At 42.8% G+C, this 144,179-nt stretch overlaps 5 protein-coding genes across 16 annotated transcripts; 2 read left to right on the top strand and 3 right to left on the bottom strand.

Annotated features, from left to right (window-relative positions):
• Window positions 1-2,166: 2,166 nt before the first annotated feature.
• Window positions 2,167-13,991, top strand: perm1a (PPARGC1 and ESRR induced regulator, muscle 1a). Of its 6 annotated transcripts, none has more exons than XM_030422004.1 (5): window positions 2,167-2,251; window positions 5,912-6,054; window positions 10,266-10,673; window positions 12,690-12,806; window positions 13,166-13,991. In XM_030422004.1, the coding sequence occupies exons 2-5, from the start codon at window positions 6,036-6,038 to the stop codon at window positions 13,279-13,281; spliced, it is 660 nt and encodes a 219-aa protein (XP_030277864.1). In that variant the 5' UTR covers window positions 2,167-2,251; window positions 5,912-6,035; the 3' UTR covers window positions 13,282-13,991. The 6 variants fall into 6 exon arrangements, with proteins under 6 accessions (XP_030277864.1, XP_030277863.1, XP_030277862.1 ...); XM_030422003.1 differs by having other exon boundaries at window positions 10,155-10,673; XM_030422002.1 differs by having other exon boundaries at window positions 7,053-10,673.
• Window positions 13,992-15,378: 1,387 nt separating this feature from the next.
• Window positions 15,379-29,330, bottom strand: plekhn1 (pleckstrin homology domain containing, family N member 1). Of its 2 annotated transcripts, none has more exons than XM_030421788.1 (16): window positions 29,148-29,330; window positions 27,328-27,418; window positions 26,983-27,138; window positions 25,746-25,826; window positions 25,163-25,253; window positions 23,129-23,262; window positions 22,412-22,561; window positions 20,945-21,025; window positions 20,779-20,854; window positions 20,383-20,528; window positions 19,943-20,095; window positions 19,004-19,246; window positions 18,332-18,487; window positions 17,731-17,976; window positions 17,440-17,500; window positions 15,379-16,198 (listed from the first exon to the last, which is right to left on the bottom strand). In XM_030421788.1, the coding sequence occupies exons 1-16, from the start codon at window positions 29,219-29,221 to the stop codon at window positions 16,014-16,016; spliced, it is 2,124 nt and encodes a 707-aa protein (XP_030277648.1). In that variant the 5' UTR covers window positions 29,222-29,330; the 3' UTR covers window positions 15,379-16,013. The 2 variants fall into 2 exon arrangements, with proteins under 2 accessions (XP_030277648.1, XP_030277649.1); XM_030421789.1 differs by having other exon boundaries at window positions 17,731-17,973.
• A 6,759-nt stretch (window positions 29,331-36,089) lies between these two features.
• On the bottom strand, window positions 36,090-50,670 carry klhl17 (kelch-like family member 17). Of its 3 annotated transcripts, none has more exons than XM_030422091.1 (12): window positions 50,461-50,670; window positions 47,867-48,131; window positions 47,109-47,230; window positions 46,769-46,990; window positions 42,467-42,583; window positions 42,137-42,368; window positions 41,259-41,403; window positions 40,898-41,065; window positions 40,697-40,785; window positions 40,461-40,534; window positions 40,140-40,321; window positions 36,090-38,554 (listed from the first exon to the last, which is right to left on the bottom strand). In XM_030422091.1, exons 2-12 carry the CDS (start codon window positions 48,078-48,080, stop codon window positions 38,326-38,328), a joined length of 1,794 nt encoding a protein of 597 aa, XP_030277951.1. In that variant the 5' UTR covers window positions 48,081-48,131; window positions 50,461-50,670; the 3' UTR covers window positions 36,090-38,325. The 3 variants fall into 3 exon arrangements, with proteins under 3 accessions (XP_030277951.1, XP_030277950.1, XP_030277952.1); XM_030422090.1 differs by lacking the exon at window positions 50,461-50,670 and adding an exon at window positions 49,735-50,454; XM_030422092.1 differs by lacking the exon at window positions 50,461-50,670 and adding an exon at window positions 49,735-50,454 and having other exon boundaries at window positions 42,155-42,368.
• A 217-nt stretch (window positions 50,671-50,887) lies between these two features.
• Window positions 50,888-70,314, top strand: noc2l (NOC2-like nucleolar associated transcriptional repressor). The gene is made up of 18 exons (XM_030422088.1): window positions 50,888-50,978; window positions 51,412-51,555; window positions 51,656-51,839; window positions 51,923-52,169; window positions 52,567-52,657; window positions 52,767-52,845; window positions 53,014-53,124; window positions 53,517-53,630; window positions 53,900-54,088; window positions 54,346-54,485; window positions 55,594-55,705; window positions 58,736-58,849; window positions 61,082-61,183; window positions 61,502-61,645; window positions 64,084-64,197; window positions 64,447-64,582; window positions 68,216-68,323; window positions 69,977-70,314. The coding sequence occupies exons 1-18, from the start codon at window positions 50,959-50,961 to the stop codon at window positions 70,111-70,113; spliced, it is 2,286 nt and encodes a 761-aa protein (XP_030277948.1). The 5' UTR covers window positions 50,888-50,958; the 3' UTR covers window positions 70,114-70,314.
• Window positions 70,315-71,325: 1,011 nt separating this feature from the next.
• Window positions 71,326-123,727, bottom strand: samd11 (sterile alpha motif domain containing 11). 4 transcript variants are annotated; one of them, XM_030422084.1, is made up of 13 exons: window positions 122,927-123,727; window positions 121,737-121,828; window positions 109,099-109,274; window positions 99,184-99,293; window positions 91,807-91,899; window positions 88,188-88,352; window positions 82,605-82,758; window positions 77,204-77,319; window positions 76,789-76,867; window positions 75,405-76,189; window positions 74,673-74,806; window positions 73,331-73,441; window positions 71,326-73,085 (listed from the first exon to the last, which is right to left on the bottom strand). In XM_030422084.1, the coding sequence occupies exons 1-13, from the start codon at window positions 123,636-123,638 to the stop codon at window positions 72,813-72,815; spliced, it is 3,000 nt and encodes a 999-aa protein (XP_030277944.1). In that variant the 5' UTR covers window positions 123,639-123,727; the 3' UTR covers window positions 71,326-72,812. The 4 variants fall into 4 exon arrangements, with proteins under 4 accessions (XP_030277944.1, XP_030277947.1, XP_030277946.1 ...); XM_030422087.1 differs by lacking the exon at window positions 122,927-123,727 and adding an exon at window positions 122,657-122,794; XM_030422086.1 differs by lacking the exon at window positions 122,927-123,727 and adding an exon at window positions 122,041-122,156.
• Between the last annotated feature and the right edge of the window lie 20,452 nt (window positions 123,728-144,179).

The raw sequence follows: 144,179 nt of genomic DNA, 5'->3' as shown, positions 1-144,179 counted from the left end.
AGCAAGTCGCCTCATTTTTCTTATCAGAAACAACATGCAGAGTGAAAAAGATTATAAACCTACACACAGCATTATTATATATATATATATATGATTTTTAATTTGTTATATAATGCACAGACATCGTCTTCATACCTTGAACTTTCCACCATGAAAACGTACAGGTTACCATCTTGTCAATAAGATGTTGGCTGCTCCGTAGACAATGAACCGGAACAGACACAAAAGCTGTAAAATGACGATGAAATGATCCAGAACGATTATTGTGGGTCGTCTGTTCATTTGTTACTGCGTTTGAATACTGTGGAGACAACAGAAGCCCCTAACATCACATGGCATTAGAGGGAAAACACAGATTAGGCTGTCATTTGTACCTTTAGTGCATCTTTGTGATTTTAGTGCATCTTCTTCAATTGAAGGATACATGCATTTAAATGGGTATTTGGGTGCATTTGTTGCACTCACTGCAGGAAATGCAGCCTTAGGTTTCATTATTAACAGTGGCAAAATGCAAGGGTGTCACTATGTGTTAGCAGTAGGGACTCACAGTTCAGATATTATGGTATATTAATTGACGAATCCCTCTCTTTCGCAAATTATATCCAGCAGCTGGTGAAAAGATTGAAACTGAAACTGAGTTTTTATTTTAGGATCAAATCCTGCCTTTCCTTTAACTCAAAAAAGAGATACGCTGTATGATCGGGTTGGATGGTCCTCCTTATCAACACGCAGACTGAGACACCTGCATATTCTCATCTACAAGGCAATTTTAGGTTTTCTTCCTTCTTACCTTTTGTCCTACATTAACCAAAGTAACGCTGGGACTTACAATCTTCGGTCTCAGGATTTGTTCTTGCTGTCTGTCCCAAAAGTCAGGACTGAACTGGGAAAGAAAGCGTTTAGGTTTGCTGCTCCCTCTGCCTGGAACATGTTGTAAAAAACTTTGAAACATAATGAGTTGGTCTCGTTGAACTCTTTAAGGTGAAATTGGATGACCTGGAGGCAAAAACATCTGGTTGTAGATGTTTTGCCTGAGGCTGTTATTACTGTAGCTGACCTTTAAATGTTGCTGTTTTGGATGCTGAGTGTTTTTAATGTCTATGTCTACCCTGTGTTTGTGCGTATGTATGAATATGCTGCTGCCTGTCTTGGCCAGGACACTCTTGTAAAAGAGATTTTTAATCTCAATGAGTCCTTTTTCCTGGTTAAATAAAGGTTAAATAAAATAACTCAGGAGGACAAAATAACAACTCAGAGCAGGTACAGATGACATGTCACAAGTTATGTTTTGACAAAAGGAGGGCTAGTAATCTTTTGAAATCATAAAATACAATTACTTTACAAGGGCAAATTACTCAAATTTTAGGGCAAATAATTTATATGAAAGTTCCATAAGCCATCACAGTACTCAAGGCCATCACATAGTGTTGAAAAGCAGTGGGGACATAAGGACTGAGATGAAAATATATGACATTTTAGGCAATGTAGTAAGGGCACTGCATGAGGTCATAAAATATAATTACTGCTCGAAAATTAATTACATCAGAACTGATTCAATCACATTTATCAGTTAACATTTATTAGTGCATGCTACTTCAAGCACACTTTTACTATATATGCTTTTTTCTATGTATTTTCTAATATAGCTCAATATTTTCATTTGACTATTCACATTTTATGTTAAATTCTACCTTTACTGTATGGCATTTAAGAGGGAAAATAGCTTTTCACTCAACTTCCTTTGCAGGTACTAAGATCAAAGCTGGGTGCAACTAGTATTAAGCAGGCTAGTCAAAGTACATGCACTATTTCTGATAGGAGAAAGGTAGATCATAGCTCTCAGCGCTGAGATGTCAGTCAAGCATCTGCACTTGGACGTCAGATTAGGTCCAAACTGATAAACTCATAAATTTTGTTGTCAACAGACTATGTGAAGTCATTCAGATTAGCTCCACATTGACCGGATGTAGTGCAGCGGGTCCATTTGCTGAGTATTTCTGCACGTTTATTGAACAACATGTTACTTTCAGGAATTTTACTCGACATTACAGTGTTTTTGCACCGTTGTTTCGCTTCTCACTCAAGTGTAAGACCTGAATAACGTCAGTATGTCAACTGTCCTCGATAGACACCACTTGACCCCGTCAGCTGCGTGTCACACGGTGGCGGGCGCCATCTTGTGGCTGACGACAAATACTTCAGTTTTGTGTCAGAGTCGTTGAGGTCCCTTCACAGTTGGACAGGAAACTCAGTAAGTAATATTATGCTGGTATGTCCACGCAAAAACGGTCCGAAGAATACAGTTGTTTAATATGTATCATGTATACTGTTCTCAGTCAACATAGCGTTATAAACGTCGACGCAAAAGTCAGTTTCTTCTTCCTGACAACCAGCTCTACAAGAATACCGAGCTGTAGCTAATAAGGAGGCCGGTGGCAGCCAGAAGAACCAACCTGGGCTCTTTTCATGAGAAAGGCGGGTCTCAGTGTGGGTCAGGGACAGTAGCCTGGAGGTAAAGGCTAAAATCTGCACAGTCGACTCTGAATATTGACATGACCCCCAAACGTCTCGAGCAGTGATACTGCTGTGTGTGTTGTCGGTGACATTTGAGGTGAGGACAATGAGGTTTTGTTAGTTCGCCTGATCAAATCTCACCATTGTCAGGAAGCATAATCCCCCTGAGTGCCTGCAGGCGCTCCCTGCTTTAGTCAGGATAAACCACAAAACGACAGGTACAATCATTTTAGATTTCGTTTTGGGACTGGACTAGTTTACTGGTGTTTTGAAACAGTGTGTTACGTCATTTAAGAGCAGCCTTAATCGAAAAAAAGGAAACCTGATTTTTTTTTTAAAAAAAAGGTCGGTTAAATCTGACTTTAAATCATATACATGTACATTAACTTTCATGTTAAACAAAGACATTTAATTAAAATGGCATCCCTCCCTGAAAAAATAATTGATTTATAAATGTTTTGTGAGCGTTTCCCTTATGATCACCAAGTTGAGGTCATAGATTTATAATTTCTGGACCATCATTTGGTTGGAAATCACAACATAACGTGCACAAATGTATAGGCTTAAATTTAGCATAAATGGAAAAATGATAATGTTATCCACATTTTAAACCCGTGCCAATGTTGGAGTGTCATGTGCTGAGATAAAGAAGCTGATTTTTTTCATTATCAGTGACTGTCAATTATTTTCTCGATTCATTGATTAGTTGTGAATAAAATGTCAGAAAATTGTGAAAAATGGTTATCAGTGTTTCCCAAAGCGCAAGACAACATCCATTGTGCAGCAACCTATTTATCATATTCAAAGAAGGGAATTTATGAGCATTATTTTTCCATCTTAAAATGCTGAAATATAAGTAAAAGCCAGAACATTTCTGTGGGTAATATTTTTATTTATTTGATAAACACATGTTCTTCCATCCATGTCACTTTACTGATCCCCTGATACTTCAGCTAATTTCCTCTGACAAAAGAGAGAAACACTTACAGAAGCTGTGCCCCAACCTGTTCAGTCTGCTCCTCAGACAATGAGTAGGCTGAGAGTGACTACTAATATATTTAAACCCAGTCTAGTTTTTAATCATTAGTTCATTCTTTTGCACGCATATGCAGCAAAACTGAAGTACTTTTTCCCTCATTGTCTCAAATAGTTTTGAGCTCTCTTCTAACTCTCAGCAGTTAAGCCTCCTGTAAAGAGTCTACGTCAACCTGTGGGGTATTTGTCAATTGCCTAACAGCCACTGTGCTTTTGTAAACAGTCCCCAAGATCCAAAATAGGGATCTTTGTCTACTGTTTTCTAATTTTCTACCCTTTACTTTGCCATAATTACAACTTTGCAACCCTATTTGACACATAAGATGCCACCAGCCGAGAATGCTTGGTAACGGGACCAAACACAAACTCCTCTCTGTTTAAACATCATGTCACTGAGCTGCTGCTGAATGTGTCTGTTTACTGGGCTTTGTTTAATTGACGCTGAATTGCCGGGGCTGACATGGAAAACAATTAGGGTGAAATTCGGTCGCATTAGCCAGTGTGAAACAGCCCAAACAGATTCCAATCTTAACTCCAAGAAGTGACTCATAAGAGCCTAATCCTGTTGATGGAAACAGAATCCCACCCGTGTCAAAACGGCCCGCTGCCCCAGGTGCAGCAGTCACACAGGCCCTGGCTTGTCTCTCTTTATCACAGCTGATGAATTGAGAGGGCCCTCTTGGGCACACAGCCCAGGCTGTGGTCTGGCTAATTAGAGGGTCTGTTTTCTCATAAATATCTATAGTGATGAAAATTAGGCAAATAAAGGCTGTAGTTAAAGCCTGTGAAAGTGTGAGATGCAAATTCTGAATGTAGAGTGACACCGTGGAAGAAAACCTGGTTAATGTGTATATTTAAATGCAATGCTTAAGTTCTGTGATAGCCTTAGCTTACCTGCTTCTGCAAGACTTTTATTCTGTAGAACCCACAAAATCACCCACTTTTAATACAGTTAATTCACCAAACAGCACCGTCAACAAGCAGTAAAACATATCATGCAAGAGTTTTTTTGTACTAATTTACCAGTGGGAGACCTTCATTGTTACTCAATACACTCATCTACCATTGAGGCACATTAGGCATCTGTTAAGTACAGTTTAACAGTTGATAATGAGATCAGAACTGATAGGTTATCTTGGTATCTCTTAGTGTCAGTGACATTCTGACAGCAAGGATGGTCCCGTAATCACATTGTCTTTACTAAGTCTTACTGATAGCTGTAAACAAAGGCTCAAGCTCTCCTCAGATAAGATGTACTCCTTAATGGTAGATTTCACGTTTAAGCAGAAAATAATAAACCTGACATCTGTGCTGTAATTTCAGCTACCCAGGAGCTAAAGGGTGGCCCAATGCTCACCAGGATTTTAATTATTTACATTTGAAAGTTGTTGTCATAAAAAATTATTTTTACATGTGAGGAAGACAAATCAACTTGGATTTCAGCCATGACAAGCAAAGCAGTCACAGAAGAGCAGGAAGAGATTGTTGGTAAAGCAAAAACCTGCAGGAACTCCTAGTTAAAAAAACAGAAATCTGTTGATAAAGTGCATAATTTAACTTTTGGAAAGAAAACAACCTAAGCTCACACATCATTTTTCTTATTAGGTGCTTTTGGCTATGTCTTACTGCATTCAGAAAGCAACTAAGAGGAGTTTTGAGTTCGGAATACAGTAGTCTTTTGGTTCCTGCTTTCTCAGAGTCCTTTAATTAACAACTTCTTAACCTTTACAGTTCCAGATTTGATGCAACCAAAAGCTGGTCTTACTGATCTATATCACCTCATAAACTAATTTTTTTTTTTTTAAGAAAACATTAAAATACTCTGCTTTGAATAATTAATTGTAAAACGTTTTCATTAAAAATTCTTAAAATGACTTGTTCCTCCTCCATCATTGAGCTTTTTTTTTTTTCATCTATAAATTTCCAAAAAATTTTATTTAAAAAACCAGACCAGATAAAACATCTTGTACACTGAATTGTCCATTCTCAGAGTCTGTGAACTGTTGGCTTAAGTTCACATCACATTCAAGGTTGTACATTGGGCCATGATTGACTTCCAGACTGAAAAAATCAGCTCATACATACGTACACAAGTTAAGCCCTTAATCATGTTGCCATTTTGAAGTGAGGACAGAGAAACCCTCCTGCTTCAGCAGATATTAAAACAACTCTGCACATGCATCATTCTGCCCAGTGACGCTTAGATATCCAAGTGAAAGATCAATAAGAGAACGGAAAATTTAACTGGTAATAAAGTAATTTGCAGTACATGAAAGTATCCATTTTTAGAAAGAAAAAACCATTTAGTTTGTTCTTAAATGAAATTAACATGACTATTTTGTCTGTATCTTTTGTCATTTAGGTTTAGGTGAGCCACTTGAGTCTCACATGATGAAGCTCCAATCTCATCACCTCATCATTCTTGCCCTCCTGCAGTGTCTGGAAAGATTGAATCATGGGAAAAAATTCAGGTCCATTGTCACCCTATGACATCACACCAGAGAGGTATCAGCTGACCGGCACACACATCGCATGACCCACACATCTGCTGAGGGACTGACTGTTGTTAGAATCACTTCTTCACTTATTTAGTTAAATATCTTGATATAGAATTAATTTAAATAAAGGCCTAAAACTAACTTGCATATTACCTTCATCAGTTTTATGACAGATTTAGACTATATGTGCCAAATCAATAGTAAAATCAACCTAATGTGTAACCAGTTAAGCAGTTTACCAGTGCAGAGTCTATTTAAAGTGCTGCAACATTATGCCGCTGTTGGAAATGGCTGAGAACATTGCGTGTAATACGTGATCAGAAGCACCGCTCTATATTTATCAAATCATGGGGCTTGCTGAGGTGAATGCTCGTGCTAAAGAACGCCCACCAAAGGGCATGCAACATGGTGCTGCTGAGGCTCCAGACTCCCTAACCCTACACCTCCACCTGTAGACCACAACCACAGCCGCAGCAGAACAGGTAAGAAACCTGCGTGGACATACAAGTACATCGCAGACAGCTTTAATTGAACCTTTACTTTATTTCAGTGATGATAGTTTTGGCTTACTGGCAAGTTTTGTTATGTTATGTTATGTTATATTGCTGTAGATATTGTTGCATTTGCTTCATGTTGCTTACATCTTGTTGATTATGCTGCAATTGTATATAATTACAATCAGCATTCAAATGTTTTGTTGTTTCATTAGTCTATTGATTTATTTATCTTGTTGCAGCTTAGGGTTGAGTATTCATGCTTGCAGTTTTAAGTCTGAAAATGTTCAAGGTTACAATGCTAAAATTATCTGAAAGAAATACAACACAATTCTATTACCACTGATAACTTAAAAAAATATAGCTCTTTTTCATTGATTTTGCAGGTTGCCGTGTGCCATTTTATTCATAATGGAAGACTTTGAATACAGTGTGGAGATCTCTGACCGTGACTGGGAATACTTCTTTACGGAGTGCGAGGAGTGTAACCTGCTTCCTCCTTCATTAGCAGGTGTGGATGACTCGGGGATGAGTGACTTTGACGACACAGGGTCAATTCTTGCTAAGAGGGCTCAGAAAGTCAACCTATCGGCAGAATTTTCAGAGTCTGAGCGCCCCATCGACGGGCCCCCAGACTGTGAGGGCTCTCCTGTGGAGCATTACCTCAGCAAACACAGCGTTGGTGGAATGGAGAGCGTTCTCTCGGGCAGCGAGGAGGATATACACCTGCAGTCTGTCAATATATTCTTTGAAAGGCTGAAAAATGTTACAGAGGCTGAGATGCTTACTGAGCCAAGCCAAGTGAGAGCTGGAAAAAACAGAGAGGTAATGCAAGAGGAGAAACGCTGTAGTGATGGGCAGCAAGCCAGTAGCACTGCTTTGCCAAAGTTAAACTCTCTGCCTGCCAGGGGTGAAACAGCAGTTGGCAGGGAGACCACAGAGTCCGTCGACACTATCAGCAACCTAATGAAAACTATGAAAAAAGACAAGCCTGGTTCCAACATTTCCCCTGAACCTGCAGCCAGTAACCCAGTGCTCAAGACTAATAAATCAGCTCACCCTGAAACCAAGTTATTTATCATAGAGGAAACCTGCACAGAAGCCAGAGTCAATGACGCAACACAGCGTCAGAGTCAGTCTCATGACTCACCGGACAGGTCTGAAACAACACCTCATAATGACGGAGTAATAAAAGTGAAAATGCACACACCTCAGGATTACGTTAAACGGGAGGATATGTTAAGGTCCAGTCAGTTGAAGCTTAGTAAAGAGTGCAGCCCGGATTCATGGAGTAATCTGGAAATGTTGACAAATGTTAAATGGAAGGAAGACCTGAATGTTTCGCAGTCAGACGCTACAGGCACAAACAAAACGGCAAACCAAGAATCGTCTCCATCTGCCTCTGTCAAAAGGAAGAGGAGGAAGAAGAGAAGACTGAGCGTTGAGCAAGCTGAGAGTGTGCGTGACTCCGAGGAGGAGAAGAATGTTTGGAGAGGAGGATCTGAGGATGTTAATGTACTTCATTTAAATGAACCACGACAAAATGTTATGTCTTCTTTAATTACATATTCAGCCACCAGCAATTTTCCAGTCAATGTATCTGCTGAGGAGATGAAAGAAAATGATCTTTCTCACTACAGCTGTCGATTTGACAGTCAATACCAATATTCACCAGAGAGTTTTTTCCAACAGGGAAAATGTGAAGGCTCAGCTGCAAACAATGCAATTAACAATAGATCGTTAACCCCACTTAGTCGAACTGATGACAGTGTAATGTCAGCATTACATGACAGTGGTAATGTGGCAACAAATTTCAGGCCATGCAGCAAATTACAGGTTGAAAAATCACCTGGTTTGAATAAATATCCTTCAGTTACTGAAAGTGTAACTGGCTGGGACAGAGAAACAGCAAACTGTGGACGAAAAGACACTAATTATAAAATGAATCACTCTGTCTTTTGTTGTGAAAATGTACAGTCATGTACAGCAGAGGTCAAATCACTAACTCACAGTATTTTACAAAGCACAAAGTCAAATGACCCCACTGTGGAAGTTGGCCAAAGTGACAAACTATCCACTCCTAAGTCAGTCCTGGCTGAAGAGGCTGGAAATTCTGGCAGAGACAGCCATACTACGTGTCAAAGAGACACTGAGCCCCAACAACAGCTGGAGCTTGACTGTCACTTCAAAGACCAGTATAGCTCCACACTGGAAAACACTCACTTTCCTCCATCTGCAGATGGTATGAGCACACCTAATACAAAAGCCAAGCAATTTGAAACATCAACCACCAGCCATTCATTGCCTGTTAAATACTGTCTGTCTAACAGCCCCTCCAGTTTAGATATAAATATTACTGGAGAGCAAACAGAACGTCCTCTGGTGCTTCACACAGTAACCACATTGGATGTTTTATCAGATAAAAACGCAACAGCTGAACGAGCTCAACTAGAAGCTTATCAGAATGGCAATACATTTCTACCTGGTGAAATTAATCTAACAGGCAAAAGTCGGAGAGAAACCAAATCGTCCATATCTGAAGATTTTCTAACAAGTCCCTCAGATTTGACACCAGTATCATCCCTCTGCACTCTGGACACAGATTCTCCCATGTCACTCTCAAATGACAATATCACAGACATGTCAGGAGGTTCTTACTCATCCGTTAGTCAAAATGACTGTGAACTTCAAAGAGATAAAACATCACTAACACTGGCAAAACTCAAGGAAGGAGATGACACATCTGGACTCAAAATCCAGTCTGAATTGGACAATGCAACAGATTCAAAATGCGATTTAGTACTTAAAGCAGAGGATGCCATCACCGTATCTAAAGCAGAACCTGAAAATGCACCAGATTCAAAACATGCAGTATTCGCAATGTCATCTTTTTGGAATGAGATGGAGAAGCTGACAATAAACGATATTCTGGGTTTACGAATGATCAGCAGAGCTGCTCCACCCAGCTCCCTCCCACCTTTACAGGAAAGTGAGGAGACTGACACACTGACTATGACTGATTCAGGGTTTTTGGATGAGCCCAAGCCACAACACACCACAGAGGATATGTCCTGCTATCCCAATTCCACAGAATCAAGTTCAGTCTATTCAAGAGGTGTCACGTGGGAAAGTAAACCTGTCTCGATGAATCTGGGTGCTGATATATACACTGAGAACATGATGTTGAAATCTCTCGGTAACATTTCTCAACCAATCCCACCTGGAAGTGCTCAAACATGCCTCAGAAGGATTTGTAAAAATGTAAGCATGCACAATCTAGAGGCCCTGGAAACACTCAGCTACACATGTAAAGGCCAAACTTTACAAACCCCAGATGATAGAGAATTAGAAAAAGCAGAATGTATCACTGATGGGCATGTTCCTAAGCAAGACAATGACAGTGACTGTTTAGCTTCATCTGTGACAAACAGCTACAGAATCTCTCTCACAGATATATTTCAGTATTTCTTTGGAGGAAATAATTCAAATCCCGAACAATCAGCCACAGATAACATAACCACCTGCTACACTGAGGGAAATTCTGTTCCAGAAACATATGATCATTTCTTCTCAGAGTTTGATACAGAAAGCTTCTTCTACCCTCTCATCACAGCAGATCAGGCCAAGGACGAGCTGGTTCCTGTCTTTTCGTACTCCCGCTCAGCTAGTAGAACTCTACAGTACCCTGAAGCTTATGATCACTTCTTTGCATCTTCGTCTTCAGACGATTCTTCTGTGGAGTCTGATGAAGAAGATAACTGCGGTCCTGTGAGGGTTGTAAACAGGTTCAGCCATTCGTCAAGTGCATCAAAGATTTCTACAGACGTATATGACAATTTCTTCACAGATGGCGACCTCAGTCAGAATTTCTTTTGGAGAAACGCATTCTCCTTCAGGAATATTAGTTCTACTGGATCTACAAGTCAAAAGCAGACTCCCTCAAACTCTCTTGTACCTGTAAGGCAAAGTGGCAGATCCCTTCGAAGGACAGGTCATGCTGTAAATGCTCTGGGAAATCAGGATGTGGTATTTCCTGATCCTCTTCTCTACCACCTGGAGGAGAGGATCTCCAGACAACTAGCACAGCAGCCTTTCAGATGCGAGGATTTGCAGACAGCTGTTTCAAATCCAAGTAAGTCTCATTCACTCAATGAAGCATGATTGTAGATAAGAATTAGGTCTTAACATATGCTGTTACAGTCATTGTGGATTTTTATACAGTAGTGAAATATGTTTAAAGGTCCTTTTAACAATGTTAAAATAGACATTTCTTTACAAAGTATTTTGGTTTCATTTAGATCCTAATCAATTAAAAAAACATTTATTGTTCATCATAAGGCAGGGTTGTGAGTGTGTTTATATGACACACAGTTATAGATTCTATGGTCTACACACATTAACACAAAATTGTGTCAGGATTTTAGAAATGTCATGGAATAAAGGGAAAAGCCCTAAACAAAACATTAGCCTCATCATTGAAATTAAAAATAGAAAATAAGCGTCCTCTTTCCGTTCAAATCAATTAAAGTGGAAAATGCATACATTTAAGTTTGCTTACAGGTCTTTGAGAGCACTACAGCACTTTGTGAAAAAAGCTTTATAGTTCAGAGCTTTTTAAAGTTTGAAGCTAGAGGCTTTAGGCTACATTAGTAACTACCATAACACAGCTGAATCTTTGACCAAACTGTCAGAGATTGAGTTGCATTGTGGTCAATGTAGGCAGCAGTATTTACAGTATTTTATGGAAGTAGAATCCATGGAATGAAAAAGACACACGGACAAAGACACACAAAATGCTGGTGGTGTATTAATCCATTCTTTACACCAATCTGTCCTTATGAAAGCTTCCACAGTATGCACAGGGTAATATGAGGGAGACCTTAAAATTTTACAGATAGTCAGACCTCCAGAAGTACATGGCTTTGCATCCTGGTTAACTTAAGTGTTAGTTATGTTTTAATTCAAATTGAAAGGAATTGTAAAAGTGTAAATGTTTTCATACTGTGTAAACAAATTACATATTTGTTTATTTCAACAGGCTATGTTAATTGTTGCCAAGGAAACACAGCTCTTAGTTCAGTTCACGTACGTTAGAAATGATAAATAACTTTGTGCAACTCATTAAAGTATAGGAGTATTTATGATACCGGGGTGGCTAAGGTCTGTAGCAAAGCTAACAAAGGTAACTGCAACTCTTAAATTGTTTATACATGTACATTTTCAAAAATGTATCAAGATAAATGTAGCATTATGGTGCAAAAAATAATACGGCCCATCCCATCCTATTCACCAGATGTAGAGGACCATGCTTGTTTAGTACAGACCCCAGCAAAAATCACATGATTTAATTTTTTTTCAGTACAAAGAAATGCAAAAATGTCCCTTCCCTGTAAAATCATGAGTCATATCACAATCGCAGTATTTAGAAATGAATCTCAAGATGATGTTTTTGCATTTTGTTCAGCCCTTGTTAATTAAATGCGTGTAACCCTTTTCCCTTAAGCTCAGCATGTCTCCTCACATGTGTACAGTTGTAATGTAGGATATGTCATCCATTCCGTCAGCTGTTACAGTCCTGACTGGGACAGACTCTCTTACCTCAGCTGTCACTGACAGGACTGCAGGCACGTAGTGGTGAAAGCCGAGAGCATCAGTTGTACGTGATAACTTGACTTCAGTCAATGAGTGTCTTCGCTAAGCTGCCTGTAGAGTGCTCTAATTTATGTTGAGCTGTGAAGAGAAATGAAAATACCTCAACTTGAGGAGTCTTTGTGTGAATGTAAATCCTTCTTCTTAAATTTCCAATGAGCTGTAATTAAATAATAACTTACAAGCTACTAATGTAGAATCCAAAGTGCAGCAGTTGCCTGTGAAGATTATGTTTAATGCTAGTCGAGTCATAATTTAGAATATCAGTAGCATCAATCAGCTTTGTATGTTTGAGTAACAGTAATCTGTGCAGGTGCCGGGATTTGAGCAGGTTACAGTGTAACAGAACAGGAAGTCTCATCATAGTATTGGGGGCTTGTACTCAGCTGTTGGTGTGTGATTGCCAAATATAATACCCTTGACCTCTCAATGGACAAGTGTCTAAGAACACTAAATGGTTTGAGGAGTTTTCTATAATACACTGTGACTTTCTTTGAAGGGTTGGACGCCTCTTTCCTGCCTCTCAGACAATCAGACATGTGTCTGGTCTGTATTGCATTCGCTTCGTGGGTGTTGAAGACTGCAAACCCACAAGTTGGAGATGCCTGGAAGGCTGGTATGTGTGTTAATATGTTGCATTTTTGTGCTTGTATTTAAGAGAAAGCCTACAAATGTCCTTTTTAGAGCTTAATGCTTTTTAAAAGACCGTAATTACAAAGCTTTTGATATTTCATTTGTTTGAATTTTAAATTGAAATCAATTAATTTGAACTTTTTAAGAATTGTAAGGAAAGTGACAGTTCCACAGTTTTCTCAGGCTGTGAAATCTATATAAAGGCTGTAAAATATTCTACTAAATAATGAGGAAAAATCTACAAGTGCCTACAAGTGACTTTTTATTGAGAAGATAAATTCAGTGTTAGGTTGGAAAGTCTTGTTACTTGATGACTCACTTTGCATTTGTAATCTCACACAGTTCTGCTGGCAAATGTGAGTGCTCTGTCAGCAATCCGATACCTCCGTAAATACGTCAAGATCGAGGCAGCAGCCAGTGAGAGGAAATTATATCTCACCGCCCCGTCTGAGTCTTGACACCTCTGCCTCCCGATACGTCACGCTTAGAATGAGACATTTTTCCATGAACGCCCGATAAGAGTCACTGCTGGACCTCAATAATAATTTCTCCAATGCTTGATGTGCTGCTACATGTTTGTTTTACGTATTTACACTGAAACTGAGAATTTGGTTTTATAGCTGTGTCAGTGCTCTTGCTAAATTAATTTCACTGTCATTTTAATGTCTGGAAACATTCACATGAAACATGAAACAACCAAAGGCAAGACAAGACATGTGTATTCCTCCGAAAGAAGACTTTAGACATTTGTACATAAGTTTTAAGTATATACTGTAAGAAGATTACAAGCAAGTTTACTCAGAGCTGTACAGAGTTGAGATGTTAGATGGAAATGTGATAAAAGGATTAACATGATGCACTGGAAGAGTTTGAGTCTGTTTGTTCACATAATATTCATTAAGCAGATGCTTTCATCCAAAGTGAAATAATGTTCTCAGTATTTCTAATAACAATAATTGAGCATATTTAACAAAAGATAAGTTAATTTCAGAAAACACTGTTACAAATGTATAATTCATTTTAGGGACGGTATCCTTGCCAGTAACAATTTTATTAAGTATGAAGGGGATTTTATTTTCATGGTGGATAATTAATAGATTTGTAGACTGTACAGTGTTTTGTCATGTAAGTTGCTCTGTGAACTGTCTCAGTAAAGGCATTGCTGAGATGTGTGCTTGGTCTATTTTTTTTTTTCTAAAATGTTTTAGACTTGAAGGTATTCTTTTCAAACACTAGAGGGCAATGTAAGCTCATGCAAAAACATGGAGTATCACAACTGCGCAAGCTCTAGTTATTTACAATATCCAATTTCCACTATGATGATGATATCAATTTTAGTTCAAGTAGGTATTATTTAGCATAACACATGCTGATAATGTGGTTGATATACATTATTGCTAAGTACTTACGGGAGATCTCCTCTTTTGAAATTATATACATTTTTCTCAAGCAGATAGCAAAGTTGAGCTGTGAAATATGAAGTGTCCTGCTTCTAAGCACACACAAAGCTGTTACAGTAATCTCACAACACAACACTCAGCTGTTCAGATGTTGATGCAATCTGCAAAATAGTGCATGTCACAGCTGGAATATGCAATTCAAAATGAGTCAGCCATGGGGGGCTTGACAAGAACAATTTTGAAGAAAAAACCCTACAGGGGAGCGGATCACTTGTTTCACAGTGCAACTCAATCTCTGACAGTTTGGTCAAAGATTCAGCTGTGTTATGGTAGTTACTAATGTAGCCTAAAGCCTCTAGCTTCAACATGTTTGCTCTTGATTGTGCCATAGTAGTTTGTTATTTTATCCTTCTCCTCCCTCTCTTGTAGTTTGTGTTAAAACAGCCAATAAACTCTTATTGTACTGAAATTTTATTCCACAGATTTATATAACGTTTTCCTTTTAAAGCCATTTGGACTCAAGAAGTTGTGAGCATACCATTGACATATCACATTTTAAGTTTAAGGATATTGAACTTTTTGTTAAGAGTTGCATATTTTTCACATCCAGCAGATACCGAACAACTTCATCCTTAATTTGGAGTTGTGAATCTGGCCACCAGATAGATTTGAGTCCAAAATTCAATTTCCTTTAGTTCCATGTTATGTGCCCATTTTTGGGAAATATCCGGCACTTCAGCTGCTAAATGCTCCACTATCTTCCCCAGCTAGCTACTAACTTTGCCATCCTGTCGTTTAACACTTGAGATTGTAGTGTACAGCTGCATGCTTTGGTGAAAATCAACGCTTTGAGAGCAAATACAGTAAGCCCAACCTGTAAAGGTGTGGGTCTGACAGCTAAAAAATGAGCTGAGGCTTGGGGTTGGCATCATAAAGCTAAGTGAGTGAATTATAAGGTTGTTGACTTGACAGGGACAGTGCATGGCTTATTGACAGTACCAGAGTTGGTTATAAGATAATTTACATCTATAGTCCCTGGGAGACATCAGGAGACATGTTTTCACTTTGTCCTTTGATACTTTGACATGAAATGAGCGATTACAGCTGCTCTAAGACTATCATATTGAGTCAACAAAACAGAGATTAACATGTTGATGAATTTTTACAGCTTTATTTCCAAATATAAATAAACAAATAAAACAAAAATGAATAAGAAAGCCACAAAGGTATCAGTACTCCGTAGTAGTAGCAATATTAGCATCTATGAGGCAGTCAGTTGAAACCACATCTATTTGACTCAATAATGTAACATGATAAAATAATAAATGTACAACATTTACAAAAATGCTATAACAAGCTCTGATAGAATGCTTTTATAGCTTTAATGAGAAACAAACCAGATATATAACAGTAAGAAAACTGGACAGCATGTTATAAAATACTTCTTGCACCACATATGAACATTTAGTGCAATTATATAATACATTTAATAAGATAACATTAATCTACACAGTATGTACACTCTTCTGTCTTTTCTCTCGAATGCTACATATTAAACAGACAGTTGAAGCTTTCATATTGTTTTGTTTTCAGCCTGTTCCTCTTCATTCCTGCACCCGTCCTTCCTCTGCTTGACTACCCAACATGTAACAATGCAGTTCATGGGATTTGTTGGTTCATACTGTAAGCAGCAGGAGCGACACAGGCTGTGTTAGCTGGCTTTTATTATCTCCCTGATAGAGATCTGTTGTTTGCACACGTCCAGACGAGTGCCGGGCTATTGTTTTGTTTTATGACCATCTCTGCTGGGTTGCCATGGCACTAAGGCCTCTGGCCCCAAAGTCTAATCCTGTCCGGTGTGTCGAAATTCCAGACGTTGGCTGAATCATTCCAGTATCACAGTCGTACTCCCAAATGTTGTCATAGTCCATTTCCTGGTCATCTGGCTCTGTGGGTTCAAGGTACGAGTGGTGATCTATAGGAACGAGAGAAGATTCAATGAAAGGCAAGCCTCGCATTGACTGAATAAACTTCAGTCCCGATGTGGGATTGGCCTAATACCAACATATAATCTTACTGTTTAACCAGTAGTGTAACATGCCACTACTGCACCACCTTTCTTTGTTATTTATATTTTGTTTGTCATGGCACAGAAACACCCAACATGAAATAATCTGGTTGTAGCACGTGTAAGAATGAATGTGTAAAGCGGTGTGAAATTTAGTTATCAGGTAAATTCTAGTTGTGTTTTCAGTTGTGACAAAAGGGCTCGCTGATAAGTGTGTAAACATGCCCAGTTGTGTGATGTCAGTCACAGCTCAGGAGCAGATCCAGTCTGTGAAACAGTGTTCTCTTACGCCGTGCATCCCCCACATGGGACTTCTGCACAAATGGCATTTAGAGCTGCACTAAGCTCCATTTCATTGGCACATTTTTGCATTTCCTGCACTTTCAATTCTGCAGCCTTTAACCTTCTGTCTACCTGCTGACAGATCCAAGACTTCAATCAATCCAGTGAGCTTCCAGTGTTTAATTTAAGATGTAATGGACTGTGAGCAATGTTCTGTGTCCTTGGTGGTATTTACAAAGGCGGCTGACTGTGTTGACATCCATAACTCATAGTTGGAAAGAAATATGATGCCACAGTGTTAGAGCCCTGATTTGAAAGAGTGCCCATTGTTTCCCGATAGAAGTTTATATGTTATTTAGCCCATGTTTTTGATTTTTGAGGAGAGCTACAGTGATGAATTGAGTAATTGATTAGTTGTCAACAATTAAATTAATTGCCAACTATTTCGATACTCAAATAATTTGTTTAAGTAACTTTATATGAAAAAGTCTGAATTCTCAGATGTAAAAGTAAATATTTATATGTGAAAATGTTCTGGTTTCTTTATTTCTTCTTGACAAAAAACTGAATATCATCAGGTTTTGGAGATTTGAGGATGTTATCTTGATCATGTAATCAAAAGTTTTCAGCGTTGTCTGACATTTTAAAGACCAAATATCTGACCAATTAAGGAGAAATAAACGACATGTTAACTGACAATGAAATTAGTTGCAGCTTTATCAACAAGATGAAAATTCCTTAAACAAACATAGTATAAAAGCATATAATAATTTACTATAAACATTCCAACAAACCTGAACTCCAAACATAAAACACGAACAAAAATGGTTTAATCCGGTTTATGATGACATGCCTTCACTTCTTACCTGGTGAGTAGCCATAAGGCATCTGAGATGTGTTCCTCACTGAGCACGACGGGAGGAGAATCTATCAACAGATGTGAAAACAAGAGACAGTTACTTCCTGCGATCAGCTATAACAAACATTCTCATGTTCCCTAAAATTACGTTTCATCTGTGGCACCTGTTCAAATATCACCTGCAGAACAAGTACATACACATGGTCTGCTACCACACAGCGCACCATCGGTGCTCTTTGTACTACAGCATTCCAGAAACCAGAGTGTCCTGGGAGACGAGTATCTCTGTGTTTCTCACCTGCTCTTGCAGTTGGCCGGGCGTGGGCAGCAGCTTTAGCCTTGACACAGCCTCGGCTCTCTGCTCTGCTTGGCTCGGAGAAGTCTCCATCTCAAGGCCAAGAGCTTGTCCCTGGGAGTTGGTCAGGACCAGGCTTCTCCTGCAGCGCCTGCCCATTGGGGGCGTGCAGAGCTGGAAGGAGGAGGGAAGGAGCTCGGGAACCCGCTGGTGGTGGTGGAGCTGAATGGGCTCTTGCCAGCTGTGCTGCTAAAGAACATAGGAGAAACATTTTAGAACAGAGCCGGTATAAGCACTTAAAACAGGAGTTTAGAAGTTTAACATTAAGTGTCATTTCACAGCGGTGTGAAAAACAAAATATATACATTTTGATAAAAATAACTCCTGTTCTTCCATATTGTCAAATGTAATGCAAAGTCATTTAGAAATTTAAGATTTTGCTTTCAGCAGTCTATTAGATATCATGTGCGTACGTGTGTGTGTGTGTGTGTGTGTGTGCGTGTGTGTGTGTGTGTGTGTGTGTGTGTGTGTGCACTGCTTGATATCAAACTGGCTGCTCCGGTGTAAATTGAACCTATGGATCCAGTATCGTTGTCCTACTTACCAATGGCTTGGCCTGATCCAGGGAGTAGATTTCGGGGCTGCAGGGCTCATCATACAGAGGCGACAACGGTTGTCGTGGGGCGCACATGTCCGAGTGGCGCTGAGGGGGGTTCAAGGAGTAGTTCAGGGATGTTTGAGGGGTGCTCCAGCTGTTAGACTGATCAGAAAAGATTCAAAGAGATCCAGGAGTCAGTTTGAAACAACATTTGCCAATTCTCCTTCAGTCTATATGACGCTTTTTGGGTTCACAGACGGAAATCACATAAGCCACACCTTAGGATCAGATTACGGGTTTTGGACTAATATCAGTAAGTGACAGCTAAAGCAGGTCTGTTGCAGATCATGATGTGTATAAAACTGCTCTCTTAACACAGCCACATTAGTGGAGGGATACCACTAAGTATAGGAAATGCTCTCTAATTGGTGGCTTAGGTTTTGTTTATAGACTATAGTAGAACTTTCATTCCTTGCCCCGTCAAGAAGATAAGTCCTTCAACCCCAATTCTGCAAAAATGTCACTATTACACCATTTGTTAACACCATACTCATCATGACCCCTCTCAGCTGACTGCTTGGTGAGTCTATTTTAGTTACTGAGCACATGACATGTAAAATAAGTCAACGGCCTCGGGGGGAATATTTGGTTATCACGTTAGACGCCAGACTGAATTACCTTGACAAGCGGTGCTTTCTCCAGCCGCTGTGGGCTGGAGCGGTTCATGGCGGAGTAGGGTGTGCTGTAGATCTGAGACAGCACTGAGGCCTCAATGGGCTGGAGGTAGGAGCCGCGCTGGGGGGAGGAGTAGCGTAGTGACAAAGGTCGTAGGTCTCGCTCTGGCCTGGAGTGGGAAGACACGCTGTTAGTCCTGCTGCCCAGGCGGGCGGTCTCAGTCGAGGAGGGACGACTGGAGGTGTACTGTAGGGACAACAAACACACCAAGGGCAAAAGTCAGCATCACTGAGTTCTAGTCTCCTCACTGCAGCTTTAGTGTTTTTAGCAAACACAGTCAACTGTGACAGTGTGAGTGAAAATGGTCTCCATTAATTTAATTGAGAGGTTAATGGTTCAGGTCAGAAGATGGACAACAACACGTCTTCTTGGCACTGAGCCCTCTCCACTTTAAGTTAATTGGATGGGCAGTCGGCCTACACATCCCCCCTTCTGGGGGAGTTTGGTGAAATGTCCTGATAATGTCTGATAGTGCTTCAGGAGGGGACTGAATAAACAAGCAAACCTTTCATAGCTGAATCAGCCTTTTATTTTCATAAGATCCAAAAGTTGTTTTTATGTTCACAGTGTATGTGTTTTTTTGATTTTTGTTTTTTCGTTGAAAATTCTTGACTTTATGATTTTTTTTAACTGAAAGGCCTGAGAATCACTTGAGCCTTTGTAACAGGAGCAGTTTGGTCTTTGGACCTCGCTTAATAATTAACTTTCTCAAAGAAAGGTGTCGCTGCTCAGCTCCACCAAAACAAATGTTCTCTTTTAGAAATGTTCAACAAACTCCTACCACATTTCAATCTGTGCAAATATTGAAGTGTTGGTGTATTTGCTTCACTATATCAGCTCAAGAGTACTTGAACATAAGAAAGTAGCACACAGCTGACTTACACAGAGGGGCTCAGAGTATCCTGGCGAGAGCGGGTCGTTTTCATGAATGGGTAACTGAAGGTTGTGGGACCCACGTCCTGTGGGTGACTGTCTGAACTTCAGGGACTCAGATCGTCCTTGGCTGTTTCCACTCCACCTGTCAAACTGTGGTGCCTACAGATGAAAGGACAAAAATATATTAGAAATGAAAACATTTAACAAGAGTTATATTTTTTTTAAGACTGTTGGACCATTGACCATTAATGGCAGTAGTAGTAGTTGTAATTCATTTCATAGTCATTGCTTTACAAAAGAGGCAGTGCCATGGTGTCCTTCATGACTTTTTCTCATACTTTAATTCACTCCACCCACAGAAAGCTTGCTCGATAGTTACGGTTCATCAGCAGCTGTGAATAGTGTAATTGTTTTTGGCCTGTGAAAGGGAGGAAGGCGGGCCTTACCTCTCTCTGTGTTGGGGTGTAGATGATGTCATATACTGGGGGCGGAGGGGAGAGAACGGGCACATCAGCAGCTTTGAAATGCTGGATCCAGTCGCAGAACTCGGTCCTATCCAGACACGACACCACTATGGGGTTGATCAGCTTCCCTGGGAAGAGAGGGGGGAGGACAACGTCTGTCATTCGGTCCACTCGCTCAGTGGAATGTGCTATAGTCAGATTGTCATTCTGGGGATAAAATCAGCTCATTCATGGAGGGTTATGCTCTGTGACGCTAGCAGATTCATGGAAAAGGCCATGCATAAGAATGTACATTAAAATTCCTTTAAACGTGTCTCTTTAAATGCTATCATGCTAAAGGGACTGCTGCAGAGCAGCTCACTGATTCACTTTATTTACCTTCAATCATAAAGGTGTTGGGCTTGACATCTTGGCAGGGTGTGGTCACAGTGATCATGTTGAGTGGAAGTTTTCCCTGTAATCAGTCATAATGAGACAAACTCTGAGTAAACAGCTCAGGATATGAACAAATGTAAGAATAAAAGATCGGTGAGGTCAGTGGTACCTTATAGAAGAGTCCGTCATCCTCCTCTGATAGGATGATCAGTGTCGCTGGGTACATCACCAGCAGTCTGTCACTCTGTTCCTGTAGAGACGAGATTATAGCTGCTCATGAGATTTGAGTTCATATTCAGCTGTGTTTCATTCCAGTTATTGGACCCTGTTACATTTTTCTTATCCATTAACAGAATACTAGATTCATGTCTGAGTCATACAAGTTAACAATCGTCTATGATTAGTTCACAATTATAAATATTTAGTCTGATGTAGTCTTTCTGAGGCAACATAAGAGATTATTTCCTTGTGGAGACGTCAATTACTCTCTTTGTGTGCAAGTTGAAAAGAAAAGTTTGGCACAATAAGAGAAGGGGTGGTTCAAATTAAAGTTTAATTTTAAACCAGCAATTTCCAGAATCCTGAATCACATAACATCTATGATGACGGTATCATTTCATTTCAAATATTAAAAGATTTTTGGCTTACATGTGTGATTGTATAGATGAATTGCCAGAATATATTACAAAATCAAGCGTTTTGCATCAAATTGACGCATATTCATAACCATAAATTGTTAAAGTTTTGATATTGTACAAGAAAGACATCAAATACTTCTGGTGGTGAGAAAATACAGCCGATAACTCCCAGTTGTTCTGGCTGTGTGAAGATAAGAATATGAAAAATACCCAGTACACATGCGACCGTGAGACCTGGTGCAAACATAAGAACAGTCCAGAGGTACAGTTTGATTCCCAGAAAATTCTTCAGTCAAACCAGTTAGTGGGGCATTTAAAGGTGCGGCACACAGTTTATGTTTCTTTCTCTCTTGGAGGGTGTGTCTGGACAGACAGCTGACATTCCAGCTGTGAGGTGAGTCGAGTCACTGCGTGAGCCGGGCGAATGCCTCTTACACACCCAGGCCCTAAATCTCACACACTTCAATAGGGCTGCCGCTGTTTCCCACAGAGAATTAAATACTGATATCCGTGCAAGCCGTGTCAAGACTACTGTTTTTACTGGCTGCTGTGTGATGCTGCATCATCGTTAGTTATTTGTGCTCATGTCTGATTTGGTTGGCGAGGAGTCGTTAATTTTTCATCATGTGGTTGCAGGTGTCTGTCACAATCTTGCACCATGACAGGAAAATAAATAAAATAGAGTTATATTTGCAGCAGAGGCACCATTTTGCAAAATATGGACTCCACCCTGTTCACTCACTCCTTACATTGTGTTGAGGTAATGTGTGTGTTGAGCAATTTCAAAACTATGTGAGTCACCTGGATTTAGACCTGATGTGATACTACGTGTATTCACCGTGTGAAAAAATCCCCAGTGTTTGAAAACACGTATGTATCATGAGTTACAGTCTGTGTAACTGTACATTTCCTTAAAAAGGCATGAGTAAAGATGCCGTGTTTTACTTCCTTGAGACGAGTCAGTGATTCATTACTGATAAGCAGCAGTGATGTCTTACCTGGCAGGGCAGGTGCTGCAATCGGACTTTAGTGACATAGGTGATGGTGCCCAGGCTGTCCCGCTGTGAGCCTTCCCACTCATAGATGTGCTCTCTGTTGATGGAGTTTCTTAGCTCCTCTCTACCCTCAGGGGGCTCGTCCTGGTTTAGCTGAAGAGGATACACAGGAAGGAAACATTAACAAAGTAAATATGAACAGAGCTCTGCCCTGTAAGCAAATTTAAACATGTTGATTTGGATTCTTTTCCCAGAATGTCATTCTTGTTTGTTCATTGTTAAGGCTCCTAAGCTAAGGATTATTAAAGCATCACGAGTTCAGTCATTTTCTTCTGTCCTGACACATCGAGGTTTGTGTGTTTCAACACCTGTGGGTGTGGAGTCAGCACTTTAGCCCTTAGCAGATGTGAGGGTTAGTTCGATGAAGGCTGTGATGCGGTCAAGGCCGCTCCCTAGTATCCAGGCCTCAGGGAGAGCCAGCAGTGACCTACTTGACTCACCAAATCTACACTCACATACACACACACATCCTGTTGTATCAGAAGTGGTTGAAGCCAAAGCATTTTTACTGGCAAATTCGCCACGTGGATTAAAAGATGACCACATGCAAGTGTGTCATGAAGATGACCCTCAAATTCGATTTAAAAAGGAGAAGTTAAGGCACTTTTTTGCAGCCTGACGTAACGTAACACAGGCCATTTGGAGTGTTGTTTAACTTACTTTCACTCTGGTGTAGTTTTCGGGTCCAAACGCAGTTCCTCCATTGGCCTCAATATTTTCCTTGAGCAGGCCAAACCAGAGGTCCATCTCTTCTTGGTTGGCACAGTAGACGATGATGGGGTTAAGGCTGACACCTGCAGGGTGCAAAGGTCACAAGGTCAAAAATGGAAAGTGTCAGCCTTTCTTAGCCTTTCTTTAGACATTCTGCCATGGTGATGAATCATTAATGATCTTAACAGTCTGCTTTCCTTGATGTTTAGAACATCTATGCAATAAATACAGTGAATGCTAAAAAATGCTCAAGATACATGTAAGACCTCTTGCGGAAGATCCCTCTTGACCTACTCCATTTGGTATTTAAAAGTCATAACAGGCTCTTCCTCCCACACAGTGCTTACCCACAAGGAATGGACAGAACCTGGGATGAAGAGATCTGGAATCTCCCTCTATCTTTGAGTCCCACACATACCAGAGATAACCAGCTAAGATAGCCTATTTTATTCCAACCCTGTGGCTTTGTACTGTAATTGTCAGGAACCTTCAGTCTGCTAACTGCTCCTTTGTAAGCAGACACTTTGGACTCATCTGTTGACTTTCTCTTTATACAAACTCTTAATTGTAAACCTAAGCACTACCCTGACCAGTTGTTTTACCAGATTTGAAGCATGATGTGTGAAAAGCCTTGACTGTAAGTACATAATGAGATTTTCTCTCCTTCAAACTTTGAGTAAGTTTTAAGAGATCCTTAGCTATTGTTAAAAGTAATTATCCATCATTATCTCACTTTCACAGCCTTGTTAATTCAAAACACGTGAAGGCTTCCCGGAATCTTCACAGACAATCTCTTGCTGAGATTGCTGCGTCACTCTCTACCTCACCAACACCACTTTACGATAAAGCTGATTCATATTTTCAGCTGAGGGGAAGACGCAGATCTCACCGAGAAAAAATCTCTACATCACGTCTCTTACTTGACTCATGCTTCCTTTGCTTGTTTCCTGTCAGTGATGCCTCCAAGAAGGTAAATAAAGGCTCACTCGGAACAATGAAAACAGCCGAAATACAAGACCACAAAATAACAAGCTTGAGCCAAGGAAATTGCAAAGTTAAACGTGAGAAAGAAACACCAAAGAGTATCAATGTTATGACAGCAGGGATGTTTCAGATTTCAGGGAGATAGTAATGCTAAAGAAGTCAAAACACAGAAACCTAACACTCTTCATGACTGGGATTGACTGTTTAAACAGTGGATTTGTTTAATTCTGTGGGTTTAAATTAGTTGCAAACTTTACTGATTTTGTTGTGGTCAGATCCATCTAGAGATGACAGCGGCTTATTTCCACTTGAAAAGAAATTAAGTTTCATATTGTTTTTGTCCACTCAGAGATCAAAAGCTAGCTATTAACCTGAGTAGTTTTTGGAATGTGCCATAGATTATACGCAGTGACAAGGCTAAGAGCGGTAGCTGGGCTTTTCTGTGCGACAGCTGGGCTGACTGAAGTGCACCTGTTGTCTAACAAGAACAGTCTTTAAGGCCTGTTTGGCCTCCTGACCAAGGGTGAAGGGGGCCCAGCTCTAGTTAGTCTTGGGGTTGAGTGGAGGTGAAGAGGGTCGCAGCACCTTTGAATCACTGGAATGTGTTAACATAGGAAATGCTGCAGCTTGAAAATAGCGTGCGGTTTCCTTCTGGTTTTTTAAGTGAGGAGAATTTTTACTTTGCATCAGAATTGATGAGAGGGACAAATATAACAGACCACCAGCAGGGGTGACTAAGAATAGCCACAGAATATATGTATTGAAATTACATAAATACAAGCCAATGACCCAGACTCTCGCTCTATTCTAGTTTATCTTCCATTTTCCTTTTTTGAAGTTTAAAGTCAGTCCCTGGCTTGTAAACACCGTACTGGATTAGCTGGTTCCAGACTAAATGATTGATTAGCTATCAATATTCATAACTAATAAAACTCAAAAGAGATTATTAAAACATTCCAGGACACAGCTTGTGTCCTTCCTTGTGAAGTTGGAACTTACCGTTTATCTGAAAGGCGTATTCCTCCGGTTGGCTGTGGTTGCAGTTCTGTTGCAGGTTGCAGATGGTGAGTTCTTTCAGTGGAAGAGTTCCCTGTACACAAAACAACAACAACAAAAAGCTCTTTTCAGACGCCAAAAAGCATTCTGTGCACAATTTTGCTGTTCAGCTCAAAATGTTAACAAAGACATTAATCACCATGGCACTACATGAGGTCAGCCTTGTAAGTCGATGATGTACTCATGTCTGCCTTGCATTTGCCGTCATCTACTGTACTGACTAATATTGCAGACAGGTGCTGAGCTCTCTTTTTTGACATGGGGGGTTTAACTCTCGACAGACGCACTAAAACGATGATTAATGGCTGCTCAAGCTTTATGAGACAGGTGAAGAAGCTCAATCATACTTTCTGTTTACAGACACAGTGTCGGTTGACAAGGTACGCATGTCAGAAGGTATGATGTCATAACACAAAACTCTGCCCTACAGGAAATTTAAAACTATAAAAATCAACTGTGAGATATTAACTGATATTAGCTTTGAACCATGGATCTGATGGGAGGGATTGTGTGTGATGAAACTCACCTGGTATGTCAAGCCGGTTGTGTTGTTGGAGACGAAATGAAGGTGTGTCTGGAAGAGATCCAGGTAGCAGTCATGTACATCCTGCAGAGATAATGAATGAGCTTTAAGGAAGGAAAGAAAGAGTCGCAGATGCAGATACAGCGTTGACAAAATTAGCCCGGTATGTGAGATGACAAAGTCACTCCATGTTTTACAGAATTTACATAATGTGTGGAGTTTTTAATTCCAATCAGGCAGTGCGGCAGCTGATTTACCAGATTGTCACACTTTTGATTAGAAAATGAATCTGGGAAATCAGCGGGTTTTGTGTTTATGAAATAAACCTTGCATGCACATCAGCTCATGTCTGCAGGCTTATGATGTTCTATATTTCATATATTTATATTGGTTTGTCTCCGATGAGGAAATTGGATTTACATATATGACAGCCTAGTAAGGGTTGTAAGATTAATTACTCTTTAAATCCCCGCCGGTTGTTTTGTACGTTTATGCATGTCATATTGGAACATCTTGTTCTTGTATCATCTGCTGATTCATGGAGCTCCTACAGGAAATGTTCAGATTAAGTAGATCGTACACGGATTCTCCGTAATGTAGGAATTCCCTCACTGAGCACACTTCTTTTTGATAGCAACTATCTCTTTCTTCATGAATGGCTTTCTTTCAACACTTAGGTAATACTTGTTTCTTTTCTTCCTGGGATTACTCTCTGCAATAATACAATGTGTTCTTTTAGTCATGACGACATCCGTTCCATCAATCTTTGGGCTTTTGACAGAGCTGTTGTGTCACAGCTCAGACAAATTACAGTTCCCACAGTGAGGAGCCAGCGTGTCCTCTATCAGTCCCTGGGATCAGAGGAACTCTCTCTACCCCGAGGTTTTCTCTCAGAGATGTTTCACAACTGCGGCAGAGGCGAGCATGTCCAAACACAGGCTGCGGTCCGCTTTGTGGAAAACTGATTGGATTATTCACAGGCAACCATCACGTCAATGCCAACAGCAAGTTTCAGTCTGAGAGGTGGCCGCAGAGAAACATCCTGTTACCCTCCACCTGTTTTCATGTTTCGCTTTGTTCTCAGAGCTGACTGGCCCGATGTGTCATTGTAGGCTTGGTCATTGTTTAAGACCTCATTAACCGCAGTGAGGATTGTGCAGCATTAGTTTTGTTTTCTCATATAGTTGCTTTCCTGATATTTCAACATAGAGTCATTAAAAAGTTATTTTGCCCCACTCACCTGGCAGTGAAGGAAACGGAAACGAACTTTGGAGCTGTGAATCATCCTTCCATAGTTCTTCACATTGATGCTGCTCTTCTTCCAGCCGCTGGCTGGGTCATAGGGAGGATCCCATTTTATGTTCTCTATCGTCTGCAGATCTTTATGGGACATTTCCTGCAACAAGTCATAATGTAAGTGAAGTTTAGACATGACACGAGTAAACCAGTTAGACTTGCTGTTAAAATAAGACAGCAATAAAAATCAATTGCAGACAGACTGACATGTACAGGAGAGCAGTTTTGTGAGGTATACAGATGATTGAGTTTCCTGTTATTGCTGTGTCCTACGAGCTGAGGTCCTTACCTTCCTGGGGGTGACAGTGCACAGGATGTTGATGATGCTGTTTGACTTCTCCTGTCCCTCTTGGGGATTCTTCTTGCGAAACAGGCGACTGCTGCTCGAGAGGGAGACAGAAACCACGTGTTACAACTCATTCTCCGATGTTTACCATTTATTCTATGTTTGACTTTACAACTGCCGTGTCAACAAGGAACATTTCCTGTTTATGGGCGTTCACTGTCATCTACTGTTGTCAGATGGAGACAATGGTCTCTAGTGATTTGCATTTGTAATTCAGGGTTAGTGACTTGTTTTCCTTCTTTTGTAATAATCAAGTCACACACTGAACCTTTTTTTGTATCAATTTTCGCAGCAGACTAATGTATCTGAATCCGGATTTGTGTCTGGTGTCATATAAATTAACCTTCCTTTGTCCTCATTCCATCAATGCCAGCCATTTAAGTGATAAGTACAATCAGGCCTTGTGTTTCTGATCGCAGAGGATAAGCATAGGAAAATCAGCATTCAATGTTACTCTTTGTTTTGCGTGACCCCCATCCGTAACCATTAGTGTCACATCTTTTATGAGGAAGCTCCCTCGCTGCAATGATAAGGCATGGAGATTGCATTTACATTCTCAGCGTGTAGTTTATCTGCTTATCTGCACATATGTGTGCCAGTGTCCCTGTGCAACAACGCAGGCTTTTGTCTGCATGGTGGGAATCAAGGTCTGTCTAATCAGGAAGTCCCTGTCTAGAATCAGTCATTCATTAGTGTTTAGTGAGCGGTATATCCGCTTTTATAGTGTATAAATACACAGAGAAAATATGATAATCATGCATGCTGATGTAATTCACTGTTGCAAGGTGAAAGAGGAATGTAGATAATAGACAGGTAGTGGATATGCTCACCCCACATTCTCCAACTCATTGCTGTGGCATTCAACTGCTACGTACCTCTCTTCTCTGTGGGGAATACCTGAGCCTGGCCTGATTTACCAACACAAAGAGTAAGTTGGGAACACGGGAAACAAGAACACTGGACGTATTGTCTACGATGAGCCATCGAACCAACGTGGAAGGTGTATCAGTGTTCATGCTTGAGCCGTTGGGTTTTTGAAACCCAGCATTTATTGTTTCATTTGAAAACCAAGAGCTACATGGCACATTTGACAAAACCAGACCCTGACTCATCACACAACACAAGGGAGAAGACTGGAGGAGAAGCTAATTGGAATCAGATGTGGTGATCCAGCAAAGCAGGCTGTACCAAGTGTAACATGCCCAGGCGTATAAGTGTGGAGGATTTAAGAAAACCAGCGAGAATAAATAGTATAACCCATTGATGTCAGTCAGTTCCTGTACTCTGTACTGTAGCTTTCAGGTCAGATCACTACAAACTATTGACTTATATATCAGGTGTCATAAACCAGATATTAGCAGTAATTAACTATATTGCCCACATGTGATCTTGATAATGAATGGGGTCAGGTCCTGATTTTGGAGGGAAACCAGATTCACTGACAGCTGGCAGATCATCTTCACAGAGATGCAAAGTGGAGGCAAATGGTAACTGGATCATTGACACCGTTGGCCAGACGGACACCACTGCAGGCACGACTCGGGGACTATCCCATGTTACCATCTGATCCTGAACCTGGCCCCACAAAATTCACAACCTCTGTTTCACCCCACTGTTCAAACCAAGAGAAATACCAAGAATTCCTTCCAGCTGAAACGCAGAGTCGAAAATAACAAACGGCAGTCAAGGGCATGACATGTGTAGAGCAATCACACTGACACAAGTACAGTAAGAATACCTAAAACAAGTTGTAGAGTTCTTACCTGTTTCTGCGTATGAAACTCTTGCTGGAGAATCTGAAGTTGTGCTGGGGGACACATGACATGCTGCTCCCCATGCTGCTGTGATCCGTGGGGCTTTGTGCCGCTCTGAAGACAAATTGTACTCCTTCTGTGATGGTTGAGTGTAATCCAAGAGTGCAGTGTGCTCCCTGCTGAAGTCTGACTTGTACTGAGGGAGAGGTGGGCAGGGTGAGGGCTGTTTAGTGAGAGTGTGTCTGCGTATAAGGGGTGGAGTTTGGGTGCTGTGTCACAGGCTGTGTGGTGAATAATGAGTGGGACTCACACCTCCTGTGAGTAGCCTCTGTCTGTTAAATCAATCCCAGCGACAAAGACAGTGGGGTTCGGGGAGAAGTGTGCCATTTCACACCTTCTAGGAGCCAAATGGGTCTCATTGTTGGGGTCATCACTACGGTGAGCGGTCACTAAACGTAGTGGATGGTGTGTGTCAATCAAAGGGGTAGATGGGAGCTTCCACTGGCATGCCCAGACATGAAAAATGCCTCAGAGTTAAGTAGTCTGTTTATTTTTGACCCACATACTTTAAACACAACAGTGACATTTTGAAACTAAAGGAAGTTTTATTTTACAACCCCTTAGTGTTTTGTCCTTTCTTGTATAAGACTATTATTTTGAATTCAACGCTCAATAACATAAGCAAAACAAAAATACACAATTTTAATGACAAAGTGAAGACAAAAAACAAATAAGATACAATGAAAACACACATTTAAACCACACATCAAACCAACATGCTCAAGTCAGCCTCAGCATGTCATAGATGGTCAACAAACTTTAAATATGTTAGATATAAATAAACATGCACATCATGTTTAACTTGAGTACAGTTTTCCTCTTTTGAGTATCCCTATATTTTTTTTCTTTCACCAACAGAAACCTCAACATTTTGCTGTATGTGGCATTATTGCCCTGCTGTCCCACACAACAAAATCACAAATGGTGTAAAACAAACCAAAACCAACAATTTTGATGCTTGTAATACATTTCCCCTTATGAATAATGCACACAATTCTTATTTCCAGTCTAGTGTAGCTGGGTATGTGTTGTTGTACATTGTAAAGAAATGTATTACTTGAAGAGATAGTAACTGGTAGCATTTAATTAATTACATTTCATAAGTAATTTGCACGATACTGATATGTGAAATTATCTTTACAAAAAACATATATTGCCGGGCTCTATTTACAGCAAAGTCATCTGTCAGTAAGAAAGGAAGGGACAATAGTTTAAACAGGACGCTTGTGTATTCAAAGGCTCCAATTTTCATACGGCAAGAGGTGAAGTGGTGTATGCAAACATCTTGTTTTTGCATGTAAGGAGCTTGTTCCTGTATCAACACTTAAAATGAAACTCATTCACACAAAAAATAATCCTTTAAGATGCATAAAGTCAGCTTTTCCTCCTTCTTGTTTTACGTTTCTTCTCAAGGGATGTTCAGCATAATGGAATGTGGCATTTCATTTAGATAGCACAGCCTACTCTGCATAAAGATTTCAAAATGATCCTCCAAACAAACCCCTTTTTTACTTTGTCATTCAAACATGTAAGGAACCAAGTTATTAATATTTGGTTTTAGATTTCAACACTCATGACTCACAATAGAAAACATGTAATGTTCCATTGGTTGGAAATGGATGGTGACATGTGGTCTTGCAGTCAAACACTCATAATCATGATTATCTTGTGTTTGCTCATTAATGAGGTCATTGTCTGTGTTGATATGCTGTGCTATAGTCATGAGATTTCATGAGTGCTGCTCGCTGTCAGGTAATGGCAACCAGTTCAGCCGGTTTGTTGAAACAGATGCACCTGAGGCAGCAACAGCTATGAGCCTGTTAAAACCACAGCTGAGTCGTTGTCACCATCCAGCCTTTCAGATGCCGTGTTACTGTTCTTTTGATGGGTCGCAGAGCTCATAACGAGTAATTTAATCAATGTAGAATACTGGTCGAACTGCATCTTGGTAAAGGCGATCAAAGAAAATGTCTTTCATCACATCAGTAGACGAAGTTAAGACAGATTAAATGGTTTTATATTGCCAAACTGCTGTCACTGAGTTACCATTTTGCTCTTCACATGATTGGCACTGAGTGGAGATTGTTCCTCAGAATTCAGAAAGCAACGTGGGAAACACCCCTTCAACAAGAAGGGACGTGTTTGATCAAATGACTTCATATAAATATCTCTCCTAACTTATCACAGCTTGGCTTATCTGAAGAATCTTTAAGAGCAGATACCTATGCCAAAGCTCAACAGTGCCTTGTAGTTAAATCAAACCTAATCCAAAATCAAATACAACATGTATAAATCAGCTGGAACCAGATTTTTATTTGGATCTACATCTAATTGTACACACTCATAGATAGCAGGCACCTAAATACAGCTTCTTTTTTTCATCATGAGTGATCACTCCTGCCTGAGAACTTAACGAAAATGTCAAGACATTTTTTATACTGTGCTGTTAAATAAAAAAGGGGTCTGTTCTGAGCAGAGACCTATCCTCCATCCAAGTTTTGTGTAAATCTGTTCAGTACATTTAGTGTAATCATGCTGATAAACCAACCAACAAACAGACATGGGCAAAAACATAACCGCCCTAATGGAGGAAAAAGAAAGTGAAATGGGAACAGTGAATGGAGAAAGTAACACTGTAGCAAAACATAAAAAAAAAACAGTATCTATGAATCCTCAATGAATCTCTATTGTTCTCGCAGTTGATTGAGGGCCCTGATTAGATCAGTTGTAAGTAATCAGATCAATAACTGAGTTATCCATATCATTCAGATGGAAAACCTGGTGGATGAGCACACGTGCAACCAGCATGGTGACTCACCCCTCTGTTGTAGTTTTCCTTAAATATGGGGAAGGCAGCCAACATGAAAGAAAACATCAAGGGATTTATTTATTTTTACTGTGAAGTCATTCCAGTTTCAGTTGTATGTTCCAGGTGAGATGCATCATCCAGTCTTAACCAAGATTGGAAAAATCCGATAAACGGTAAATTTTTCCCAAGAATTCCACCTTCCATTGCGTAAGAGAGCTGTAATAGCTCTGTCAGGTTAAGAGAGGGTAGATGGATAGCTACAAATCTGCTCACAAAAATATAATAACATATTAGTCACTACCTTAAACTTTATTAATAAAGGTCCCCACAGGGATCTTATCTTGACTTGACTTACAAAACTTCAGTTCAGTAAACACTTACTTGAACTTTAGGTGCTAATGTTAGTACATAGGGTTCCACTAAAACATGCTAAGATGTTAAAAGCATTTTACATAACAACAGCTTGTCGACATACTGTAGTAGTGTGTTAATATGATAATTCTTTGTTTGTTATCATACTAAATGTTCAAATTTTAATATGTTAACCATTTGCTTGTTAAAATACTAATGTTAGCATGTTAACATGATCACAGCTGGTTAACATATTCACTTTAGCTTGTTAACATACCGACATACCACGTTAACATGACTGTTTGCTTGTTGGCATACTAAATGTTTGCAGGTTAATATGGCAAGTATTTGCTCGTTAAACTTGCTAAGCTTGACAAGCACGGTGGTGATGCCACTTAAGTACGGTCATGTTTCCTCTGTTTTCATTCTAAGTGAAATCTTTTATAAAAGCTCTTTAGGGAAAAATTGTGATGTGTTATGAGTTAAATTCTACATTTTAAAGATAATTAATAAAGACCATAAACTAATATGCTTTAGTCTTAATAGAAGCAAGTGTGCCCTTTAGACAAGTCATTGTGAAAAGTTTAGATTGCTTTGATAGACTTTATGTCAAATTGCTCAATAGGAAGGGGAAATACCGGGTACTTTGCCAAAAACAACACCATATGTAGAGAAACAAACAGCCCATTCATTTTGTCCCACACTATTTTATGTGGTGGGGCTCACAATTCCTGAATAAGCTGTTCCTTAACAATAGCCCACATAGTTAGAAAATAACAACTTTATTTTTTGTTACATTTCAGGTATTTATCTATGCTCACCAGTACAATGTATGTCCCATTCAACCCTATTTGCTTAAATCAGACTATATGCAGTCGTACAAATGTAAACTACAGTTATTCTTTGTTTGAACTTCCAAACCAAGAAAACACATACACACATAGATGTGTCACATCTGTTCAAAAGAAGAAACCTAATTGCATTTTCATGTCATTCCCTCCATGTGTGGTGGGTTAAACTTTGTCCCCGAGAAGTTACCCGCTTGTGTTTATCCAGACTCAGCGGGTGAGAGCAACGGTGCTAAAGTCACACCTCAGGCCACAAAAACGGAGTCTGGATATGAGGCCCCCAACATCAGGTGTCCAACAGAGACTCCAACGTGCCAAAGTTCTCACACAGGACGACTATAAAGGAATCTTAATTGGACCTCAGCCCTGCTTTGAAGGCATGATCAGTCAAAGTCAGATGAACTATTTCAGTTTCTAAACTCTATACATCCCAGTTTTTTGTAACCTCAAATATATGTCATTGTAGTAAAGTTTTGAAAATGACCAAACATAAACCTGTTTTTATAAAGAGGTTTTGAAAAAGAAATACAGACATTTGGAATTTGGGCCACATAATGATCTATTTTTTTTTTTTTTTTTATATTTTACATCCAGATAGTTTCACTTCCATGGAAAACATAAAGAGAGACAGCAAGATAAAATGGAATGTATTGTAACGACTTGTTGGACAATGTCCATGAATTCCTTGGAACTCTGAGAATAAATTACAACCTGCAACAGCACAGGCATTATTCGGCTCCATGTCAATTATCTACTTTACATAGGTAGATATTGAGGTGACTTTTTTAATAAGCTTTTTGTATGTTTAAATCAAATCTATCTTTTATAGTATAATGACGTAATTTCCGACTTTAGTTTGTAGTGTTAAAGCACATACAGAAACAGAGCCGCATTCTTGATTTCATCACGTTGTGATATTTCATAATTTTGCTGTTTGTGACTCCAACAGCCAGTTTATATCTAGCCCAAAAACAGACAAAATATATGTTTTTATTTTTTTATCCTTCATAGTTCATTTTTGGCTTTCAGTAATTTGCCTTACACTATTTTGAAAATCTTTTAAAAATGGTTTTGTCAGGATTGTGAGACATCTTTCAAAGTGAACACATCATTTTGTCCACCCACTATAGGTCAGCTATTGGCTACACCCTGTTTTTGTGTTTACTACAGCATCAAAGACTTCAACAATTATTTCTGCTGTGACTTCAATGAGCTGTACAGTCATAAATATTTCTGATATTTCTGATGGGGGTTCCAGTCCTTCCAGAGAGGGTGAACGTATCTCCATGGCCTGATAAGGGCTGTGCAGTGGTCGACACCAGGGGAAAGAGGAGAGGCTCCAGTGGCAGGAATGCTGGAGGCTACAGAGAGAAAGACCTCAACCAGCGCTCCCCCTTCCCCTCTCCGGATCAGCTGCAGCAGCTCTTCCAGAGTGAGCACATTCATGTAGACACGTTGTGAACTCATTAGCATCTCACACTGTAGCAGCGAAGGTGACTCACAGCTACAGCAATCAGAAACATGCAGACACAACAGTCCATGCACATCTTTAAATCCTCACACACACGTGTACACACAGTAATGTGTACGTGCTTTTTTAAAACTCACCCTGTCAGGCCTGATTGGTATCTACGTGACTTTCTTATTGTGCTATCAACAATCCTGGAAACCCTAACAGCTTTATATTTCGCCTTATTAAAGTCATACTATAAATGTTGATAACAGACTGAACATATGTATGGACAATGAGGAAAGGAGATTATGCTGCTGGAATGTCTTGAGAAATTTCTGATGACACTGTCTTTGTTTTAGTTTTTTTATCTTTTGACATTTTTTAAGGCCACCTTTTAAGCCTTCAGTGATTGATTTGGGTGGAATATCACTTTAACTTACAAGGTTGGGTAGCCTGTATCGTACAGTTTTTAGTTGGTATAAATTTGAGAAAATCTTAGACATTAAAACGTATTTTCACATTTTAGGAGATGCATAGTACGACTTATATCTATTGGTTAGCTTTGCGTAGTCTTATTTGTCAAGCTTGCTGTACAGTGGATTTTGTTACCCTCAATCATACTAGCGGTTTCCCAATTTTTCCAGTGGTTTGGCTAACGATAAGCTAATCAGCTGCTGGCTGGAGCTTCATATTTTTGTACCCTACAGACATGAGAGCTGAAGCATTCTTGTCATCTAACAAATAAGGATATCTCCAAAGAATGTTTCATGATTCCTTTAAAGTTCTGAAAGTTTGAGGTTTGCAAAACAAATGTTCTCCTCTGTCAAATGTGTCAAAAGTCTTATAACTAGTTTGTTACAATGTAAATGGTAAGTTAGTTGATCTCCTTAACTTTTTCTAAGTATGTGCAACCATGACAGGTTTGATTGTGCAATCTAATGCCACAAGTATAGCAAAGCCACAGAATATACCATCTATATGTGTAGTTGTAGCCTTTTTCTCTCCCTTACAAAGCTGTAGCTGTTTCCCAGTGTGTATATTTGGTCTGTGTTTGTGTGTCTTGGGAGAGTGGGAGTTCATAGGTTTGAGTGTGTGCAGAGGCAGCCACAGGTGTGAATGCCATGTGACTGAGGTCAAGAAGGGTAAAGTGAGAGTGTTCAGCTGTCTGCTAAGATCACTATATGAAAGAGGAGTATGTTGGAAAGATACCAAGCATCAGTGCGGGTATAGTGAGCCTAGCAACGAACACTTAGCAACACAACCTTGAGTGTGTCTGTGGTTGTTTGTGTTTGCATGGGGCATTTAGCGGCTTCAGTATTTGTCACACTGGGTACAACTATTGCAGATGCAGGGACAAAACTTGCCTCTAAGTTGCAGGATGAGCTTAAGATATGTCCCGCCTCGCGTGACAATGTGTTCAAACACATAAGTTATCACATGTGAAAACATCTTTTATTTTTATTTTTTTACAGTGTATTGCTCCATTTCGCAATAGTGCAAAATTCAATATTTTTAAAGTTCCTCATAAATAACAAACATATCATAAATAAACAATTATCACCACATTGAACACACAAAAAAAACTAGTCACATTGAAATTGCACAAATGGATTTCAGATAAGCGAACTCTCTATTTACAGTTCGGTCAGCAGAATGGAGGCCAAAGTCTTGTGTGGTTTTGTTTGTCTTTCTCTCCAAATCATAACAGAATTACAGCTTCTCCATAAGACCCTCACAGCCCCTATTCTACTGGGTCTGCTCTAACATATTAAACGTAAGGTAGCTCCAGATAAACAGAACGGATTAACTAAATCCTTTAACAACAAAAAAAAGGGAATAAAAGGTAACTTCTCAGAAGTTTGGAATTGTATCACTGCGCTACACACAAACTGAACTGAACCCAGCTATTAACAGAGTCAAAAAGATTTAAATTTATGTTAGATAATGCAAGTTCAGTGGTGATGTTCCCTTAATCACCAACCACACGTTCTATAGCCAGTATATTTGTGGTTGATTATACAGTTGCTTCTAGTTCAACTTTGTAATAGAGTTGGATTCAATTCAACTATGAGGTAATATAACAAGACACCACACTTGATGGAGCATGGAAGGGAATATGACAGCACCAAGTGTCAACAGCGTTACTCATTAGTGTCAAGTGTTGGTATACTGTAAGTAAGCATATAGAGTCCTTCCATTGACTGGTCAATAGGTTTGCAAGCGACTGAAGCCTTTCGCACGAATGTGGTGGACGTAAGGTACAGTTTCATATGAGATCATGCTCGTGGCAGTGAAGAAATATTAAGAAATGCAAACGGAATGCTGCATATCACAATGCAACAATCAGTTCTCTTAACCAGGGGAAATTCTAAATGCACACAAGCCGAGCGACTACCTCTCTCACACTGAGACATTCTCTTCGTCATTTCCATTGACGATATGCACATCACACCTAAATAAATATATTAAAAACACTCTTAAATAGCATAGGTCTGATCTGTTTCCTTCTCTTAGCATCTTTAAAACAGAATATATTAGGATTTATACATTTTTATAAATACATATAGTTCAACATAATTATTCTGTGTTTATGTCTATATATACATATATATACACACACACACACACACATACAGACGTATATGTATACATATACATACATACAAATACATAAAGAAAAGGACTCAAACTCATTTACAGTTCCAAGGGCCTAACCTCTCTGTGCTGTCGGTGTCCATGCTCTCTTGTAGCGCAGGGAAGGATTCACTACATTGCCCGTTACTGCCACCTAGCGTGACATAGCAGCACTACAACATTTTATCCTCCTGTTGGGAGTCGGTGCCAACATGTAAACATGCATGGTATAACCAGTCAAAAGCTACATTCCAAAAGTAAAATCATTCAGTTTCTCTTTTTTTTTGTACATTATTTCAAAAAATCCTGACATCAAAGGAAAAAAATCTTGCAGAGGACAACAACATCAAACCAAAAACATTTACGTCACACATGACAGAATTAAGTGTCCACCACAGTTCACGATGAGTGTGTCAAACACTGTGAGAGTGGTGGGGAAAGAAAGTGAGGCTCAAGGAGAGATCGGTCAGTGTTAACACATCCTAATCCAGGAACATCTCCTGAAGAGTGGGAGCTGGTATCTGTATGGTGGAGCTGAACAGCTGAGCTTCAGTCATCCAGACCAGGTACAGTGCAGTTAAGAATAATGGCAAACTTGGTTAAGTGCAGCCACAGTGGTTTGACCATAACATTTAAAAAAATCTTAAATCTTTCAGGAAGTATCTGGCATCTCTGAACTAGTCATGAAAAATGAAAAGTTATGTGTGGCACATGTTTTTATTTTCAGTTTTATTTTAACTGCCAGGATTTGAAAGATTTTGACTTGAAATTAAAGTTTATAACTTATGTGGTAATCTTTTTAAACCATAGTTAGCCTTTACCATGAGTGCCACTATTTCTGGAGAGTACTGTATAAATAACCAGGCCAGGAGCCTTAGCCACACCATCCCTCTGTCTTCATCCATTTACCTGTCCACTCCCATCTTCTTCCTCTTCCTCCTCCCCGCCTCAAACAGAGCAGTTGCGTCTCTTCCCAGAGCCAGTCTGGGCTGTAACAGCAGAGGCTGAGGTCAGCCAGGCGGTGACCCCGTGTCAAAGGCTGGTGGAGGAAACCGAGAGGGTGGGCGAGGAAGGCGGTGGGAAGTTCAGAAGCTCCAGCACAGCCACGCCCACACTGCTGCGCCGCGTGAACATGCAGGAGGCGGCGACCCATTTATTGCTGCGTGGGTTGTACTTCTCGATAGAGTTGAGACTGGAGCTGCCGTCATTACCTCCCACTGCGTACAACCAGCCATCCATCGCCACTAGGTCATGGGTGCTCCTGGAGGGAGAAACAGATCCAAATAGAATATATAAATTCCATGCGAATAAATAGTATTACACAGATTTCTGAGCGCAACACCAAAGTCGAAAATACAAATTATGTAATTAAATGTAATGTAGGTGCTAACTACAAACAAAACTCATTACATCATAATGTGATGGGTTGAAAACTTGTATCTTGAAGTAAACATATACATAAACACTGTGATCCTACCCTCTCAGGGGGCGAAGTGGCTGAGACAGAGACACCATTCACGCTGTTACAACACACTACCAACAAAATGATTTTGAAGCTGTTATTTTAAAAACTAATCGACTAATGGTTGCAGCTCTAATCGTGAACAATGGGACAATAACTGATTATTTTAAAACACACTGAAGCTTCATTATTATTGCAGCAACAAAAAACAGTTTGAGGACACAAGTAAGCTCCAATAATACTTTAGTTAATTATCAATCATAGCACAGGACCGGTAGACAAGTTAATGGTTTGATGGCAGAGATATGATTTAGTCTGAAAAATGACAGAATTTTGATTTCAAAGTTCAGGGCCATTGTCATGATACAGTAACATTATTTTGACCAAGACGATTCTGTAATATTTTGACATGGTGTAAAATGGTTGAGAAGAGTGATAGATTAGTGGTCAACACAGACGCGATATTTTGTACTGTGTAAATTGAGCCTCTTAGCAACTGCATAAAAAAAGCCCTCAAGGCCACACAACTGATTAACACATGGGTTATTCATGGGGCTGCACAGTCAACTGCTGTCAGGTTTCCCTGCTCCTACAGTACACTGACTCACACACAAGAGAGGGGCCTGTGGAGCAAGTGTTGGTGTGTCCTCAAATCCAAGATGGTTACTTCACTAAATGTATGTATCAGTACAATGCTGTGAGTGTGTGTGTGCAATGACACCTGCTTTGATAAGCACCCTCAAGATGGGTTTTATCTTCTTAGAAATAAGTAAGAGTCGGCTGTTGTGGAAAATAGGTCATTTGATGTTAATGCCACAAGACAATTTAGACAGTAAGGAAGACAGCCAAATGCCCCAAATCCCTTGCCTTGAAGAGTAAAGATTTTCCACAGAGCAAAATCATCGCAGCAGGGGTGTCCTTTTGACATGCTCCTTACAAACACAACCACGGTTTCGTGTTTTGCTTTTAAAATACAGATTTTCTCTTCCATTTAGTTTAAGGCAAAACTGGGGTTTTGTCTGTGGGTACAACAGTTTCTCAAATACAGACCAGCTAAGTTCTCTTCCCTCTCCATCACCAAGGTGTCCATATTTATGAAGTATGAAAATAAGGATAAAAACTGGAGAGGCCTTATCAAAAATGAAGTAAGTGGGTTGAGCTGAACTGTGCAGATGGAACAGTAGCATCCTGGCTGATCACTAATTTCTTTAAGTTCCTAATTCCTTTAAGTTCACCTAAGGTCCTTTGTTATATGTCATCAGATAGAAATTTTGTATTCGCTGTATCGTTCACCATTGATTTCTTCCCTTATCATACTGTTAAGGCAACTCTTTTGACAGACAGGACCATTCTGTTGTAATATGAACTGTGGGTGCAGACTAACCTGCGTATGTTCATGGGAGCCACTCCCTCCCAGGTGTTTGTCTTGGGGTTGAACCGCTCCACGGAGTTCAAGCAGCTGGTGCCGTCGTTGCCTCCTGCAACATACAGCATGCCGTCCAGCACGGCCACCCCAGCACTGCTGCGCCGACTCAGCATGTTGGCAATGGCTGTCCATGTGTTGCTCTGTTTGTTAAATCAGGAGACTGAGCATTGGTCACATGTTCATAGATTCATTAAATGTGTATGTTTTTGCCTTCACAGTCAGTCAATCCTGGCAGCGGACAAGATGCTTTGATGATAAATTTAACAGCATATACTTTACCTGGGGGTCATATTTCTCCACTGTTGCGAGATGTGAGGAGCTGTCATAACCTCCCACTGCGTACAAGTTACCATCTGGAGGGGAAAAGGGAGTTAGCACTCAGAATGTAAATATTAGCAGTCGAATACCATGTTGGCAACTCCCCCTTGATTTCAGACATTCAAATGTAGACAGCGAAACATAAACATACAGTTGAACGGCGTGTTCACAATGTTATGTTTGTGGAAAGTTCCTACCGAGAGTTGCTACTCGTACATATCTCCTGCGGGTGCTCATAGCAGCAATTGAGGTCCATGTACTGGTCAGAGGGTCATATCGCTCTGCACTGAAAGAGGAGAAAATGACTTAAATATAAAAATACTGCAAGGTTGTCCTGTTGATATAAATTGTAAGTATCAAGAATGTTCAACATTCATCACTAAAATGTCTGTCTGTACCTATTGAGGCAGGAAGCTCCATCATAACCTCCAGCAGCGTACAGCAGGCCGTGCAGGACTGCTACACCCAAACAGCTCCGCCGTGTTCCCATGGAAACCTCAGGTTGCCAAGAGTTTGTGATGGGGTCATAGGATTCCACGGTTGCGAGGTCAGAGGTGCCATCGTACCTGAAGAGATGTGGATATAAATAAAACAGAATTGGCTTTTTGTTGATTGAAGACATAAGATCATGTCACATGTAAATCGTCCACATATTCGCCTGCCTCTTTATAACTGTAAGGTTTTGATAACATCGCATAATACAATGTTGAGTTGGAGATGATGGTTAACTAGTTTTTAACTATGGTCATCGTCACTCACCCTCCGACAGCATAAAGTCTGTTCCCAATGGCTGCAACGCCCACCCGTGCCCGCCGAGTGGACATGGACGCCACCATGTGCCAGCGATCTGTCCTGGTGTCGTATGCCTCGCAGTCCCCGTGGATGGCGAACAGACTGCCTCCACCTGCAGAAAAATACACACCAGTACAGGATGGTGAAAAAAGTATACTTATATATCATGCAGTTCTCTAGAAAACTAAAAGAAATGTAGTCCAAATACGGGGCAGCATTTTACCAGAGTAACCGCTACGTACTGCCAACTGTAGCTGCTGTTAGCCATGCAGCTAACAGGCTTGGGGTTAGCTGGTTAGCATGCTAACAACACAATACATAGACTTCATAACCATTATTCATTCACATGCTGTTCATAGTTTTAGGTAAGCCTTGAATGTTTTGGAGAATTTTGGAGCTATGCAAGACAACAGCAACGACACTCTCCAATATTTGGAGAAAATATATCAATATGAATACTGTATACATTTGTTATTACAGAACTATTATAAACAAAAAGGTATAAATTATATTATCTCTGAATAAAATAAAATCATTTATGATCTGGATACTAGTTTTAAAAAGCAATATGTGGCATTCATTGAATATTTCATACTGCTTTAGTCAAAGATGTTCAAACAAATACTTCACTTTACTGCAATGCACCCAGTACAACCTGAGAAAAATTTAAGACATATATATAACATAACATAAATAACATATATAAGACCATAAACATTCCAGGCAATGTCTAGTCTCAAATTAGTATATCAGCATTTTTATATCCCAGTTGTAAAAACTCTATCTGCACACATTATGAGGCTAAAATTAATTGATGTGTGGTCTAAGTGTACCCTAGTGGGTACCTTCAGGGGCACACTGACCAACGGCGAAGAGCACAGGGCTGGCGCCCTCACAGCGTCGTGGGCGCGTCCGACTGTTGCTGAGGACTCCCCTCTGCTCAGGCATCAGGTGATACTTGAGAGCCTCGATCAGCAGGTCCTTGCACTCCGAGTGGTGACGCACCAGCAGCTCTGTGTCCACATTGCTCATCAGAAAGTCTCGCCTCAGCAGCGGCAGCCGCACACACTTCATCAGCTGAGGAAATGTGATGAAGGTGTGTTACAAATTATAGTCAAACTAAAAAAAATCAAGTGTGATGGAAATTCTCCCGGGTACGGTGAGACAAGTCTTACCCACGGTACGTGTTGCCTGCGTCCATCTATATCATGTTTTACCCAGCTCAGCACAGCCCGGTACACTTCCTCTTCTGATGGCACATTGAGATTGTCACTGGAGATCAAATCTAGGACCTGGATGAGAAAACAAACCAGATGGGGAAAGACAGTTTATATAATCATTCACAATCCTTCACAGAGCCTTTAATTCAACTGTGAGCTTCAGAGGAGCTCTTGCAGAAAAACAGTGAAAGAAAAACCAAATATGTCAACACAGAGGAAGTGTTCTCCACAGACAGTGCCAGTTCCTGTATGTTGTACTTGAATTGTTGAACTGTAGCCTCTCTTCTCTGTCCCTTAATTTGCTGTGTTGAAGGGCAATGCTCAATGTTTTGTCTGCAAAATAAAATTAGGTGGAATAAACATTTAAAATAAAGCAAAACAAAACAATCTCAGGCACTATTCGACAATTAACACATAAATGCATGTGTGTGTTATATCAAAGTCTATATGTCTGTGTGCGGCACAACAAGTGCTGCAGTCTGAGTGGCTGACTGGCGCTGTTCCCAGATCAACCCAAAGTTGGCAAGGCTGGGTGGGACCAGAGAAGCCAGCTGCTGTCTTGCCGGCCAGATCAGGGCAACAGTTAGCAGCCTCCCAGGAACAGCCTCGACTAATCCAGTCACACAGAGAAATACTGCTGCTGCTGCTGCCCCACCCTGCAGTCCCCCCTACATCTGCACGCACACACTGCATCACATTAACTGGAACAAATGCTGTGTGTGTGTGTGTGTGTGTGTGTGTGTGTGTGTGTGTGTGTGTGTTGAGGAGATGTAAAAGAAAATTGGTTTTACGACTGTCTTTGCAGTATGACAGCAGGAATAGATATGAATTATAGGGGTTTCTAGCTGCATCACACAAACACATTAGGATGCACCCATCCTTTGTTGTCTTTATAAAGCCGTGCATGTGACCCTACTGAACACTGAAGTATCACTAAAGCAGACTAGTCACAACCCGTCCATGCCTTGCCACTTCCTTCACAGAACATGGAGAGAAATATGGGGCGTATTGCACAGCTCTGTGAGCTCTGTCCTTTAAAGCGGCCAATTCTGGTTCAGATTTATGACAGACACAGAACAGCTGCAGACATAATGGAGCTCTGAGCCAAAGGAAACGACACGAAGAAAAGACACAAAGAAAAGAAAATGGTCTATTTTTAATCTCCCTTTATGCAGCTTAACTTTCACCGTTTTAATAGACTGTGCCCACACACTCCTATTGCAGATTCAGCCTCAGAGCTTTGAAGGCCACAGACAGAGAGAGCGAAGCGTGTTCTCTTATTGAGCACAATCTCTTTAGTGCTGTGGGGATTGTTCCTTAGAGAGCAGAGGAGATAATGGGAAAGTGATGCTGGCAGCAGTTTGTTTCTTGTTTTGACTGCTACTTTAATTCCTCGTCACTTGGCCAGGCTCAACAGGCATTTGTTTGAAACAGACACCTGTACATGCAAGACATGAAGCAGTCTTCCTCCTTCTTCACCTGAGTGGAGGAACAAATTGGGTCTGTTTAACTCCTGTAATAATAAATAGGGCTGGGTATTGTTAAGAACCTCACGATTCGATTCAATTCAATTCGATAGGTCGCAATTCGATTCAATATCGATTCGATTCAATATTGACTTAAATGCTTCGATATCGATTAGTAGTAGTAGTAATAAACAAATAATTCATTAGAGTACCTGTTGATAATTTTTTAATTAAAAAAGTCATCTTAAATTATAAATCTAAAAATTCAAAAAAGTAATTTGTGATTTATTTTGATATATTTGAAAACCAAGAATTTGTAATTTGTAACCAGGTACTTTTTTGATGTAAATCGGTTAAATTCTTAATGGTGATTAATTGATTAATAAATAAAATAAAATAAATAATAATAATAAATAATAATAAATGACTTGTCATTAACATTCCTAATTCTTCTCTGATTCCAGCTTTTAAATATGAATTTGGTTTCTTTATTACTCTATGACCATTAACTGAATATCTTTGGGTTTTGGATAAAACAAAACTTCTGAGGACGTCAACTTGAACTTCTGGAGACACATTTTTACTGTTTAGTGACATTTTATAGACCAAACATTTCATTCATGAATCAAAAAAATTATTGAAAGATTAATCAACAGTAAAAATGATTGTTGTTTTTGTTGTTAGTTGCAGCCCTAGTGGGGTACAGTAAGCCCTCCCTTATGTTTAAATTTGGACCGGATAATGTGAGAAACATTGTTTGTTTAACCTTTATTTAATCAAGATATTCTCGTTGAGAACAATATTTTGTTTTTTTTACTACACCCTTGCTCAACACACTAACACCTAAAAGTTGCCAGTATAACCAGTCTGATCTGTGGTCAATGAGCAGCTCCAATGGAGCAGTCAGTGCTAGGAAGTCTTGCTTAAGGGCACTTCAGCAGTTTATTCTTCCAGTCTAGGAATCAAATTAACAACCTACCAGCCACCACTGCACCGCCAGATGCCTAGTGCTGAATTAGCAAGCTTAAAACTAAACTTAATCCGTTACAAACAAAGTGGTTGACAACAGTAACAGTAAAATATTAGAACCGAAAAAGAAAACGTCATTAAAACCTCGAGGTAAGCCATGCTGTTTGTATATAAACAGCAAGGCAGCTGTGAAAATGCCACCAGCTTTGCCTAATTACCACTTCCAGGACAGGAACCATAGTGCTGCCACTGCTGTGCCCAGCGGATGAATAAGTGATAGTTTGGCTAAACTGACGTGCCAGATGAAGTAATCCATGGCAGCACACTGGGATGATAAAACCACAAGAGACAGTGATTGATGTAGCGAGCTGAGGAAGAAGAGAGGTCATCCTAATGACTGGTAAAAACACAACACTGAGAAAATCTTTTTGTTCCCCAATTGTGAACCTGATCTAATTAATAGGTAATCACTTGTGCATTTAAGACCAACAACAACATATAGCTAGTGTCACAAACTATAATAGACTACAAAACTCAAGAAGTTCTTTTACAGTCTGTGTCCTTGAGATATCTGAGGACGACTGGAATATTTCGGAAAGTCAGGCGAGGACTATCAACTCAACATCCTGGTGAGAATTCTGGTGTAAGAATATGACTTGACGATTTGACTTCAAACTTGAAATTCATGCAGCATGGATCTTTTTCGACGGGACAAATGTTGGAGGCGGTGACGCAGACCACTTTCATAAAATTCAGGGCTGTCCTCTACTGTATTCTTTTTTGGCAAGAGATTGTCAAAGTGATGGGGAACATTTTTGGAACTTGGATGATCTTTTGTCACATTATACCTGGGACAAATCCCAGCAAAACACCTGACCTAGGACATTTATATTTATGAAGTACTTGTGGTTGCCAGCAAGAAAGCCATCACATAGAAATGGCTGCAGGCAAACTGGCCATTCAAGGATGACTAGACTAAAGCACACTGTACGGAGACATTGACCTTTTCCTCAAGACAACAATCTAAACTACTTATAAATCTACACTACAACCACTGTCGATTCTGCAAAAAAGGGCAATCAGGATAATTCATAACACTGGTTACAGAGAACACACTAAGCCCTTATTCTCAAAATCAAAAATACTGAAACTCACTGATCTGGTACACTTCCAAACAGCACAAATCATGTATAGAGCAACAAACAACATACTACCAGTAAATATTCAAGCATGTTTTTGAGAAGGGGGATATAATCTGAGGGGGGAACTGAATCTAAAACATCTGTATGCACGCTCAACTTTAAAAACCTTTTGCATTTCAATATGTGGAGTGAAACTGTGGAACAGACTAGCAGAGGAGCTCAGATAATGTCCAACCATGAGCAAATTCAAACAGCAGTACAAACAGATGGTATTTACAAGGTACAGGGAAGAAGAGGGGTATGACAAACACTAGGGTTCTCACATTTTGCCATACTGGTCATTTATTAACCTATAGTACTAGGTACTAAGTGGAGAAGGGGTAGGAATTAAGAAGCTAATGCTTCTTCCTACTCCTTTTCAAACATACAAAGGGTTTTAACGACTAGTGCTTCAAGTGTAATATATTATTCACATGTTTGAAATAAAGCATTCATTCATTCATTCATTCATTCATTCATTCATTCATTCAAACAATACATGAAATACTAGAACAATGCTCCACACATTATAATGGATGTAACAGCAAAAAAAAAAAAAAGTTCCCCATCGTGACCGTATGCCATCATTTAAACTGCTTTCTTTAACAAACACCAGTTAGCAGAAGAGGCATACCCCCTACCTGTTTCAGCGGCAGCAGCATGAACTCCTCGGTCTTGGACACCTCCACAAAGTGCTGCAGGACATACTTGTGTGCCGACTTGAGCAGGTCGCTGCAGGAGTGCGTGTCAGCAAATCCTCGGATGCCCAGGCAGTTGGAAGGGTCCAGTTGGCTGAGCAGGAACTTACAGCAGGCATCCCGCACCCCATTGAGCTGTAGCAGGCTGGCTGCCGGGAGTAACGTCTAGGAGGGGGCAATTTCAGACGAATACACACTGAGAGTCTTTTGTATGGACTTGGGCTCTGTTAGATGTGATGAATTGGGATCAGATCAAAAAAATCTAATTTGACCATGTTCCTACCTGCACGTTGCCTTCCCCGACCACAATTTCTGCTGTGTAGGCGTACTGGACCAGCTGCTCCAAAGCCTGAGAGTCGATGTCATGTAGGGTCACATGGGTCTGCCGACTTTCCGACATCTCATCTGCATGACCACACAGGACAAGAGCCATTTCAATTTATTTTATAAGCAGTAAAACTCTGGCTGATATAATTGCCTCCCTGTTCAATCCGGCTGTCACGTAGCAGCTCAGAATGTATACAGCACTGCTGCCAAATGTCAGCATAGCTCATTTGTTACTGTCGATTTAATCAGTTCTTGTTTGGTTTTTGAAATTCCTGAATATATACACTCTTGCCCAACATGGATGTTCCTGCAGGACTTTACATCAACAATCAAAGGTATCATCTCCTTCGAGTTAGAAGAAGCAAGATGGGATTTTGCCGTTTTGATGACCATTAAAGACCAGCAGAGTCTGTTAACATAGGCTAATTAGAGGCTGGGTCAGATGAGAGGAAGCCCCGGAGCTGAGTCTCAAAAGCCAGACAGCTGACTGTCTGGAGACACATTGTGCCCTTACAAAGGTCTAGTGTCGGGAGGAAATCTGAGACTCACAGACTTCATCTGACCACCTGTGCCTCAGACAGGAAGGGGGGGAAGGAAGCGATGATGCTGGAAGGATGAGGTAGCATTCACTGCACACACAAATTTATCATCAAACTCTGAGTAACACAAAAACAGCAGGCATGTAAAAGGAATAAAATGTTGACCTGAACCTACTGGTAAACATAGCGTGGAAGTAGGGGCTGCAGGATGCCAGCACCACTTTGTGCGCCTTGATTTCTTTGTTGGAGACATGGAGCACGATGTCGCACAGCAAACCGCGCTGTCTCATCCTGTTCATGGATACGAAGGAGTCATGGTAGTGCCGCTTTGAGTTGTGCGAGATGCTGTGGCCGTCGCGGTTGAGCAGCTGCATGCCCCCTTCCATCATGGTGCCTGATGTTGCGGTCGCGGGCTCTTGCCTGGGCCGCACTCTGGGCAACTGAAAGACGCAGAAAAAACATTATCATGTCAGTTAATACCAATGTCATTAACTTTCTAAAATGTCTTTTGTAATCAGAAAAAACCTTTCCACCTACAAGAGGGTTAGATCATGTGCAAAGATGCAGGTGTTATGACAGGTGTCTTGACCAATCACTGCACCTTTTGTTACTGTTATCTTACCCGTCCTGACAGCTATGACAGAAATCTCAGTACAATTACTGAGTGTTGTAGGTCAGCTGGCCTGGTTACTTGACATTCACTGTCAAGACTCATTAAATCTCATTATGACAACAGAGAGAAGATAGACTTTATTGGAATTAAATCAATACAGGCTTCTCATTTTTTGGAAAGTATTGGCTTATCTAATACTAAAGACTGCTGACCGGCAAGTTAAATTGCACTAGATTCTGTTGTGAAGCCCCCCACCTCCCCCGATCTGCAGCCTTGGGTAGGCAGGGTGGGAGGAGAGAAGGATTTAGCCTGAGTTAGCCTTTTCCTTTGTGCACTCATCCACCCTGCACTCAGATGGAGAACACACTTCAGAGTGTTGCATAACAGTCATTGTCACGTGGCATCTTCGAAAGTTGTTGTCTGATGAATATTTAGGATGCACTAACGCAAACTACTGGATGAGAGAAACTGGTCAGCACAGTTATAAATCATACTTCTGAAAATATAACGGACTGATACCTGGTGAGGGCAGAAAAACAGACTCACATCCACATAGATGCTATTGTGCTATTGGAGCGTGGTTCCCGCAACACGATGTGTACAAAAGATTGCCCTTTAGTGATAATTTACTTACTGTGTTTCATCATTTTTGTTTGTAGATTTAAAGAGAGGTTTCTGTGACAATAGCACAAGCTAGTGAGGACCAGTAGACATATCTGATCAGATCGAAGTCCTGGAAATGCAACCCTAATGACCGAAAGCACAACTTATTATAGTTTCTGATAAAAAAATTGAGGCACACTTGTCACCTCAGTCAACTAGACTGTTCACTAAGTATCATCTTAATCAGGTTGTCATCTGTTAGGATACAGTCTTTCAACTCAATACTCTGCACTGTCCCACTATGGACCATCTCAAATTTCACCACAGCTGCCTGGCGACTACCGTTGAGTCCCATTTGCCATAACACAATAGACCACAAAAACACAGCAGCCCTGTCCCTCTATGTGGGAACAATCTGCTCTGGTGCCCAGGGGGATAACACGAGACAATGCTGCAAATAGAGACATGGATACACAGGCGGTTGAGGCAGCAGTGATCACATAATTGTGACACAAAAACCATCAGAGCAGAGCACTTGTCCTGTTCATCCCATGCTTGTCTCTTAAACTCCACTCTTGCCTCCCTGGCTCTAAACACTGGCTGCTATCCACACAAACGCTCTGATGATCCTTTACAAACATGCACACTGAGGATGGATGCACTGAGAGCTCTTTTGGACACAAGGGTGTTTCTGTTCATAAATCAGCCACCTAATGTCTCAAGAACCCCCAACCCCCATTCCATCTATTTTGAATAACAGCAGCTATCAGCTGCAGCAGCAGCAGCAGTAGCAGCAATAGGGAAGGATGAATGTGTAATTTCTTTACCGGTGGCTTTGTCGCGGTTATCCTTGCAGACGGTGTCTTCCTCGATGTGATGAGAAATAAAGCAGCAGCTGTTGCAGTCAGATTGGCTTAAAACTGGTACCTGTGTTTAGCTATCTGTCCACATTCTGACTCCAGCATACGATACATGAAGAAAGCCTCTGTTTTGTGCTGTATGTGGTTGACGTCAATGCAAAAAAAACTGCATGAAAGCTGACATCGGTTTGTTAAGGTGGCGCTGGAGCTGTCGGAGGTGAAAGTGGAGATGCTGCTCATGATCTTGACATACGACATCGTGGGACGATAGAGGCGTACATGAGAGACAAAGGAAGTCAACACCGAGGCGCAAACGTCAAACGTCCACAATGGATGCTCGTTCATTAGTCGACGGTACACGGACCACCTTAAGCGCCCCCTTTTGTCTGGTCGGAGTCCGGAAGTGCGTTCGATAAATTCATTTCAGCCAGCGCGAGAGGCGGGGTGTTAGCTAGAAGGGCTATGATTGGTCAGAGCCCGAAACATCCCTCGTCTCGGCTTAGGCAGGACAATAAATGAAGCAAACAACTAACAACTCGCATAAATTCAGTGGTCAATAATCTTTTTGATGCTATCCATGCATTTACCATCCTCCTATTAACCTATTGTAAACGTCATGAATGATTGTCTATGTACGTAGATAAGTAAGCTAACATCAGCTTCACCTACAGAACAATTAAAACCAGCTCTCACCACCAGCCGTCGTCGGTGTCGATATGACAGCAGCAATGATTTCTTCCTGTTTGTAAGCTTGCCCAGCTTTGTGGCTGTTTAACTTACAGACTCACAATTTAAAAAAGGAAAGTTCTCCGCCTGCGACTCTACAGCTGCCTGTGTCTCGTGAATTCAGCTGTTAATTTAATTTTAACCTCACGTGTGGCATCAAAACACCCCTTGTTCTTGTACATAGTTTTGACAGTGTAATTTTCAGGTTATCGTGCTCGACGGCTGTTTTTTAATTTGGATTTCTTTTAGCATTAATGATGATTACTGTTGATTTATTTTCTTTCATTATGAAAACACTTTCCAAAACATGCCTGTAGGGCTGTTTCAAAATGGTATACATGAATTATTACATTTTAACAATCAGTCGAATACAAAATAACACCTGTGAAACATAAAACCAACTCTTCCAGCTTGCACCGATGGATTGTGGGTATTGAGGTTGGATAGTCACGCTTTGGATCCAGCATGGCAGCGAAACAGAAGAGGTGCGTGGAAATTTTCTTGACTATGCGCCGCACATTTTGAGTTTCAATAGCAAAAGTGACGTTGTTCGTATAAGTTAAAGTGTTGTCAGTCCAGTCGGCGAGTTAGTAGGATTTGTACGACCCGTTTTAGCTAATATATAGCCATGTGTGCTATAATAGCTAGCGTAGTATGGGGGTGCTCTCGGTAGCAGTTAGCTTAAATCAAATACCAGCTACATGTTTAGTATTTTCTCCTTGAGAAAAACGTTTTGTTCACAAATGGAAAAATAAACTTGTGCGGCGTGCTAGCTAACTGACATGCTAGTTGCTAAACAACAAAATGTTGTATTGAAGTTAAACCTGTCGACCACGTTAGGTCTTGCCACACAATTTGGCCAGCTTATTTGAGCGGTTGAACTGATGTCTTTTTTATTTTTATATATTTTTTTATTAGGAAATTAGAAGACCTCAGTGTGGACGAGTTCCTGCTGTCAGGTGGGTTTGACTCTGCAGGTGAATCTGAGGAAGAGACTCCCAAAAAGAATGGACTCAATAAAAAGAACAAGAAGGAAGATCTGAAATCTGCACACTCTGAGGCGTAAGTATTTTGTTATTGGATCCTCTACTTCAACCCACTGTGCCATTGTTGTATTGACAATATTTACATACGAACCTCATTATGTTTTTCTTCCTTGTAGTGTTTTGAAGAAGATGGGTAAGGCCTCAGAGCACAAGGAGCAGCTGTCCAGGTTACAGAACAAAGATCCCGAGTTCTTCAAATTTCTGCAACAGAATGACCAAACACTCCTGAACTTTGATGACACAGACAGCTCTGAGGATGAAGATGAGAAAAAGTACCACAGATTGCCATCTGCATTGGAGGTAGGCTGGCTGCTTGTGTGTGAAATGACGACAAGTTTTCTTGAGAAATCAGAGATGCTCATACTGGTGTACTTGACATGCAGGAAGCCAGCTCTGGTGATGAAGAGGAAGATGAAGACAAGGAGGGCCAGAAGGTTTCGAAGAAATCCAAGAAGGCAGTGGAGACTATCAAAGTCACAGATAAAATGATCAAGGAGTGGAAGGCGGCCATGAAGAAGGAACCCTCAGCTCGTCTCTTCAGAGAAGTCACCCAGGCCTTTAAAGCCGCCGTAGCTACAACCAAGGGTGAAGGAGGCGGTCAGTGTCGGTACAAAGTGGCCGACAGTTCAGGTAAGACCACATGTTTGATTTGAGGTGATGATATCTGTATTCAAACTATGACGCTACTTGTCAGTGTTTTGTATTTCTTCATGTGTCTGGGCTCGGTAGGATTGAAAACACCATACCTGAGTTTTTCTCCCAATCTTGTAACTTTAGCGACTTCACTTTGTACTTGTATGCAATGAAACTAAACGGTTCAGTAGGGATACACAACATGTATCTCACCGATACTGATATTTACTATCAGTTAGGGGATGATAATGAAATTGAATAGACCACATAATATGAAGCCACCTTTTTTGAAGTTTATTTTTGCGATCTGCCAATGATGATCATCAAAGATTAGAAGATGAAAATTTAAGACTTCATGAATTTACAATAATCTCAATCCCTTTCCTGCTTGCAGTGTTCAACGCCTTGGTCCTGTTCTGTATCAGAGATATCTACGTGGCCCTGCAGAGGATGCTCAACCTGAAGCCAGAGAAAGACCAGAAAAAGTATGAAGTTAATGTCACATCTGATGATATTACATCCTTTTGATAAGTCCGAATGTAACTGGAGTAACATGGTTCACCCCTCACTCTCTTTCTCGTGTTTTCTTGTCAGACTGGTGCTCCCATCGTCAAGTCAGAAGTGGCAGAAGAATCTGATCGACATCAAGATGTATCTTGGTGGACTAGTTCAGGTTTGTTCCGGTTTTCTCACTTTGATCCCTGCTTCTTGTTTTCCTGTAAGGTAGAAAGTATGACATACAGTAGATTACCTGTAGAGATGTACATGCCATGACATTTTCTTCTTCTTTCCTTTGCATTTTGAAAGTATCCTTGTATTGATTCTCACTCTCCACTTGCAGCTTTTATCCTGTTTGACAGAGTCTACAGTCATCAGCGCTGTCTTGCGGCATGCCAACCAGCTTGTACCATATTACCTCTGTCTGCCCAAACAGTGTCGTCACCTGATTAAGGTAGGCTGGAATGTTTTGACCAACTCTGCAAGATAGTTCTTAATCTCATTATGACATGTATTTGTTTCAGTTGATAAATTTAAGTAATTATTACCTTTCTCTTTGCTGATACGAATAAGTTGACTGATAATTTGACATTTTTGTATTTTGAAAAATAAATACCTGTTCTTTATGCACACCTGAGCAAAGGTGGATGATTTAATATCACAGCACTCTAAAAGTTTGTTGTGTGAAAACTGAGCTTTTCCCTCCTCTTTGACCTCTTATGGACTAGCAGCTCTGTTCATTGGCTATGAAGTAATAATCACTAATCAATTACATGCATATCATGCGTTATCGTGCACAGTATATGTTGTACAAACTTTAAAGTCATCTTATGTCTTTTCTTGTAGCAACTGTTGAAGCAGTGGAGCACAGGGGAGGAGACGAGTCGGGTTCTCGCCTTCCTGGCCCTCAACAAAATCTGCAGACACAAGCAGGAAACGTATCTTAACCCTATTGTCAAGGTAAGAGCTAAGTGCAGAGTAGTGCAGACATATAAGGGTCAACAGCAGACCATAGTCTTTATTTTAGTTGTATTGTATTTTTGTTTGTACTTTTACTTAATCAAATCAAAAGCAGAGGGAAAGAAACCTTGAGCTGCTGTAAAAAGGGAATTTCCCTGGTGTGAGATAAAAATTATTAAATATTCTTTTTGTCTTTCCTGATGCTGAAAACCACACCTAGCCACATTTCATTTATCCTGTCCTTACGGTGTTTCTCTACCTCGTTTCAGCAAATGTACATTTCCTACGTACAAAACTGTAAGTTCACGTCTCCCAATGCGCTGCCCATGATCAACTTCATGCAGCGAACTCTAACAGAGATGTACTCCCTGGACACACAAGCCACTTACCAGCACGCCTTCATCTACATCCGACAGATGGCCATCCACCTTAGAAACGCCATGACAATGAAGAAAAAGGTTGGTTTTGACTACATGAATGTGCTCGGGCAGATGGTTTGCTTTGGTGCTTTTGAAGAGACACCCTTAGACACACAAAGATATATTAACGTTTTGACTCGGCCACTATAGTTAAAAAGAGCAGGAATCTGCTATCTGCTACGTTCATGTTCAACACATCATGGCACATAACTAAATGAAGACTCAGAGTTCAGTTCTTATGGAGCCTTTATAAGCACCTATATTAAGACACTGACTGTGTTGTGTCCGATCTGTAGGAGACCTACCAGTCGGTGTATAACTGGCAGTATATCCACTGTCTGTACCTCTGGTGTCGGGTCCTCAGCACCCTGCACCCCAGTGATGTCCTCCAGCCTCTAATCTATCCACTCTGTCAGGTCATACTTGGCACCATCAAGTGAGTATATGTACATGTTGCATTACTAAAAGTTGTTTTCGACTTCATGTACCTGTTGGATTAAATGCAGTTATAATGTTCATCAAGTCAAGCCTCCCAGAGGTAATTCTTTTACCTCATTGAGTGAATAATCCATAACAGAGATTCTTGGGTGAAGTGGTCTGATATTTGTTGAAGCATTACTGGTGTTCTGTTGTGAAATGAATGCAAGAAATTCCTGAGCTGTTGTATATGGATGCTAATTGGTTTAGAAGGCATCACATTTGTTTTTTTGATTGATGAGTTTGACGTTTGTTTGTTTAAAAAAAAAAACAAATGCAATGCTGTAACTAACAATAATTTTCATCATTGATTTAATGATTGTTTGTATATTGTACCAATGTAACTGTCTGTGAGATGGCAAAAATGTAATGGGGTATCATAGCAGTTATTCTAGTGATTATTCGCACTTGATATATTACATGTGCTAAAAAAAAAAAAGGTTTCATTAAATTGCTTTTTCTTTATTTAAAGGTAGTAGTTCTATTGTATACAAAAGAGAAAGTGGGACTTTAAGTCTCTTAAATGAGCAACTCCCTGGTTGCCCCTTTTGATAAATCGAACATTTCTCTTGCTCAAATTGCAATATCTTGCACTAGTATCTGTATCTGTTTTAGTTATAACCATATAGTTTTTAGAGAAGTAGCAGTAAAGTTTACAACAGAAAAATCACCATAAACTAAATAATACCTCAGTGGAAACAAACCTTAAATGTTTCTAGAATAATACTCTTGAGGTCAAAACAAGGTAGAAAGAATGAAGAACACAGAACGCTGGTAGAGGGAGGACGGGCTAGTTTTTCTTGGCCAATAGCAAATTGACCAAGAGTTAAAAGCATTTTTTTACATGTTTATGCTTGTTGAACAGGTATATTGATTAAGTACTGGCAAGGTTCTGTTGTGCTTGGAGTAACAAATATTATTGCTGTCAACTCAAGTAACCTTCAATAATAACGACCTGTGTGACACCACTGTCACCTGTGTAAAATCTCAGTTATTTGTGAAGCCACCATGTTACTGTACATTTTGCCAACAGCAGGTGGAGACATTGACCACTGTTTTCTCCTCAGACTGGTGCCCACATCAAGATATTACCCTCTGAGAATGCACTGTTGCAGAGCCCTCACACTGCTGTCGAGCAGCACCAACACATTTGTACCTGTTCTGCCTTTCCTGTTGGAGGTAAGACTTCCCGTCACCCCCGGTAACCACCAGTCACAATGGATGATTCTTTATCTGACAGGATCATTGTGCAGAGTTTCCAGCAGCCTGCAGTGTTTCCCCACACCGTTAAACCAAAGTGAAAGAGCTCAAATAGTTTGAAACAATGCAGTTTAAACAACAGTCAGTTGGTCCTCCTTGTCACAAGTGGAAACAATGAAAAGGTAGATGTGATGAAATGTTCCGTCGGTGGTTTGCTGCGGAAAAACATCAGTGGCGTGTGAGATGCATTTTGGTCTCAACGGCCACAACTGAATAAGCTCAGGAGGAAACACATCGAAAGGGTAGGCCTCTGTGTATGTGTGCGAGAGACACCTTTTGTTATCAGACCAATCACAGGTCACCAACTGACAACATTGTCTCTGGGTCAGGTGTTGAGCACATGATTGTGCGGTATGCGTCGTGTATGTGTGAGTGAATGTGTTTATGCATGGCGTGGGGGCGGTGATGTGGTACGCCGAACGAGAACAGCGTGCTGGCGACAGCAACTAGCTCGGCCCGCTGGGAGTGGTCAGTGCATCCATGTAGTGTGTGTCTGTGTCTGTGTCTGTGCGTGTAGCAGTTTGACCGAAGCGATAAAAGCTCGGTTGTGGTTTACACTCTGGTCCTAACACGCTGTGAAGACCACATCCTCTCTGCCTATGGCCCACTCCCCACCTTCTTTCCCTCCCCACACACACGGAGAGCCCCCTCCCCTAACCCCTAACAGCAAAGCGTGTTTATTTGTGACGCACGATATTTCCTGTTTTTTTTTCTCCTTTACTGTTCCCCTTGTTAAAGGCAGGCTGAGGTACGCTGCTACTGTTTTAATTAGAGCAGCAGAAGCAGCCCCTTCCTCCTGTGTGTCTGTGCCTGTGTGTGTTCTCGCATCTCTGAGGGGGGTGTATGATTTGGAGCTTCCTGCTTTAGTAGCTGTGTGTGTGTGTGTGTGTGTGTGTGTGTGTGTGTGTGTGTGTATCCATGCGTGCGTGTGTGCACGCACAGATACGCGTGCGCGCGCACACACACACGCACCAGGGTTGGCCCATGCCTTCCCACTTCCCCCTGGCTCCCCCGCAGACCGCCACCACATCCTATGTTTGTACAGACAGCACCGGCCAGGAACGTTGCTCTGCTTCGCACACTGAGCGCATTAACGACCACACACACACACACACACACACACACACACACACACACAAAAACGCGCAGAAATACACAGAGATACTGGGAGTCAGAAATAGCTTGATACACAAATACAAGGCAGAAATTCACTTGCGCACTGTGGGCAGATGTGAAAGCTGAAGCTTGTAGACAAATAGCCCACACGCTGGCTAGAATGTACTTTCACAGACAAAGATAGAAATGTGTCATCTCGGTAACACTGCAGTATGTAAGATGAACTGTAACGATGATAATTGAAGGACACTATCATCATATCTGATGAAATATACCTGTATACTGTAACTGTGGTTGTTTCTTGGGTCCCTTATCTTGATCTCTTTTTTTGGGTAAGAAGAAGATAAAACAGACTGTGTTTGACCTTTTGTAGACCACCAGCTTTACCTTTTTGTTAGATTCCTTCAGTATGGGGTGTGTCCTGATTAAAAAATAATTATGACAACTGATCAATGAGGTGGGGATTCATCCAAAAAAAAAAAAGGTATTCCCTTTTGACATACAAGCCAAAAGAATGATAGAAAACGATAAGAATAAATAACAGTGTATAAAAGAGTAAACAAAGGTTATCAGGTCACGTGGTGCCCTGTTGTTTAGAGCTATTCTGTGAAGAGCTGCAATGATAAGCGTCAACAACTAAATTAATCACCAGCTATTTTAATATGGGTGTGTGTGTGTGCGCGCGTGTGTGTGGTGAGGCTAGAAAAAGCAGTAATTTTCCCTGAAGAGGTTTCCTCACCTTCAAACAACTGATATTGAAAATTATTGGCTTAGTGCTAAATGTAATTATTGATTAAGCTGACTTGTTGAAACAGTAATGCATTTTGTCTCCTGTCAAACAGAAAATAAGCAACAAGTCCATTTAAACTCAGTATTCAGGGCTTTAGTCATGAAAAGGTTACACACATTTCTCTCCTTACTGCCATAGTTTTGAAGTCACAGTTGATGCACTGTTGTACAGCTGCAGTGATTCATCAATTAATTGTCAATTGGTATGAACCAGTATGGAAATTCTGGACGCCTATGTTTAAAATGAGTGATACCAATATTTTCACTTTTCTTAGTTGTTATTTATTCACCCTTTTTTGTTTCATGGAACAAAGAAATTATCTTTCTAGAAGCTGTTTTAAAGCCGTTCAGCCCTTCATTACATTATCTGTGAATGAGCAGCCAACGAGGGCCAACCATTCAAATGTATCAAACACAATTTGATATAACCTTTCCAGAGTTGTGGAAAAGTAATGCAAGTATATGGATGAGGGTCCGTTGGGAGCTGAGACATTTTCCGAGTGCAAAATGAATCGGATGCAACAGGTGAACTCGGCTAAGGACATCAGTGAATGCAACCTTAGCTTACCTTTGCTGATTAGCCGGTGACGGTCAGTCTGCCAACCTGATATCTGCCAATACTGGTGATATCTGAAAAATCTGTCTCTAGTTGTCAACTAAAAAAATGAGTAATTCATTCACTTTTTATTTGATTAATCTGTTTGAGTGATGTTTGAGATTGGAATTGAGAGTTTCTTCTTCAATTTTTTAATTCCAGCGTTTTCTGGTTTCTTTTCTCCTGTGACCGTAAACTGAATGTCTTTTGGGTTGTGGACAAAACAAGACGTTTGAAGACGTCACTGTAGACTTTGGGCAACACTGATCAACACTTTTCACCATTTTATAGACAAGAAAATGACCGACAGATTTATCGATAGAGAAAATAATTGTTGGTTGCAGCCTTATTGTTGCTAATTGCGCTATTTCACCTATAAGATTAATCAATTAGGTGTTCAGCAGTTTTGTCTGGGTTCAACATTGCCAGGTTTTGTCTTTCCTTTATAGATCTTCCAACAGGTGGAATTCAACAAGAAACCAGGGCGAATGAGCAAGAAACCCATCAACTTTGCAGTCATCCTGAAGCTCAGCAAGGTCAACCTACTGGAGAAAGCCTACAAGGTGAGTGGTGACTGTGTTCCACCACCATGACAAGTATCTTGGTGTGTGTGCTACTGATGTTTCTCACAGTGAAGGAGCAGCAGCTGATCAGATGAGCGGTTCAGGTTTCAGTGAATGTTATTCTCATGTGGCTCCCTGACTCTGCGTTAGCCTGCGTGTGTACATAAGGGGATTGAGGGCAGCTCTGAAAGCCCCTTGTCAGGGCTCTAAAAGTGGCCTTCGGTCACCACGCTCAACGCTGCAGCCAAGAGGATTGTAGCACGGCCCTTTGGGATAATCCTCCGCACTCCGCTCGCTAGGGCTGTTTTCACTGCTGTCACCTGGGCAGCTGCCACGAACCCCTGCCGTGAAGCACTCAAAGCAGACCTGACTAAACCAGCCCTGATCTGTTTAACCCCTTAATATAAGAAAAGTTTGTATTTATATTCCCGAAAAGAGGAGAGGAAGCAGCTGGTTCTGTAGGTTTTTTGTTTATTTACTCTAGCAGAGTGTGAGGTTATTTTTTTGTGTTTTTTTTTTAAAATTGCACATGAATCATACACGATGTCATAGAGCTTCATTAAATACATATAAGTACCATCATACAGTTGAGAGACACACCTTTAAAGGTAAATTCCTGCAGAGGATGTATGAAGATTTTAAGGTTCTCTTATTTAAATTGTTCTAGCGTTTGTGCCACTTTTGCCAGCTGTTCAGCAATATTTCGTAGGCTGGTTATAATCTGTTGATGCTACATTGTAAAAGCTTTGAACAGTGTTGGTTTTCCTTTGTCTAGCATGTTGACGGGGCTTTTTTCCCCCAAGTGCATGATCTGCAGAGTAACCTGTGAATCCCCTCTGTTTATAAACCAGAGGTCACAGAGGTCTGGTGATAGTTTGCATGACAGCTAAGCTTAGCCTGGTAATCAGATCACCCTTTCCTTGAACTTTATTCACTCTTTTAGTCTGAGATCCTGTTAGTCGATATCTGTTTGGGAAGGAGAGTTATTTTGATTTGCACTTGTGGATTGACCACTTTACTTTTTTCCATGGATCACAGAACTTTAATATTTGTTGAAGTAATTTCTTAATGTGGACGTGCAACAACAACTAATGACGATTGTTTCTTTTACAGTTTTTGATAAATGTAGCTAGGTAGCCAGCCACTGTGCTCTGATCACTTTGCCTAATGGATGGAAATGGCCATCAGTGGGCACTAAAAAAGATTTGAGATGATACTGGCCTGTTACAGATATATTGGTATTGAATAGTGTCCACGTGTATGTTGTCCAATATATGCAGATTTGAAAGAAGTTGTTTTACAAAACAAAATTCAAAAAAAGTGGGTTAATTTATAACGAACCAGAACCCGATCAAAACGTGCTGTTCAGCACATGATCGTGAAATGTGAGGGGTTTACGGATCCAGTCTGAAGCCCCCTGAACTGCTCACAGACTCATCATGGCCGCCCCGATAATATCAAACATACTTGATAGTTTGGATTTTATATCTTGATGAGGCATCCCAGCGCATCTGACAGTGCTGCCAAGCAACGGTAAACATCCTAGCCATTGAGGCTAACGTTAGCTAGCATACTGCTTTTGATGGAAACTTCTAATCTCACCTCCAGTTCCCTTCAAGCATTGCTCCCGCTGGTATGATAACCTTATCTATAGTGTGTGTTGTGCCATTATTTTAAAATCTTGCAGAGGTGTGCAAGTTCAAGATTAGAGAGAGGAACATCTGTTGAACTTCTCCTTATGTGTGTGAACCAGTGCAATTTAAAATGGTAAGGATTATAAAGATCCTTCAGTGTGAGCTGCATTGAGTAGCGTTCTGTTGATTCAAAATGTATTAATATTGAACGTGTTGTGTTTCCAAATTGCACCAAATTCGACACTGTACTTCCTTCTCAGCAACAAACCTGAACAGACAGACAGAAAGATTAATTGCGTTATCCTGCACATGAATCAAGTGACACTGGTTGCATCATTACAGAAAACTACTGTGATTGGTGCGTTGCGCTTGTGACGGTAACTTGTGACCTTTGCTCGCACACTGTGTGCCGAAATCATTTTCCCGTTTCGCACATACATTTTAGGGGCAAATGCGAGTGAAATGCTTGCACTGTAGAGCCCTGGACCTGTATCTTGATGTGTTGTGGTTTCTGTGATTTTGCACTGAATTTACTGCACAGCAAAGAGGCAAATGATAAACTGAAGTTTAACACATCTTCTCTTCTGCTGTATTTCAGGATGGGTTGATAGACCAGCTTTATGACTTGATACTGGAATACTTCCACACTCAGGCCAGCTCCATCGGCTTCCCAGAGCTCGCCCTGCCCACCATCATTCAGGTAATACAGCTAATCCCAGGGTAATCGAGGTCTGGGAGATGAAATTACTTTATCGCACCAGATTTACAGAACTTAACATTTTCAGTCTGAACTGATGAGGAAGCGATGGCACTGAAAATTCTTTTATAGTTTAGAACCTGTTTGAAAAGATGATCCAGGATCTGGTCCAGGATCCTGCCAGACTAAATCTGTTCCCCTCCGGGTATACAACCACAAACCCTCCTCTGCTCTGCCTCAATGCACCGCATGTGCAGATGGGATGATCCTTTACACCAGTTCCTTCTTTCTCATACTCCCCCTCCCTCCATGTCCCTGCAGCTGAAAGCGTTCCTGAAGGAATGCAAAGTGGCCAATTACTGCAAGCCGGTGCGCCAGCTGCTGGAGAAGGTACAGGAGAACAGCAGCCACATCACAGGACGGAGACAGAAGGCCGCCTTCGGAGTGGCCGATGCCACCGCTGTGGTGAGTGAGCGTGTGTGTGAGAGAGAGAGGAAAACAGAGGGAGGGGGACTGGAGAAGACTGTCTTGTCCTGATTTTACAGGCTGGCATTCCCGAGTCCTCATTTTACCTCTTCTATATTAGTATTTCGTGTCAGCTCTTCTGTTTTCTAATATTACATTTTTTTGTGAAAATAATCTTTTAAATGCAGGCAGGTGCTCTTCCATCCAAACGCATACCTGTGAGCTTAAGACGATGTAAACACATCAAAATGTAATAAAAACTAGACATCAGGAATATTTATGAAAGGCTGCAGAGTCAAATGTTTTTAACTGGCTCATAAAACCTGCATCGACTCATCTGTTCTGTAACCATCCCAGCTATTTCTGCATTATTAGCTCAAGATTTAATAATATCCTATTGTTTGATTATGTAGTTTAAATATTACATAAGTAAAAAATATATTGCTGTCCTGTAGTAATTACTGTCATGTAACGATATGTTTGAATGATTTATCTGTTGTCATGTGTATATATATTTACTCATTGATAGCAACAGTTTCATTACACTGCAGCAAATTTCATTAATACTTTTTTTTATGAGTTCACCTCATCAGCCCTCATGCCCTCTCACTGTAGTGCTGCGCCACAGTAGCTAACGTTAGTTTACAAATGAAGTCATACATGGAGGCAATATAAACAGCAAAGACTTTCCACAGAGCTCCTTTTAATGTTCAGTTTTGAATCTTCGTAGTTTGAATTTAAGTCAATCATTAAGTAAATCACAAGTCTAAAGATTTACTCTAAAAAGTAGTGATTCACTTATTTTGTGCATGCATGAGATATAGAGCTGATCTAATGGAAGAGTAAAACAATCAGCGAAACTGCGATTGGAAATTAGGCTGAGGTTTGTCCATTTGCTCCACTTTGTAAGACATAAATCGGACCTAATGAGGAGTCGTCAGTTTTTGACTTGATGGTGTCAGCTGCTGTGGGTGTGATCGGTGTTCACGATAATTGACGAAAACCAGCTCAAATCCGCTCGACTTGGAATTCTCTATTAGTCAGTCTCAGTTTGACTCAGTGTTCTCTGCTAAATATAACAGTTTCCACAACAATACAGCGTGATGTTAATGTTTTTATTATTTAGATGAGTCACGTCTGCTTGACTCAACGCTAACTTGTAGGTGGTGTCTTATCTGATTGTCCTCAAGAAGCACCAGAAACAGAGCAGTGTGTTTCAAACAGAACTCTGACTACATGACGAAGTATAAACTTGTCCTCTGGGCTCTTGTCCAGTTGAACCGGAGGCTTCATGCCGCCCAACAGTCGTGACCGTAGAACCCTGCTGTCAGCGATAATGGACGACACTTCCCTGCATAAACTCCAAGTCTGGTTAAAATGACCTGTGGTTATTGGAAGCTCTTGTGGGCCTTTGAACCAGAGGCGCCTCGGCCTTAATGAGCAGCCATTAGTGTGTTTTCTCTGTTGACTTGTTGTCTGTGTGTGTGTGCTACCTGTCCACACACAGGCTTTTATGTGGCTTTGCTGCTGAGAATCCTGACGTGTAGTGCTGATTAATATTAAAGAGTGTTTAAGGATGAAATTAAAGAGGACGGCCTCTGTGTAATTTAGCTGATGAGGAAATGTGTGTGCGCAAACACACATGAACAGACAGACAGCGTGGCACCGCAGCAGCGCCAGCTCCTGTCGCCACGGCTCTCTGCTCAGTGGAGGCTGTCACCATGGCATCCACTCCCTGGCATCGTGGCTGCGGTGGAGGTGGTGTCACCGCAGGCGGAGGAGAGCGGGTAGCCCTGCCGCTGCTGCTGCGGAAAAGGCCACGGCCCCCCTCCGGCCACCAGCCCCCCGCTGACATGTCACCCAAACTGAGAGCTAGCCTAATTAACGATGCCCTGCCTCAATCCAGGTCGCTCTCATGTCTCCTGTCTTTCTCTGCCGCCTGTGTGAGAAAATGATTTGTTTTCGTCGCTTTTCCTGTGTGTGTGTGTGTGTGTGTGTGTGTGTGTGTGTGTGTGTGTGTGTGTCACCCATCTTAATAGCCACACAGCAAATTGTGGTAAATGTGTTAAGCTAACGGGCGCAGGAGGTCGCGGTCTGTTCGCTCTATTGGATTTGTCGGTCAGATAATGTGATTTCACCTAATCAATATCATCCACAAAGACCTTTAGGGGCTGGAGAAGATCCGCTGGTCTCCCCTTTCAGGCATCTTCAATCTGTTTTCTGCATCTTCTGATACAGATCACTGTCTCGTCTGTCCAACTCTGTCTCAATGTGAATTTGTAGTGGAAAGCCAGATCATTTTACAACCTGAAAAATCTCCACCAGTCTGGATATTCGTGTTTATCAAGACGCTCTGGGAGAGATCTGCTTGTTAATTAACACACTATACCCACACACACCTGTATCAACAAACTTTAATATCCCATGTCCTCCGTCAGGCGGCGTGGGAGAAGCAGATCCAGCAGGAGGGGACACCCCTCAGCAGGTACTACAGCCAGTGGAAGAAGTTGAGGGAGAAGGAGATCCAGCTGGAGATCTCTGGCAAAGAAAGGGTAACTATCCCACCAAAAAACCCACCAACATTCGCCTCATCCCACTCAGTCATCATGAATCACTTCTTGCTTTTTCTTTGAGCGTCACCATTACCCACAAGAAATTCTGTTACATAAATCATGAAACAGTCATGGTACAGAGTTAACTTTTACTGGCAAGACAATAAATGTATGATCATTTTCTTGAACAATGAAAGCAGTTTTGTGTTTTTTCACCCTGCTGCTGTTTTTTGTGTGTGTTTTGTAAAGATGGAGGATCTGGACCTCCCTGAGATCAAACGTAGGAAGATTCAGGACAAGAAGGTGGAGGACAAGAAGGAGTTCAAGGATCTGTTTCAATCCGACAGCGATTCAGACGACGATGATGACACACTCAAAGTCAAAGGCAAGCTGACTCACACATGCTCTCCTCACTTATATATTGGAATTTTAATTGTGGAACAGGAGGCTATGATGTCTTGGCCTCTAGGGGGCTGTGTTTGGTTGTAGCCCGGTCTGATACCATATTGTGAAAATACTCAATTATAAGTAATAGCCTGGCATTCAAACCACCTATTATTATTATTATTATTATTATTATTATTATTATTATTATTATTATTATTATTATTATTATTATTATCAGCAGCAACATTTATTTAAAGTAATACATGTAAATGTTGTAAATAAATTGTAAATAGTTTTCGAAATCCCTTTTATTGTTATTTTGACGTTTTTGGATTGATATTGCTGCTGCATTTTTTTATCTGATGACTTTTGCTGCTAAAGGTGTTAATTTGGACTATTTTACATACTGTTGGGTATTTTGATATGCAGCAACACATCATATATTATAGGATCATCTTGTGTGTGTAGCGCCGCTGTCCTGTGAGAAACTGTGCATCTAAAAGAAAAAAAAGAAACTTCTCATGAGTTCAAACAAACAGCTTCCATTCAATTCATTTAGCTAAAGAGATCGGAGAATTTTCCCAACCCATAAAGAAACACTTTATCTAAAGGATTATCAGGAAAATGTCAATTCAGAATCGGCAAAATTTAAAGATGCATGGTTTTCACTTGACAGGAAAGTTATGAAAAATTATAATTAGATAAGCAACTAGTAACTAGAGCTGTCAGACAAATGTAGTGGAGTCCATGAGAAGTGCTTAATTTTAAACATTGTCTAGTGTTTCAAGGACACACACCATAAAATCTTTTAATCGATGAATGAAGCAGCCCGTCTTTAAAAAAACAAAAAACAAATACAATATATATTGATTGCCCTGGGTATTATTTTTTTCCATAAATCTATTGATAGCATCAATTTAGAATGTAGTGGTGATAAAGGCTTCAAGAGTATGAACATTTTGGTTCAGGTACATGAAGGTGTTTTGAGTTTTTCTCTTTAAAAAGCTGTTTGAACCCTGTAGTTACATTCAACCACTGTAGAAGTAACCGTCAGGCTCTGAGTTACAGAAAATTAAAGGGCATGTCCTTTTTTTTTTTGTTATGGAGGTTTTTATATCATTGTGTATTCAAATTAGGGACGTCAGTGCTAAGAATATTTCGACAGGTCTGCCTATAGATTAATTTGCATACACAAGCACAGTACGCTAACACAAGAGCAGTCGGAGGTAAAAATGAAGCACGCTAAATATAACTCAGTGGGAACTTTTCCTCCAGAAAAGCAACAGTCAGGTGTAAGTTAAAATGTGTGATACCTCTCTTTAGTTTAGTAATACTTCAGCACTATCCTGTACCACATTAAGAACAACTTACCCTGCTGCCATGTCTGAGGATGACTCACAGCCAGAGATACATGCCGCCAGTCAGTTTGGTCGAGGGCAAAGGATTCAAAGATTTTTGGTAGCGTTAACACGAGAAGTGCGTTATGACATCGAGAGCTACTGTGACTAAACACGTGGAAAAGCACTGTGAGAAAAAGCAGCTGAGCTGAAAGTGATGATAGCCGGGGCAAACAGGCTAATGTTACCTCTGATAAATAAAAGTTGACGTAACTTAACTTCACGTCCACGTGTAACTTTATCAGTGCTGACTGGGAGATGCAGTCCAGTGTGCTTCTTTCAAAATCTAGTTTTGCGAGACCAGTGTGCTCACTTCTCTCCATCTGGCACATTGTCTGACGTGGGCCAAATGGAGAGAACGCCTCTTATGTGTCACGTCAGTTTGCTTTTTTCCTCTTAATAATTAACAGGTTACTTACCGGTTAATAGGTGTCAGCTTTCCTGAAAGCAAAACGAGCCAAAACTGACATTGCTTAATTCAAATTTTGTTTTCTGGGTCAAAATGCTATTTTCTGAAGCCCTTCTGTAAACTTTTTCCCCACACAACATGATGTAGGTTTTTCTGGTTGATGGCGTTGCTACATATAATCTATATGAAGGAAAAACATGTTAGCCAGGTAAGGAAGACTTCCTTACCTGGCTAACATGTCTGTCCTTCATGACTGAAAGGGGGTCTGTGTGCCTGCAAGAGAGCGCTCCTTAAATCCCAACTTAAACTCCAGAGAAAATCCCCTCTCGTCAGATAGTCTGGTTCTCTGACCACAAAGAGGAACTGTCGGCCAGTTCTTCATTTAACCCGAGTGTGTCTTGTCTTGGCGGGGTCATCCACAGGTCGCAGGCAGCTGCAACCTCACCGTTACAACTTCACACTCGGACACGCTCCAAGCTGAAAAAAGCCTTCCACAAGGTCACAGAGGAGAGGAGTAGGCGGCAGGCTGGGGGATTTTTTTTTTAAAAATGCATCTGGACTTCATTGTAGGGAGAGTCCCCACAAACGGATGGGCAGCTGCCGGCAAGCGTCGGGCCTCCGCCTCTCACTCGCTGTCCCCCCCCTCCCTCCCTCCTCTCATGCGCACACACACAAACTGAAACCCCCCGACAGGAAGTACAGGCTTGGATCCCAGCGGGGGATCCTAATTCAAACCAGTCCAGTGGAACAGCCAGAGGTGGCCGCTCCCACTTCTCTCTTTCTCTCTCTCCCTCTTCGCTCTCTTTCATTCTAGCTCTCTCTTTCTGGCTCCGTGGGCTTCAACCAGCTGCCCCCGCATGTCCTCCCAACACGTGCACACACAAAGACACACACACACATCTCGATGGAAGGACAAGCGCACACCCACCACCTTCTCGTCGAGTCTTGAAGAGCCAAAAGCTTTCGGGCAGCTCACCAAAGCTCTTTGTGGTCTCACACACTCCCGGAAAGAGGGGGAGTGTGAGTGGAGGGGGACTGATGATTTAGATTTGTGTGTGTGTGTGTGTGTGTGTGTGTGTGTGCGTGTGCGTGCGTGCGCGCGTGTGTGTGTGTGTGTGTGTGTGTGTGCGTGCGTGTCAATAACACTTCCAGGTCATTTGGGGGCAACCTCTATGGTAGTTCTCACCTCTGCTAACACTGTGTGAGAGGGTCTGCGTCTTAAATATAGATAGGAAGGGTGGTACCTGATTTTTTTAATAGACATTGTTTATGTGTGTGTGTGTGTGCGCGCTCCTGTTGTGTGTGTTTGCTTGCAGGAAGTAGCTCTGTTTTGCTTCTCTCTCCTCGACGCCCCCAGCCTCTCATCACACCTCAACTTCAAAGCCTGTAGACCCTAGTTGTCCCTTTGGCTAAACAACATACACACACACACAGTATAGTACAACACAAAGTCCGAAAAACTCCCAACTTCTCTCCGGCGCACACACCAGCTCACACGCCGACTCTGCCATCATCATCATCGTAGCTGTGGAACCTGCCTGCTATCTCCATTTTGCTATATTTAGGCCGTGAGCATAAGATGTCTGAAATTGCCGGTAGTAAACTGTCATGGGTGTTTGTGCAGCAGCAGCGGCGGCGGCGTCTGTAATCGACACTCAGTTCCATCTCAGGAGGAAATAGACCGCCTCTGATGCCTGGCCCACATATAGGTGTCTCTACAGTGCTCAGACGTCAGCGACGCACCAACGCAAACTCAGGAATGAAGAAAGTAACACTAGACAAAATGCAGTGCATTGTGTAATGATTTTCACTTCCTTCCCCTCAGGTGAAAGAGGCAGACGTGGCTCCGACGATGATGATGATGATGATGATGATGATGATGAACTTCTGTCTGACATGAGTGACGACAAGAGGATGGATGGCAGAGACTCAGGTTGGTGCAAAATCAGTGTCCAAAGAGAAGCATATAGAGGGAAATAATCACATTTTAAAGTTAACTGTATCACTGAGTAATCAGAAGAAGCTGTACTATCATATTATCAGGGCGTGTATACACACACTCATTAGTATAGAGACTGACGAGTATAAGAGGCTAAAACTGTTGATCATTTGTTGCTGAGCTAGATAATTAATCAGTTAGTCGATAAATGATTAATTCCCAGTGATATTAATAATGGATGGATCATTTTACTCAGGGAAACTGTATGGGACATTTTTCACTGTTTTCTGATCCTGAATGTAAAACCTTAAATTTACACATTAAAGGTGCTATTTGTAAGTAAAGTTTATTTTTTAGTCGCATTTTCAACTTGAAGGTCTGTTTTTTTATTTTTTTATTTGACCAGTTGAGAATGAGACTCGAATCAACTTTTCTTACAAATCGAACCCTTTAACAAGTTATGACAAGAAGATTCAATCATCAATTGCAGCCCTGCATTTGTATATCAAAATTTGAAGATCATACATCAAATGAATGAAACCTTTGCACTGAAATTCCTCCTGTCTAATTTCTTAATTGAATTCCTAGAAATACATTTTTTATGTACAAGCTGACATTGTGTCATGCTTTAAATTAATCTTACAGAGTTATATGGATGGATAGATAGTATCGATCCAGAGGGATAAAGAGTAAATACAAGAATAAAAGGATCAAAACGGCAATGAAGACGTAGTCCAGCCACCAGAACGGTCTAGACTATTCAGACTGATGTATTCTAACTGTATAGTATATAACAATGTGACTATTGCCAAGTAAAGTGATTCAAAATAAAATAGTGTAAGAATAACTATTACTCTGAGTGATGTAATGGTTACTGTAAGGGATATAGGGCTGTAAGGAACAGTTGTTGATTAATTTGTTGATTATCTATTATAAAATGTCAGAAAATTGTGGAAAAATAACGATCAGGGTTGTTACCCAATATCAATAACAAATGTCTTGTTTTGTCCACGAGCCAAAGATGTTCAGTTTGATATCAGAGGACTAAAGAAACTAGAAAAATAATGACGCTTAAGAAGCTGCAAACAGATAATTTGGACTGTCCTTAAAGAATTACTCAAACCAATTAATCACTTATCAAATTAATTTAATAGTTAACAACACATCGATTAATCGATTTATTGTGGCAGCTCTCTGCAAATTGTTTTAAACTGATCAAAACAGAAAACGTGTCCACATAGGTCAGTCCAAAAGTATAAATAATAGTGTATGAAAGCCGAACAGCATCATGTATAGCATCAAAACCTAATGAGAAAGTCTAGGAGAAAAAACGTGTTGACGTAATATTCATTTGAGAAAAAAACTTCAGTAATTCTGTATCATTTTACGTAGATACTCCCCCCAATTCGCATTAATAAACATTACATAAATTGTATAACACTATAACATAGTTGTAAACAGCTTAGTTTATATTAATGTATTGATCAACAAGTGTAACTATGTTGTAATAATATTAAACGTGTTAAGATAAAAATGTTAGATACGGTAAGTTGATAAACACTTCTTATTAATACTTAATTTCTACCACGCTTTAATAATCCCATTTGGCTGAATGTGAAGTTTAAGTGCTTCCTGTTTGTTTTCTAGATGATGAGGACGACGAGGGAGATGAAGAAAAGCCCTTCAAGGCTCCTCAGCCAATGTCGTCCTCTGCTCTGATAAAGCTGGCAGAGGGGGGCGAGGATCTGGTGGAGGACCTGGAGCTGTCTGATGACGACGACTGAGCGTCACAGACTCACGCTCACCTGAGAGATGCTCTCAACTTTACCGACCATCTATATGACAAATAATGTTGGACTTTCTATTTCTATTTTCTCTCCTTTTGTATTTGGTATTACCTGACCTGTACAGTGCAGACATGTTAATGGTGTAATTTTATGAAGCATTGAAACTGTAAGAGAAAAGACGGAGTTCAAGAATCCAGATCGGTTTCCTTGTCTGTTTTTTTTTTATTAAGCGTGTACGTACATGTTGATGCACCTGAATCAAGTCATTTGTCCTCCATACATGTGCACACCTGTAGACACCCTCGGGCTTTGTGAGGACGGGCTATTTTGGAGAGAGCTCATGAGCCTTGCTGAGCTGGGCAGAGCCAGGCTGGGCCGGCCAAGAGGAGGAGGGGGCTACAGAGAGGCGGGTGTTTAGCCCTGAGGCGGCAGTGCTGTGCCAGGCTGGCAGGGTGGCGTCTGATGCCGTGCCAAGACTCTCTGCCCAGGTGGTAGAGCAGCAACACAGGCTGGTCTGTTTCTGTGCCAACTCCTCACCCACCCCCCGCCCAGACCACTGTCTTTTCTGTCTGTGTATTCATACATGCTCAGGCTCCGCTTTCTTACTCAAACTTACACCGATCTGCTGCACCAGCTAAACTAAACTAAAGGTGACACCGGCCTTTTGTTGCGCGCATTCATTGGTGTACAATGCAGTGCAGGTGAGGTGTTTGACATGGATTTAACCGCCACAATGGAGGTATGATTTGAGAAACACTTTTGTGGCGTCGCAGTTTCTCTGTAGTCGTTTCAGTGAATACAGAATCTTGCGGTGCAGAGGCCCAGCCTTAAGCGAGGGGAAGTCCCAGTGGAGTGAGCAGAGCGCACTGCCTCAGTGTGAACTCTTTGAAGGAGGAAGGTATGAGTGAGTGGGGGCTGTTCCTCGTTCTGGTTCTGTGTGTGTGGGTGGGTGTGGGTGGGTGGATGAGGAGGGTCAGGTTTATCCCCACAGGCAAGGGAGGCCTTGGCCTGCGGCTGAACCTCACACTCTGACAGCTGGTGTTGACCTGAACTGTGCCCCCTGTGGGTCACCTCCCCTTCACACACACACACACATCAGGAGACTGCACACTCCCCCCTGCACGTTTTTACACAAGAACCACAAACACCTGAGGAGGAAAAGGCGAATATACGTTTGACGCAGACACGAGAGAGAAAAGAGAAAGCAGAGACATTTCTTTAGGATTTATTTCACCTGTGTGGTGAATAGAAAAATAGGATGAAGACAAAACTTTTGAAGGGAAATCTAGAGACCATTTTTAATTCATTGCTTGCGTAGTTTTAAAAAAAAATCCATAACAAATTCAAAACATTTGCATTAAGAGCTTTGTGCCTTTCTTTTCCCTGCAACCAAGAGAAAACCAAGTAAGAGTATCTTTGGAATCCATCGTAAGGGCTAATTATAATACATATCATAATCTGCTTTTTCTACTACATCAAAAGTCCTATAAATATTTTTTCCTCATATTTATATGCTGAAGTAGCATTCATCAAGATTGGAGCGTCTTTTTAATATTAGTTTTTTTTTTTTTTTTTTAAATGGCAGAACAAAAAGAAGTATTAACAAAAGTACCACCAAAGTTCAGCAAGTCACATTTTTCAGTAAAGAAAACCTTATTCGTGCAACTACATTTAACAAAAAAGTAAAAGTACCACGTATGTAACCTTCAGGATATTTTCATCTTAAGCATGATTCTGTACAATTTTGCATGTTTTCCCTACCTCCCACAGTAGTCAACACAAGCGTACAATGACACAAGCCTGTTCTCAGTGAGGCTTCAGCGTTTTCGTTAACGTTTGTATGTCACCCTTAAATACAGTCCATCACATGAGGCACTAGCCTAGCATTTCCCTGTTGGAGCAGTCTTTCTCTCAGACCATTAATGCAAAAAAAAAACAAGAAGCAGACACATTGTGAAACACGGTTCCAATTCCACGCGTCCGGTCATCTTTGGTATCGGGACAGTGGAATGCATAGTTGCAGTGATAAGAGGGAGCTGGTCAGATCTGGTGCTGCTCAGCATATGCTTCAACTCTACAAAAGACAGCTCCACGCTGCTTTTTGGCCTCGGGGAAAAACCGGCGAAGGGAGAGACGGAAGGAAGGGAGGGAGATTAAAGAAAAAGAGAGAGAGAGAGAGTAGAGGCGTCTCTTTTTAATTCCTGGGTTCTGCAGGGCTTGTGGGGAGAGCAGTCGGAGAGAGACAAGAGAAATGGGAGTGTGGGTGAGTGAGCGGAGCTTCCTCCAGCCCAGGAAGGAAGGAAGAGTTTCCGCTAGCGTCTGACTGTCTGACTTGCAAGAATGTCGCATTTGTGGCAGGGCTTCGCTCCTTTTTTTTTTTTGGCAGGCTGTCTGTGACCAGCTGTCTCCTTTTTCCTCTTTCTCTGTCGCTTCACGTGTCTCCCTTCCCCAACCCACTTTGTTAGGATTCTGCTCGGCTACAGCCACTGCAGAGGAACTCAGAGGCTGATTGGTTTGTCGGATACGGTCCAGCTGTCTTTTATTCCAGTTCAATATTTTCCCATAAATTTCAGCGAAATGGTCCAGAGGTGAGGGGGATCTGGGAGTCAGTCTCTCTGGTTCATGTTCCCCCCTTTACACCCTCTTCGGTTAGTTCGAGGCAGGTCTGCCCTCTTCACCCCCTGTCCGTCCCTCTCCTACGAAGGAGTTTTGGCTTCGTATCTTCCCCCCACCGCAGAACTGTTACCGTTTTCCTGCTTGGGAGAGGAGCACCCTGGGTTGGGGCCGCTGTACGGTGAAGAGCTGCTGCTGGTGGAGGTGGGTCTATGGGGCAGGGACAGGGGCGTGTCAGACGGCGTGGTGAGGAGGTCCCGATCCCGTTCTGGGGGGCGCAGCGCGGCAGAAGGCGGAAACGGGAACGCCAGCGGGAATCCAGTCATATAGAAAAACCTGCCAACCCGGCGCGCCACCTGAGGAGACGAGAGGAAACCATACAAGTGTCAGCTCAGCCTGTCGAGTAATGAGTAAGGGACTAATGCTGTATTTTAAACAGAGAGAGAGAGAATGGAGGCTGCAGTCTGTGGGGCTGGCTGCTTCAAGGGAATAATCTAAGCTACACTAACGGTTCATCTCGGGCCTATGGACAGAAACATTCACACACACGACGAGCCCACTCACTCACACACAAACACAAGCAGGTCTGTGGTGTGTGTACCTGTGAGCGGATCTTGAGCGCGGGCCCCAGCTTTAGTCCCATGGTGTTGAGCAGGTGCTCCTCAGTGAGCAGCGGTAATGTCTCTCCATCGATGGCCTGCTCCCGAAACACCTGGCAGAGACACAGCCGCTTCAGCCCCGACATATACACACACACACACTCACACACACAAACCTACACATTCATTCACACAACCTCCAAATAGTGGCTCTGTTCTCAAATGTTACATGGCCAGTTTGAGAGGAAACCTAAAGATTATAACCCAACACTTCTATAATAGAAGCGGAGAATGTTGTCTAATATGGTTTTATCAAGTAACGTATCAGATTTTTTAAAGGATAATTCTACAAATTTTACACATTAAAGTGAGGTTTTGGGGAGCACTGATTCATACATGAAAAGATTGTCTCCAGTGATGTCCCTCAGTGGCTGATATGCATTGTGGGTAATGTAGGCACCAGGTTTTGAAACAGAGTCTCCTGGTCTGCATTGCACTCCTATAAAACTGTTAGTTTTTAGTCTAATTTTGAGTCTAATGATACAAAAATGATACAGCAGAACCAAAAACATCAGCTTTTTATCACGCCATTCTCTTAGACTCTTGCGCCTGTGTTACCGTCAAAAGAAAATAATTCCTCAGATATCTTTGATCGGATGACAAGAGAGACAGATTTCACAGTCCTGCTTTGTGCAAAAACAATCTTGAAAGTTCATCTGAAGCTAATGAGAGAAAATTTCTTTCACGACTACAGTCGGTCTCACCCACTTGATTCAGTTGACGCCTCTCATTAGCTTCAGCTGAACTTTACAAATCATTTTTACACGGAACAAGATTTATGGATCTTTTACCCCATCTCTTACAGTGGAGCCACAGGAAACACATCACACAGATTACGGAGAGATCTTTAAACACGTAGATCATCATGTGAATATTTTTTCTCAACTTATATATATATATATATATATATATATATATATATATATATATATATATATATATATATATATATATATATATATATATATATATATATATATACGTATGTGTTTTTTTTGTTAAAAGATAGAAATATAACACATGACAGATTCACACACAGACACATTTCATTCACACAAATTACACGATGTACATGCACAACAAGAGCATTCATGCACCTTCACACGTTCACAATACACATGAAATAACTGCAGTGTGTTGCTTCTACCTGCATGTAATGATAAGTACTACAGTAATGCTGCAGTATGTACTACATCTTGGTCACAATTTTTCTTCTACGGTTGTTCGTCAGCCTCCACCCCCTCCCTCTCCCTCTCTCTCTCTCCCTCCTCCCTACGTCCTCACCTGTGTGTATTCAGCACATCCGGCCAGGCTGCTTATGAAGCCGCACACGTCCTCCACACTCCACTTGCTTATGTCCTCCACAGGGTTTGCTGTGGCCGAGTCCTCCCCATCCATGAAAAGACCTCCCATAGAGCCTGAGAGAGCAGCAGTGGGTGAAAATGATGTGTCAATATAAACACGGGGTACAGAGCTGCTGTTCATGTGGAGGATCCTGCCGCTGTTTCAGACGCCGCAGACACACACACTTGAAAGTAATATTTGTCTTGTACTGTCAAGTTTCGTTAGTTATGATGAATTTGTGGAAGACACCTTTTAATTAAAACAACGAATGATTAAATAGTTGGGTGGAATTGGGTCAGTAATCTACAGTGTTGTAAAAAGTACTTGAGTAAAGGTAAAGATTTGGTGTTCGACTATTACTCTGGAGAAGGGAAAGTTAACATTTCAGACTGTTGCTTCATAAACTGCAAACTATCAACTGACAATCAAAAACACAGTAACGTTGTGTGTCAGTATGTGAACAACCCCCCTCCTCCTCCCTCTTCTCTGCCCACGTGGCCGTGCTGCTGCTGCTGTGCATGAGGGTCACACCGGGGTCAGAGGCAGGGCCCCTAACAGGGAAAGGTCTCCACACTGGAGACACGCACACAGAGACTGACGCTAATGGGTTTCACATGTCGTCTCCAGCCTCATGTGTTTGTTTGTGAGTGTGTGTGTGTTTGAGTCTCTCACCCGTGTGAAAGTAGGGGTTGGCGTAGGGGAACCCGAAGGGCAGCGACTGGGCGTGAAGAGCAGGTAGCGGTGGCATGAACCCAGGTGGAAACTGGTACTTGACATCAGCCTTGCCTAGTCCAGGGGTGAACAGGTGGCGATTGGGCGACTCTGTACCTGCTGAACTACACGGAGCGCTCAGCCGGCCTGAGCTCTCTCCGATCTCCTTGGCACCTTCACACACTCCCTTGCTGCCAGTCTCTTTGCTCCCATCTCTCTCCCTGTCCCTGGGTTTACTGCTGGACTTGGCACTGACGCTGTCCTGCCTCTCCTCACACATCTCTGCCTCACTGTCAGAGTCCTTCATCTCCTCATCCTGCACCTCCCTGTCTCTCTCCCTTCCTCTGTCCTCTCTTCTTCCTGTGTGATCCCCAGCACGGAGCTGAGTCAGGGGACCCCTGCGGGGTGTCTTCCTGGAGTCAGCATCGTGACCCACAGAAGAGCTATGCGCCTGGGTGTCTTTGGGTGTGGAGGACGCCCCAGGTTGCTGCTGGTGGTTGAGGGTTAAGAGGGGTGTGGCAGCCCCATGGCGAAGCACCAGCATTGCGTTCGAGCGGCGGACCAGTTCCTCACGGAGCGGATGGCCTTCTGGGATGTCGTGGAGACTCCGCAGGGCTGGATGATCGGGGGGAAGGCCAGGAGGTAGAGCTCCCAGGTGGTCGGAGCCCAGGAGACGCTGCTGCTGCTGTCGCTGGTGCAGACTCTCCAATTCTTTCTGTCTCAGCAGCTCTGCCGACATCTCGAGTCTGAGGCAGTGAAACACACCAGGACTTTAATGTACAGGCAGAGTCGAATTTACAACATTGCTTTGCAAGGGTGTACATTATAAAACAATTCCCCATCTTCAGGCTACTTTTAAAAGAGACATATTCTGCTCATTTTCAGGTTCATTAATTTATTTTGGGTTACTAATAGAATAGGTTTACATATCTTAATGCTCAAAAAACACAGCATTGTTCTCAAACTGTCCAGTACTTCAGCACTGTATCCCCCCTCTGTCTGAAACACTCTATTTTAGCTCCTGTCTCTTTAAGGCCTGCCTCCTGAATACCCAGTCTGCTTCGATTGGTCAGCTCACACATGCCTGAGCCAGCACCAGCTGAGCTAAATCAACTGAAAATGTGCCAAACTAGCCGCTGGGCATCAGTTATGCAAATGTGTGACATGGCGATGTAGCGTGATGTCAAGCTTTTTAACTATCAAGACCTTTTCCATGCACAGGAACATATATTACTCACTGGTAGAAAGGGAAAATATGAAAAAAGCAGAATAGGTCTCCATTAACTTTTAGCTGCCATAAATTTCCATTATACATGGCTGCCATAATTGTGCGATTACTGCATACCTGGCCAGATTCTGCTTCCTCAACATCTCCTGTTGCCGAGCAAACATCTCAGCTTGAGCTGGTTGGAGGAAACCGTAACCTGTGAGAGAAACAGCGAGAAAACACACATTTAAAAAGTGACACGAATGCTTCCATATCTACGTGAAAACATTTTCAAAGAAAGTGACTGAAAGGTGCGCTGCAAGAAAACAGTTCTACAGGACGTGCCTACAAACATTATTCAGTAATGAATATCCTACAACTACCGTACCTTTATGAGCTTTAAAAATGCGTAACTGTATCAAATGATTTGGTAGAGAGCCATGAAATATTTCCTTTTTCAGTGTGAATGTTGCTTTTTTTTCCAAACATACTATATGCATACACATTAGTACTATGAATTATGTATTTAGTCTTCACATGACTGATGACTCACCAGGGGCCTGGCAGAGAGCTGAGGGCAAGCCCAGGAAAGGAGGCCGCAGGTGAGGTCCTAAGGCGATGTGAGGCGCAGTTGGAGGGGACAGTAGAGGCGGAGGGTGGGACATGTCTCTGTGGACACAAAAATGAAAAAAAAAGACAACATTTAAGTTTCATTGGACGCTTTAAAATGACTATTAAACTGACAAGAGCAAGGAGGGATGTATGAAAAGAACAGTTTAATAATTCTGTGTTCTCTCTGCTCTCGGTACGTCTCAGCTCGTCCGTGTGTGCGTGCTGCCACACCAATGAATGCGGTGTATTTTTATCAGCGGAGCTCCAGAGGCCCCCGTGTCGCCCCAGTGCCTCATCAGTCTTGTCACGCCGCAGCAAGCGCCGCTGGCCATTGCTGTACCCTGGACTGCAGCCTTTCCTTCCCCTGCCGCCTCACACACACACACACACACACACTCATACACACACACAACTCTGGAGCCACACACATAATGAGGGCTGAATGCACAATGCCAGTGTGTCATGCTCCGACAGCTGGGGCGGCCCCTGCGTCTTGACCGGGGCCACGGGCTGAAGGACCTTCTAATTAACACTCATCCCTCCTCTCGTCTCTCCCTTTTTTTTACGCCCTTCTCCCCGTCTCCCTCCCTCTCTCCCTCTCGCTCTCTAGGCTGCATTGAAGCCGGTGAAAAGATGGAGCGTCCTGCAACCTCCGCTTCTGAAAAGGCCTCTCCATTATTGGCCTCGTCTTTTGTCCTCCTTGAGGGGGGAAAGGCGCCTCTCACCTTTCTCCCTCCGCCTCTTGTTCTGTCTTACCCATCTTTTTTTTCCTCCCTGTTCTTCTCTGCTTCTCTGTGACCTCTTAAAACCTGTCTTGTTCCCTCTTTTCTTTTCCTCCACTTCTATTTCTTTCACCACTATGTATTTTTTGCTCCCCATTTCATCACTCCATATCATCCTGTCTCTTCCTGCCTCTTTCAGTTTTGCACTCTCTTCTTTTTTCACTATAATCCTTTCTCTTCTCTCTCTGTATTTCTCCCTGTTGCCTGCACATCTTCATCGGTACAGCGACAGGTTTTGAAGAAGCGGATAAAAAGCTGTCAGAAGAGTGAAGCATCCTGCACCTTGACCCTTTAAGAGTGTAAGAGTGTGTGAGGCCTCGAGCCTGGAGTGGATGATGATGCTCTTTGCCCGCTCCCTGTCTCAACCCACAGCTGTTTCCAGGGCCTTTCCTGAGCTTCCTACCCTCACTTCTCTTCCCTCTCCTGTCTCTCGTTCCTCGCCTCCTGAGCTGCTGCTATCACACCAATCAGAGCTCAGCTGTGTGTGACTGCCGCCACACAAAAGTGTACAAGAGAAACAAGCTGAGGAAAACAACAAAATCAAAACCAACACTGGGACGCACGCAACCGCAAATATTGTTTTGCAAACGCGTTCAAATTAGCCAGCGCCTGCATGTCTCCTGCCTCACTAAATGGTGAGGGAAGAGGAGGAGGAGGCGGCAGAGGAGGAGAGAGAGAGAGGCGCTGCAAGGAGGGAGGGCACGCATACAAGAGCAGGGAGATGAGATGGAGTGGGGGGTGGGTGGGTAGGGTGAAAACCATTCATCGATCGCCTCCGCCGCTGAAATGTTAATGCTAATCGTATAACCGCTCTCTCCGGCGGTGCCTCGCACTCCAGTGGCAGCTCCAATTAATCTTGGGTGAGGGCTGCGGCGCGTGACCCCGGAGCCGCGAGCCCGGGCCCCGCTAGCCGCTGCTTATGTAATTACACCGCCCAGTGTGTAATCACCTGGCCTAATCCCTCGGGGCTAGCAATTAGCCTTGCGACGCGCAGTTCCACTAGGCTACGCAGAGGCGCCCGCAAAACTCCCATCCACCCCCGCCATGGCTCCCGCATGCCAAACTCTCATCACCCCCCACCCCTCCACCAACACACACTCATGCACACACACACACACACACACACACACACACACAACCCCACCCCCCTTTTCTGATATTCCCTCTCTTTCTTCCCTCTCCTTGCGCCGCCTACCCTTGCCTAGCGTTAGCCCGCAGATGAATAACGGTCAATTAAAGCTGCATGACTGGGGCTGCCAGGCGTCTGCGCCACCATAATTAGGCCTAATCATGGGGAGTGAGAGACACGGAGAGAGAGAGAGAGAAAGAGTGTGTCTGACACTCCCCTCCACTCCCTTCCTCCATCACTCCCTCTCTTCCTCCTTTTATAGGAGGCAATTTTAAGGGAGGAGCGGCAGACATTAGTCGTTTTGCTTTGGGGCTGTGTGTGTGCGTGTGTGTCAGTGTGTGCGTGCACGTCTGTGTGTGTATGTGTGGTTTCTTTTAGGCCTATCTGTGCATTTTGTCAGAAAACCACCAACATGCTATAAAAAGATGAGGCAAAAACGCTCACCTAGTTTTTGCACGAGACTCAAAACAGGCAGATTCACAAATGTAAGGTGGGCTCATAATCACACTCAACTATATCCTCTCTCTCTCTCTCTCTCTCTCTATGTCTCTCTCTCTATGTCTCTGTATGTCTCTCTCGCTCTCTCTCTCTCTCTCTCTCTCTCTCTCTCTCTCTCTCTCTCTCTCTCTCTCTCTCTCTCTCTGTATGTCTCTCTCTCTCTCTCTCTCTCTCTCTCTCTCTGTCTCTGTATGTCTCTCTCTCTCTCTCTTTCTCTCTGTCTCTCTCTCTCTGCCTGCAGTGAGGCCAGAGGCTCCTGGGGAATTCACTGGTGTGTGACGACCTGTCAGAGTGGCGACAGCGGTCCCGTCCCGCAGCAGCCCGGGCGGTGTGTGCGCCTGTAGAAGTGTGTGTGTGTGTGTGTGTGTGTGTGTGTGTGTGTGTGTGTGTGTGTGTGTGTGTATGTGTGTGTGTGTGTGTGTGACAGGGCTGCCCTTAATGACGGGAGCGTGGGGGGATTAGGAGCGCCGCGCGGCCGCCCTCGGCTCCTTCTCCGCAGGAACACATTTACACAGGAAGCTCATTAAAATGGATGAGGCTCCCTCCACGCTCGCTCTCTCTCTCGCCCTCTATCTCGCTCCCTCACTCAACCCCCTCCTCCCGCCCCCCTCTCCTGCTTTATCTCACACTCTCTCGATCTCCTCGCTCCCTATTTTGGTTCATATCTCTCTCTCCGTCACTTCGTCCTCCCGCCATCTCCTCTCTTCTTCTCTTCTGCTTCCTTCTCTTCATTCCCATTTTAAGCCCCCATGTTTTCCACTTCCTCTCTCTCGCTCTTTGCTTTTCTCCATCCCTCCCTTATTTGCCTTGCAGATGCTTGGTGAGCTTAGTGCCATTTAAGGCCAGACAAATGGAGCGCCAGGCTCTAAGCCCATCGAGCGGCCCTAATGATTTGTTTTTAACAATGGGCCCTAATGGGCCCCAGATAATCAATGATGAGGGGTCGATGGAAAGGTGAGCCACGGAGAGAGTTAGAGAGGGGGAGAGCCTCCATCGCACACTCACATTCTCAGCCTCTCTGTTTTTTGCTTTTACTCGCCAATTATCTCGATTTTAATTTTCTCCTCACTTTGCACTCACCCCACTCTCAAGTCTCCTCTTAATTTCCTGCCTCTCTCTTATTCGCAGGTTCTCCATAGTCTATTCAATCAAAAAGTATGTGGACATGACTACCACGTGAGACTGTTTAACATCTCATTCCAAACTTATGGCTAATATTATGTTGCTATAACGGCCTCCACACTTCTGTGAAGGAGCTAGGAACCTGGCTGCAGGGATTTGATCTCATTCATCCCACAAGAGCACAAGGGGCTGGCCTACAGTCCATCCCAGAGGTGCTGGATGGGGTGCAGGGTTTTATAAAAGGCCAGTCAGGTTCATGAGAACTTAGAAGTCCATCTCTTTATTGACCCCGCACAGGGGACGGTTATCATTTTGAAACATGAGGGGGCTTACCTGTTGGAACACACTAATGTCTAAATTGTATTGTTTTAATATGAAGTAAAACAGGCCCAGACCTGAGGTATGTGTCCATTTTTACTTTCTTGGCCTATAATGGACATGGACATGAGTATGTGCAGGTGGACATCACACAGGTTCTGCATCATTCTGTTTCTTCTTTTATTCTCTCATTTGAACAATGGTGCAAGTGATGGAGAGAGCTCTTCAACATATTTTCCTCATTAAGTCCTTTTGTATTCACTCCAAAAAGAAACATATTGAGAGTGAAAGGGTTAAAGAGGAGGAAGGGGGAGGTAGAGGGGGACGGAGTGAGGTAGAGATGGATGGAGGAAGGGAGGGAGAGGCCTAGTTAACTCTCCCCGGTCCTATGTGGCTAATTACTCTGTGTGCTGTCGGAGAACTGCCGCGGCTCACTGACTACATTCACACTGCACTACTGGCCTCTCTCTCCCATTCACACACGCGCGCACGCACACACACACACAAACACACGCACACACACACACACACACACACACACACACACACACAAATTAGCAGACATACTCACACAAACAAACCCAAATTCAATCCGCACAGATGAGCACGCATGCAGACCGCCAGCTTGAGAAATGGAACAAACAAACACACGCGAACAATCAGCGCCCCCTCAAAACACACACACACACACACACAGCAATATATATACACCCCCACAGCCTCCCAAAGCTGCACCACACAGCGCCTGGCCGCTCTGCTTCCTGCTTATATCCCCAGCCCTACCCCTCACCACCCCCTCCTCTGTCTCACACACACACACACACACACAAATCCCCCCCGCCCTCCCTCCCCCCCCGCTGCCGCACCGCCGGCCCATTATCGATCCCCCGCCTCTCTCCGCGCCACATAAATAATCGACAAGCAATTACCCGCCCACTCCCGCTGCCCCCGGCTTTGTTTGGGAGGCGCAGGGGCCAGCGCTGGGGGGAGAGGAGGGAGGAAGAGCCGGGCGATGCAGGCGTGCAGCTCCACAGTGGTAGCCAAGAGGTTATTGGATCCTTAGTTTAACCATGTATATGGAGATGCGCACACACACGCACACACACACACACACACACACACAAACGTGCACTGCGGCACAGTGAAAAAGCCAAATATGAGATCAGATCTTGCTGAGGAAGCTTGGAATCGGTGGAAGAATGAAAAGTGCCGTGGTGTGGTGATGCAAACTGGCAGGTGATTAACTCGACTCTCTCTTCCTGACAGGCTTTTTTTAAACTATCTCAACACAGTATCTTTGTGATTTTATATGTGCTCACATCAACTGGGGCCTAATGCAGTGTGTGTGTGAGGATGTGGGTGTTGGGCCTTTTTAATGATGAATAATGCTGGTATCGTGAGCAGGGCAGGGTACCTCTCAACAGCTAGCTTTGGCCCGGCTAACATAGAGGTTTTTGTTGCATGCTAGCGTGTGTTTTCCGACAGCTTCTCACCTGTCGGTGTAATGTGCATCCCGGTGCTGTGGTAGGCCCTGCTTGCGTCTCTGGCTGGATGAAGAGGAGCTGCCCGCAGAGGGCAGGTGAGCTTCTAAGGCCGCTGGATTCCTCACCGCCGCAGCCAACGCCTCCTGGCGAGCACGCAGCATGTCTAAATAATGAGTGGAGGGGCGAAACAGGGAAAGTAGAGAGGAGGGAGAGAGATGATAAGATAGAGATGACATGACATAGATGATGAAGGATTAATAGTTGAGGCAAAGAAGAAAGAAAAGATGGAGTCAGAGGGGGGAAAGCAGCGAGGAGAGGGGGAGAGAGGGAAGGACAAAAACTAATTCAGTATCCAGATGCTCACATCTATAACAATATATTAACAGAAGCTTTGTATGGAACATTTTACACAGGAAATCCCACAACTATACATCTCACCAGCTTACAGTTGATGTTTACACTCGTGTTTGGAGTGTGTTGTACATGAGCTCCATGTGTGAACATTACAAGTTTTCTGGCCAACAATCACAGGTGAAGTGTACTTAAAAAAGTTGTGTATTGTCCTGTAGTGAAGAATGTGAGGCATAAGTATGTAGATAGCTCGGCTCATTCCACATTAATACTGAAAATGACTGCTGTGCATTTTCTAATCCCCATGTTACACCATATAGACACACACAAGCACATAAACACGCACACACACACTGAACAAGGATAAGCAAAACAGACGTTTTGGCCGAGGTATATGAAATTAGCTCATAGCGCTCAAATCAATCTGTCGCGCTTTGGGACTGAGCTGACCAGTTTCAAACTAAAGTGAAGTGGAAGAGGAAAGATGAAAGACGACGGTGCGTAACGATGTTTTCTCAACAAATACTGACCAGTGTGATTCGGTGCGAGCGAGCAAAAAGCGGCTTCGCACATTGGGCAAAGAGTGGTTTCTTAGCCCTCCACACCTCCGCCACCATCACGACTTCTCCCTTTATCTCTGCCCGCCCTCTCTCTCCACCTTCTGCCCTCTACCGCTCGCCTCATTCCACCTCTTTCGCCGCTCATCCCCTCTCTCTCTCCCTCCGCCAGCAACCCCGGTTGTCTCTCACCCTTGCAGGAGAAGAGGCCTCATCATTATCAGCCAGGCCAGGCCACACCAGGAGACATGGCTTCTAATGAGAGAAAAACCATCCTGCTCTCTCTCTCCTCCCTCTCTCTGCCTCAATCTATCCATTCTCTCTCACTGCTCTTCCCCCACCCTCACCCTCCACCCCCTCCCCCTCTTTTTTAATTAGACAGATCCCTCGGGAGCTAGGGGCCATTTCCGCCGCCGGTACGGGTGTGACGTGTGTTTGTGTGAGTCTGTGTGATTTAGTTGCTTGCATGTGTGCCTGACTGTGTGTGTGTGTGTGTGTGTGTGTGTGTGTGTGTCAGTGTGTGTGAGTGTGTGTTGTGTGCACGTGTGTGTGTGTGCTAAAGCAGTTGAGCGGGCGCCGGGTTGGGGGGGTGAAGCGACAGATATTAATGCGGCCTAGCTCCGGTGTATCGATCTGTTTGCTGCGCCAGGCCGCAGGGGACTCGGCTGGCGGCAGACAAGGGTGTGTGTGTGTGTGTGTGTGTGTGTGTGTGTGTATTGGGGGTTGTGAAAGATAAGGGAGGGATCAGAGGGAACTGGAGCCCCATTGCACACACAGACACACACACACACACACACACACACACACACACACACACACACAGTCTGCTATGCATGGTGCAGAGGTGACAGGGTGGAAGAGTTGACCTCTGTGAGTTTCCTGTTGTCAAAATCCCACCTCACCAATTATTTTGTGTATGACTGTGTGAGTTAAAGGGGGACTACAGCATTTAGTATAAAGTTTGGGGACTTCCAAGCAACAGATTTTAAAAAGAACAGTCAAAATCGATGTTGCACAGATATTCTGACTATATCGCGGCCAAAATATGAAACAAAGAAGAGACGCTGACTGTAGGCTACAGACCTTAGTGAGGGTCAAGCTCTAAAAACACTGGAACCTACATTTCCCATAATGCAACTCAACGAGCTCCTCTGAGAGCCTTGTCTTTGAGTTTTTGCAACAGTTTCCAAGGCTGAATAATATCGTTAAATTAACTTTGGCCAGTAAAAGTACTGACATTATGTAACCAAAGTCAACAAGCTGAACCCCACTGACCTCAGCCACGAACCAAACTTTGTGAACATTTCTCGTAAATTAAAGACTTTCACATTTTATGAATTCATTTCACAGTTGAATTTTATTTTCTTGAGTCTATTTTTCATTATATTCAGTTTATTTTAGTCTAAAAACTTAAAAATGAGGCTTAAGAATCCAAGATGCGAGTTTTCAATGGCAGTTAGGTGCCCTGACTTTGACATGTACCATCTCTTGAGTGCCTCTTGGAACCAAGACAATACAAGCTGGATAAAACTGTCGAAATTCAAATGGATTTTGATAATTTATCTGTCTAGCGTTTCTCCTCTTATTCCATTCTCTTTTTATCCATGTTTGTAAAGCTTCAATCCAACACTGGCTCCATATTTTGTTCTCTCTCCCCCCGGCTCTCTCTAATTCTCTTTCATGTGAACTAAAGAAGAGCAGGGTCACCTGGGGCTCTACCCTCCAGTGTGTTTGTGTGTGTGTGTGTGTGTGCGTGTGTGTGTGTGTGTAAAGCAAGTACTCAGAATTTCCCTCTTGAAAACTCTCCGTGTTGCAGCTGCTGGAACACAAGGGGAGAGTCCCTCCTACTCCAAATTGGGTGTCCTAATTGAGGACACACAAACACATCTTCCCTTTTGCACAAGTTATTTTGGGAGGTCCCAGTTTACTGCTCGGACCCATCCCGCTTATCCCTCTTTTGTGCCATTCCATTTTTCTCCCCGCCATCATTCCGCGAGTTGGGCCTAAATCCCCTCGGTTAAGCCGTTTTTTTCTCAACGTGAGAATGCAGAGGAGCGCAGCACTGATACGGCTTGGCCGGCCTCGTGATGGATTTGGTGGACTGGCAGGTACACAAAAGCCGACATCCATCCGCCCAAGCGCACCGTACACCAGAAAATTAAGTATCTTTTCAGGAAAGAGGTATTCAGCCAGTATCATAGGCTTAGCCAGCAGTAAATATGTGGTGAGTTTGTCAAACTGAATGTCTTTACTTTGACCAATCACAGAGTTTTTAGCCTCTTTGGGATGATGATGATGATGATGATATAATAAAGGGATGTTGTCTACAGCTTCATGTTTCAAATCAGACTAAAGTGCAGGAGACGGAAAAGCACACCCCTCCCTTCACTTTCATCTGGATCTCTCCCCCCACCCCTCTTTTTCTTTTCTCTCTCCCTCATTCTCCTTTCATCATATGAAGAGGGAGGGAAAGCCCTCCTGGCCATTTCGACAACCCCACCACCCCATCCACCTCCACCCCCCCCTCCCCCTACTCTTCTTTTGCCCATCAGGTCCAGAGAGAACCTCTCAAACAATACCTCGCACCTACACACACACACACACACACACACACACACACACACACACACACACACAGGGTTCCTCCTCACCCCTGCCTCTTTCACGCACACACACTTTAATTTTCGGTGCCCTACACTTCAAACACATGAAAGGATGCTCTGCGGGGACCAAGGCTAAAGGGAAAGTTGGAGGTGGGGGTAAGGAAAAGGAGGAGGAGGAGGATGAGGAGGGGGTATAAAAGCAGTGCTTGAGATGGAGATGTATAGGAGAGATGGTGGTGGAGGGAGGGAGGCGGGGGTCACAGGAGGGAGACAGGGTCAATGTCAAGGGGCTTTCGCTGAAGCGAATCACATCGGCTTCTCTGCAGACAAAACAGCCACCCCCGCACCCCTGTCCCTCCAACGAGACTGTTTGTGTCTGAAAGTGTCAGTTTCTTCACAAGCTCAAACTGTTAATTGGAGATTTGGAGGATGTGGTGGAGGAGGTGGTGTTAAAATAAGTTTTCTACATAAACTTGTGAGCAGTCGGCAGGATAGATGCAGGGAGTTGCCAGGTGCGGAAGAAAAGGAATATTAGCCACACCAAAGGCTTGGCTGTCAGGGAGCGCTGGCAAAGCCTGTGATGCCCGCAGCTCATCATCCGCTTAGAGGATCTGACGACGCGCCCAACCCAACAGTGGACATGAACACACACACACACACACACACACACACACGTCACTATAAAGAAATCTTACAGAGAAGCTGTGTTTTAAAGTGTGTGTGACCTGAGCATCATTAATATACTTGTATGTTTTGTTTCTTGATTTCTCGCCCCAGAAGAAGTTATTTATTCCCTCGTCGCTGTTTCCTCTCCCCTCAGGTTTTTTTTTTATTCCTATTCCTGGTTTCTCTTTACCTCCTCCTCTTCTTCTCCTGCACATAGAGAGCTTTTAAAGTGCGGCTTGGAAGAAGAATGCACGTGTGCGGAATAAAGGATAGTGTGGAAACTATCAAACGATTTGGAATGTGGAAGCGAGTGCGTCTGTGTTGCGCCAGAGCGTCTGCCTCATACCAAGCAAGGCTTCTGGGAAAGGAAGCCAGCGATCAGACTGCACCCTGGGCCATAAAACCCCCACAATGCACTGCCTCTTGCTTCTAACTCCACTAAGACACGGGGAAAAGGCAATTAAAGCCTTTACAGGCTTCGCCCCCTAGATTTGCAGCCAGCAATTAAAAATCATTACTAATCAAATAAAAATAAAAGTAGCTCAAACTACAATTCGGCCGGGGCATCGATCGGATTTATGCTACTGTGAAAGAGCTCATAAAGACTGGTGAGACTTAATGTTACATTCTGTACAAAAATGTGAGAAAAAGGTTAACATTCAATGGCAGGCACAGTGAAATGAATAAAAAGCCCACTTATAAAAGCCAAACGAGGCAACTTTTCTCATTTTCCCTTTTCCCTATCAAACTACAATTCTCTTAAGCTAAAACCAGTAAATTTTATGTGTCTGTAGAAACTGAGAAAATCTGGGAGGTTTCCAGGCTGTCGGGAGATTTAGAGGGCTGGCAGGCAGCCAATGAGAGCTCCCGGATCAATCGTGGCGTTGATGCATGCGACGGCTTGCTGGTGTTGTTAACAACGGAGAGCCTTGGTGGTCAGAAATCACCCTGAGTGACACTTTGACACGGGGTGGGCAAGCACGGCAAATAGAAATGTCAGCCGTCTCCATGGCTCGGGTTTTACAATGGCAGCAGCGTGGCACACCTTAACATGGTACTCTGAGCACAGCACTACACTCTGGGGTTACAAAGTAGCGCTGCATCTCGGCAAGTTAGTGACAGGTGATGGAAGAGGGTTTTTAAAAAAAAAAAAAATTTATATAGAAGCTGGTGAAGTGCTTCCAAAGGAAACTTTTTCTTAAGCTTCTTCAAACTAACTCTAAAGTAACTTCAAAACAAAGAAAGAAAAATAAAGGAAAAGTGCTTCTAGATCTTTCATGAGTCAATTCTTAGTGCTAGAGTAGGAAACCTTATCCTGAATGTAAAAATCAACTGTGGTGTCACATGAAAAATCTGAGTGCAGTGCAGATATTTGAGAGCCAATACGATGACAGGGAGGATGATGATGGACTCACCGTGGCCCTGCAGACCCATGCTGCTCGCCAGCTGGTAGAGCCGTTGCTGCTGCTCCTCGTAGGACCCTTGCTCGCTGAGCGCTGACATCATGCGCCTGTAGTGCTCCTCAGGGCTCATGTGGCCGTGGCTGCCACCTGCCTCCACTACCGGGCTCTGGGAGTTCTCTGGAGAGAGAAGACACTTAAATTACGACCAATCAGAGACTGTCAATATCCAACTAATCAGGCGATAAAATCTAAAACGCTAGTAGGCTTCCATCTTGCTCTTACTTTTGAACACTCAACTATCCTTCTAGCAGATTAAACAACTACTTCACGTTTTCATCCACATTCATTTCCGAGTTAGTCATAATTGTGAGGAATTTGCCTCATGCACAGAGTTGTATCAATTCCACTAGACATCACAGCCAGAGGTCAGAGATTTGGAAAAGTTGTAGTCCAAACATCCAAAAATCCCATTTCAGTCCAACTCACTGTTTCTCAGGAGGCAGTTCGCATATTTTCATGCGAGTGATTTTGAGCAATCTGAGGTATCAACAGGTTTGTTTGTTTTTTGGCACATTCTGTGATTTTGGCTGATGTGACAGGTGTATTTTTAGGAGTATTACTCATGCAGTTCTTGTCACTGTAAGCACAGAGCAAAGAATTACCCTGAATTCCGTTTACACACCTTCCATCTTGCACATTTGTGTTGATTACTGCACTCAGGCTTCCTCAAATATCAGCCAGGAAACATGCTTATGCACGGATCATTCATAAAGAAAAACAGCGCTGATGAACGGGAAACCTCTCTGGATGAGGCATGCATTGTTAATGGTCTGAGCCTGACCCTAGCACGAACTCTGTTGGATTGTCGTACTCTACAGTATTTGGATTTGTTATTGATACAGAAAACAACCCAAAAGACTTTAAAAACAAGGCTCAGCTTCTTCCACTGTATGTGTGTGTGCATGTAGTGCTGCTGTGCTGTGTTTAAGCTGTTGTGAAGATGATGTGGTGTATGATATCTATCTAGCTGTCAGTCCCCACACTTAATCTCTCTCTCTGACCTCCCTCCTCCCTCTCTCTGTCAATAGTAACATGATCTAAGGTAAGGGCGGTGGGGGGATACGGGAGGTGGTTAGGGAGTTAGAAGAGGGAGAAAGAGGATGAGGAGGAGGAGGTGGAGGAGGGAGAAGCAGAAGAAAGCAGGGGTTATTTTTACCACCCTCCTTCTTATTGAAACCTGAGCCTGGCCCCGGGCAGGCGAGCAGGAGTGGCGCTGAGGAGCGGAGGTGGAGGTGGTGGGGGAGGAAGCAAGCACGCAGGCATCGCTGTCTCCACCACCGAGCTCCAGCTAATCCACCCAAGGTCCTCAAGTGTTTGTGTGTGTGTGTGTGTGTGGTGTGTGCACACGCAACTAGTCTGTGCCTGTCTAAAGTTTTGCTGCTCTCTAAACACAGCGGGGGGTGCCGACTTTGCACACAGAAAGAAAAACAGACATCATTTACGCAGCGGCATCCAATCTCTCTGGCTCCATCCAAACACTACCCCCTCTCTCTCTCTCAATCTACTTCCCCACCTGCATTAGTCATTAAAGGATAGTGTCTGTCGCCAAACTTGGACACAAGAAGATGTAACACGCATATAGAAACACACATGCAGCTGCAGAGTTTGGGTTTGGGTGTGGACAGAGCTCAAGGTTAAGACACAGGATTGGTGGGGGGTGGGGGGGTGTTGAAATGGTTTAAATGCACTTCTCTGAACAGCAGGCTGCATTCTCTCTCTCTCTCTCTCTCTCACACACACACACACACACACACACACACACACGTCTTATCTTATCTGTCTCCTGTATGCAAATACACAGCAAAGGAAGAATATAAACAAGGCGTATACGGCGGTTGTTTGCTTTAAAATCCAAAAACCTAACCGCACACAAGACCACAAAGTTGAAATAAAAACACACGAGCCCCCATTTGCCTTAAAAGGAAGCCCAGTCTGAGTACACAAACAGACACAGATAAACACACACTCATAAACACACACATTCACGAAAAAACCCATGCATCTTTCAGAAGCCGAGATGTGTCTCAGTAAGACTTTAATGGCCAGGAATGAGTACTGAGAGCGAGGCTCCAGGCGGGGCTGCTGTATGTCAAAGGTCACCCAGAGGGCAAAGATCAACAGCAGGCTCCTGCTGAGCCCAACAATCAATCTGACGTCCAAACACACTCACACGCTCTCACCTATCTATTTTTTAACCACCATAAAAGAACATTTCTCTCATGAGCTATTCGATATTGTATGTGTATGCCTGCATGTTGTTCAGGCTGGAAGTGCGGCGAGCTGCCCTTGGTTTTTGTGGTTCTGCCTGCTGTATAATGCATCAGTCAGGAAGTCTTCCTCAGGAGCCCAGAGGGACGAGCCCGGCGGCTGAGCTGGCTCCACGCCGGGCGCCCGGTTTCACGCCCCACGAAGGAGATATGAATAATAGAGGATGGCGACCAGATTGCAGCACTACAGAGAAAGGTGTGCCTTCTCAAGGTCCATTATTTATGCTGTTTTGTCATATAGAGAGCAGATGTATCAATAAAGTGTCTCTATTAGGACTTATAATTGTATTATTCTATTTACAGGGTAATTACAGGGTCTTTTCTAAGATATTATATCACCCAAATATTATATTACTGTATAAGTTTGGAGGAACGTAGAGATGACAACCAGCCATGCTCTCTAGTAACCCAGTGACATGTGCATGTGTACATGTATAGAAAAGTTGCTGCAGTGTTAAAAAAAATATCATTTCTAAATGTTTTAAGCACCACAGATTCTCAATTTTGATGCTTCAAATATCCATCTCAGTGGAATCGCACAGACAAAACTAAAGGCTCAATTAGCTTACGGATATGAACAAACAGAGCAGTACCTCTGGTAGTTGTAGGGGGCAGTGTAGCCAAAAGTTCAAGCAAGACACAACCACATGACGGAACTTTTTGAGGAAAGGTTATGTGAGTTGGTGAGAAGTTTTAAACATCTGTATGATTTAACTTCGGAGACAAACACTACAGAACCGTTGGGAGGAGTTTGGAAGGTGGTGAGAAAAAAACAGAGGTAAATGCAAGACTGATTTTACTCTAGTGGCTGTATGGCTTAACAATTAGGCAGTGACTGTTATATAATTGAATCGTACATATCTATTTTCGCACCTAAAGGAAGCATAAATGAGCCTTAAAACTGTTGTAATAGTGCCGTACCATAAGTGGTTCGATGTTTTCAGAAACTGGATTCTTTTACGGACTTAAGCGAGTTGGTGTATGTGTTTGTAACTGTAAATATATAGAGAGAGGAATGGGTTAATAGAAAGATGTCATGGAAGTGTGTCAAGTCTGTTAGAAAGTGAGACTGTGTGTGTGTGTGTGTGTGTGTGTGTGTGTGTGCCTGCGTGTGCCTATTGCCTCACTAACCCAAACACACTGAGCACCATCAGCTCAACCAATAACACCTCATTTCTCCCTCTTTACTATCCGCAGCAGTTCACTCATCCTGTCTTCTTTCCCATATTCTTACTTCCGTATCCTCTCAGAAAAAACCCCCGTCCAAACAAATCACAACACACTCGTACCCTGCGTTTTCTTACCTTTGGGGGATACGCTACGTGACTTCTTGCTGTCAGAGGGACACTCGCTGCTGCTGTTGGGAGAGAAGCTTCTCCTCTTGCCTAGAAGGTCATCTGTAAACACAGAGAGCCAGAGAGAGAGTTAGTAGTTGGTAAAAAAGACCAAAGTAAAAGCTCTGATATTGACGCTCTGCTCCACGTCTACCTGTGTACATGGCGGCTGCTTCAGAAATGCAGAGTTAGGAGAGAGGGAGCGAGAAAAAGGAGCCAAGGAGAAAAAAAGTGATAGGTGGAGAGAAAGAGAGAAACGGAGCGAGTGAAGGAAGCCACGGGCGTCTGGAGATGTGCCTGTTCTGTCAGAAATGAGAGGGGGCCTGCACCGCCATGGATGACAGATCTGCACGGCTCAGTCACGTGTGTGTGTGTGTTTGTGTGTGTGTGTGTGTGTGTGTGTGTGTGTGTTTGAGGCCTGTGTCTCACTGTGTCTCCTCAAACGTCTCTTTCCAACAGTCTGTCCTCAAGTGTTATCACTGTTCTTCCTCTCTCTCTCTCTCTCTCTCTTCTTTCTTCTCTTTTTCCAGATGTTTGCACACAAGCCTCTGACTGAACTTAAGAGCATAAGAGCCTCTCAGCTGCTTGAGGTATCCCTCTCAGCCTACATTATGTCTATATCATATGGTTATTTTTAGTTTTTGTACCTCCACAACAGCCACTCCCCCCTCTCTGTTGTTGCTGTCCTCCCCTCATAAACACACTTCTGATCTTCTTGTGTCTCCATCTGCTTCCTCCTCTTCCTCCTCTCCTCTAGCTGCGTCTGAAACCTCCTCCCATCAGGAGTTCTCTGTATCTCCTCCCATTAACACCCTCCTCTTCTTCCCCTGTCCCCCCCCCCCCCCACCACCACCACCAAAGAGGAGCATCTAGTGTACAATTACAGCACCCCCTACTGCCTCCACCTCCTCTCCTCCCCTCTCATCCCTCTCTTCCTTCCCGCCCAATCGCCTCACCTCCCCCCCTCAAACACACCTCAAATCAATACGAGCCTAATCAAGAGAGGGAGGGGATGCCGAGCACATCGCACGCAGCGCCGGCAGGAAGGAAAAAGCCGTTTGTCATTGCTCTCTCTCTCTCTCTATTTCTATCTCCGCTTTTTCTTGGGCTCCATTTCTGCCAAGCCACAGCAGCAACTGCTTCCCTTCTTTCTCTTTCTTCCCGCTTTCTCTCTCTCTCTCTCTCACTTTCTCGTTGCGTATTTTTAGGGATGAGGGGGTGGGGGGTGGGGTGGCGTTGTTTTTTACCTTCCCTCAAGGAGAATGGTTCCTCTCTCCCTCTGTCTCTCTTTTTCAACAAAGCAATTTTTCATCATTTGCACAGCATGTGTAAACAGAACAGGGAGTACGGAAAAAAAAAAAAAAAAACACCGTAATTTCATCGCAATACCCGGGCAAACAACATTTGCCGATTTCTGTCATGTGTCCACTCCTGATATTGTTGTTACCTTGGCTACTGGCAGACAGTCATCAACGGAGGAGCGAAGCTGGAGCGGAGCCTGACCTTTAACCCTTAACCTATCACCCAAACTTATGTTCTTTCTTCTCTATAACAAGACACAGATAGACGGGGAGGGGGAAAGAGACAGAGAAGAGGTTTAGAGGGGACTCAGAGGATTTTGTTGGGCTGCTGGTGGAGCCATAGTGTTGATGAGAGGGCGAGCGAGCAAACGAGAAAGGGAGAGAGACAGAGAGGGAGGAGGTTCACTAATGATCCGGTGTTTGATGTTGCCTCTCAGGTCCTGAGGAGATCCACTCCCTGTGCCATCCTGAAGAGACGGTGAGGGGAGGAGGTGAACGCTAATGGACACACACACAGTAAATGTCTTTCACAATTTCTACTTCTTCTGTCCCCTTTCTCATTCTGTTTTTCTTCTTGTTTTTTCAAATCATATTCAGTGCATTTCTTTCAGTGAAAAGGTCTCCGTCTATCCTATTAGTAAAATATTAACAAAGAGATAGAGCACCCCCATTAGTTAAACCCCCTCTCCTCCCAAACACGCCCAAACCCAGAGCCTCTCATGATCAAACACACACACACACACACACACACTCAAGTCGTCTCTTGAACCGACCTCACTCAAGACACTGCGTCTCCTGAGCGAGTGCCCGAGGGCCCGAGATTTGAGGGCGGAAAGCTTTTAAAGCCAATTAAATGGGGCTTCTTAGAGCACCGGCGCTCCCTTTTAATGCCCAACCCTGAGCTCTTGCTAGCGTCTATGCTAACCCTTTTACTCCCACTAACACCGCTTACAGTCAAGTTTGCTACCCGGGGCATTTCCCTATCACCTGATTGTTAATATGGCTGAAGAATTAGTGGTTATGGAGCCAAGAGTTTTATTTCAGCTGCAAGGCTGTGATTTAAAGCATCAAAAGAATGTGGTAATTAAGTGCAAAAAGCATTAGGAGCTATGATATAGCTCTCTTTGCTATTTCTGGTCTACATGCCAACTTTTTTCTCAGAAGTCGACCTAAACACACAAGCCTCAGCTTCAGTTCCTCCTTGCTAGTTAACCTCCTCCCAATCTGCCGTTCCTCCCGCTGAGAGAGAAGAGGGATGAAAACCGTTGGACAGACCGAGACAGAGGAAACAGCAGGACCTAAACCTCTTCGCTTTCATGTGACACCACCAGGGCGAACCATCAGGCAGGGGGAGCATTCCTCTTTCTTTCTTTCCCACTCTCTGATTTCCTCTCCTCCCTCAAACTTTAGTCGTCTTCCTCTCCTCTCTCCATCCCATGGAGCGCGGTGACAGCTCAGACAGCCAGACTCCTTAATTCCTCTCTTACTCCGTTAATCTGTCATCTTTATCAGGCCGGGGAGGGGGGAGGGGGGCTGTGCGGAGAGAAGGAGGGGGGGAGTGACAGGCGGGGACGCGGGGTGGGCCGCCAGCCGCAGCCCCCCGATCAATCTCCACATTACAGCTGACAGAATGGTGCTAATAACTTATTGATCCCCCCTCCGTGCGCCGGGGCCTCCGCCGGCCCTGAAAGCCCTGCCATTGATTGGCTTACAGGCCGATGCAGCTGGGAGAGGAAAGGGGGATGAGGGTGGGTGATGGAGATGGGGAGAGAGGTGCCGAGCCTCACGCTGTGGGGAGGATGCGCCACTGCCGTCAAGTGAGTGTTTGTCGCGTTTTATGTCTTTTCAACAGGAAGAGAGACATTAAAGGAAAAGTTCATCCAAAAATGTAACTTCAGTCATTATCTACCCACCACCATGCAAATGGAAAGTGGAGTGCCATAGACCACCAATCATTTCTAGAGCTGTTTCTGGAGGCCAAGAGACCCCAAATTCATTTGAAATGACATTATTTAGACATTTTTTTAAGATGAAATTTTCACTGTAGCTGCTGTGCTAAAAGCATTAGCACTCACCCCATCTGAGTTGAGTACATTAGCTCGACCACACGTAGAGGATGTAAATAACATCGTCTCAAATACATTTTCGATCTTGGGGCTTCCAGAGACTTGGATTATGCTAGACAAGCTCTATGGAACCATTTCTTATTTTTACGTTTTATAACTATTCTCTGTCGATTTCAGTGTTTTGCTGTGAAGGGCTGAGTAGATAATAACTGAATTTTTCCATTTTGGGTAGACTTATCCTTTAAGAAAGATGAAGTGAACGCTTGTTTCTATAAACTCAATGTCAGTTGAACTGGCTGCATGGCACAAATTAAACCTCTCAGTGATTATATGAACCGTATGTCTGGCCTGAAAATAACCATTATGAACATTATGAAGTCTTTCTGATGGGAAATTTAAAGTATATCTATATTTTTAATCACGTGGTATCCGCTGCCATTTTTTAATGTGCTGCTTTCTTTGTCTAATCATTCCGGGTCCGTCATCCCAGCTCTCATCTGTCTTCTTCTGCTTCTAGTGGATTTTGATAGGCAACAGTTTTAAAAGCATCATTAAATTGTTTTGGTAAAATTCTGTCTAATTTACATTCTCCCATTCAATTTCAGTGAAGCAGTGAGTATGCCATGATCTATATCCGTATCCATAATCGGAATTGGCAGAGCTGAACCGGAGGTGGGTGGTGCTTAAACTAAAAGCGAGTGGGACCAATCGGAAGTTGTTATATGAATTTGATTTAGATCAACGTTTTTGAACATAAGACAAAGAGAACTATTTACAGAACAAGTTTTTATGAACTTGAATGAATAAACTTCAGTCAGCTGAGGACTTTCCTATATCACAAGAGCAGATATTAACACATTTCAGCCAACTTAGACGATTCTCAAACACGTGAAAAGAAAATTATCTGTACAGGACACTCGTTTGAGCAGAGTACTCGCAAAACACAAGTTACTGTTTCTTAAACGCACAAATGAGACTTGCGACTTGTTATTCATCAGTGAATTTCATCTCTTGACAGAAGCATTAGCATGCCTTAATGAACACTAACCCTGAGAAACCATTCTGTTATAGCAGCACAATTACATTCCTATTAAGCAGTGGGAAATTTTCAAATATTTACTGCCCACATTTCCTATTTTGCCTCTGTATGACACAGCTAATATCCAGGAATCCTGGAGTGTTTACTTTTGTTTAATATCGCCTTTCTATGCTGATCATGTAATAACTGGCTGGTAATACTTTAAAAGCAATCCTCACTCACAATCAGTCTGAAAAAAAGGTCTTGCACAAACACGCTGGGCTGTAGATTCACACGCAAGCAAACATCTAAAACCAGGCATTTAAAACCCCACACGGAAAGGTGTGCACGCTCAAAAACACACACAAAAATGTGCTCAAGCCCCAAACCACTGATGCAACCCCCCCAACCACACACACAGACACACACACACACACCGACAGGCTGTAACTGCCTCTGGGAGTCTGAGTGCAGGGAGCAGAGGAGAGAGGGAGTGTGGCAGTCCAAAAACACCTTATCTGCCTGTTTGAGTCTCCGGTCTGACCGCAGAGCCACGGTTTACAGTCTCCACAGGCAGCCAGACTCTCAGCGTCGGCGCCCCTGCTCCCTCCCTCCCTCCTTCCCGCCTCCCTCCCCCCTTCCCGCCTCCCTCCCCTGCGCCTCTCATAGAGCCTCCGAATAGCCAGCGGCTGGGGAGAGAGAGAGCGAATGAGGGAGGGAGTGGAGAGGAGAAGGAGGGAGGCAGCCCTCCTGTCTGTCCCTCAGATTTAATTAACGGCCCACTCCGGCGCAGAGACGACCCGGCAAGCCTGCTTCCCTTTCCTCCTGACCCACACACACACAAACACACGCAGCCATCCGCCGCCATAGCTGCCGCCTGCCCTCCCCTGATACCAACACCGCACTCATTCATCTCTCTTTCCTCTGTCTCTCCATTTCCAAATGTTTCTTCCATCACCGCAGCTCTGTCTCCGTCTCTCTCTGGCAGACTTTTCCTTCTTTTCCTTTCTCTTTCTCTCCATCCACAGCTCATTGATAGACGTTTTTGGAGGATAAGTCAAATAAGGGGGGTTGACTGACAGAACAGAGTAAACACAATACAGAAGACAGCGAGCTGCGTTTGCCGTCTCCTTCATCTCAAAGTCAAATAATCCACTGCTCTAAAGCTTCAGACACCCACCTATATATTTGTACGCAAATTTGAACCCGTGTTGATTCTGCGTGGGCACGCATCTGTATAACTATGTGTCATTTGTGTGTAATTGTGTGTTTGTGTGTGTCTAATTTCACTGGCAGACAGAATTAGAGCCGGTGGCTGATCCGATTGGACTTGTTTACAGACACAGAGCGAGCCGCCCTGTTAATTCTCCCCTTAATGGTCAAACGGACAGATTTTAAGGGTCTTGGACCCCCTGTGGCTTAGGCCACACTGTGCTCACACCTCCTCCTCCATCAACCCCACCCATCTCTATCCCCTTGTGTCCTTCTACATTAGGATAACTACTCAGGGCTCTGATTTCTCCATTAAGTTTAGCGGCTGATTAGGCCGGTATTTGGGTGGAAATCCGTCCCAAACCGGGGTTTTAAGACACTGGCTGGGATGGCTGTTGAGCAGTCTAATACCCTCTGCCTCCCACCCGCCCTGCCTGATATAACAGGCACCGTATGGACAATTAATCTGGCAGACAGAGGAGAGAAGCACACAGAGAGAGGATGCGGAGGTGTCTGGCCTGGGCTGATTATGGCACTGGCTGTGCCTCTGGCTCATGGTGTAAGAAGAGACAGGGTCAAACCCCGGGCAAAGGTGCTGCCTTCACTGACAAATAAGCAAATTATTCTTTAATTAGGCGTAAATGTATTGTATTTAATTCAGAATGTTTTGTCAGGATCAAAATCTTGGGCAAACTTTTTTCCTGTTGGTAAAAGTCAGCACAGATCTTAAAAATAAAAGTATCTGAACTATACTATTAAATTCTACGTTGATAACAATGACTACAAATGATAGCAAACTGACTTCCATAAGGGAGAGTATTGAAAAAAGATGTCCAGACAAATATTTTGATGAGGAATAAATAATATAAGGGCCTGCAACAAGACTGACACATTTTGTAAAATCAGTGGAGATGAGACAAAATTTCAAGTTTGTCCACAAAACTCATGACCTAAGTGTCACTCATACATCAGATCAAAATGGTAATAAAAGTACTGAAAATATCAAATAAATACTCTGTGATAATATCATAATGTGTTGATGATGTAAAGTTTGTTCAGGCTGCTGGCGCGGCATTCTAGCCTTTAATCATACCTCGTTAGGATACAGTACATTACACAAAATTATGTCTAAAAATAGGCCCAAATAACCCAGAGACATCCAATCCTGTAGGCTGATTGCTGAATAGTGATACCCACAGAGGCTGTTTTATAACCATATGTCTTTGATGGCTGCACAATATCCCCATACAAGCTACTTGACAAATAGCTGTGATTAAATGCTGTCTGTGTTCTGTCTGTAAGCTGCAAGAAAAAGCTCTTAGCACACACACACACACACACACACACACACACACACACACACACCATGGTTCCTCACATGCTCACATGAAACTGGATTAATGGCAAACAAAGCTATTTATTCAGAGGTAATTTAAAACAGGGGGTTTAACAAAAAAGAAAAAATCCTGGAGTGTGGCAGAGAGTGTGGGAAGAACATTAAGTAATCAACTTGAGAGCGACGTTAAGGAATGAGTAATAAGCTTATGTTCAATTCCCCCAATCACACAAATTAGGGTGAATTAAGCTGGTAATGGAACGTTTACATATGTTACAGGAGATATAGAGGGGGATACATCATCAGCCTGGATTTGATGGAAAAGAAAAAGAGGCGGGAGAAGACGAATGAGATCCTGACAAACTTTTAAACACACACACACACAGACACACACAAACACCACTGGGGTCCTACCTGTGTGTCCAGTACTGGTGTTGTGGTCAGACGCTGACTGGCCCTCTGGCATGCCGTGCTGTCTGGTGTGGTGCAGGTTGGAGATGATTGTAGAGAGGTCACTGTCACGACTGTAACACACACGCACAGGAAGGAGAGGATAATCACATTTAGAAGCAGCCCCAAACAAACTTAATTCCACAACGCAAATCCAAACCAGTGCACAAATTCATACTATTTCACACACTGCCCACCCTGAAAATCCTCCATCCAGATAGTGACATCCTCTCTAAAAATGCATACCTCCACAGAGACACAGCAGCTACAAGTGGCTGTCCTGTCAACCGGCTCTTAGCTCTGAGGTGTGTAATACACTCTGACAGACTACCGCATCCAGCACTTTTGGGTCTCATCCCTGCTCATCTTCCACACTAAGATGCATTAACGAACATATTCACAACTCATAAGTCGTTTAGCAGCTTAAAACCTGATTATGGCTCTTTTTAAATTCAGGCTGCCGACAGCTGTTTTAGAGAAAGATGACAATTGAATAATGTGGAAAGACAAACGACAGATGTTTTAGATAAAGGAAGATTAAGCCTTGAACAGGACTGACTTACTTATGACTGTAATATTTAAAGGGCAACACTGCCGATTGAAAGGAATTGTCTTGTTTTCTGTTGTGCTTCTCAATCACCCTGTCCTGCCCTTCAGCACCCAATGGAGGAGCAGGAGGAGGTCTCACAGATTAGGCTCGGATCTGGTTGGAGCCACTCTGCCCTTCCAAATGCTCCACCAGCCGCCTTTCTAACCTCCCCACACCAGTGGACCCACACAACTGTGTCATGGAGGTATTTCATGTGCAATCTGATTACCATCCTGATCGCATTAAATGGCATAATGATGGGAAATGGGCGCTTAGAGTTTGAGGGGAGCACAGCAGCCGCGCAGTACGAGCATAGTCACAGTATAATGGCAAACAGCTTGTGCGGTAGGAGAGGTGCAGGGCTGCATATTTTATCATGTACTGTTAAATGACTGTGACATGCGTGCTCGTGCCCAAAGTTCATGCACACTCAAGCCTGAGAAGATGCAGTATTTAGACATTTGTCAGTTTAACGGTATCGGCATCCTCTCGTGTCAGCGGGAATCTTGTTTATAGCCTTAACGGGCAACTTTATTGAAAGCAGAATCATCTATGAAGGGGGTCTGGTGTGACACAGCAAGCACAGTTTATGGGACAGAAGCGGTGAACGGTTCTTAGCTGCCACCACTATGACGAGGCCACACTGTTTGCGGCTGCTGGATTTGGGTTTTTACAGTCCCATGATTACAGGCTCCCGCTGTAATGTCAGGCTGTCGGTCACCAAGCTGTTTTCCACACGCTAACAGCAAAGATGAAGGAAAGCATAGAGGGGCCTAATGTTGGCCACTGCTGGCTTCACCAGTCACCTTTCAGTCACAGAAGACCAGTGAGTCAGGAAACAGTCTCAGACAAAACAGTCGCCACCGGTTACTAAGCGAGGAGACGCTTGATTGGACGGCGAATGCTAACTTTTTAGACTAATGACAGACTTCTTTTTTAGAGTGCAACTTGCTAAAATTAGTAGCTATCTGTGTCTGCGAGCTTTTCTTCAAAAAGAAAATGAGATGCAGGGGAGGTTTTTTAATTGTGCTTTAAGTCATATAATAATGTATTTGCGTCATCCAGTGACTGCAACAAAACACCCATCACACACACACACACACACACACACACACACAGAGTGCAGTTTCACTCTCCACTGTGAGAGACTGCAGCCCAATCCATCCATCAGCAGGCTGCGTTATAACACCACCCTCTGTCCATCATTTAAAGTGATCATGATAATGCCATCCTGAACTTCTCAGAGAGGTGATGGGGTTATTATCCTGTGGCGAAGTGGCCGCTCTAAGCCATGAACGGCAAGGACATTGTTAGTGGGGTAATTAGCGCACTTTTCCTGAGCTGCCCCGCCTCGGCTTGGGCTAATGAGGGCCTAGCCCTGTCCCCACCCGCCTCTGCCCTCCCTCGAACCCCTCCCCCCCTCTATTTCTCTGGGTGGAGGCAAGGTCATTCTCAAGCCCTGGAAGATGAACGGGGGGTGGGGACGGTGTTTAAAACCCAGTCACCTGAGTCAGCGCTCCCTAAGGAGCTCCTAAGGCTTGGGGTTAGCCGGGAAGGACGGGGGACTCAGAGAGGATGGAGGCGGGGCAGGAGGGTTATATTGTTGGCTGCTGGGCCCGATAGCTAAGAAGGACATGAGCTGCCTTCTTATCATCCAGGTGCACGCCGGAGACAATCATCTCATCCTCAGCTCATCCCCGATCTAGTCAATAGTCATCTTGGGCCACAGGACAGACACACTGACCCAGACACTAGTACAACTAATATGTTTAATACTCATAGATATTACTGATATCCAACACAACTGAGATGATAATACGAACTCTGTATTAAAGTGAATATTTTTTCATAGTCATAGTTCGTGGTAAAGATTGGCCATTTAATTTTGTATAAAACCCCTCAGAACTAAATCCGTCTTGCTCAATATATATGTCACCAACATCAAAATGGCCATTTCCTCGGCAAACATATTAAAAAAGGTGAAAATCAAAACAAGTCTGGCAAAGTTGACGGCTGCGGTTATGTGAAAGAAGAGTTAGTCAGTTTTGTGAGCTAGCTACTCGACCAGTTCTACAAGGTTTCAGTTTGGGTTTTGGTAAACGTTAACCAAAACAACGTCACTTGCACCACTGTTGGGTGTGTAGCCTTTCTAGTTCTAGTTCATATACATTCACAGTCCTATAACTTGATTAGTTTTATGAAAAACCATGACTTTTTTTTTTACAATGAGCACTTATCTTTTAAATTGACAAATATATGTGTAATTCACAGCACAGTTCAAACTGGATTAAATAATTATTTGTCTCTAACCATTCTCTACCACATATTGTTCCTGAGATAAAGTCACATGGTGGGACCTTACTAGGGATGACTTCCTGATATTCATTATTACAATATGTTCTGAATTATGTTTCTACAGTTTTAAGATTCAAATCTTTATGTATTGCTGAATAATGCATCTCCATAAAAAAGAAATAAGAAAACCATATAATGTCTAGTGTCCCCGTAAGAATAGATTAACACAGATCAGTTATTGGTGCTCTTTCTGTAGTTCCCTTCGACCCATTACAGAGGGCATTACGATTTAAAATGGGCCAAACAACTAGAAAAGACTCCTCCTGGCACGGGTGAAGCGACTCAGTATAAAAGCCCAGCAGTGGCCTGCTGCGGCATTGGCATGCGTAGCTGAGGTGGCGGGGCTGGAGGTCACAGTGTGAGCTGGCAGAAGCTGGCAGCCCAGGCGCCCTGACGCCATGTCTCACACCACCACTGGGAAAGTGCTGACAGACAGACAGCAGGGAAGTGAAGGTGGAGGAGTGGAGGAGGAGAGAGAGAGAAGAAAGGAAAAAAGAGGGAGAGAGAGAAAGACAGGTCGCAGGCGCTGTGTAACATCTGGTGCTTGCAGATTTACTGTGTGCCCTCCTCTGCTCTCGTAGCAACAGCCCGAACACACTCCAACCTGCACAGGTGGTCCACAGCTCATTCAAATAATACCAGGCAGGCAATATGCAATATTAAACAACCACTGCAAAGCAAGGTATGGACTTGGGCAATATGCGGAGAAAAGGACGGAATGAGTAAAGTTTCTCTGATGTTCTGTCAGAAAAAAAACATATACTGCGAGTCTTTCATCAAAGAAATACTTATACATCAGGACACAAAGATTAAAGCAGGGATATGGATCTGTTCCGTATACATTTAATGTTTTGTCTGATTCCTATGAGCAATGGAAAAAAACAATTGTCATGCTGCTCACAGTTGGATCGAAAGGCAACGTGCAAGTGGGATCCCTGCAAGTGGAGGGGGTAATGAATAAATACAGAAATAGATACATAAATAAGTAAGAGTAGCCCGGCTTCTCTTCTCCTTGTTGTTCCTCTGCTCTACAGGCTGACATGAGGTCGATAAGGCAGCCAAGGGAGGAGAGAAAAGTACAAGGAAATAGAAGATACGGTAAATCCGCCATGTTGTCCTGCACACACTGCTGGTTTTACTGGTAATTTCTCCTCTGGCTCACACTTTTTGAGCGATTACCTTTCTTGTTTTTCTAATTCTGTTGTTTTTACAGCTATGATCTGTCTCATTTTTCTTAAACAGAAAGAAACTCCTCCCGAAAATGGAAATCACCATTTTTTTTACAGCAGCAGACAGAACTTTCAACGATCACACTGTAGCGACTGTACGATCGACCAAAGCTCTTATTATCTTCGGCTGATTTCAACATACTGTATGACAGCACATGAACAGTAAACACTGTGTTCTTTACATGTGGAAATGATGGAACCTCACACTTGGCCGACGCCAAATCTGAGACTAGACTGCTGACCATCTTTTTGTTGATCCTCTGTTTTGACACGGAGCTGACGGACAAAACACTGCTCTATGCGGGAAAAACAATGGGCGTCTTGCTGCTAGCCAACTACCAATCAGCTACTAAATTGCTGTGACTCTGTTGCCATGGCAAACGCGTGTAAACAAGGCCAAAAATTCTTGAAGTGGAAAGCTCCTCTAGAAAGCTATAAAAACCTCCAAGCTCGCTAATTAGTGCTTTAGGGGAGAGCCATTTCCAGTAATTTCACACTGTCCGTGACCTCTTACTGGCATCAGGCAATGACACAGTTGTTCAATAAAGCCAGAGGACAAAATGTCAAATGCAATAGACATACAGTAGCTAACTCAGCGTCACTGGCTTTCTCTCTCTGAGGTTATGACGTAGATTGAGGGCAGCATACCCATTAACAAATGCCATGAGGAGATGTGTTTTCATACAGAGAGGAGGGCTTTGAGGGGAAACTGAGAAAACACTGATTTAGGAAGCCGTAACTTCAGATTCTTCTCAATATTAAGAAACATGAGTGTCCTCAGTTGCTTCTAACGGTACTAATCAGCTGCTGTTTTCTCTCAGTAAGCACCACAGCTGCATCAACATGTCAGCAGGGTAAAACGCAGACAGCAGTTCAAGGCTACTACCCAAAATGACACCTACAATGTTTTACGCTGGGCCTGGGCGATAAAACGATAGTGATACGTACGCTGGTACGTATCACTATCGTTTTATCGCCCTTCATCAACAGCGATAAGAGCATTGGTTAGATAGGAAGTTTAATAATTCACTCAAATACATTTAATGTAAACCGCAATGAAAGCACGTAAGGAATACGCCCTGGCTCAGAAACAGCCAAACATATCCCTTAAAAATGGAGCACAAGTCACACACAAACAGCCAATCATTTATTGTGTTAACGACATGAAGGAAACAGCGCGGGGTGAGAAAATAGGTACAGATGGCCAGAAATAGTTTTTAAAAAAAAAAACACACAAAAAAAAACCCAGTGTGTCTGATGAGCTATGTTATACTAGTTTACCAGTATGGCAACTTCACTTAACCAGACTATTCTGCAGTGTTTTGGCGACTGCTTGCATTCAGCAGTTTATGAGTAATGTTAGCATTGCAGGCGCTAAAACGGAGAATTTCTTGGGTTGCATTAGTAGCAGGATAAACATGAATAAGTCAATTAGAAAAGCACAATTACACGTCAATTTACATACACAAATTAAATCATTAAATTAACCTTTTTAACCATAAAACTACAAAGTTAAAAGAAAAAATTCAACCTTTCTCTCTCCTGGTTTATTAAAAATAGGCCATTAAAGGGGCTCCATGTAACATTTTATAGCAATTTACATGTTTTAATCACTATCTTATTGGCCACATATATATATATTTGTTTAAGTTGTTGAATGCTGCTGGACAGTGGATTTCTTTGTGAAAGACTCAGGTAGGATTATCTGCAACAGTCCAAAGGATGTGACTTTATGCATGTTCTTGAGTGCCTCGTCTCAATGCTTCTCTCCACTCCACTGACAGAGAGTAACAGTTACTAATGTTAGTTTAAAAATGGAGTCTGCAAGCAAATGTTCCACTGAGCGCCTTTAAGATGAACAATAAGAATCATAATCGACTAAAATGTAAAGTCTTAATAAGAAAATATTTTTCCATTTTTTTTCCCAGCCATACCATAAACTTGCTGCTGAAGATGGAAATGCAGGTCCAAAACCAGTTATTAGGGATGTTAGTAGGTTAAGTTGAATTCAGTATGTTGCTTGTTTCAATCAAATTTACTCTCTGCTGATTTGATGAGCAGAGGACAAGATGGGTCTTGTATGAGGGGACCCCGTGATAGCCTCTGACAGGCAGACCATGTCGAACAGCTGGAGTTTTTTTGCTTTTATTGGACTCTGGCAAAGGTCTGCAGATTTTCAGACAGCCTTCTCCTTCCTATTCAATCTGAGACTTTTTGTAGATTGAAACATTTGCATATATAAGTGATCAAGATTGCGAAACAGAAAAACTGCCCTTGTTTGTTTAGGTGAGCGTTAATAATGGGTATGGTGGATTTTTTTCCCCTCTTCTACAGCTGAAAGGCAGACGTCAGCGGGTGTAACTTATAAAATCCACGGTGGTTGCTGGGTAATTACCCAGACTCTCAGTCAGCACTTTTCAATCAAAGCCTTGTTATCTACGGCCAACTGAAACAAACACTAAGGTAGGCTTTGTTTTGCCCTTGAGTGAGACACTAAAATCCTAAGTTACCGCCATCAAATATTTAGTCCCTGAAATGAAATCCATAAATCAGACTTAACGAATCCAAACAATCTGCAGCGCCGATACCAAAGCAATACCAAGATGATAACAACAACTAGATTTTGCTTCCTTCTTTCAGGTCATGTGGTGTTTACAGAAGACACACAGGACTTTAGTTCTGATAAACCAAGAGGATCTTCTGTGTACAGCACGCCTTATGTGATAATGATTATTTGGTTGGCTCCGTGGCTTGGCTGCACTTCAGGTTCTAGATGTTCTGTGCTTATTCAGCAGGACGAGCGTGGATCTATGGAGGACCAAGTAAACTAATTGTTTACTTGCTGCTCGTTTTTTTTTACAAAGGTGCATCAGTTTATAATGAACTTGAGACGACATCCGGATGAGACTGATGAGCTATAGAAGCAACACTTGTTGACACTGACAGACAAATCCTCTTAAGACCCAACAGTTGGCCACCTGAACAAACCAAACAATCTCCTTTTCAATAATATATCAAACGACATAATATATATTTAACTATGCACTGAAGAATTCGACTGAGAGGAAGTTTTCTAGTGTAATGCACAGATGCCAGAAATTAATGTTGGTGGTTTACTTTACTACGGCAACAAAACAAGACACTGATAAATTGAAAACTAGATATTTTGGGAGATGTTGGTACATTTGTTAACCATGTTTGTGGTGACAAAACCAGGTCTTTTTAAGCCAAATAAATATATTTTCCAAGGTCTTACCAAGTGTTTTTTTTGTGAGCAGACAATAATTACATCATTGTTACAACAGAAAATTGAAAACTGAACCTAAAAAAAGTTAAGATGCAACATAAAGAAATAAAAAAGTTTCATCATATCTGTGGTTTGCTGAAACGTATATTGCCAACACTTATTCTGGTGATTGGGTTGGATTGGATGAGTCCATCTATATTTAAGTGCAGTTACATTACGCAGGTTTGCAGCAACCAAGTGGGTGTGACACACTGCTGCCGCCAGCCTTGATGATGTGTGGATGAGACAGCACAGATACATCACACATGTATACAGAGGCCCTGTATTTTTCACATCCATTGGCCAAATCCAATTTGTTAAGACCCTTCTACGACTCACTTACGAAGCTGCGGTCAATGGAAATCACATTTCCGTGATTGGACATCCCATTATCCCGTTCGTCCAGACCTGCGCTGGGGGATAAAGCAGGGCTGAGACGGATGCCCGGGACAGACCGGAGCTGCGGCTCCAGCGAGTCCGTCGCCTTTCAAAGGGTAAAAGCCTGACATATTAGTCATAAGTGTTCTTTAAATTCATTATCATCTTAACACGCCAGCGGCACAAGTGTCAGGGGGAGGGGAAGCCCTCCTAAATGAGGTTAGTGGATCCATTTAAAGCTTCACAGTTGCTGTGCTGTCCGCCGTGTCACACGCCAGTCTCAAGACATGAAAAACATCCCCTCCTGTAATGAGGTTGCACAAGCTGCTTATAATGCAGCTGGGGACTTTCTGAGGTTAATCAATGAACGGCTGCTGCATTATATCTGTCAATAGGCTGTCTGATTTCTGAATCATACAAGTCTGTAAATGTACATACCGAATAATCAAATCCATGTGATGTTTATTCTCAGACTGAAAATATGCTCATGGATCAAAGTACTGACTGTAGAAAAACAAGCATAACATATATATAATTCCACCAGCACAGTAGAGCTGCAATGATTAATTGATTAGTTTTCAACTATTAAATTAATCTGCAACTATTCTGAATATTGATTGGTGTATTAAGTATATTTTTAAGGAAAAAAATCCAAAATGATCTGATTTTAGCTTCTTAAATGTGAATATTTATGGTTTCTTTACTCCTCTATGACAATAAACTGAACATCTTCGGGTTGTGGACGAAACAAGACTTTTAATGACAACAGCATCATCATCTTGAGCTTTGGGAAACACTGATTGACATTTTTTCCCCACAAATTCATAGTTGCCTAACAACATCAGAGCGAGGCAGCGGTGTCCTCAGGGCACAATTGCTTCATCCTAATAGGCTGACCTCACTGTCACCCCGCATGTGAGTGTGTTTGCATGTATGGAAATGTGAACATGATGATTCACTTGAATCCAAACAGAATTTTACTAAACGTAGTCCACATTTTTTTGACAAATGCGGACAGATCTTGAGCACTCATCTGTGTCCATTATTGTGGAAAATTTCACTTCTGACAATTAGTCGGACAGCCAATGACAGATTCACACTAAACTGGCAAGTATTTCATTTCATGAATAAACCGAAGACATTTCTGAAAACACTGAAGTTGCATTCCTAATACATACCACTTGATTTGATTAGAACAACAAAAAAGACTGTAGTGTGAAGCATGAGGATGACTAGATACATGCCGGACTGTGGGTGTTTTTGAGGCAGCATATGCTTTTTCTTATTATTAATCTTCAATTAATTAGCCTGTCCAAGTGTTATTTGTATTATTCCCTTATAACAAAGTCAAAAATAACAATAACAAGACATGAAGTGGCGTCTTATTAATGTTTTGTATGAAAACCGCTCCAAAGCGGAACACACTATGTGATGAAGCAGACAGCGTTGACTCAGGTGACTCAGTCTTTCAATATCAAGTCAAGACAGATACGCTGAGACTTGGCAGGAGCAACAAAATGCAAACCAACAAACCAATTAACACTTCCAAAGCTCAGCACACGTCTTTCCTTTAGACATCCCGAAGCAAAAGCCATGAGTGTATTTTTGAAACACAGTTCTTTGTCTGTTCGTCTCAGAATGCGCCTTTTAACACCTCAAAATTATCTTGAAATCACTTTTGATGAAAATACTGCACACACGTCTGAGGTGCCATTTGAAAAAAAAAAAAGAAGTTCTCCTGAAGAGAGGCAAGCAAAACAGGGGATTTATTATTGTAAATTATTTTAAGACAAGTGACACCTCAGAGACATTACCTCTTGTGGAGATTTCACTAAAAGTCATACACAATTCAAGCCTACGCATTAACGTAAATGTGTGTCAGTGTCTACTAAACACACACAGAAAAGGGGAAGAAAATGTAGGAAGTAGAAAAGAGCTGGAGAGTTCAACAGGTTATCTGGTATGAGAATAACACAGGATCCAAATGTCAAATGTGCTTGTTAAACATTAAGCCAGGGCAATAGGAGTCAAAGGTGTCTTACCTCTTTCTCATGATACTGTAATGCAACTCGTCCTCCTGTTTGATGTGGGCATGATCCCCAATGGCCCGCTCGCTGCCTTCGCTGTCGTCACTGCTGAAGATGGAGGCCAGCTCCTTCTTGGGCACCCTGTTGGGAGGCAGGGGGATGGTGCGTTTCTCAGCCAAGCGCCCGCGGTTCTGCACAAGGCACAAAGAAATAGGAGACACTTGAACAACAGGAATCACATATAGGTTGTCAAATTGTTGGAACAGCTTCTCAGTTTGCTTGTGTATAATCCATCTGCATCACTTTTTATAATGTATTTTAATCTTTGAGTATCAGTGCACCGAGTTCTCTATAATGTAGATACGTGGAGAAACAGATCCGTAACTGACTTGATTAAAAATATCAAAATGAACCCACATATGATTTAGATGTTCCTCTAAACATTAACTGAGTAAACATAAAAACTAGTTAGCAAAGAGCAGAGAAACCGAAAATAGTTCACTTAAAGTAACGGAAAAACATGGATGAATGGCTCTAAGATTCAGACAAATTCAACTGTGTGATGAAAAACTATTGTAATCATATCTACTTTTATATAATTAGTGTTACACAACATCCAGTTCTAAAATTATTAGAAAGAAAACATTTGTACCAGGATGGCAGGTCTCGATAAACAAGTATCTCACACCTTCTGTTAGGGGTGTGTGAATACATCAAAACTAAGCTATCAACCAATAGAATCTTGTTAGTGAGAGTGGTAGCTACTGAATGTAACTCCAGCTCTGTGAGTATGTGCATAGCCGTCATATTGGTTTCACAACTGATCAAAAAGGTGCAATGTGTAAGAATTGGCCACCTGTCAAATGTATGATCTAAACAAATGGAGAGCAGCATATCACCAGAGTAGCCGCTAGCTGTTGCTAACTGTAGCTGCTGTTGGATAGTTAGCTCAATTAGCTGTGGAGCCACCAGAACAGTATGGGCCTGGGACGAACCAAAGCTAGCTGGTCAGCATGCTAACTTTAGTAGACAAATTGCGACACAATTCATAGACGTTGTAATGTTAAAACCGTTATTATAAATAATATGAATAATATATCTTTTATTACAAAAATTCTTAGATGTTGCACCTACAACACCATCAAGGGTCCACAGAAATTATAGTATCTCTATGGTAGTAGCCCATAAGCCTCCTCCTTCTAAACAACAATATGATCATCCAATTCCATGTTTAACTGTAGAAATCGTCGTAGGCCATCTGAAATATTACATTTGTCCAACACTCATCAGAACCTACCACATACAAGCTCAACAGCAAAGATGGAATCATCAGAATAGCCGGAACCAATAAGCTACGCTAAAACCAAAACAAGTTAATCTGTAAAATAAGCATTCAGCCTTCCAGATATTGTAACACTGGAATCCTCAAATACTCTATTTAAGGCTAATATTGGACTAACTACCTTTTAAAACTAGCCATTTCTTTCTCCAGCATGCAACACAGACGTCACATTTGCTATAATACTTTTCATCTAAAGCGAAGTGAGGGGCAGAAAAGTTGGTCGGTGAAATGAGTGTTTATTTTCCCCCAAAGCTGCCAGGAGAAAGGGGAGAGAAGAGGGGATAAAGAGGAGATTGTGGCCCTGGGGTGTTAGGAAGTGAAGCTGGGCGACCTTTAATGTGACCTGAAGAGGTCACTGCAGATTAACATGGTCCTATCACAGAGAGGAGGGAGGGGGGGAAGATAGGGAGAGGGAGAGAGGAGTAGAGATATGAAGGGAGAGAGAGATGGAGAGAATATAAAGGACCGAGCCGGGGGAGGAAATCGGAGAAGAGCAGGGGAAGGGTAGGCTGAGGAGAAAAGTTAACAGGGAAGACAGGGAGAGCGGATGTGGGTTTGTACGCGAGAGAGAAGAGAACAGGTGAGGAAAAAATACAGAAATGAAAGAGAATGTGGGGAGTCAAAACATGAGAGAGAGAAACTCCACAGAAGTAAGGTCTGTCCGGTGTGGAGTGGACTTGGATTTGAAACTATATCCCCCCGCCTTCTCTCTGTGCCTACATCTCTGCTCGTACTCCCGGACGCCTTCAAGCCCTCCAGCTATCCCTTCCACCACACGCAACCCTGCTCTCCACCACTCCTCCCTCCTTCCCTCGCTCCCTCCATCCCAGGAGGCGCGGCAGCATGAGTGGCAGGCGGGGGCAGGAGGAGGGATTTGGGGGCTCCTAGCCAAGAGGCAAACAGGTGCAGCCCCTCTGGAGTCGCTCAAATGGCAGACATTAAAAAGAGTTGGGGGGAAGAGAGAAAGAGAAAGATGAAAACATCCCCCAGGATGAGCAGGCCACAGAGTTCTGCACATTTCTTTCCTCTCTTATTTTGTATCATGCCTTGCCAGGAAAGAGGTTTTCCCTCCTTTCTTCTTTCCTGTCAGAGCTTTCTACAAGTTCTGCTCCAGCCTTTGAGGACAGTGGATCACTTTCTGATAGTTGTGCTACTTCCACACACGGCCTCAGCTGCAGGAAGTTGCTGCTGGAGCTCCAACAGGGCGGAAACAACGGACGCAACCCACAGTTACATCTGTCAGGCACACACATCTGTTAAATACAAATTCTCCACCTCCAACTCTCTTTACTGCTGTCTTCCCATCGTCAGGGTAAAACACAATATCACATGGGCGCTTCACATCACCACCTACACACACATGTGCATGCACACTCCCTCACACACACACCTGTTCCTGCTCCTTAGAATTCCCCCTAAAAACAGGGGATTTTACTTGGAGCACGCCAGCAGTAGAGTGTGGACAGGAATAGAGCGTCTAAGACCAGTCGTGACTGTGGCTGTGTGTGTGTGTTTGTGTGTGTATGAGCGTGTAGACAACCACCCACATGGCCGTGACATACCCAGGCTGACAGCCCCCGTCACTCCCTCCCCCCCCTTCCTCTCTCTTCTCTCCTCCCGGAAAGCCCCGATCCTTTCTTTAGTGGCACTGACGCAGAACTGGGGGTGAGCTCCCACTGCTTCCGGCAACACTTCCGCAGCACGGGGGAGGGCTCTCCGAAACAAAACACGAAGCAAAACACACCCCTGGCAGCCCACGTAGGAGCGCTCAAAGGAAGGGCGCCTAAGCGTACAGGCTCATACGCGCACGCACGCACACACACAGACACGCGGACCCAGGCGCGCATGTGTGTGCAGAGCTGAAGCAACCTTACTGTGTGTGGTCAACCTCCTTTTCAGCCATGGAAAAAAGTCTCTCATAAAAGTCCCACTAAAAGCACCTCTATGAATATCACCTCCCACGCTTTCTGTCTGACAGTCAGGCAGCCAAGAAATATATCTGGGCTTCACATTTACACTCAAAAAAAGACACAAGTACATAGAGATGCACTAGCATGAGGACACACTGACCAACTTATTACACAACATGGACAGACCATTATAATGGTCATATCAGCGAGTCCTCCAATAGATACAGTTCACTCTTAGAGCAACACTTGAAGCTGAACTTCTGAAATAGTGAATTATTCGAACAAATTACAGCTTTAGTTTGATACAGTAACTTAAAACACATAAGTACAAGTGGTATATTATAGGTATATCAAAGGTCAGATAACATGAGATGTAAATATTCTATATTAGACATTCACACTGACCTCTTGTCAATTCTCAAGGGTGCCTCTAAATATAAGAGCCTGCCTAGACTCCATTTTTGGGGCCAATGCATCGACAGATATGCACATTTTTTACAATGATCGCTCCAATGTGGTTATCAACAACTTGTAATGGAGGCAGGCTGTTTCACAGTTTCACAATAAACCTGACTGTTTAAATCTGTATGAAGCAGCTAACTTGCTTACTAGAAATGTAATAATTATGTGTCCTTTTTCAAAATTGCTTGTTTTTAGGATTCTGTAACAACAAGACCCCAACGTAAGCAAGTAAAATGATTATGAGTCTGAATTGATTTGGAAAGTTGAGGACATTTGGTAGAAATGTGCAAATGGAAACGGTCTGTAGAAGATAAAAATCGTGATTTCAGCCAACTGTCAGATCTTGAACGGCAGTGAATGTCATGTGGTAGTCTGATGCACTACGATCTGGGCTCCCACTGAAGGCTGTCTTGAGAAACAGCTAGAAGTACTGTTTTGGTCTTTTATGGGCAAAAAAACATTATTCAGCATACATCCTCAGTTAATAGGTATATAGTGATGGGTAATAAAGCTTTAATATTTCAAAGAGAAACATGAATGTATGATGAGCAACGTGCGGACATTAGCAGCCATACTGAATACGCTTCTGTAAATCATTTGGTTGGCCTGAATTCATACATTTATATCAAGGGGTTTGGTTTAAAGGCAACAAAACACTCTTGAAGTGAAAAAAAATACAGGCTAATATCACAGCTACATGCTGGCCAGCAAAGGCGTTTCACTCCAAGCAGAAATTATAAGGCAATCTAATGTTTTCTCTCTAAATTTATTTCAGACTTTTAAATGAGCTGTTGGTGGAAAAGAGGACTAATAAGTGTGTGTGTGTGTGTTTTTTTTTCTTCTTTCTCCTTGCGTTATTTCCTGAAAGGTGCAGTGCCCTGCCGCTGGCTCCAACAAGCATTAGCAAGCACACACCCACACACACACGTACTCACGCACACACACACACACACACACACACACATACACACGAACACACAGCGGTAGCCGCCCGTGACATTCCTGCAGCTGCGGCGCTCTCTCTCCCTCGCACGCGCCCCCCCAGCGATCTCCCTGGGGGACGAATGCCTAATGAGTCACGCGCCTGTCTGCCGTTACCTCGCAGCATGTGTGTGTGTGTGGAGGCGGGATGGCGGGCCGACTTGGCGCGAGCGCTAGGGGAAAGGGGGAGGGGGAATGAGGAGACGACAGAGAGGGAGAGAGGAAAAAAAAACGAGCGTGAGGAGTGTGGGGGGGGTTGAAGCGGTCATTACCGTGCTCACATAAGAGCTCTGAAGCAAGGCTATAACAAACAGTTTGTCTGCTGTGTGTTTCTGTGAGACTGAGATACTCCAAAAAATTACCAATTCCTACTTTGTTTAGTCTCATTCTCCTCATCTCTGACTCACCCATCCTGACATTTTGACAGGTGCACCTATGAAAGGTGATTAGTTACAAAATTGTCAGCTTTCATCAAATTGAGAGCGCTCAGTATGCAAACATGACTGGTATAACCAGATTACTGTGAATAATCTGATTAAAGTAATAGTTTGATTAAAGTGTTTACATGGACCACGGTAACCAGATTTCCCTGGTAACCTGATAATAAAGTTTATATGATGTGTTTGATAGTCAGGATAACGTCTGTGGGGATTTCTAGTAGAAGAAAATAAAAAGGCCCAGTTATTGTTTTTGCTTTTATGAATTCACAGAGCACCTTAATGCAGTTTCTATTACTTTGGGTTCATCGTGACATCGTCAGCTGCTTTTAAATCATCCATTTGCATCCACTGTTCTCCCTGACCTTTCTGGTGCATGTTCCGAATCAAACCAGTGAAAGAAATCGGTCAAAAGGCACACTATTCTGTACAGTGCACATGTAAACTGACAAGTCTTGTATTTGCCTGATCTGGTTATAATCAAATTATTAGAGGCGCTAAAACGAAACCTGCTGCAATATCTTCAAGAACACCAAAGACTAAGAACTGCTGAATATGAATAAACTGCAGATTTATAATTAGAAGCACACTGAACTATTCTGACATGTGAACATAATGTTCATATAGACACTTTTATTCACATTCCTCCACCACAAACACAAACATGCACTCACCAAAAGCGCACAAACAAACTAGCACTGACACACGGTATAGCTCTAGACTGCAACCATGTCGTTGCATTTTTGGAGACAGTGCGGTTAAATCTTATAATTAGGAGCACCAGTGAAACTTGCAAATATGGCCCCAAATGTTATATCATGCTGGTAAAGTTTTGCTGCCAAAGCAATAAAGATATATGAATGTGCTGCACTGCATGTCGATTTAAGCGGTAGTCCTAAATTTTGTGATGGTGCTCCACATTAATTAGCAGGGAGCGAAGTGAAAAAAGTTGCTCTGGAGCCCTGTATAGTCATTAATACTGTAGAATCATGTTTAAACCCATTTTCCAATTATTAGGCCAAACCACATTTATATAAAAAGTTTTATATTTAATTTATATTCAAAGTATTCATATGCATCAGATGCATATCAAACTGATATGCTTTCAATAATGATGTCTCCAGTGACATGTAATGCAGTTAAAGCTGTGATTTGCTGCATTTTGCAAGTTCAAATTAAGGTAAAGACAACGCTTACATGTGTGACGGACTTTTTGTTAACATGGAAGTTTGAACATTCAATCTGGTCCGATTAAAGCTTTTTGGACTGAAACACCGTTCTTGACTTCAAAAACACAACTATAAATTTGCCAGGAGATCAGGCAACAACCTAATCAAGTAAACTCCTTATAAGTACAAATGTACTTCATACTTGGCAAAACAAATCTGATTCTGGATAACTTGTGTGTACGTGTGTCTATGTGCTTAAGTGTGTGTGTGTTTGTTTGTGTGTGTGTGTGTGTGTGTGTGTGTGTGTGTGTGTGTGTGTGTGTGTGTGTGTGTGTTTGTGTGTGTGCGTGCGTGCATGCGCGCACGTGTGTGTGTGTGTGGTTTATGTACAGACTTTAGGCAACACTTGGTTGTTCAAGGCCATGTGAGAGAAAGAGAAAAAAAGTGAGAAAGCACTGTAGGGCGGACAGGCATGCGACCAAGTCCCCCGCCTCCCCCAGACACATACACACACACACACACACACACACACACACACACACTCATGCTCTCCTGCACCCTCGGCCCCCACGCGCTGAGCCGAGCGGGCAGTTGCAGCCCAGTGGAGCGGCACAGGGCAAGGGGAGGGGAAGGGGGGAGCAGTAGGGGGAGGGGGAGAGGTGCAGAGAGGGCGAGAGGCGGCGAAGTGGAGGGGAGGAGGAGGAGGAGGGAGGGGGGCTGCTGAGGCGGCGCTGGGAGGTCAGTGGCGGTGCAGTCAAGCGTGCCAGCGCGCCTCTCGCTCTCCTCCCTCCGTCTAGTTTCTCTCCGTCTCTCCTTCATCCTCCCTTAGACTCTCTCTCTGTGTTTGGATTGGCCCACCGAGGCTGCTGCAGGGGAGCTTTACGGACAGGTAACAAGCCGCTCTCTCCCCAGACAAACACCGGAGGGAAGTGGAGGTGAGCATGAAGCTGTGGTCGGTAGATTCAGCTGATGTTTTATCTAAACTCATGTAAAGATTACCACTAAGTAGTTCTATTAATTGCATCGCAACAACTAACTAAATACACAGCCACACTATTAAAACTACACCTCTCCAAGGTGTGAACATTCACTTCGCTTAGGTCTAGACAAGTGACGCACAACTTTATATGCAGTGACACAAATTGAAAGATGAGCATCAGTCAAGTTATGAAGAGTTATGAAGGAACACCAAAATAAACCCAGATGACCCTCAAAATATCCAATGTCTTTCTTATACTGACTTTTTAGCACATGGGACAAAATATCGATACAGCATTATATATATATCGTGACTGGTGGTGAACAGATTCCCCTGACTATTTGACCAACCAGAGTCACGACTTTATGACTTCTCGTGGTGTAAACTTCCCGTAAATCTGAATTCACACAGATTGAATTCATACAAATTTTAGTGAGGCATAGTTGTATCCGACTTTAACATTTGAACTCCAGAACTGTTCTGCCTTTTGCCATCTTATGGCTATTTCACATTGGAATGATGACACACGTGCACAAGCTGCAATCAGTGTGTGTGTGTAGTAGTAGGCAACGATAAGCAAAAACATTATACATTTTTGTACATTGTATCAATTCACTCTGTGAAAATTAAATCACAATACAATGAAAGAATACAATACACAAGTCCTGCTGTTGCCTTTTTAGTATCATGATACCATCGTGATTGCAGTGCGACATATCGTGTTGGTACCAAAACTAAACAATAAAAACAATATTCCTCTTGTTCACCATTGTTCAAATATACATGTACACAGATAATGTTCAACAGATTACAAACTCATCCATTTTCTTCCGACTACAACGCTGACAAACTAATAATAATCCAAAAGTGTATTTGTATTGATAATTCTACTTGTGATGCTGTGCTCATTAACGCAGTATGTGTGTGTTTATCTGACTGTATAGATGGATGTATGAAAGTAAAACTATGACAGGACAGAACTGTCTGCAAAGGCCTGATGTGACGAAGCGGGCCTGTAACTATCAGAGGAAATCACATAATGAACAACACACACACACACACCGACGCACACAAACACATACACACACACAGATGTTGGGAGGAGGGTTTTGAAAAATATTGCCGTTGGCTTTGTCGTGATAAACCACATTTGGCTGATAGACAGATGCTCCATCTTATTTTAGCAGCCTACTAACATGGTCCACACCCAAACACGCATACATCCAGTTATACAGTGTGCAACGTAAGCTTACACATACAATACAATGTGCACTGCACACACACTTAGCTCTCTGGCATCTTCCTTAAATGGAAGCTAAATGCTAATGTGCTAAATGAAAGTGTTTATTTTAACTGAATTATTCATAGAAAGACAACAAGAGGCACCAACAAGAGTTTTAGCATGTTTGTGTGTATGTGACAGTTACAATATTTTTATGTGTGACACGTGTCTCTAACGGCGAGATTAAGACCCACGGTGAATGAACAGATCATTAGAATCACACTTAATCTGACACACAAAAGCGCACAAATACACTCGACACGAGCACAGTTCTGCACACTCCTGGGCCAATGACCGACTCTGGTGTTACCATAGCAACATAGCCTCAGCAACATGCACGCAATCACGCGCACAAACACACAACATATGAAACAGAAGCAGTATACAGTAGGTAGTTGGTCTACGAAGACGACTCCACATCACGTAAGAGCTCAACTTCTATTATTCCACTCAATATGGTGCACTTTCATTTTAATTATCTTTTCCCCATTAACCCTATTGGAAATGGCATTATGAAAATGTAATGAGATAGACTGCAAGTTATAGGCAAAAGCGTGCACGGCTGTGTTTGTGTGGAGATGTGTGTGTGTGTTTGGTTCCACTTTGCAAGAGGAGCCCTTGATTGGAGGAGGTCTTTACGAGCCGGAGGAGGGGAGTGTAATTTCCTCCCGGCCTCCGCCAGTTCCGCTGAAATAACAGAGCAGAGGAAGCCCAGCTCTCCCGGGAGGAGACACACACACGAACACACACACGCACACACAGCAAGCAGGCAAGTCAGCCAGGCATCGCAGGCGTACAAATAATCACAGACATGCACTCATGGAGACACAGATACAAACATACAGAGCTACAAATTAACTTCAACACGCACACATGATATTGAGTATTACTCGAAAGGATGACACAAAAAAAGCAGCATCTAACAACTTAAAAGGGGCAACACACCTAACACAGCTTGACAGCTAGTTATCAGCAGCGCATCATTCAGGAACTGCGGATCAAAATCATCGGCACATTTAAATGCATAGCCGCAACAACAGTTCAGTTTGTGTCGTGCCGTTATAAACAGCTTGTGCCCGGGCCGACACGGCAAATTAACTTCCCCGAGTTGTGAGCGGGCAGGTGAAAAGTCTTCCCACCAGCTGCTGCACTTTTTTTTATGATCGCTTGCCTCATGCCTATAGCGAAACAAGATCACTCAAAGTTCAGCCGTCAAACTTTCAAAATAAATGACTGCATGAGGTAATTTGTGTCAGTAGGCAGGCAGGCATATAGTGTGTGTGTGTGTGTGTGTGTGTGTGTGTGTGTGTGTGTGTGTGTGTGTGTGTGTGTGTGTGTGTGTGTGCGTGTGTGTGTGAGAGAGAGAGAGAGAGAGAGAGAGAGCTCATCAGTGAGGGAGTGCTGGCTGCCATGCCCTGAGGGGAGTCAGTGGGGAGAGAGGGAGACGCCAGTACAGGCCATACAAGTCCCGCTGCCTTCCCTCCTCCGCCTAACCCTCACCGCCTCGCATGGAACTGCCAACATACTTGTGTGTGCGTGTGTGTGTGTGTGCGTGTGTGTGTGTGTGTGTGTGAGAAAGTGTCACGGTGGTATTCACTTGCAGGGTTAGACTTCAAGCTTCACCACCAGAAAGGAAAGGAAGAGACAGAGAGGGAGAGTAGGCTACAACAACAACCTTAAGGCTCCCATATCCCTGCTTACGTCAATAACAAAGTTGTACTCCGTCACGGCTATAATTGAGTGGAACTGTGCGAGCTCTAGCAAGCCAAAAGCTAATCACTCTGATATCTGTAATAAGCCTAAACATAAGCGAAGGGATTTTTAAATCCTTGTGTAAAAAAAATTCAAAAGTTAAAAAATAAGACATGAGCATTTCTACTGTCTGTTTTCTCGGCCCCCGCGCCTCCCACAGGTAATTCGTTTTGGCTGAACCCAGCGTGTTAGGGTACAGGTCTTCATTCTTGGCTGTGAAAAATGTCACCAGTTTACCTGTATCACTCAAACACCTCCGGCTTATCTAAACCGCCTTTGCCTTGCGTGCCTCGCACACAATAATCAGCAGTAGCCACGCTCAGTAGCTCGCTAAGCCTCTTACACCCTTCCCTCAAGATTAGTGCTTGGGAGCGACGACAGATGCGCTTCGTGGTGATAAAAACACACACACACACACACACACAACCCGCCGCACCTGTGTGAACAGATTTGGCGACGGTGAGCCGGCAGTGTGCTTGCTCAAAGCTGACACACACACACACACACACACACACACACACACACACACACACACAAAGACAGACAGACAAACACACACACGCACAGAGCGGTGATGCTGTAATCGTGACACACCTGCAAGGCCTCAAGGTTTGGCATGGTGCCCCATGGCCGAGCCCTGAGGGAAGCACAAGGCAAACAAAAGTTCAACAGCCAGGTGAGGAGACTGATTCAATGGGACAGAAGAGCACCGACCAATGACACCTAACGTCAAGCACCCAGACTGGACAGCTCAGTACCTCTGAATGAACAAAAAAAAAGGCCGTTTGATACTCTGCATCAGTGAGAGGCTGAAAGTGGATTTGATATTCACGCTGAGAAAAATTAGCGTCAGCGTTGACATCTGTGCCTGTAGGGTCCTTCACTGTCAAGGTTACAGAGACAGACAATGCTCCAATAAACACTCATATACTCACACACACTGGTTTGAGTTTACAGAACTGGGTGACACAACACAATTGTCACAATAAAATATCAGTATGTCTTGTCCTGCTTTCACACAAGCTTTAAAGGTGCACTATGCAGTTTGGGGGAAGAAGATTGTACGAGAATCACTGACTAATTTTGTATTTCTAAACAAACTCTTGTACTTTGCATGACTGAATCAACACATAAACAAATTGATCGTAAAGGACAATGTGGTTTCATCCCGTTTTACTTTGTTATCATCTGCCACCTTTCTAGCTTCAAACACTGTTCTGTAGACCCTATTTTCCCCTGAGAACAACTTCTTTATTCAGGTATGAAAAAAATAAATATTTCTGAGTAATTAGGCATCATTTCATCATTCATATCGTAAATATAAACATTTTGAGTTTGATTTTCTTCTCCAAAAACTACATAGTGCCCAATTAAAGTTACAGGTTATATGGTCTGAGGTATGTTTGGAAGAAGTAAATAAAAAGACAAAACATAAGTAACAAATGTACAGATTGTGTTTTCAGAATATACAAATACAATTGACTTGACTTGATATAATTGCCGAGCATTCGGACTCGGACATGACCTTAAAATAATATCGCAATATTTTTAGACTATATCATGATACATGATATATATAAATATATATTTCGATATATTGAAATCTCTTGAAAGCACTTCATAAATGTGAGGACTGGGCAACAAAATCAAACCTTACAACATTTCTTTTAACCAAATACCTCGATATCGATGTTGGGACAGTATCATAGGGACAACTATTGGCACTATTACAAAAAATAACACGTTGCGATTTTTAATAAATTATCACCAGTGAAGTGGATAATGATGAAGCAGGTAAAGACAAGTATTAGAACACGTAGAACAGTCTGGTAAGTTCAGAAAATAACACAATTTTACTGTAATACAGCTTTCAAAACCAGGAAAAGACAAACACCATTTCCGGTATAACGATATCCAAAATATAAGACGATACATAGTCTCATATCACAATGACGATATTGCCCAGCCCAAATTCATCATCAATATAACTGAGCAAAAAAACATCAAAAGCAATAGCATCACCAACTATAAAAGACTCGCCGGACTACATCTAGATTGTTTAACAGAAATACATGAAAAGTTACCTTCACCAATGAGATAAATACTTCACTACCGAAGTGAACAATCCAGCATCTTTTCACCCTACATACTCTCTACACACACACACACGATATATATCTATATATATATATATATATATATATATATAGATATATATACGATATATACACAGCAAAGCCAATGTCCTCAAGTCAAACTAAAACTCAGTCTTCTATGAAGCTTCCCCACACATGCAGACAGACCGAGCACCAGCATGACAGAAGATGAAATAGTCTCACCACTGGAGATGAAATCCGACAACCAGGACAGTCACAGATTGGTGGGTGCACCTGTAAGATTCCTTTGGACATGAGAGTCTTGAGACTTTTCCCTGAAGGAAAAAAACAAACAAACAAGAGAAACACTTTTAGAGAATACAGTCACATCCCACACATCCTCCATGACACAGCATGTACAAAGGTGCGAGTGGGCCCTTCATCAGCTACAAGACTTCGAGATTTCAACACAAATCTTGCCAAAAATGATCCTATAAACGCAGTATAGGTGTGAAGGAGTCGGTCCCTGCAGAAAGACTTGGCTCACCTCTCTACATTTTTACCATAAAACTGAACTCCACCAACAGCCCAAGTGTGTTGAGCCAGAGAGACAGCAGCCAACTGTCATCTGTCTGTAAGAATCTGTATATTAAACTATTAGGCTACCATCTTTGACCTGGGGGCGACATTCCCCCCCCCCCCCCCCCCACACACACACACACACACACTCACACATCTTAACGCGTGTCAGTTCTGCCTGAGTGACCTTGTGTGTGTGCGTAAGTGACTGCGCGTGTGTGTGGTGAGGGGGCGCGCACATCAAGTGTAATGAAAAAATGAATTCAAACATTAAAAAAATAATAAACCGGAACAAGGTGTTGATGCTGTTTGTGTTTTTTTGTTTGTTTGGGTTTTTTTTGTAAATCTGACACCTATGTTTAAAATCAGAAATGAATTTTGTCTTGGATTAAAGAAACGATCCACATGTAACAACTGACAAAACGCGAATTTTGTATATAATATCTGTCTCTTGGTCAGAGTGCACTGCGTAAAAGTGTCAACACCCATGCACAAAAGCGCATCGCTACTCAACGGAACGCCTAAAAGCAAAAACAAAAAACATTTAAACTGTCAAATATAAATTATCTACGTCTAACTTTCACCTCGGTCCCGGTGCAGCCTGACTCCAGACGCCCCGGCTTGGTGTGCGATCGCAGCCCAAACTCAGTGTCAAAGCCTCGGAGGGTTCGTGGAGGATCTGCGCCTTTTCTCATCCGTCTCCTTACGCACCGACTGCTGTAACCCTTTCGCTCCAAAACTCAGCACCCGACCACGAGACTAAGTTTGTGCCCCAGAATAAGCGGCGTCTAAAAAAGTGTTTAATCGACGACCAGGTGTCCCCCCCCTGTGCCCACAGCGGTGGATGCTCTTACCTTTGTGTCTGATACTCCGTTTCCAATCTTTGGCAGTCTCCCGTCCACTGACAAACTGGAACTCGTTGGGGGTGAGCCACTCGCCCCTGTATTTAATTGAGGGTCCTTTGCTGCCTTGACACAATTTATTGATATAAAGCAAAGCCTTGTTTTCCCCGCACTCCACCTCGATGCACGGCTCCCCGTTGTCGAAGAAGGGCTGAAAGTCGGGGATGGAGGAGAACCTCTCCAGCATTAAGTCGTCCGTGTGATGGTGGAGGTGCTGCTGGTGATGCAGCGCCGAGTCGTGGAGCCCCAAGTACGCGCGGTGATGGGCGAAAATGTGGTCGTAGGGCGGCTGATGCGGGGTCACCACGGGGATCGCGGTGGCATTTAAAGGGGCCAGGTATTCGGACTGGTTGAACGCAGTCAGTGCCATGTCGTCTCCATCCAGCCTCTCCTTTTTGATGGCAGGCATGTTAGTGGGAGCCGAGCGCCGGTAACAAGTAAAAAGCTGCTCGCCCGATCTAACTTGAGCGTCCTCTTCTCCGTCTGTGAGTTGGGCTGACCCAGACTCGGAGACGCGCCGCTTGGTTTTACGCAGAGCCCCCGTGTCGCCGCCGTCAGACAGCGGTGTGGTGAAGTTGCCGGATAGATTCCCATTCAGTAGTTTCCAGCTCGCAGCGGCGGCGGCAGCGCGCTCCGCCAGCCTCACAGCTCCTACCTCCCACATTTAATCACGCTCGCTCTGTTAATACCTGACATGCTGGGCAGCTCTGAGCCCTGGACATTACGGTACCTACAGTGATCATTACGCGTCGTGCCTCTTATGTCTTTGCCTTTGGGGAAGTTGGAGAACGATTTTTTTTATATATATATATATATATATATATATATATATATATATATATATATATATATAATCCCTAATTAACTCAAAATCTTAATTAAAAAAAATATATATATATTAAAAAAATAAAATAAAAAACAGATTCGCTAACGGGGCACTTAAATCTGTCCAAGACACCATCTCACAGCCAGTAAAGGCGACAAAAAAAGAAACAGATGATAAAACATATCTCCTTTTTCCTGAACCCAATGTGGCATATGGCATTAATCAGAAACACAATCCGAACAAATCAGCCGTGAGATCCCTGAGTAGCTTATTTGCGCAACATTAATACAGTTGAAAGTTTTGGAAAGAGTTGTTTTTAACCCCTGTGTATGTCGCTGAAGTCACGCTGAAGTTCACAGACCCAGACCAAACAAGATTTGCACTCTCCGCCGCTTCTCAACTTGGCCCATTTAAACAGCGGAGGCTCGGCGAGAGCCGCGCACAGGAGGGGGGGGGGGGGGGGACTGCGAGGGACGGCGCGTCGGTGCGTAAAATGGAGGAACCATCATCAGCGAGCAAGAGGAAGTGAGCATGAGACTGAATCTAAAACTCGTTTGAATGGCTGCGTCTTCATTTTTACAGTTAATAAATGAGTACAGAGTGTTTTAAAGTCCAACAACGCTCCACTGGAAACATTTCTACCATCAAACCATGTATGTATATCTACAACTCCCCTAAAAATGACATTTTCCTGAGTACTTCAATAATAATAATACCGGACCTTCAACCAAAACTAATATATTGATAATTTACAGTCGTTTTAAAGTCAGACACAAACAGTAGCAGCCTCAAGTCAGACACACGGAGGTGGTCAGGATCACGGATGTCACAGTCCACCGGATCTACCCATGACATCAGCGGCGGGTCCACGCACAGGCGGTTTTATGTTCTCCTTGTGCGTCTAAATTCAACCGTCTATTTGTCACACTCCACCTACAGTGACACCATCTCGCCCTCTCTCCCCGCAAACTTATACTCACCTGCTGCAGCTGCTTCAGTGAGCCAGAGCTAAAACTGTTCAACAGTGTGTGCACAGCCACCGGTGTTTAAGCTGTCCCTGAGATGTCACAGAACTTTTAACAGCGGCTATCTTTTCTTTAGAAGCTCAGTAGGTGTCAACCTTCTCTAGGTGCTAATCACAAAACTACAACATAAGTAGGTGTGATGTTGTGTGCACAAACGTTATGAAAAGGAAATCAAAATGCTTTTGTTGTTAAACTCCTACACTGAACACTTAGTCTTGTGTTGGGTTGGTGTACATATAGAGAATTTCAAATGTAGTTATGTGCAACAGTTGCTGTGAACTTGTTGCTTTAAATAAAGTCCTCAGCCTGGAAGCAGGTTTTCTGAGAGCACTTTCTCTCCACGCTGTCTGCAGGGCATGTTCCCCTGAGCTCCTGGGGCTCGTGAGCAGGACCACATCTGACCCCCATCAGTGGAGAACCACCCAGGTGGATGCACCACCAACACATGGGATAGCCATTCCAGCAGCAGAGGTGGGGTCCAGAGTGCTGTGTGTCAGGGGCCTATAAATCAGGCCAAACTGCCTCTGACACACACAGGAAGGAGGCACGCCACACCGCAGGCGGAAGCGGTGTACGGAAAAGGCCAGAGACCACAGCCTGGCCAGAACTGGTGTATCGCCTGCAGCCAGGAGCAGGCAGGCAATACACACGGCAGACAGTTACAAAAAAAACATGAAAGCTACCTCACCAAAGATGATCACAGATTGGAGATTAACATCTTTCCTTTTGGAACGGTAATGTCTGAGGGGATGTAGTGGAACAGATTTCGCACACACAGTTACAGAAAGTTAGCCTTTAAGCAGGACTTGAGATTAACGCATCTCAATGTCTGGGACTATTTTCCCACTTCGCAAATTACCAACTGAACCGAGCAATGCCTCCATAAAGCAGGAGGAAAGCTAGTTCCTTGTTAGCTGTTAGCAACCAATAAGCAGCAGAGTCTTGTGGTATGTTTGGCTAGCAGAGCTAATAGCCAAGAGTTAAACAGCCATAAGAGCTAGCCGTTTGTGAAATGCATGAGAAGCTAACACAGCTGATAGTTAACCGAGCTAAATAGCCACAAAAACTAGCAGTTACTAAAAACACAAGACTGCTAAAAGAGCTGATATCTAATGAAGCTAATAGCTAACAGAGCTAAAGAGTCCTAAGCACCAAACACACTGGACAAAGTTTCTGTCAGTTCGGTTTATTGTGACAGCACAACCAGTTTATAGTGAATAAATGTACTCAAGTACTTCAACAGTAGAGTACATTTTGGTGGTAAAAGAAGTGCTAATGCTAAAACTTTCAAAAAACATACTAACAAAGTAGCCTAAAGAAAATAGTTTCGATTTGGAACAGTTTGGATTCACTCCAGGATGGCTGAAATAGTTTTTGGGGTGGTGGTGAAAAGGGTTAGCCAGGGGGCTCTGCTTTAAATCCAACACAGTCTCAAAAATGAAATTGAAAGGCAACATTTGTCAACCAAAACTTCACTTTCAGTCACTTCCCACATGTTGGTGAGTACCCAAGAAGTGGCTCTGACATAAATCATGAGCTCCTGACATTTATGTCGTATGTTTGCAAAGCTTTTCTAGTAAGTGGAATACTTCATTTCAGATGAGAAGCTCTTTGATTCTTTATCAAACCAGCCCTCACCACATGTCGAAATGTTTCGATGGAAACCTCTCTGGTGCGTGCGTTGGTGGTGGAGGTTGCACCATCGGGAGAGCCCTGATGAAACCAGTCATAAAGGGGACACCCATGCCCACTCTTACACCCACTCCAGGTCTCTGATCGTGACTCATTCTCAGTGGCTCATCACGGAGGGGTTCCCCAAACTTGTACAGTGACGACACTTTAACTTTCACATCTTCAAAACTCAGTTCGGTGTTAGCTGAGTCGATTTTTCCATCAGCCTTTGGGCCTGTTTTATAATAATGTTTGGTGTTATTGGGAAACCTTGTTTAACCTTTCTACCGAGGTTAACCTTTTCTTACTTCTTGATTATTTCACAACAGTGTGGAAGAGTTTTGTGTTTGTGAAAAGAAAAGAAAATCCCGCCTCCACCACGTCTGCTCTTGCACGTCATGAATTTACAGTGAAAATGGAAATCTCAATACCAGTACGTACCTATATCACAGAAAACAAGTGTCTTACTTATTCAAAAGCCAGTTACTTCTGTGTACATTGTTTGTGTTCTCAACCACACACCTCTGAAAGATTTTTAATTCTAGCATTGATTCTGATAATCTAGCTGTAATATTTAATAAAATTATGCTAAGTCTTTTAATAGAATAGCTGCGGATTGAGATTTCACGAGAAAACCGATAAACTTAATAGGAAATGTGAACACATTACTCACAATGCAACAAACACTAGCTAATCTTGAGGGAGACACTGGTGTCTCTTCCTCTTACAGTTTCTCTATTACTAAATGCTGCTTAGAGTGCGACTAGTCGGGTGAGTCAACAACACAAAGCCGCTGCGATTCTCAGAGTCTGGCACTGAATATCCACAGGAAGAAAATGAATCTATCAACGAACAAGACAAAATTAATCAGATGTTTTCAGGATGGAGGATGTTTTTAGGTAAGACACACAATCAACAATGAAATACATCATAACCTGGTCCCTTGTGTTATTAATGATGTTAAACTGATGTTATGTCATACAGACACTGTCACTAATGTCACATTGAAGTGTTTCTTCTTTATCTCCAGACATTCGACTCTGTCATTCTTCCTCTCCTTCTTTTTCTTGTGTCTGTGTGACATCTGTATGAACTTGAGGTTCATGTTGCAGCAAGTGTACTGAGAAGTGGTCGAGCCACTTCACTGCATGCACACGTTTTCATCTCAGATGTTTGTAAAACATTTAATACAAATGAGAAATGATTGATTTCTGCTTTGTTTGACAATTTTGGTTTTGTCTTTTCCTTTTCAGCACAGTGCTACTGTATGATGAAGATTAGCTCACATTAGGGGTGTCGCATTATCTTGATATTCATGATCGTGGTAGTATTAAAAAGTGAAATATGTCGTCAGAATAATCCAGCGAAGATGTTCAGCCATGTGCATCTTTTGTTTATGACTTCATCTGGTTGCCTTTTCCCTCGTGCTTAAGTGTATCGTTCTTTTTGTGCACCTATTTTAGCCAAAGTTCTGGTTACAGGCAGTTATGGTCTCTCGCCACCTCCCTGTACTCTTATTGAGGACAAAAAAAGAGACAAAACAATACACAAATTATTTTTTTTTCCCAAACTCTATAGATATCACAATAATATTGTTATTGTGACTTCGCTTGGCCACGATAATTGTGCAGTTAAAATTTGACAGCCCTAGCTCACATGTAAACAATCTAGATAACTGTCACACAATATAATGTTATATTAATAATGATGATAAACTGCATGTGTGGCAGTATCGTGGATCAGCACCATCATGGACGAACTATGGTGATTTACTAATATATGGTAATACAGCTATGAATCATTTAGCCTCTGTAAAATATCGTGAAAAAAATGTAAATGTGAATCGCTACTTAGATTTCAAAGTGACTTCTTCAAGTGTCTTGTTTATTGTGTCCAAAACCCACATATATTTGATTAATAGTGATATAAAAAAGACACATATCCTTCCATTGTAAAGCACGGACCTGTGGATGATTGACATTTTCATACACAGATGACTAAAACAATCATACAAGTATCAAAACGTTGAAATTAATCATCTGCTGTTTTAATAATCGATCAATTGACTCATTCTTTCAATACAAAAGATTATAGAATGAGATTATGTGTTATTACACATCCAACCATAAATTGTTTCACTATTCTTAGAAAAGGATTGACACCACTTCGCTCTTGGCCTTTCTGAGATCAGTCTTCAGTCTATGAACTATAAAAGCTGTGTACTGAAGACGAGGCCGGTTGCTTAATAAGCCTGAAATTCCGTCCTTCCTCAAAATGCATTTCACGTCCATTCCTCTTCTCCTCATCGTCCGTCGGGAACCCCCCTGACGCGGCCCCCGCCTCTGCGCCGTTGTTGGCAGCGGCCCCGGAGCCGCAGCGCTGCCGGCGGGGGAGAGAGGTAATAAATAACCCGGGGAGAGGAGCGGAGACCGCCGGGCGGTGCACAGTCTGACCTGACAAATACTCACTGGAAAACCATCAGAGAGCGAGAGCCCACCCCTAGCGCTTGGAGCCAGCCTTTCAGACATGAGCTGCAAAATATATAGGCCTGCCCCTACTGGAAAAAAGAAAGGAAGACAGACAGGAGCCCCCCACCCCCCCTCACACCCAGACACCACCGGAGACATGGCGAGAGTAATTAACTATTTAAAGAAGAGTATGCATTTCTTTAGAAGGCTCTGCTGTATTGTCTTGTCTCCTATTTCTCCATAGAAATATAAGAAATTATCAACCTACTGGAGGAAGTTAAAGAAAAAGAAAGTCATGTTTTGCTTCGAAACTGAACCTAATTACTGTAAATTTAACCAACAAGTGATTCATAGACTCAATTTAAAACCGATGCTTAAGGTGTCAGCTCACCTAAATTAGAAATTCACACATTTTCTCACCTTACTCTGGAGGCATCTCAAGGTTAGAATCAGGAAATCGCTTAGCTGATTTTGATCACATCAGAGATTCGTAGTCACTGTGTAGTTTGATGACTTCTTCCAAAGCTAATCAGTCTATTATGCATTTAAAGTCACTTTGTATGTGTATAAGTGAACTCACCTCACGTACATAGTGGATAGTGGTTAGGAAATGAATTACAATTTTGGCGCTCACAGCGTTTAATATTACATCAGACAGTAAAACAATATCTCTTACCAAAACTAGCATCCCTGTTACTCTTAATAATCCACACAACAGAGTTGCTCATTAGCTCCACCGTAGTCGCTGCTGTATCCCACCATCACTCTGACCCACTGAAGTCACCCAGCTAACAAAACTGGCTCTCTGACATGACCGACATACATCTCAAGTGCCGATTTTAAAAGGCTCTTCATCTCCGCACCATGTCTGTAACTTAGCTGTGTCAGTCTCATAAGCCTAAATCAGTTCGCCGGCTAGCTAAACTGAGGAAGCTAAGCTAAAAAAAACGCAAGCAACAACAGCACAACTGAAAGAAACACCAACGGCATCTGGCATAAAAGACCACTGCTGCAACTAATGAGTGTCTTGGATTTACCAAACAGGGCATGTTTGGTGAAAAAAATTATAAGATGAGAAATGTAACGCAATGAGCAGTGACAAACAACAAACAACAAACTACAGCTCTAAGGGAGCGCACACTTTTTTTTTGCGCTCACTGGTGGGACGTCTTTTAGATCTCGATATTTCGAACTGGCTCAATGCTATTTTGTCTGAGAAATCTCCAGGGCCGACTGGTGGTGAAGTCAGGCTGGCAGCCTGGGACATTTCAATCTGCTTTCACGTCTCCATTATAGACTCAATCAAGGAATAACCTCACATTTTGTCCTGCGTTGTTGGTTGTTGGAACTCTGAAGAAAGCAAAAAGTGATCCATTTGTCTTTGTGGCAGCAATAATACAACTTCAAATGGTTTGTGACGAAACACGAACTGTTGTGTCTTGAACTAACTGGACATGTGACACCAGCGTCCTCCACACCTTAACTATAGCATCACTATGAAAACGGCACACAACGTCTTGTGATGGCTACTAAGATTAAAGGGATATTTACGCAGGAGTCTGAGCCACATAACACTGATGTATCATTTCATCCTTCTCTTTTCTTTACACAACTTCTTATTTCTGTGCTATAAGATCACAACAACTCTTGTTTCAGGTCAACCTTCTGTTGTAGTCAATAATGTTTGTTAAGTTTATTAGCCCCTTTAAAATTGTGCTCCCATTTCTCATTTTATTGTGACTTGAAACTTTCTCTGGGGTCCTGGAGGGATTTTAGCTCTGCTAAGTTGGAATTTGTGGAATTTAATATCAGAAAATGTTTCAGGGGATACAGTCTGTGGGCTCTGAGTGAACTATGTTAGCAGACATGAAGAAACATCACACATTAGAAGGGAAAAATGTGGATCAGAGCGCTGAATTTCTGTCAAGAGTCTTTGGAAAGCACTAAATTTGGCATTTCATTACCCTCCATCTGGTGGTAATGCTAAACACGACATCGTATTTCAAAACTTTTTTGTACTTGCTGTGTGTTTCTAATTGCTCGCCAGGCGGTGTTTTTTGGCCACTGTGTGCAGTCTCACAACAGCAGCAAACCACAGCAGCCCCTTTTTCAATAAGGTTTAAGTTAAATTTCCCCTTCGTTTCAGGTTTCAAAACATTTTTAACAGTGTATGGCCCTGAAAGAGCAGAGAGACCCCAGTGCTATTTTTGTGGTGTAACCTAGGCCTTAAGCTAAATCTTCACAAACTGCTCGTCCAAAAACTTCCCTAAAAAAAATCAGGTTTAAAACCGAACTAGTGTGGGACCGACACAGTCCTGCAACTCCAGAATTTCAGAGTTGGCAAGCAGGCAGAGTAACATTAGACCCTGGTGGGGAGGAGGAGGGCTGAGGGGGGGTTTATGCTGTCGTGCCGGCGCCCTTGGCCTCCCCCGGCGGATCTGGGGGGTCAGGCGGCTGTCTGTGATCCCACACAGCGGCTCTTCCACATGGGATTTATTTTCTTGCTGGATGGGCAGGCAGGCGGCCCAAGAGGATTCTCATTTTAGACCAGCGTCTGTAGCTGTCAACGCCAGCCGACAGAGGCGAGCGGACACCCGACCCCGAGTATCCTCCCTCAACACTCCCCTTTGGACTCCCTCCCCTCCTCCTTCTATTCCCTGGTCACACACAAGCACATGGACAGCACACACACACACACACACACACACACACAGAAAATAATGATCTCACGGCTTCTTCTTTTGTCTAAATAAAACTTTCACTGACACAAAGATGGGGCTGGAAATTATAGAATTAAAAAGTCTGTGTGATTGTTTATTCAGTTTTCATTTCGGGAGTCCTTATCTCTGATTATAAAGCTCAGCGGTGAACTCAAAGCTCGAACGAGCAATGAGCCAGGTCTATCTAGCAAAAAAATGCACCGCGTCTCCCCTTCCTCCCCAGCGCCGTTAATAATTTGTGCAGTAAAAGATAGCGTGCCTCTCTGAGTTTGTGGGAGTTATTGGCACAGTATTCCCCACCATATTTGTGTGAGGCAGTGATAGGAACATAAATTATTTCTTATCTCTTCCGCAATCCATTTTTCAAAGGGCTCACTCTGTGTTTGAAGGGTAGCAGCACCAGCAGCAAAAGCCCAGATAGTGGGCTACATTAGCCTTCAAGAGATCCGACTTAATGATTTCAAACAATGCAATAAGAACAGAAAACCCGTTGATATGGGCAGTGCCATATATGACCATAATTTAAGACCAAATTAGCGTCCTGGAATCCGAACAAAAGATCAAAACAATGGCCAGCATTACCACCACTACAAAGGCAGACATTGTTGAGAGGTCATTTGGTTAAATGCATAGCAGCATAATAGAGGATGTAAGTGGTGAGAACTTGGACGTTAAATGATGTTTGAGAGATTCTACAAAATTTTGTGGCACACCGAAGTGGACTCGAACTTGGAGTTTTCAAGAATTAACAAAGTATTGTGTTCTCTTTGTTCTTGGACATACAAATATTCCTTCAATGACAAATGTTACATTCTGTGATCTACTACAAACTGCTAACACCAGTCTACACTGGAATAAAAACAGTCTACAAGTACACTGATGACTTTGGAAAGAAGCAAGAGATTCATCCTACTGAATTGTGCGGTTCTGAAAGTCCTTGTAAATCACACGAGCCACTTTTCCATACCGAGGCCCCTTTGGTGCTTACCAGAGGTCAAACGCGTTTCTCTCTGTTGAAAACATGCAAAAAGAAACACAGGAAAAGTTTTGAGGGAAACTGAAAATGTCCGTAATGAGTTGGCCCGGCGAGCCCTGTGAACACAGTTCTGGATGTGGCCACTTGAACCGCTATCATTGTTTGGTAACTCTTCACAAGCACTGTCAGCCATCACTCTCAGTAATTTAGATATATTCTAAAGTTCAGGCCGATCTGCAGAGACAAAATGACAAATGATAAATATCAAACCCTCTTCTGCAAAGCATTAACGTCTGCTTGCAAAGAATAAACTCTAGCTCTCCCAGCTACTATTGATTTTTTTTTTTCCCTGTGTGATGTGAAACCAGCAATCAGCACTGCGGTTCGAAATAGCCCTGAAACTGGAGCCGAGACGTCGATGAGTCGCCAACACATTTCAATTAGCGAGCCGCCCTGGCCGATCTCTCCCCCGGGGCACAGAGCACTGAGGGTCGGGCACACCCAGCCCAAGTCCACATATGGTCCTGCGTTGGCTCAAATGAATCTGATAAGACACAGAGGGAGGATTTATGCGTGCCAAAGCCAGCTATTTGTCTATTTCTAAATCTTGTTCATTAAGTGCAAAAGACAAACTTATGTATCCACAGGTCAAACCGACCTCAGCCTCTGAAGAGCTCCAAAGAGTGTGGTCTGTTTGGGATCCTTCCGGTGGAAAGACGCAGGCGGAGCAGTGGGACAAGACTCCACTGCTGCAATATGAGCCAGTGGCTGCTCACATCACATGATTCCGAGATGTAAAATAATGGTCTGTCAACTGTTTAACTTTTATTTATTTGAAGTTTATTTATAGTGTGCCCGTGGCGATACTATCTAACGCCTGGAGGAGGAGTGGCTATTCACAGCTTGATGTTATGTACTTGTGCCAATTTTCAGCTACATTTAAGCAAAATAATTTTTTAGTCTTTAGTTTTTAGTTAGTCTTTTTTATGAAGAACTTTGTTTTTTGACATAAGAATGCTAGTTTAAGGACATCTCCTTTTTGTTTAAGTTAAAAGGGAAGAAAACCCAACAAATGCATGCATTGGCCTCAAATACAGGTATTTGAGGACATGAAAAAATACTTTAATGTTTTTTTGCTAAAAAGTTAAAAATAACCAAAGGAGGGGATTTTTGCAAGAAACTATTTTACTTAAATTTGTAGGAAATGGACACAATTTGAAGGTAACTATCTTTGGCTATAGTTACTACCTGCCATTGGCAAGTAGCTCAGTTAGCCACGAAGGAGGTGATTTACAGCGAGACTATGATTCTGGGTATGAGAAGACATGGCAGGCAGGGACAGGACAGAGTGGCAGTGGCAGACTACAGAGAGAGAGTCAGGCATCAGCAGCAGGCAAAAACGGTACATAGAGCTGGAATATTTTCATATCTCAGCCTGCTCTGGTAATTGAGAATTTATTGTAACCAAACCAGAGGTGATTGTGGAATGACAGACCAACACTGTTTTGGTGAGTTTTAATATGTGCAGTTTTACGTTGATTTGACAAAGTAATGAAACTCATCAAAGTGTGGTAAAAAACCTTTGTGAGTTTATCGTGGCAAATATGGTATTTTACATCTTCTAGCTGAATCTGAGGCAGCTATCAGACTATATTTTCTTGCTGTACAAAGTGGTCTTTCAAGACAGGATGGGCTGGGGCTAACTGGTTAGCATGCTAACTTCAGTAGACAGCTCTGCAACACAATAAATCTTTGACATTACGTGAACACCGCTGTTTTTTCACCTAATTTGAACGTTTTAAAGAAATTCTGGCCATGTTTTACACATTGCCTCTTTCAAGTGTGTAGGATTTAGTTGCACCTAGTTCTGAGGATGCAAACTGCAACCAAAAGTAGAGGTAACTGTTACTGTTACTGTTGTTGATTAACATCATAAAGCAAAGGTTCTGACTGCTCTAAAGTAACCAGGCCTACGTGTTTAATCTCAGTGCTTTTTTTGGTACTGACTAAAATGTGTCTACTGTACAGAACATTGAAAATTGTCAAGCACTGAAAGCTGGCATGGAATTTTCATAATTTTGTTTAATGATTTATTTTTTCTTGACTGATTATGCTATTTTACACAGGCAGCTGCTTGTGTTTAGACAACATTAGAGAACTTTAGCGTCTGTTAAAAAAAAAAAAAAGTTTCGGGGTACAAAAACATGGTATACATAGATTTCTCTAAGTAAGATATTGTGGGAAAAATATATCTGCACTTTTATTGAAAAATTTCAAATCATTCCAAATCTGAAGAGTAACACAAGATAACTGGATGAAAAATGTTTTGTGTGTTTGTCTTGCTCTCTCTCTCTCGCTCGCTCGCTCTCTCACTCATGGCCATGTTGTTTCATTCTCTGACAGCTCTCATCAACAACAGCAGTCTGGTGCTGGCATTGTGTGTGCATGCATGCGTGTTTGGGTGTGTGTACGTGCTGTACATTCTCCACTGAGGGGCCAGGGGGTTACGATGGAGCCACGGGGCCACAGCGACAACCCGCTGCCCCCCCTCCTCTCTCTCAGCCTCCCCCCTCACCCCTTCTGGCCCTTTGCTCCTCGCCTGGCTGGCAGCCCTGCATCAGGCAGACACACCAAAGGCTCTGCCCCCCCACCAACACATACACACACACACAAAACACTCCCTCCAACAGCACCCCCCCTCCGCGCTCTGGGCCGATCGATACAGCTCTTCGCCTTTCATCTGACCAGAGCTTTGGAGGAGCCGCACTTCCTGAAGAAAACCCAATACAGCACTCCCTCTCAGGCTGGCTTATTCTGTGTGTGTGTGTGCGTGTGTGTGTGGTGTGTGTGTGTGTGTGTGTGTGTGTATGTGTGTGTGTGTGTGTGTGTGTGTGTGTGTGTGTGAACTGATGCATGTCTTTATGTACATGTGTTCGTGAATGAGGATGTGTGGATATTAGAGGCAGAATCAAAGTTCTAAGAGAGTTGGCAGATGCTGTGATATATCAATTAGATGAAAGAGAAAAATATAGGTTTTGCTTGATTGGATAGGTGATGAAAAGACATGTGATCAGCTGCTAAAATAGCAACGTTGTCCTGGAAGGAGGACAATTGTTTGATGAGAGCTGCTCTGTTGCCCATTTTGACCAGGACACAAGAGAAATCGGAGAAAATCCTCCAAGCTCATTTTATGTGGTCAATTTTTGCTGCCCTTAATGTTATCGAAATATGAATTCCTTAAAGCTTCAGAGGGTGAAATAAAGTTCTACCTGAGCTGACACTCAAGTCTCAGTCAGAGGGAAGTTCAGTCTTAGTGGAAGATCCTTATAAATACTTCAAAAGCAGGAGAGGCAACATTCATTTCTCTCTCTCAATTTCAGCTCTGCTTATCCGACAGCTTCCTGTGTTGTTTGAGGATTGGGAGTCTTAACTCTCTGTCTCTCTTCCCTGCTTATCCTACAGATCTCTGTGTTGTTTGTAGACAGGGAATCCTAACTTCCTGTGTAGAAGAGGGAGAGACCGAAACTCCTCGCTCAGTGCCCAGGTGTTAAACAAGGGAGGCTTCAGGTCACGTGGAGGTCAGGTGAAAACACCACCTCCCGGGATGAAAAAACATAACATGTGGAAAACTGTTCGGGAGGACTGGCAGTATTTTACAAAAAGACGAAAAAGCAGGTTTAGGACAGAGCTCTTCATGGGTTCAGAGAATTGCAACCAGTCTGAATGGAGACTTACCCAAAGTCAAGATGGATTCAGAAAAATAAACTCAAACACCCTGATTCAAATGGGACCCCAATCTGAACAAACTTTTGTTGAACTGGACTTCAGTTTGGGTCTAAACTTCAAGTTGAAGATGATTAAACACTCACCGCTTGCTGATGCACCGTCTCTCTGTAGCCCTTGTGTTTGTCCTCTACTTCATATCCTCCTCCAAAAAGTACATCCCTGTATAAAAACAAAAACACCTGCAACCAGTAACTTCACAACATTTCCAGAATGTATTTGTGTATTACATGAGTTGCCAGACAAGTTTTCCCTTTTAAACAGTGGCAGTTTTATTTTCTGTGGCACATGACAAAAACTTTATAATATGTTTAAATCTAAAGTATAGTGGACTTTATTGGGAATGTTACATGTGCACTGCTTCTATGTATTCATGTTAATAAAACTAACTCGACTATGTCTATGAATTGCACTTTATATGTTTTAGGTAAATAAATATTTATAGGGCATATTAATCAAATTATTACAATTTATACAAAACCATCTTGTATAAAGTCATTGGTTGTTACTCCTTCAGAGAAAAAAATAATAAAGAAAGAGGGTCACATTAACTCTTAGGCCCAGATTACACAGAGATTCTTTGCTAAATGCACGTCACTTCAAAAATGCCTTAGAATAGCTTGTTTAGGCGAAACAGCGTACTGTGTCTGTGGAGTGGGGCTGTGTGTGCAGCCAGCCATCATATGTAATTAATGGTCAAAGCAGTGCCACTCCGTGCCTTGTGCTGATATATTCAAATGCTAGAAAAACATACTGTACAGCGCAAGAGAAGAGTGTATGCCGTTTACCATAAGATTGAAACACATGTCTAGCAAAGCATCTTGGCGTTAATATACACAGGGAGGTGAGGTTGAAGACCCATGTTCATTGGGTCATTTCTGAGCAGGTTTTGCAGTCAGGCAGGACACATTGTCCTGCTGGTTGGGCCACTGCCATCGGGGAGGGCCGTCGCCATGACAGGGTGTACTTGGCCTTCAACAGTATATGGTTGGATGATGCATGTAAAATATAATCTGTATGAATCCCAGGACCCAAGACTTCCAGGCAGAATGTTGCATTGTAACGAGTTGATCATGTTATTCACATCCTGTCAGTCCTTTTAATGTCCTTGCTGATCCATGTGCATATATAGACACAGATGTGGTAAGTCGAGGGTCTCTTATGTGAAACTAGAGTTCTTGGTAAGTTTGGAAATCAGTCTATCTGAGCTGTCACACTGAGTCTGAGCTTATTGTCACAGCAGACTGTCAGTCAGGGAACCTCTGCATTCACCACCTTATGGCCAAAAGACATAGGCTGCAAAAACCACTTCAGCGGTCAGTGAACTGAAAATCCACTTCACATCGAGTAGGATGAAGCTACATCTTGACGTGACCACTCAGAAACTCTGTTTGGGCGCCAATGACACTGCAATCTATTTCTCAGCTCCACAATGGCAGGTTTTTTCTAATGTTACATATCATTTCACAATATACTTTTAAGCTATGGCTAAAAGGCTTTCAGAGATCATTAATAAACAATACATTAACAAATATAATTTAAGTTTAACAGGATTTCATCGAATAAACTGTATAGATTTCATAATTTATACAGCTACTATTCTCTTTTAAGTAGTGGGACCCTTTCATGGTCCCATTGGTCTCTGTTGCTAAAGACAGTACAGAGCATCTGGGTCAACAATCATTTACCAGTTATGTATCAACATTTCTAACTTAAGGCTCGTTGGGTTGCATAAAGATTGTTTCACTTCACCATCAGCTATAGCATCAGTTGTGAGTGAGTCATTAATGAACAGTTCTTGGCCTCTGCGGCAAACTTTCAGAGGAGGTTAGGGACTCAAAAAGACACTGACTGTAGTGGACACAGTTTTAAGTATGTTGCAAGGTGTCTCTCTGTCTGTCTATGGCAGATTTTCTCAATGGGAGATCAAAATTGTTCAAAGATAGGTGTTGTCTGACCTACCAGTACCGACAACTCATTTACTGATGTAGAAATGGCTACTTAATACTCAAGGTTTGGAATGTAAAAATGTTGATGGGTGTAGCGACAGGTGTGATCCTACCACAAGACAGTGCCAAGTTTTTTTCATGTAGCTACGACAATAAAGGTTTTCTACTACTTTTACATCCTGTTGTACTATGATTTAACCATGAATACAATTTGTAACACAGTACAGACAGATTATTAGGTTTAACCTGGCATGATTTAAGGCTAGCAATGTGGGAAATGTTGGATTAATGTGTCACAGTTCCCCAGTCACAACCATGGTAGGTTTTCCGCATTCTTACCACTCTGCTGACTTGGTGTGAAAGCAATAAAAGAAGTGATAAAAAGCCTTGAAAGCCAACAGTTGTCAGAGTTTCCGAATCAGTTTTGAACTAAGAACAGAATCAAACTTTTTGTAGAAAACTTTGATTTTCCTTCTGTTTTTTCCATTTTCATACAGGTAGTACGTGTGGAGGCACATGCTAGCACGCCACACACCCATCAGAGGAGCTCCAGTCAGGATGTTGTCCGAACAGATGTTTAGTCTGCACTGAGCAGCGCACTGCCCTCTGTTTTTATTGGCCCTCTGAATCAACTGGATTTCCACAGAAGCACCATTGCCTTGGTCAATACGTCCTCCCCAACCTGACCCACACAAACATACGCTGAACCTTTGAGGTAGAACCTTAAAGGTTGAAGGAGCAGGGAAGGGAACATAGGCTGGAAGCAGGCGAGCTGCTGCCAGATCCACGGGGCCGCGGACGGAGCCGTATAAACAAGTCTGAGTGTGGCCACCAGGGATTGGTACATTGTCCCAGTGGAAACGTCTGGCCCTAGATGACTCAGCCTCCGACACTGCATAGGAGTGGAGAGACACTGCTCTGTCCCAAACAGTTTCCAGACTATCCAAAATAGGCCTGTTAATCCCCGCCTGATGGTAACCAAATGTCAAGTGAAGGATGAGAGTGTTTGTCAGTTCTAACATTATTTCCCAGTCAAGACAGAAAACCTCCAAACCAGCGTTCTGGCATGGAGCACATGACCGTAGAGGCCGTACATATGTAAAGGACATGTTCCTCCTGTTTTTTTACCGCGTGTAAAGTTAGGTGAAAGCATGACTTCTGATTTATGTATGTGTTTAGCCTGAATGTGAGTTTGTAAAGACCAGCAGAATTTCTAAATTCTGCATTCTTCAGGATCAAATTCAGCAAAATCAAATTATACTGTCTTGAGCTAATTTTGGTGTGCTCATAAAAATAATCTGAAGGGAACTGCAAATTTTCACGAGCATTTACTTGTTATTCATGATAAATGAGTGCCAATCAGACGCCCCAGCACTGAGTTAAATGCAGCCCTGCTCTCTGGTCTGTCTCAGGTGCGAGTTAAGGACACCCACTGCTATGTCCGCGGTCTGGGAGAGGGAGGACAGGAGGTGGGCCGGGAAGGAAAAGGGGATAGGATCCAGGAATGCACGGCAGGGCGGCTGCCTTGGCAGGTAGATGAAGTGAGGATCACACAGGCCGGCGTGGGGGTGATTAATGCGCGGGGGAACGCACGAGAAGGAAAACAAGGCCATAAATCAGCCCCTGGGCCTCCATGCTAATTGTAATTGAAATGAATTTGTCTGGCCCATAGTGCAGGGAATTGCAATTGCTATTGACCAATAGGGCCCAAGCGGTCCAAGGGAGATGAAAGGGGGAGTCCAGCGTGTCCGTGCCAAGATCAATGTGTAACCCAGCACTGGTATTTGTGTTCCGTAAATAAAAGTGGTTTGGGGGAGAAAACATGTAACAGGTGAGTTATTGTGTTGGCTCCTGTGCTAACTTTGGTCGATGTGATGATGGAGTTGTTTCTCAGGGTATAGTTCTCTGACTTTTGGCCACAATTTAGATGTGAACTGGAATTGTTTAAAAAATAATGTGAAACACACGGAGCTAAGGCTACAGAGGGGAATCACTCCTGAGATTGCTTTAGCCCGGCCCATTTTTTTTTTTTGCTTTTGCCTCAAAATAAAGAGTGTGCAACACTGCCCTATGAGTGTGAGAAAACTTTAGTGGTTGCCATATAGCCTCGATGTAGCCTACTGTATTCTAAGACCACAGTGCTGCAACACCTCATGCATGAAATGTCAAGGAGTCAGCCTTCTGGCCTGTTTTATTTAACCTCAATCCTCAGTCCACCTCCTTCAGCTGAGCAGGTAGCTCCCCATTCATTAACGCAACATCTCAATGACTAATTGGGACATGCAGAGACCTGTCTGTGTGTTTGTTTCTGCGTGTTAAAATGACTTGGTGGATAGAGTGTGACAGGCCTGCAAAAAAAGGCACAACAAATGCAATAAAATACATTCTGATGACTGTAAAAGTAGCATTTCAGTATTTATTCCAAATGATGCCATTATAGGACCTAAATAGTTAAATAGCTAATTTCTTTTACAGACAAAATCATTTGTCTTTGAGGTAAAAATATATATGTTCTCCTGAAATAAAACTCTAAATGAACAACCTTGCTCAAAGCTAAAAGCAAAAGTAGTCTTGGATAAGAGGAATCCATGTTGTGTTGAGCACCCTGCAGAGTATTCCCTGCCCTACTCTCTCTGGGATTTGGTCTCCATGTTGTGATCCAATATCAGTCCCCCATGAGACTGCGGATAGCATCCCAACCTTGCTGCAGGAAAATAACATGCTCTTCCATTCATACACAGAGGAATACTGAGTTTCATAACATACCCTCATCAGGACATGTTTTAATGACACTACACAGACTACTCATTCACACCTTTTTCACTATTGAATATGCAAACGCTCTCACTTTGAGCAGGAACTACAGAGCGAATGTTGCGGTACATGTGAGGCGATTCTCGGCTACATGTTTGAAATTTCTCATAAGATTTCACATGCTCTGCGACAAACTACACAAGCATTCACCCCCGCAATTTATAGCTCTTTGAACCTTGTGGGTGCAACGAACAATAAGAACAAAGCATTGTTTTTCAATTGTCTGTGACAGTGTGGGCTGCTCAGCACAGAGGCCTTCGCCCTAACTACTGGGGCTGCGTTTGCTAAACGAGCCAGAGCAACACCGCGGAGCCCACAAGGCTCCACGCTCTCTGATACGACCAGGGGCTTTTCTCTGCCTGCACACTCCCCCCACCACCTTACCTCCTTCCCCCCATCCTTTCCCTCCGTCAGGAATCTATATTTCATAAGCGAGCTGTGGAGCTCCAGTGCCCAATTATCAGCAGATAAGGCGCAGGAAGCCCTGGAGCGCCGGCACGGCTATTTAGACGGGGAGGGGGGGGAAGGAGCTGGAGAACGAAAGGGAGGCAGGCAGGCAGGCAGGCAGGCAGGCAGGGACCCAACCCCCCAGGGGCTCTTCGCCCTCACCACGCTATTTTTTCTTCCTTCTCTTTTTTTTCTTTTCTCTCCCTCGTTGACAGCCTCCTCCTCCCCCCTTTACCTTAGCGGCAGGGTTCAATTAGTGCCGGCGGCGGCTAGAACCCGCAGCCCCGCTCAGCCCGGGAGCTGGAGCCTCTATCAGCACACCAACAAACACGCAAGACTGAGTCCAACTAGCAAACTGACGTCAAGGCAAGTTCTGTGTTACTCTCACAGGCACATACACATACACATATACACATACACACACACACACACACACAATCTGAGAGACTTCTAGTATCTCGGCTATGAGCACAACAGGGTCATCAATATAAAATTTAAAGTAAAAACTGTAAACTTTTCTCTGCATTTTCTTTCCTTGATGTACTGCTGGCTGTGATGCAACGACGTCTCCATAAAGATCTGTTACTGATATTTATTGCTGTGTTTGTCAGGCTAATCTTAGGGGTAATTTTTGTGACCAACTGTAAAATCATCTACGGCAAGCATTTTCCTATTTTTTCACCATTTCTCAGATATGCTGCCTCTTAGACTGGCACATTTAAGTCAGGACTTTTCACGATCTTCCGTGGCCCCAGACCTCTATTAGCGAGGGGGTAAAACTCGATGTGCCTCTCACATTTTCAGACCCCAACGAAAAAACTCGCTCAAACCACCAATGCTGAGCAAGGTCGGCCAGGGGTCAGGCACAGCTCATGGATACGAGACGGATATCGATTCACTGGGACAGGCCGCGAGCACACATACACACACTTTCTTTCCCCTCCTCTTTTTCTCTCTTTCTCTACAGTCACAGGGCAGGCAGCAGCCAATAGATCAGCCAGGGGCAGGAAACGGCCTGGGTCAGAGGGGACAGCGTGTGTGCGTGTATGTATGTGTGTGTGTGATGATAAGACTAACAGCCTGCTGAAAGCCGCTCTCACCCGAAGCTATCCAGGACCTTCAGGCTGTGCCGAATCACCTCAAAGCTGCAAAGGAAAAGAAAATAGTTCTGACTAAACAGTGATGGAGTATTCATCTTACTGCCACTGATAGACATGCATCTACATGCACAAGCTCACTTCAACATGCTCTGTCCAGTGTTTCTGATCGCCAGTAATCGCTGTTTCAGAGTGCCACACAAGTCGTCGTTGTTTGACGTTCTTTCCATCAGTTGGAAGTTGATATTCTGGAACACTTGTCACTACAGGAGGTTGTGGCTGTGTGCCGTTGTTGCTGTCGCCTAGTGGCCCGTGTTAGGGGATCCGCCAATGGCAAAACGACTGGGTTAAGTCCCGAGCAAGGCTTCAGCAGCCCCGGGTAGACTGGAGGCTCAGCTGGAGTCATGCACATACAGCGCCATTGGTGCATGGGTCGTCGTGTGTGTGCACGTGCCATGTATGATTGCTGTGCATGAGTGAATAAGTTAAGTGTTTGTCAGATTGTATGTGTGTGTGTGTGTGTGCTCAAATGTGCACGTGTGTGTGTGTGTGTTTGTACTGTATATGTGAGAGAAAGTCAGGGGGCAGTGAAGCGGAGGAGGGCAGGCAATGCTCCCAGGCATAGAAAGCAGGCCAACTCCATCTCCCACTATGGAGAGCTTCAAAGAGATGGGGTAGTAAACGAGCGATGGTAGAGTACGCCAGGTTTTATCAGTAGAGTTTTGTGAGATGAGCTCTTCTATTCAAACTACATCAACAACTGCAACTCACACTCTTGAATGTAATCGCATATTTGTGAAATTTGAAAGTTTCTATTATCTCTGAAGCCTTTTCTGCATTTAATTTCCACTTAAATATGGAAGGTGTGCTTGTTCTTATGCAGGAAGTGCAAAAAGATATCATTTTCTTTTCCTCATGGCTATTTTATTCATCTCCTGCTGCAGTCTTTCAGCCTCACTACAGATAAATCAGGTAGTTTAGACAGAGAGAAGGAAGCCAAAGACTCAGAGATACAGACAGAAAGACAGTCAGGGGGAAGCGAACTTCCCCCGCTGACGCTCTTGTTCCACGGTGAGAATCCCCCGGCCAGTAGCCTCAGACATCTGGTTCCAGTTAGCTCTCAGCGCTTTGACGCGTTTCCTGTGCTGCTGCTCCACGCAGCCACGGCCACGACGCAGCCCTCCCAACGCCACGACAGCCAAACACTCTGGAGATAATGTACTGGAACTTACACACACCCAAACACACAATCAACCCCACGTCTACTCGATGTTGAAACAAGCCAGAGGAGGTTCATGCCGTACTGTCGTTTAGTGTCACTGAAAAGCTTCTCAGAGGCACCAGACAGTACGTTTAAAGATCTAAAAGTACAAGACGTGGGAGTACTGACATCATAACCAGAGTTACACTAATAATATGTGACATTTCC

Source organism: Sparus aurata, chromosome 7, assembly GCF_900880675.1.
Source record: "Sparus aurata chromosome 7, fSpaAur1.1, whole genome shotgun sequence".
NCBI classification, from domain to species: domain Eukaryota; kingdom Metazoa; phylum Chordata; class Actinopteri; order Spariformes; family Sparidae; genus Sparus; species Sparus aurata.
The sequence above is the reverse complement of the archived record's forward strand: the minus strand, read 5'-3'. Positions and strand labels throughout refer to the sequence as shown.

Excerpts from the sequence above, each read along its gene's own strand:
- perm1a (XM_030421998.1), top strand. The coding sequence starts at position 6,953 with ATGGAAGACTTTGAATACAGTGTGGAGATCTCTGACCGTGACTGGGAA. Across the intron at positions 10,674-12,689 it reads GACAGCTGTTTCAAATCCAA|GGTTGGACGCCTCTTTCCTG; the intron begins GTAAGTCTCATT and ends CTTTCTTTGAAG. Across the intron at positions 12,807-13,165 it reads TGGAGATGCCTGGAAGGCTG|TTCTGCTGGCAAATGTGAGT; the intron begins GTATGTGTGTTA and ends AATCTCACACAG.
- plekhn1 (XM_030421788.1), bottom strand. The coding sequence starts at position 29,221 with ATGGGGAGCAGCATGTCATGTGTCCCCCAGCACAACTTCAGATTCTCC. Across the intron at positions 25,827-26,982 it reads TCCGTTTCCTTCACTGCCAG|GATGTACATGACTGCTACCT; the intron begins GTGAGTGGGGCA and ends TTATCTCTGCAG. Across the intron at positions 23,263-25,162 it reads ATACGCCTTTCAGATAAACG|GTGTCAGCCTTAACCCCATC; the intron begins GTAAGTTCCAAC and ends TGCACCCTGCAG.
- klhl17 (XM_030422091.1), bottom strand. The coding sequence starts at position 48,080 with ATGATGGAAGGGGGCATGCAGCTGCTCAACCGCGACGGCCACAGCATC. Across the intron at positions 47,231-47,866 it reads CTTCCACGCTATGTTTACCA|ATGAGATGTCGGAAAGTCGG; the intron begins GTAGGTTCAGGT and ends GTGGTCATGCAG. Across the intron at positions 42,369-42,466 it reads GCAGGCAACACGTACCGTGG|CTGATGAAGTGTGTGCGGCT; the intron begins GTAAGACTTGTC and ends ACATTTCCTCAG.
- noc2l (XM_030422088.1), top strand. The coding sequence starts at position 50,959 with ATGGCAGCGAAACAGAAGAG. Across the intron at positions 53,125-53,516 it reads AGTGTCGTCACCTGATTAAG|CAACTGTTGAAGCAGTGGAG; the intron begins GTAGGCTGGAAT and ends CTTTTCTTGTAG. Across the intron at positions 61,646-64,083 it reads TGGCCGATGCCACCGCTGTG|GCGGCGTGGGAGAAGCAGAT; the intron begins GTGAGTGAGCGT and ends GTCCTCCGTCAG.
- samd11 (XM_030422084.1), bottom strand. The coding sequence starts at position 123,638 with ATGTGGGAGGTAGGAGCTGTGAGGCTGGCGGAGCGCGCTGCCGCCGCC. Across the intron at positions 88,353-91,806 it reads ACGTAGCGTATCCCCCAAAG|AGAACTCCCAGAGCCCGGTA; the intron begins GTAAGAAAACGC and ends TTCTCTCTCCAG. Across the intron at positions 76,868-77,203 it reads AGCTCTCTGCCAGGCCCCTG|GTTACGGTTTCCTCCAACCA; the intron begins GTGAGTCATCAG and ends TTTCTCTCACAG.